The 123,240-nt window shown below is 54.1% G+C and overlaps 5 protein-coding genes across 16 annotated transcripts; 2 read left to right on the top strand and 3 right to left on the bottom strand.

Annotated features, from left to right (window-relative positions):
• Positions 1-1,874: 1,874 nt before the first annotated feature.
• LOC105480947 (tetraspanin 17) lies at positions 1,875-13,571 on the bottom strand. 4 transcript variants are annotated; one of them, XM_011740162.2, is made up of 9 exons: positions 13,321-13,565; positions 9,261-9,311; positions 9,027-9,173; positions 8,007-8,177; positions 5,892-6,017; positions 4,796-4,843; positions 4,110-4,226; positions 3,970-4,031; positions 1,875-3,411 (listed from the first exon to the last, which is right to left on the bottom strand). In XM_011740162.2, the coding sequence occupies exons 1-9, from the start codon at positions 13,405-13,407 to the stop codon at positions 3,231-3,233; spliced, it is 990 nt and encodes a 329-aa protein (XP_011738464.1). In that variant the 5' UTR covers positions 13,408-13,565; the 3' UTR covers positions 1,875-3,230. The 4 variants fall into 4 exon arrangements, 3 of the variants coding, with proteins under 3 accessions (XP_011738464.1, XP_070954150.1, XP_070954151.1); XM_071098049.1 differs by having other exon boundaries at positions 3,970-4,226; positions 13,321-13,569; XR_011624412.1 differs by having other exon boundaries at positions 3,306-3,411; positions 3,766-4,226; positions 13,321-13,568.
• Positions 13,572-14,290: 719 nt separating this feature from the next.
• LOC105480946 (eukaryotic translation initiation factor 4E family member 1B) lies at positions 14,291-31,189 on the bottom strand. Of its 4 annotated transcripts, none has more exons than XM_071098053.1 (8): positions 30,953-31,189; positions 18,931-19,065; positions 17,807-18,003; positions 17,367-17,462; positions 16,657-16,720; positions 15,861-15,974; positions 15,683-15,727; positions 14,291-15,240 (listed from the first exon to the last, which is right to left on the bottom strand). In XM_071098053.1, the coding sequence occupies exons 3-8, from the start codon at positions 17,914-17,916 to the stop codon at positions 14,974-14,976; spliced, it is 696 nt and encodes a 231-aa protein (XP_070954154.1). In that variant the 5' UTR covers positions 17,917-18,003; positions 18,931-19,065; positions 30,953-31,189; the 3' UTR covers positions 14,291-14,973. The 4 variants fall into 4 exon arrangements, with proteins under 4 accessions (XP_070954154.1, XP_070954153.1, XP_070954152.1 ...); XM_071098052.1 differs by having other exon boundaries at positions 30,927-31,189; XM_071098051.1 differs by lacking the exons at positions 18,931-19,065; positions 30,953-31,189 and adding an exon at positions 18,116-18,147.
• A 245-nt stretch (positions 31,190-31,434) lies between these two features.
• Positions 31,435-41,714, top strand: LOC105480944 (synuclein beta). Of its 3 annotated transcripts, XM_011740160.3 has the most exons (6): positions 31,451-31,717; positions 32,332-32,461; positions 35,219-35,260; positions 35,462-35,580; positions 40,618-40,707; positions 41,078-41,714. In XM_011740160.3, the coding sequence occupies exons 2-6, from the start codon at positions 32,341-32,343 to the stop codon at positions 41,108-41,110; spliced, it is 405 nt and encodes a 134-aa protein (XP_011738462.1). In that variant the 5' UTR covers positions 31,451-31,717; positions 32,332-32,340; the 3' UTR covers positions 41,111-41,714. The 3 variants fall into 3 exon arrangements, with proteins under 3 accessions (XP_011738461.1, XP_011738460.1, XP_011738462.1); XM_011740159.3 differs by lacking the exon at positions 41,078-41,714 and having other exon boundaries at positions 31,435-31,717; positions 35,219-35,248; positions 40,618-40,809; XM_011740158.3 differs by lacking the exon at positions 41,078-41,714 and having other exon boundaries at positions 31,443-31,717; positions 40,618-40,809.
• A 9,753-nt stretch (positions 41,715-51,467) lies between these two features.
• On the top strand, positions 51,468-66,548 carry LOC105480943 (G protein regulated inducer of neurite outgrowth 1). 2 transcript variants are annotated; one of them, XM_011740157.3, is made up of 3 exons: positions 51,468-51,588; positions 62,462-62,657; positions 62,811-66,548. In XM_011740157.3, exons 2-3 carry the CDS (start codon positions 62,505-62,507, stop codon positions 65,544-65,546), a joined length of 2,889 nt encoding a protein of 962 aa, XP_011738459.2. In that variant the 5' UTR covers positions 51,468-51,588; positions 62,462-62,504; the 3' UTR covers positions 65,547-66,548. The 2 variants fall into 2 exon arrangements, with proteins under 2 accessions (XP_011738459.2, XP_011738458.2); XM_011740156.2 differs by having other exon boundaries at positions 62,462-66,548.
• Positions 66,526-113,631, bottom strand: LOC105480959 (cadherin related family member 2). 3 transcript variants are annotated; one of them, XM_071098057.1, is made up of 32 exons: positions 113,559-113,631; positions 97,119-97,185; positions 96,789-96,860; positions 93,695-93,834; positions 93,502-93,552; positions 91,497-91,586; positions 88,904-88,993; positions 87,866-87,991; positions 87,649-87,795; positions 87,493-87,568; positions 87,266-87,381; positions 86,917-87,150; positions 85,253-85,408; positions 85,009-85,170; positions 84,062-84,123; positions 83,549-83,792; positions 80,636-80,875; positions 77,965-78,034; positions 77,209-77,814; positions 76,226-76,297; positions 75,410-75,459; positions 72,559-72,710; positions 72,303-72,411; positions 72,123-72,211; positions 71,597-71,665; positions 71,413-71,490; positions 71,258-71,318; positions 71,057-71,181; positions 70,421-70,534; positions 70,260-70,340; positions 69,577-69,634; positions 66,526-66,820 (listed from the first exon to the last, which is right to left on the bottom strand). In XM_071098057.1, exons 2-32 carry the CDS (start codon positions 97,168-97,170, stop codon positions 66,680-66,682), a joined length of 3,933 nt encoding a protein of 1,310 aa, XP_070954158.1. In that variant the 5' UTR covers positions 97,171-97,185; positions 113,559-113,631; the 3' UTR covers positions 66,526-66,679. The 3 variants fall into 3 exon arrangements, with proteins under 3 accessions (XP_070954158.1, XP_070954156.1, XP_070954157.1); XM_071098055.1 differs by lacking the exon at positions 66,526-66,820 and having other exon boundaries at positions 69,154-69,634; positions 113,559-113,627; XM_071098056.1 differs by lacking the exons at positions 66,526-66,820; positions 113,559-113,631 and adding an exon at positions 100,250-100,314 and having other exon boundaries at positions 69,154-69,634.
• Between the last annotated feature and the right edge of the window lie 9,609 nt (positions 113,632-123,240).

Raw genomic sequence — 123,240 nt, forward strand, 5'->3', positions numbered from 1 at the left:
GGAGGTGACCTTGGTCCCAAGGCCCAGGGACCCTTCTAGAGGGATGGCCAGCCTTACAAGCTCCCTTGTGTTTTTTGCGTATCTGGAGAAGCTGCATCATCTGTGGGTCAGAGCCCCTTGGTGCACAGAACTGCTCTAAGTTCTACTATGGGGACAGGAAATTTGTCTGTAGCCAGCCCAAGACCCCACTTAGCAATGATCATCATGTCCTTGTCACCATGTATACATTGTACATTAGCAAGCGTTCCTTGTCTGCCTCCAACAAGATACTGGGCTCCGGGAAGGTAGGGGCAGGTCTGAGCTGCCTCAGTAACCCCAGCCTCTAGCTAGGGCCTACCTGAGTGAATGGCAGTGGATAGCTGAGTGAGTCAATGGAGGATGAACATGGATGGATGGAGGGATGGGTGGGTGGATGGGTGAATGGATGGAGGAAGGGTGGGTGGGTGGATAGATGAATGGGTAGGTGGGTGGGTGACTGGATGAATGGATGGGTGAGTGGATGAATGAATGAACGAGTAAGTGGATGGCTGAATGGATGAAGGGTGGGTGAATGGATAGATAAGTGAATGTGTGGATGAATGGGTAGGTGGGAGGGTAGGTGAGTGGATGGATGAGTGAACAGATGGATGGATGAGTGAACATGTGAATGAATGGGTGAATAGGTGGGTAAGTGGGTGGGTGGGTGGGTGGATGGATGGATGGATGAGTGAATGTGTGGATGAATGGGTAGGTGGGTGGGTAGGTGAGTGGATGATGGATGGATAGATGAGTGAATGTGTAGATGAATGGGTAGGTGGGTGGATGGGTGAGTGAATGTGTGGATGAATGGGTAGGTGGGTGGGTGGGTGAGTGGATGGATGGATGGATGGATGGATGGATGGATGGATGGACATGTGGATGAATGGGTAGGTGGGTGGTGGGTGGGTGAGTGGATGATGGATGGATGGATGGGTGAATGTGTGGATGAATGGGTAGGTGGGTGGGTGGGTAAGTGGATGGATGGACATGTGGATGAATGGGTAGGTGGGTGGTGGGTGGATGAGTGGATGATGGATGGATGGATGAGTGAACATGTGGACAGATGGATGAGTGAATGTGTGGATGGATGGGTGGGTGGGTGAGTGGATGGATGGATGGATGGTGAATGTGGGTGGATGGATGGAAGAATGGATATCCAGTAGCAGAACTGAGCTTTGGATTACTCTGGGTCCCTAGCCAGGGCCTCAACCGCTCCTACTCATCACTCCCATCCCATCTCTTCAATTCTGTTTCCAAACAGATCTTGGTTACACCACTTCCCTGTGCTCATGCCCTTTGCCCCTCCCCACTCCCACATCTCCAGCCACCCCAGGCTCCCTCACATGGAGCCCACCGTGGTTTCAGGGCCTCTACAGAAGCTGGTACTAAAACCTAGAACATCATTCCCCCAGAGAAGCCCAGAGATGGTGCCCCTCCGCTCCCCTTCTCCCAGGCCCCTCTGCAGTCACTCCTGCTTTCTTCATAGCATGTATTACTAACAAAAATGCTGGCCAGCTTCCTTTCTGTGTCTCCCCCACAAGAACGCAGCACACAGGCAGGACCTCGCCCTGCTCTGTATCTCCACCCCTCAGTTGATGTTCAACTCACACTTGGGGGATGAATGAACCACCCTTGTTATTTTGAGTACAGAGGTTTTACCCAAATGCATCAGATACACAGGACAGGTGTGGTGCAAAACTCCAGCAAGAGGGGTCAGACTGGTGTCCCTCCTCCCAGCTGTGCGCTCCAGGCAACCTCCCTCCCGAGTCCATCTCCTCAACAGGAAAAGAAATTCCACCACACAGGGTGTTATGTGACTTGAGGGATAAAATGAAAGTGAAAATGCAAGACACATGCACAATGCTGCGAGCTGCATTTATTGTATATGTATAAACCACTCCCAGCCAGCGCCTGTCAGGGACCCAGGACACTGTCCAGCGGGGCCAAGGAGCCACATTGCTGGGCGCATGCCCCACACCCTGGCCACCCAGCAGCAGTGCCCAGCATCCCTGAATAGCAGAGCAGCCAGGGCCCCAGGGGTGACTGTCCTGGAGGGACCTACAGGGGCATGGGGCCAAAACTGGGCCCTGCACCTTGTTTGGCCTGCAGATTTGATTTCTGAATTCGTTTCTGCCAACAACTTAAAAAATCAGGACATCTCGCATACAAATCTGTATCTCTGGCTTCTCCAGATTTCTGGCATTAGGCCTGTATTCCCACACCACAGCAATTAGCTACATCTGAATATGGCAGCGGCCACTGTCAGATGGGGACCCGTGCTCTGCCCCCATCCCCACCACACTCTGTTGGTCTCAAGGTAAGTGGCTGTTACCGACTAGCTTGTGAGAACTTTCTCTCATCACGATGTCTTTGTCTCCAGCAACAGACGTAAAGTCACAGTGAAGCAGGCTCCCAACTCAAGGGCCTGTTTCATCTGTTTATACCACCTACGTGGACCCAGGAGCATCTGACTTTGAGATATCTGGATGAGCCCAGGCAGGGGGCGGCAGGATCACTCCACACATACCCCTTCACATAGCTGATGAGGCGGAGCTGAGGGCAGCAGTCAGCCTTCCCAAGCCTGAGCCAGTTGGCTCTTGAGAAATTCCCAAACTCTCGGAAGCCCGGGGCGCTAGTAGGCAGGCACAGGCTCTACCACAGTGAGGTTGCAGGAGGAAGCCAGACCCAGGGAGTGTGGGGCTGGCGCGCCCTCTAGTGCCCATCAGGCAGCTCTGCAGCCACGGCGAAGATGCTGAACTTGATTCCTAGGAATCAACCATCCAGAGCCCCCAAACAGGCTCCCCCCAGTCCCATGGCTTCCAGCTACTTCTTTTGCAAAATTGTCCTGACCCCAACCCACCCCTCAGACCCTCTCCTGGGCACTCTACTCGCACCGCAGTCCCCAGCAAAGCCGCCCTTCCCAGGCTGCACCCTCTTCAGAGTGGGGTCCAGCCTCCCCACCCTTCAGGTCCCTGTGCTGCACTCCAGGTTGGCCCGCAGCGGCCTCGAGGTGCAGGGAATAACCTGCAGCGGCAGGAGAGGCCAGCTCCTAGTGTACAAGCGTCAGGCGGCACTTAGGTGAGTAGCACGGGCCAGCTGGGCCCTCGGTGACTGGGGAGGCAGTGTCCCAGGTAGTGCTGCCACTGAAGAGCCGGCGTAGTCAGGTGGTCATTCTTCAAGAGAAGCTGTGGGACTGGACGCTTATGTGAAATCTACCAATTTTTAAAGGTTGGCTCAGGGTATAAACCACCCAGGCCAAAGAAAGCATGTCGGCTGGGTGGGGCCAGGCCAGGGGCCCCAATCACAGAGTTCTGCTGAGGCCCCGCCGTGGACAGGACCTCGGAAACGGTGGGTGTAAGCCAGTGGTTTTCAAAGTCATCATTCCATTTGCTCCTGAGAGGCAAGCAAGAGAAAGAAAATTCTGGGACCCATTTCAGAGTCTGGGACACTGAGGCTGAGGTGGGTTCCTGGCAGGCTCAAAGTTACAGCTCATAGAAAAGAGTGCTCTGAAGCTGCGTGCGGCGGTGGCTGGGGCAACGCGCCCCATACAGCTGTGCACAGAAAGTGCACCCCAGCATCGGGGGGTGGGGAACGGGGGGGCCCTCCACACAGCGCCTCCCACCCCCTTGGCCTGCACCCTCTGAGCTGCACCCTTCCTAGTCCCCTGGAGAGCCCACCACCCCAAATGTAGCCGAGACAGTGGCTCCCTGTGCACATGTGTGCCTGCATGTGTGTATACACACGCACACAGGACAAGCGGCCCAGGCAGAGGCACGGCAGCTTTCTCCGTGGGTGGACAGCACAGCAGCTCAGGCAAACCCCTCAGGGCTCAGTCCCAGCAGGAACGCCTCCTGCAGCCTTGCCCATCACGAGTATAGGAGGAGGGTCCTGGGGGGCCCCCCAGAGGCCTGGGTAGGCCGGGCATGTGGCCATGGCCTGTGGCGGCCTCACCAGTTGGCTTTCACTGCCTTGATGTCACTCACGAGGTTCTGGGCCAGGCAGATGCCAAAGATCTGTAAGACAGAGGACAGGTGAGGGGAGAGCAAGGGCAGCCCCGGCAAGGGGAGGGGCACGTGGGGCCACAAGCGTACCTGGAGGAGGGCGATGCCCAGGAAGACTCCCGCCACCACAATCAGGTTGTCCTGCAGCCACTTCTCAAACTGGCCCACGCAGCCTTTGGTGTGGATGAAGCCCTGCTGCTCCAGTTCCTGGGGACACGCAGGCACCAGGCTCAGCCTGCCTGCCCTTCAGGCCGGCTCCCTCCCTCCCCAGGCTGCCAAGCTCACACCCACCCCAGGGCCTAAACCTGCAGCACCTCTCCCCACAGGGCCTCCACAAAGCCGGCTCTTCTCATGGGGTCTCAGCACGGACGCACGCCCCCTCCTGCCTGCTCAGCTCCTCTCCTATTACCTCCCTTATTTTCTTCCAGGCTTTCAACTGAAACCGTCACATGGCTGTTCATACTGCTTTCTCTAAGGGCTTACCGTCGTTCTCCCTCCACTCCTCCAGAGCCGACTGTCTCATGAGCACCAAATCTCTGGTCTCTAGGGCAAAGCCGGGCACCCCAAGGGTGCTCCACAGAGCAGGACTGAGTAAACCCACATCTTCCCAGGCCCAGGAATCTGCTCCCGCTCTGCTGCCTGGGTGTCTGGCTGGTTCCTGGGACCCAGCACCCTCTCCCCAAAGAACACCTCACCCCTTCCAGAAGAGGTTATAGACAGTCGCGTTCCCATCCCAGTGCCCCCGCCTGCCCCAGCGCAGTTCCTGCCCCTCTCACCAGTTTGAGCCGGACGTCATAGCCACACTGGGTATTGAGGACATCCTCCTGAGGGCAGACAGGCCAGTTAGTGAGGAACACATCCCATGGGGTCCATGGTACCTGGTCATTGCAGTGGCTTTTCCTTCTCAGAGGAAGCAGATAGGCCCGTGGAGTCTGCTGTGTCTGCCAGTCTTAAGTGAGGCTCTCTGAGGCCCATGTGCCTCTTTTATTTTTTTTTGAGATAGGGTCTCACTCCATTGCCCACGCTGGAGTGCAGTGGCATGACCATAGCTCATTGCAGCTTCAACCTCCTGGGCTCAAGTGATCCTCCCACCTCAGCCTCCCAAGTAGCTGGGACCACAGGATTGTGCCACCATGCCTGTCTAATTTTTTTTTTTGTAGACCTGAGGTCTCACTGTGTCGCCCCAGCTGGTCTCGAACTCTTGGACTCAAATGATCCTCCCATGAGCCATTGCACCCGGCCCCACGTGCCTCTTTCCCAGACGCTGGAATGCATGGCTGCAATCACCAAGCTAGACCTGCCTCCGTTCAGGAATCCTGCCTTATCTTATAGGGAGATAAGAATGGGGAGAAACCTGGCCCTTGGCATCCCAGATGAATTGTGACTGAAGAAACATCACCAGGAGAGGTTTCTGCCCTGAAGAAAGTCATAAGGGACAGAGGTCCCCACTCCCTCCTACCCTGCAATGGTGGCCCAGTGGGGTGGTGGCTGGCAATGGCCCAGGCGACCCCTGCCACATACAACTGTAACTGAGAGTGACAGCCTGGCCAACCTTCAAGCTGGCCAGGGGCAGACAATGGCTGTGGCTGTGTTTCTGTGGATGTACAGGGTGCAGGGAGGCCCTCCAGGCCAGTCCCCATCCCTGTGCCCCAGCGTCCTGCGGTTTCCATCTCATTACAATAGAAAAGACAGGTCTTGCTGAACAGGGAAAGCGGCCGCGCCCCAACAGGCTTCAGTGCCACCCATGTAAAATGGCCTCCCCCAGCATCCGTGCCTCCAGAGCAGGGCAGAGCAGAGCGGGCCCTGTGGGGGGCTTCCCCCGAGTCTGTGCACTGGAAAGCCCCGCACCTCTCCTCCCCCAGCCCCACTCACCGCAGGGTCCCTGACGCAGCAGGAGAAGGGCACCCCGCAGCGCTCCCGGCTGGGGTTCAAGTCAGTGCAGTTGAAGTAGATATTGAGGTTCCAGTCGTTGGGGCCTCGGGCTCCGCAGCAAGACCACTGTGGGGGAAGGGGAGAGCCCCAGGTGAGCCAGGCCCACCCCGGGAGCCTCAGCCTGTTTGGGGACAAGCCTAGGCTGCAGGAAAACAGGGCTGTCAGGGACGGGGCTGGGACAGCCAGGTGGGTGGCCACCTCCCCATCCCCACAGGCCTGGGCCCAACCTCCAGGTTCCAGGTTGGGGAAGCAGAGGGGTGCAAGGGAGGGGATCCTGAGCTTTCCCCCTGGCCCAAGAGAGGCTAGGAAAAGGGAGGGAGTGGGACAAGGATACTGGTTCAACGACCATGGCTTCCTCCAGACTACCTGAGAGGCAGGCGCTGGGCCAAGCCCTGTGGCGGCAGAGACCGCTGGGCCCCATGTCTGTAGCAGGCCTCCCACACTTGCCCCAGAGGTTCTACAAAGGCCTCTTCTCCGCAGTGCAGGGCCAGGAGGGGAGTCCTGCCCACCCCAGCCTGCCACTCCCATAGCCATCCCACCCCATTTCCTCCATACCAGCTGGCATCATCCGCACCCTATCACCCCCACCCAGAACACCCTAAGCTGTCCCCTAGTCAGGGGCAGTGGCGAGGTTGGGATCTGCCATGAACCACGGTCTTGTGGGGCACACGGGTGCGCACAGCCTTCACTGAGCAGCAGCAGCAGCGCGGCTGAAGAGCGGCACACAGGGCTCGCGGAGCTCGAGCTCGGCAGCAGACAGACAGGCTCCGGGGCCAAGCCAGAGAGCTGGAGGAGCCAGGCCTGCCACATGCCCTGCATGTGCTGGTCCCAGGGCAGGGCTCAGCCTCCACCTGCCTCCTGGCACCTGCTCAGTGCCAGCTGCTCCTGCTAGAGAACACTCTCCCTTCTCTTCCTTCTCCTCCTTTGGGAGGCTTCAAGCTCTCCACGCAGAGGCCTTCCCATTCTCCACCCTTCATTTTGACTCTTACCACAATGTACAATTTTGCACACGTGTGTGTACATGCACACATTCGTTTGTTCTGCTTGTTCACCATCTGTCTCTTCCCAACTGCTACCCCTGAGAGGACAGGTCCCAGCTTTTTTCCCCGCCAAATCCCCAGGGCCTGGCTTGGGGTCTGGCATATGGTAGGCCCTTAACAATCATGTGCTGAATGAATGAATTGCATCATAACTGCTTGGCTATGTCTGCCTCTGCCCTGGGTTGAGAGCTGCTTGAAGCAGGCACCAGCTCTGCCTCATCTCTGGATCCAGAGCTGACTCTTGGTGGTGACTGGTGCCAAGGGCCTGTGGCCATGCGTGGGTGTGATCGGGTGTGACTCATGTGTGACTGTGGGACCATGTGTAGGTGCAGGTGTGATCAAGTGTGCCTGTGAGTATGTGACTGGGTGTGGGTGTGACTGTGGGTGACAGTGTGTGACTGTGTGTTTGTGGTAAGGGGTGAGTGGGCGAGATGGTGCAGGTGGGAGGCACACAGGGTTTCGGGAACTCTTCTCTGGCTGTTCTTCACTAGGGTTAAGTTTGCAAGCTTGAGGGCAGACCTTCCGTCAGGGGTCTAAACTCTAACATGCACAGAGTCCAAATACAGTATAAATGAGAGATAAGGGCTGACAGATATAATAAAATACAGAGTGTTGGGAACAGTGGCAAACAGAGCCTCTGCACTAGTAAAAGGGCGGCAGCAACAGCTCCAGCTGATACTGTGGGCCCAGGGTTGAGCAGAAGTAGAAATCTATATTTTTACGTCTCATTTTCTCCATTCTCCTGTGTGTCGCGGGCCCTGGCGTGGGAGCTGCCAGTGTGGAGCCCATGCCCTCTGTTCCCCAAGGCTGTGGCCCTATGGCACTAGGCAAATGGGGAGCCATAAGGATCACCAGGGGCTGGCTCTCCTCGGACGAGGACACTCCTGGGTCTCTCTCCTGGGGCCCGCTAGCCCAGGTGGGTAAGGAGATGGTCCCATCACAGGGAACTTGCTTCCTCATTCGTCTGCCAGGAAGGTGCCTCCTACAAGTGTCCCAGGCTGGACACTGGACTCACATATTCCTGAGCAAAGTCAATGAGGTTCTGGAGGTCAATGTCGTCCCGGTAGGCCTTGACGTTGTTGTTGATGAAGAGGTTGAGCTGGTCTCGAATCCAGTCCTTGAAGACAAAGGCCAGGATCCCTGTTGCCAGCTCCAGGAAGAAGATGAGGCCGAGGAACACGGAGAACTGGGGTTGGGGCACACAGACAGTGGGGGTTGGAGACGCAGGGCTCTGGTGGCCTCCCAGGGCTTGAGTGTGCCACAGGGAAGGGTTCCATCTCTACCTCCACCAAGACCCAGAGGCGCCCAGGGTCCCCACCTTCTATTATTTCAGTATTGTTATATGATGGTAAAAGGCATCTGTTCTTACCTACCCATCCAATTCCCTTTGTCTGGTAATCACACCCTGCTCTCTGAAAAATCATCCTCCATGCAAACCTCTAGTTTCCAAGGTTCGGATGGAGCCACATCCCCGCACCCACCAGTCCCAGATACAGGACTGGCAAGTGCCCAAAGCTCACCAATCAGAGCACTACCTCCCTCGGCCTCCAGGGATTGGTCCAGAGGCAGCCAATCAGAGCCAAGGAAATGCAATTAAAGCACTTTGGGAAAACAGTTGGGAAGAGAGCTCTCAGCCTCCAGCAGGAGTTCCTGGGAGGGCATGGGGAAGCCGGCTCTGTTCCTGAGCCTCCTGCTACCTAGGAATGGAGCCAAAACGGGGGAGCGGGGGGACCTGAGAAACAGAGAGAAAGCAGGCCAAGTGACACTGTAGCAGTCCCTGGATCAAAATGCACCGGCAGCCAGCACACCCCTGGACTTTTCTTATTTGAGTCAATAAACATTTTATGCTTGGGCCACCAGGTCTCGGTCACTTACCATACCACAGAAAGGATCCTAGTAAATATAGATAACATAAATCTAACGATGACGATTATAGCATAATAATAAAGCTACACATCATTAGGCTCCAACTGTATTGCAAGAACTGGACGGGAGGAGATTGGGGTTCCCAGTGGATCTCGAGGGCAGCACTCACAAACTTGAGCAGGAAGGTGTTCTCCCGGAGGGCCCCGATGCACCCAGCAAAGCCCAGCACCGACATGACGCCGCCAACTACCACAAACAGCCACACGGGGTCAAGGCCTCCCAGATCTGTCAGCGCTGAGATGTTGGAGAGTACACCCTGTGCCGGGCAGCAGAGGCAGGTGTGGGGAGCTGACCTTCCCACCACCTCGTCCCACGCCCGCCCCACGCCCACCCACTGCCTTACCTTCTCACCCCAGGCCCAGAGGCCGATAGCCAGGAACAGGGCTCCCAGTACCTGCAAGGGCAGCAGCAAAGAGCTCAGGGCTGGGAGCAGCCCCAGGACTCTCCCGGCTCATCCTTCCCCAGTGGGCAGGGCCTTTGGGAAGCCAGTGGAGAGAGGAAGAGGCACAAGGGCTGTGAACAGGATCTGCGGTCCTTTCCATCTTCCCAAGAACATATCCCAGTGCTTCTTCCCCACAGGACACAGCCTGGAGGACTGAACCCTCCCCTAGCCTTGGGATGGACATCAGGGGCCCCTTCCTGGAACTCCAAACTGGAGCAGACTGTGGCCAAGACACTCCTGCCAAGGAGCAATAGCAGCAGTGGCAGCAGGGGTAGTGACGGCACCAGCATACTGAGCCTCTACTCCTGACCGAAGCTGGTGTTTGGGTCCCAGGCTCCTAGCCTCCGTTCTGCACCCTCCCAAGTCCAGCTCTCCTGCTGCCCTAGAGTCCTGTGACTGCTGCCCCACCTTCGACACTCCTCCCCAGCCCCATCCTACTCCTTTAACTGCCTGCCAGAGTCAGTTTCTGTGGCTCACAATCAGATGCCCTGGAATGACGAGGAATCTCAATGATCCCCAGCAGAATCCAGAGGGAAAAGCCTGTTCCAGGAGGAGGGTTGGGCAGAGGCAGAGGCCCTGACACAAGACCACGTCTAGTTCAAGGAACAAACTGAAGGGCAGACAGTCCGGACCCACAGGGCCCTGGAGGCTGTGGAGAGGAGACTAGACAGTACTCTAGCAGCAGTCAGAAACCATGAGCCGGATGGCCGGGCGCAGTGGCTCACGCCTGTAATCCCAGCACTTTGGGAGGCATCCGGCCTATGCCAGTGGCTTTGCCCCATGGTCACAGCTCTGCCTGGGCCTTCAGAACACCAGCCAGACTCCCCACCAGGGCAGTCCAAGTGCCCCTCCTCCATCCTCAGCTTTCCCACCTTCCTGCCTCAATTTCCTCCTGGGAAGAGCCCTGGATGTCAAGGCTGGTTACCCTCACACCTGACCCTGGGCAGGTCCCTGGGCATGCGGTCTCAGAGGGGCCAAGCCTGGGGCCATGACCCCACCTCCTACAACCTCCCCACCCACCTGCTTTCTCTGCAGACTCCTTTCCCTCAGCACATAGCCTCGGCCAAGGCCTCTATCACCTTCCCTTCCCTGACCTTGGGCTCCCCACACTGCTCTATTCTTTCTCTGGAAACATCTTCCCTTCCATTCTACCTGGTGGGTCTGCTGATGTGAAACCAAACATCACTTCTCCTGCCTCCTCCCACTTGGCCTGCCCTTGGCCTTCGGACAGGGGACTGAGTGCCACTGTCTCCTTCCTGAACCCCACCTTCAGTTAACTCAACCCCATTCCTCCCCGAGCTCCTTCCCAGGATGCTCTGCCTTCACCTGCCCCATACCTGCAGCTGGTCCCACGGCCTCCAGCCTCAGCCTTCTGCCGTTCTTCCTCCTCACACTCGTCTTCCATCCCATCATGGCACCAGCATCTCCCGATCTCCACCCAGACCTCACATTGGTCCCACACCCCTTCGTCCACCCGCCTGCAGCAAATACCTCCACAACCCACCGGCACTGATCCCCGCCATGCCGGGAATTCACTGGTGAATAGGACGGACTTGACCCTCACGGAGCTTACACTCCAGCAGGGGAGACGGACAGTGAGCGAGCAGACAGGGAAACTTCAGATACAAACAGACCCCTTAACAAATATCGAGCAGGGTGATGAGAGGGGGGATGCTGGGGTTGGAGGTGAGCTTTAGAGAGGGCAGGAGGGAGGGTGGGGGCATTTCAGCTGAGGTTTGAATGATGAAAAGAGCAAGAGGGAAAAGCCTGTTCCAGGAGGAGGGTTGGGAGAGGCAGAGGCCCTGACACAAGACCACGTCTAGTTCAAGGAACAAACTGAAGGGCAGACAGCCCAGACCCACAGGGCCCTGGAGGCTGTGGAGAGGAGACTAGACAGTACTCTAGCAGCAGTCAGAAACCATGAGCCGGATGGCCAGGCGCGGTGGCTCACGCCTGTAATCCCAGCACTTTGGGAGGCCAAGGCAGGCGGATCACCTGAGGTAAGGCGTTCGAGACCAGCCTGACCAACATGAAGAAATCCCATCTCTTCTAAAAATACAAAATTAGCCAGGTGTGGTGGCACACACCTATAGTACCAGCTACTTGGGAAGCTGAGGCAGGAAACTCGCTTGAACCCGGGAGACGGAGGTTGCAGTGAGCCGAGATTGTGCCATTGCACTCCAGCCTGGGCAACAAGAGTGAAACTCTGTCTCAAAAAAAAAAAGAAAAGAAAAGAAAAAAAGAAACCACAAGCAGGTTCCAAGCAGAGCAACACCAGGGTCTGCCTGACATTAAACATGAAAACCTCTGGGCCTGTTTCACAGGCATCCTCCCTTAGGCCACCTTGACCCAAACCTGAAATCTCTCCAGGCCCCAAGTGACCCAGCCCAGTCAATTCAGCCTCTTGACTTTCCCAGCAGCCTTCCTCACCTTTCCCACCTCACCATCCCAGCTTTGCCCCAGCCCTGCCCCCATTCCAAACCTCCAGGCCCTACCCCTCACCTACCCTCCACACATCAGCCAGGCAAGCGGTCTCCAGCACAGAAGCCAGATCAGACCCATCACCTGAAGCCCTCACTTCTCCATGCTGCCTTAACATAACACCCCACGCTCCGCCCCAGCAACAAACCCGGGTCTCTCACACCTGCTCCCCCTCGGTATTTGAGGTTGCTTCTGCTCACAGTTCTGCCTCACCTCCACCCTCAGCCCACTGGGCTGTCACCTTGGCTCTGTACTTTCTGGCTGTGTGACCCTAAGTAAGTGACTTAACTTCTGTGTGTATTCCTTCAGTTTCCCCATCTGTAAAATGTAGATAATAAGGTAGTTGTGAGAACACAACAGATTGAACTGATTGTATCTGCCTAACAGCCCTCACGGGCAGATTTTTTATCATCCCCTCCCGGGCAGGAAAGCTGAGGCCTGGAGAGGAGAGGTGACTTGCCCAAGGTGTCCCAGCCAGGCCTGCTACAGCCAGGCCTTCTGACTTCCTTGCCAGTGCTCCCACACACTGCCCACACTCTCAAGAGCCTAGCGCTGCAGTGCAAGGGTACCCACCACACCAGTGAGCTCGGTGGCATGTGGGTGGAGGGCAGTGCCAGAGTCTTGCTGAACACAAGTGGGAGGGCCTGGCATCTTGACCCAAGGCCTCAGGAGCAGAGACTGCAGAGGCCACAGCTTTGGAGAGATGGGAAAAAAGACTTGGCATGGCCCAGGGGGACAGACACCACCCTGGGAGGGGCACTAGCTGCTCCCTTCCCCCGTAGGGGCAGCTCCGCCCAGGAGCCTGAGCTTGTCAGCTGTGGAATGTTGAATTCTGTTCCCCAAGGCCAGCTCCCAGGCTCTCAACCGGGGAGATCCCCTCCCAGCCACCAAGGACTCGCTATTGCCCCTCCCTGCCCATCCTGGCAGGTCAGCCTCCTTGTGCAGGACTGAGGTGGGGAGAGGGCTGTGACCCACCCCACTTTGCAGGAGCCTAAGGTGAGGCACCTGACCCAGGTACTACTGGAAGGGAAAGGAGGCTGGGTAAAGGGCCCGGTGGCTCCCTTCACGCCAGAATCTCCTCCCTACCGGCTAAACCAGTGGTGGAGCTTGGCACACATCCCACATCCCACATCCCAGGGAGGGCAGGAGGGCTGGGCGAGAGAGGGGGCAACCTGCACCTAGCACGCCCCTAGGGTCTTCAAGGAAACACCTTCCCTTTCTCCACAGGGCCTCGGGATTACTCAGGGAGACTCCCTACCCCAACCCCCACCCCACGCTGTAGCTGGGACCCGCCCCCAGCAATCCGGGCCTCTGTAGCTACCTCGGGTAGTCCTGGAAGTGGGCGTGGGGGTGGCAGAACTGAGGGGATGGTCCCGAGCTCCAAACTCTTGGGGCAGGGAGTGGTCTCCCCCAGCAGAAGACTGAATCTCCCTCTCCCACCACCCCCCAGCACAGGGGAAGGCGCAGACCCCGCGCTCACCCAGAAGACAATGTTGAAGCCAAACAGGAAGTATTTCCCGCAGCAGCCGACCTCGGGTTCCTGGAAATGCTGGTGCTTGCCGGGCATGGTGAGCGGCCACCCGCCGGCCCGGAAACCGGAGCCGGGAGCCAGGCCCAGCGCCCCGCGGGCCGCCCTGGGCTAGAGCCGCCCAGGGCCTAGCCGGGCGGCTGAGGCTTCATCGCCTCGGCCACACAGAGCGCCGGTCGGGCCCCGCCCGCCCCTCAGGGACCGCCCTCAGCATCCAGACCGCCTTGCCCGGAGCCCTGCTGTCCCCGCCTCTGTCCGAGCCCCGCCTCTGTCCGAGCCCCGCCTCTGTCCGAGCCCCGCCTCTGTCCGAGCCCCGCCTCTGTCCGAGCCCCGCCTCTGGACCGGGCTCCGCCTCTGCATCAGGCTCCGCCCCCATGACCCTTAGTCCCTTTGGAGCCCCGCCTTCTCACCTGGCTCCGCCCCCATAGCCCAACTCAGTCCCGTCTGAGCCCAGCCTCTGGATCTGGCTCCGTCCCCGAGCTCCGTCCCCGATGCGGACCTCCTCGCAGCCCCGCCTTCGGCCAGGCCCCGCCCCCGCGCTGGCCGCAGCCGCCGCGTTTCCCAGCGTCCTGCAGACCCGCCTGGGACGCCGGCTGATGGCACCGGAGGCTACCTTGCTTCCCCTGCTAGGTACCAGCGCCATCCCGATCCCCAGCCTGCTGTTGGAGCCCATCCCAGGGGAAGATTAACTGCGGCTCCGGGAGGCGAATGGGGAAGCTGGTCCGGATTGAGTTTTTAACACGTGCAGGACGTTTTATCATTGTGGAGTCGCATCAGGCTCACCTTCACCCAGCGGAAATTCAGCTCTACTTATTCGGGCTCAAACTCAGGCCAAACGAGGGCCTGGGCCTTGGTGCCACGCCGGCTGCACCCTGCCAAGTGCATATGCCGCAGCACCTGGCTCAATCCCCTTTGGTGGCTGAGTTCCCCCAACCGCACCCCCTATCCTCCATACTGGCCTGGGTCCCGGTCAGGCTCCTTGATACCCAGTGATCTCACATGAGCCCCTGTAAGACAGGACACGGGCAGATCAAAGTTTGGGGGAATCTGAATCTTACTCCAGTTTGAAGCGCTCTTAAAAATAATTCCAACTTTGTTTAGAAGTATTTATTTAAAACAGGAACAGAAACATGCTTAAGCTTTTATTATCAAGTTTATCCACTTCTACCAGAACCTTGGTGAGGTCTAGCCGAGCATCCCCCCACCTCTACTTCAGTCTGGTCCTGAGGCAGGCAAGGCCCAGACAGCCTGGCCACAGCTAGTGAGAAGGGGAGCGGCCTTGCAAGGCTCTCTCAGTCCTCAGCAACCCACATATCCCTCTGTACAAATGATGGCATTCACCCTCCAGAGTGTCTGTGCCCTTGAGCCCCCCACCCATGGGAGAGTCTGTCTCTCAGGTCACCTCGCCCCCTTCTTGGGTAGAAACAGAGTAAACACTGGACTATGGGCTTCTTCCGCCTACCATAGAGCTCTCCTTCCCCCCCATGACTCACCCCACCCCCAGGAGTTTCCTCCACCCTCCTGCTGTCCTGTGGCCCCGGGACAAGCTAGGTCCTCAGACTGCCACCACTACCCCCACCTGGCCCCTAGGGCCCAGGCCCCAACTCATGTTAAAGAATGTTTGCATTCCTGTTCACTTGAGGACAGGTAAGAACTAGGGCTGTCTGATCCCCAGTCCCACCCCACCCCACCCCCGCAAAGTAATGAGGCTCGGGTGGTGGCTGTCCCATTACAGAGAAGGGGTGCCAAGGCCCCCCTCACACCACAAACTTGTTCTTGGCTAGGGAGTTGCTCTTGGTGGCTGTGTCTGCGTGGGCCTGGTACCCAATGATGGTCTTCGGGGAGAGGCCCAGGCGCTCTTTGTATACACGCCTGCAGGTGTGGGGGACACAGGAAAAGAGACACAGGTAGTCATCAGAGGGTCCTAGAGGTAACCTAGGCCACCAGACTCCTACCCTCATTCTGGCCACAGCCACACCTGTTGTGTCTTACCCATGTGGAAAAACAAAGTATGACCCCCTTAATGCAAAAGGAGAACTGCACTGCCATAATAGAAAGTTAGAAATCTGGACACCAGACCCTTCCATACAGGTGAGCAAGGCAGAAAGGAGACAGGCTATGGAGACTTCCAGAGGTCTCCCTTGCAGGTCAAGCCACCTCCACCCACCTTCCCTCTAGAAGAGACCCAGCCCCCACTCCGTGCCAGAGAACCTCCTCACCCAATGTGCAGCACGCCCGCCTGGTTTTCTGCCTCCCTCGTCCACACAGCGATCTTGTCCCCCTTGGTGCGGATGTTGACGACAGCCCCACATACCTCCCTGCTGTGTTCCTCAAAGCTCTCCCCGATCAGACACAGCAGCTGGACCGGAAGTAGGGAGTTGTGAGATCACCAGCTGGGACATAGGGACTGGCCTGCCATCCTTGAGACCACTGCCACCATGAGACCCACACAGCCCGTCTCTTCCCCTGAGGACCCTCCTCCTCCAACTCACCGTCTCCAGCCACAGCCGGTCCAGCTCAATGTGGCGCTGCTGCTTGGCCAGGCTGACCAGCCAGCGGCCACCCCGCTTATTCCTGCTGTCCTCCCACATGGGCTCGATGCCATCCTGCAAGGCAGATGGCAAGTCAACTGCCTCCCTGTGTTCAAAGGGAAGTGGGGACCCACCTACCATCCCAGTCTTATCCGCTCTCTGCTGAGGCCCTAAGTAGGCCAGATTCTCTTATCCTCCTTCCCTCTGTGCAAGCAGGTTCCACCCCCAGCTACTCAGCCCCCGGACAGACAGCACTGGTCACCTTGTATAGCGTTGTATATGTGCATGTCTCCTTTACTGAGTTTCTAGAGACAAGCATTCAAATGGGGGTGGATTATGGAAGCCTCAGGGGGCAGACCCCAGTGCAGGCAAGGGGGACATCCCGGTCTTGGCTGCATGGTTCCCAGGCAGGGCAGAAGTCACCTGGGGAGATCTCTAAATGTCAGCCCTCCAGGGATAGGTGTGGCATCAGTGAGTGTCCTCAAGCAATTCTGATGCCCTTCCCTAGTTAAGGAGCCAGGCCAGCAATCTCTCTCCCTCCCTCTTCCCCTTCCCGCCTCTTAAGGTCCTCCAAGGTGCGGCTTGGGCCTGACCTACTCAGTATGGGCTCCTGTAAAGCATTTCCTCCAGTCAGAAACCGCAACTGTGCTGAGAGGTGGCCCGTAGCTCCCCACCCCCACCCCTCTGAGGGATTAATGCAGTGGAAGCCGGGAGGGATCAACCCCTTGTCCCTTTGCAGGAGGGAAAGGGAGCTTACCTTGAACAGGGCATAGTCACAGCCGGAGGAGAGCTTGCTGGCCAGCTGGATGTGACTGTAGAGCCTGGACAGAGCCCCCCGCACCCCCATGCCAAAAGTCAAGGCTTTTTAGGGCCTGGTTCCAACTGGGCTCAGCCCTCCCAACTCCTCATCCGACCCCATGGCCTCCAAGCTTTTGCTTACACTGGCCTGCCACCTGGGATTTCACCCCCCGTTTATCCAAACTCTCAAGACCCACCTTCTCCACAGAGCCCTCCCAGTGAAGGCTGAGCCAACCCCTGGGGAGGGTTTTGGACCCCCTCGTGCACCCCCCTCCAGCTACAGCCGAGGCCTTCTCGCCCTCCCTAGGGCTTAGTGCAGCCCTTTCAGAGCCACTCCTGTGAGCACCTGGACACTGGGGCAGCCGAGTCCTCCCCTTGCAGCTGAGACAGGCTCAGAGAGGGGAAGGAACTTGCCCAGATCACGATGTCATGGAGTGGCTGAGTCAGGGTCAGCTCCCTGCTCTTCCCACTCCCCAGGTTCTCTCCTTGAGCCCAGAGAAGGTGGTGGGGTGGGGGGGTGGCTGTGCTCTACACCCCCTGGGCAGAACCCACCAAGCCCCAGCCCTCACCAAGGCTGAAAGGCCCCAGGGAGGGCTGGCTCAACCCGGAGAGAGGGAGCCCAGAGCTCAAAGACCCCCAACTCTAGCCCCACTGGGGACAGACACTCACGCCCAGAAGTCCTCCACACTGTCCACCTTGGTGACCAGGTGCAGGTTGTCCTGCCAGGCCCGGCTGCGGTCATTCTTGAAGAACCACAGAGCCCACCTGGTGGGGGAAGCGGGAGGTAGCCAGGCGGAAGCAAGAGAGCTCCTGAGTCCACTCCTGGGACACCTGGACTGACAGGGAGGACCCTCCCCTTCAAGGGCGAACCGGGAGATGAGATTTGGGGCGCAGAATTCCGCTCTTAGTTGAATGAAATCAGTTGTCCTGAAGGGCAGGGGAGGAGTGGGGGTGTTTGGGTCAACAGGGCCCAAGGCTTAGGTCAGCTCTGGCCTCCCACGGATGAAGAGCTAGGGCTGAGAAAGGAGCGGTTGCCCAAGGCCACGCTGCCAGCACAGAGTCTGGCCTGAAAGCAGGGGGCTGTGTTCCACCCGCAGGTTCCTTCCTACCTGTTCTGCAGGGGGTGCAGCTCCAGCTTGACTTCCATGGGAATCCCCATCCAGGCCTTCCCTCTCAGAGACAGCAAAGTCCTGGGAGAGTTTGGAACCTCTTCTCCCATGGGCGTCCTCTCTGCTGCTTCCTCCTCCTTCTCCTTCTCCTTCTCCTCCTCCTTCCACTCTTGGATTCCACCCTTAGCTTCACTCACCTGAGCAAAAAAAAAAAAAGGAGTCAGGATGGGTAGTGAGCTCTGGCCCTGCCTGTCCCTGTGCCCACCCTGCCCGTCCCCTGCTCCAGGAGGGGAAGGCAGGAGCACTCACAAGGCCTGCAGTAGCCATGCCCAGCTCAGGCTCCATGGAGGACCCAGCATCTGAAAAGCCCCCAGCTACCAGCTTTTAACCCACCAGCACCTGCCCCGCCCAGCTGGGGTGGGGGAGAGGGCGGGGCCGTGGTGCACTGGGGTAGAGAGGCCAGCCTGATTACCTCAACAGCAAACATTTAGTGAGTGCCTTCTCCACGCAGGCCTGGGGCTGGGGAAGCAGCTGTGACCAAGCCAACCCAGCCCCACACCGTGGGGGCCAAGACATGAAGGTAAGGGTCAATATTTGGAGTCTACCTGAAGGGAAAGCAAGGTCTGCATACCATGGAGGGTGACCCCAGAATGTGAGGTGGATGGCCCTGCAGATGGCAGAAGCAGAGACACTGACATGGCCGTGGGGCCTCTGGCACCATCCCCATCCTCGCATCAGAGCAGGTATTCATCTGGTCTCTGGAAGCACCTGAGTTTGTTTGTTTGTTTGTCTGTTTGTTTGTTTTTAAATAAAACATCTTTTTGACTAGAGATGAAGGGATCTCACTGTGTTGCCAGGCTGCTCTCAAACTCCTGGGCTCAAGTGATCTCCCATTTCAGCCTCCCAAAGTGCTGGGATTACCAGCATGAGCCACCATACCCAGTGGCATCTGAGTTTTTTAAAAGTTTAATCATCTGCCAACATTTAGACATAGGGGGATTTTATACTAAGATTCACATTTTTGGTTTCTCTTGAGAATTTGGAAAGGTCCTCCTGGACCTACTGCCTCACAGGCCCCTAGTCCCTTTGGAGACACATGAGGCTCCCTACAGCCCCCACCTTACCTCCTGCCCCACCTGAGTGTTCTCTGCCTGACATGGATGGTGAGGGTCAGGGCCGCAGCCACACAGCCTGGGTTCCAGTCCTGATTCTAGCCTGACTGCAGCCAAGCTGGCACTTCATCGAGTCAGTTTCCCCATCTGTAAAATAAGAATGTTAATCATACACAACTCAGAAGCTTGTTGAGGGTATTACATGATATAGAACCCATAGAACAAGGCCTGGCTCCTGCTCAACAGAAGTCAGCTGAGGGTTCTCCCAGGTTGTGGAGGTTGGGGACTGGGATAGGGAAGGAAGGCAGGGAAGCTTTGGACACCTTTCTCAGCCTTCTGAATGACCCCTTTTCTGTGGAGGCTGAAGCCTCCCCAGGTCCTTTAAAGTTTTGCATCCTCCCCTTGGGCACTTTTAGGATCCCAGACGTATAAAAGGCCCTGCTCCTCCCCGGCTCGTGACCATCTGGAGGCTGAGTATTTGCTCAACCCACATCCTTAAGCCCTCATATGTGCTAGGCACAGGGTTAGGTGCTGCTACGGTGATGAGCAAAAAACAAGCGGGCTCTGCGCTCAGGTTTATGAGATTACGCATCCATCAGACAATCTGTTTCATCACAAACACAACCCACTGAAGGAAAGGGATTCAGGGCTGGGAGAACCTAAAAAGTCCACGATCCAAGCTGGGGCTTCAGAGCAGCAGTTCTCAGGTGTGTACATCAGAATCACCTGCACGGCTCGCTCATCACATGCTGCTGGGCCCTGTCTCAGAACTTCTGACGCCTTAGTTCTGGGCTTGGGCCTGAGGATGTGTCCGTTTTATTTATTTATTTATATTGTTTTGAGGCAAGGTTTCACTCCAGCTGCCCAGGCGGGAGTGCAGTGGTGGCATCTCGGTTCACTGCCATCTTGACTTCTCGGCTCAGGTGACTCGCCCACCTCAGCCTCCTGAGTAGCTGGGACTGCAGGCATGCACCACCATGCCCAGCTAGTTTTTGTTGTTGGTGGTGGTTTTGTTTTGTTTTGTTTTGTAGAGGTAGGGTTTCTCCATGTTGCCCAAGCTGGTCTTGAACGCCTGGACTCAAGCAATCTGCCCACCTTGGCCTCCCAAAGTGCTGTGATTACATGCGTGAGCCAATGCGCCTGGCCCAGGATGTTTGTTTTTCTAACAAGTTCCCAGATGCTGCTGGTCAGGGACCCCGTTTTAAGAACCACTGGGTTGGAAGAAGCTCACTGAGAGGTGGTATTTGAGCTGAGATCTAAAGCATGAACAAGAAATAATAGGAAATAATTAACTGGGTGGGGGATAGCATCTCTGGGAGTGGGAACAGTATGTGCAAATGCCCTGGGGCAAAGGGATTGTGGAATACCAGAGGACGAGAAGACAAGCCAATGTGGGCGAAGCCAAAGGGGGAAAGAAATGGGTAAGCCTGATCCTAGGAGCAGTGGGGAGCCACTGAGCATTTCGAGTGTGTGCAGACTGGCTGGGGAGGCCATCAGATATGCTTTTCAGCAGGTTCTCTGGATTGCTGTGTGAGAAACAGAACCCTGTGGCTGCAAGAAGATGTGGGGAAACACTGACTAGGATGCTAATGTAGTCGTCTAGGTGACAGATGGGATGGCAGAGAAGATGGAGAGATGATGATAGATTCAAGGGGTATGTAGAAGGAAAACTCAGTGATATTTGGTAGGCCCTGGAGGGGTGAAGCACTGTGTCCCATTTATCTATTGCTGCACAACAAACCACCCCAAACTTAGTGGCTTAAAACAATCATCATCATTTATTATGCTCACAAGCCTGCAATGTGGGACAGCCCAGCTCTCCTCCAAAGGGAGGTCAGCTAGGGTGGCTTACAGGTTGGGGCTGGAGTCATCTGCTCACTCACACGTGGGGCAGCTGATGCCAGCTGTCCGCCACAGCCTCAGCTGGGGGTGCTGGCCAGGATTGCTCTGCGTGGCTTCTCCATGTGGCTGCTTGGCTCCCTCACGGCGTGGTGGCTGGGTTCCCAGAGAAAGCCTCCCAGGAGACAGGAAGCAGAAGCTACCAGTTTCTTAAGACCTGGGCCTGAAACCTGGCACCACGTCAGACCCACTGTATTCTACTAGAGTCACAGGCCCAGATTCAAGGGAGGGGACATACTGCCACCTCTCCGTGGGAGGAGCATTGAAGAAATTTGGACAGAGGGAGCACTGGAGGAGGACCAGGCTGGGAAGAGATCACGAATCTAGATTTTGTTGTTGTTGTTTTGAGACAGGGTCTCACTCGTTGCCCAAGCTGGAGTGTAGTGGCATGATCACAGCTCACTGCAGCCTCAAACTCCTCGGTTCATTCTCCCTTCTCAGCCTTCTGAGGAACTGGGACTATAGGTGCACACCACCATGTCTGGCTAATTTTCAATTAAAAAAAAAAAAGAGATGGGGTCTCAATATGTGGCCCAGACTAGTCTCAGATCAGCCTGGGAGGGTTCAAGTGATTCTCCTGCCTTTGCTTCCCAAAGTGCTGGGATTACGTGTGTGAGCCACTGTGCCGGCCAGGAATCTAGATCTGATGAAGAAAAAGGAAGGAAGGGCTCTCCCCCATTACCGGGCATGGTCTTAGCTACCTTACAACTGTGGCCCAGAGCCCGGCATGGAATGGCCCTCTCAGCCACAGCACCCCTTCCACCACCTCGCACAGCTTCCAGCCTGGGGAAGCCGCTGGAATCTTGGATTGAGGTGACTAAGGAGAGACCTTAAGAGCAACCCCCTGGCCCTGCAGGCATCCTGGCCTCTCCCTGAGGCCCTCCCAAGTCTGTCTATGGGGCACATCTTCATGTCGGGATTGAACCAGCAGGGGCTCTTGAATCCCAGCCCTACCATCCTGTTCCTAAAATATCTTGAATCTGCTCATTCCTCTCCCTCCCGACTCCCCTGACCCCAGGGAAGTTGGCTATGACTTTGGCTGCTACATGAGTCTTTCCTGATACTCCATTTGCTTCTACTCCTGCTTTCCTACAGAAAGTTCTCCAGGTTCCTCGGGGGGATCATTTAAAATATTAATCTGGTCACATAACTTCTTTGTTTAAAACCAAAGCCAGGTGTGGTGGCTCACGCCTATAATCCCAGCACTTTGGGAGGCCGAGGCAGGTGGATCACCTGAGGTCAGGAGTTCAAGAGTAGCCTGGCCAACATGGTAAAACGTTGTCTCTACTAAAAATACAAAAAAACAAACAAACAACAACAACAACAAAAACTAGCTGGGCATGGTGACGGGCACCTGTAATCCCAGCTACTTGGGAGGCTGAGGCAGAAGAATCGCTTGAATTGGGGAGGTGGAGGTTGTGGTGAGCCAAGATCACGCCATTGCACTCCAGCCTGGGCAACAAGAATGAAACTGTATCTAAAAAAAAAAAAAAAAAGGCCGGGCGCGGTGGCTCACGCCTGTAATCCCAGCACTTTGGGAGGCCAAGACGGGTGGATCACAAGGTCAGGAGATCGAGACCATCCTGGCTAACACGGTGAAACCCCGTCTCTACTAAAAATACAAAAAAATTAGCTGGGCGAGGTGGAGGCGCCTGTAGTCCCAGAGACAGGAGAATGGCGTGAACCCGGGAGGCGGAGCTTGCAGTGAGCCGAGATCGCGCCACCGCACTCCAGCCTGGGCGTCTGAGCAAGACTCCGTCTCAAAAAAAAAAAAAAACAAAAAACAAAAAACAACCTCCAGGACACCCAGGATGTGATCCAAAGTCCAGATCCTGGGCTTGCAAAGTTCTTGGGCGATTCAGCCTCCCATACCCTGAGCACATGGAGCCTCCAAAAGGCCAGATTTGTTCCTGCCTCAGGGCCTTTGCACTTCCAGTTTTCTCTGCAACTTTTTACAGAACTTCTCCTTGTCCTTCTGGGCTTGGCTCAAATGTCACCTTCTCAAAGAGGCCTTCCCTGACTGCTACCCTATCTAGAGAAGAACACTCTCCCCCATGCCCTCGAACTCATCACCCTGTTCTATTTCTTTCTTAGCACTTAACACTACTTATTTCGTTTATTCATTCAAAAAATGATGACCTACCAATTACTTTGTGCCAGACACCATTTTAGGCTCTGGGAAGCACAGCTGTGAACAAAATGGATGGTTTCTCCTCTTTGCATCAGAAGGCCCTAGGACTCAGCCCTGGCACCTCTTCTCTGTTCTCTCAGTACTTGCTGTTTCATGCCCTTATCCAGTAATGGGCATTGAATGTCATTGAGACGGTGACATGCTTAGCCACCACCAGAAATCCAGAAGAGCATATCCAACTGCCTGCCCGACAGCTCCATCTGGGTATCTAACGTGCATCTCAGAGCTACCATGTCCAAGGCTGAATTCCTGACACCTCCTCTGCCCCGCTCCAGACTTGCTCTTCCAACCGTCTTCTCCACCCTTCCAACTGCTCAGCTGAAAACGTTGGAATGGTCCTGGGGCTCTGTCTTTCTCACCTGTTAGCACATGCCATGACCAGTTCTCCCTTCAAAACATCCAGGACCCAACCACTTCTCTTGGTCTCCATTGCCACCATCCCAGCCCAAGTGACAGTCGTGCTACCTGTGTGATGGTGATGACCTCTGAACTGGTCCCCAGCTTTCACCCTTGCCCAAGAATAGTCCACTCCCTACTCCCTACACAGCAGCCATTAAAATGAAATCTGGATCACTCCCTCCTCTGCTCACAGCGCAGGAGCCCACAAGGCCCTCATCCCTCCAGCCCTCCTCTCCCTCCCTCTGCTGCGACCATGGTGGTCTTCAGTCATGCAGATCTGCAGATGTGCCAGCCACCTCCTGCCTTAGGACTTCCAGAGGCTGTCCCCTCCCTTCCTAACCTCTCTTAGGGGAGGCGATACCTGCCCATCGTATGTGACTATTCAACCCCTCAGCCCCAGTGTAGCAATTCCTCTGCTTCTCCTCCCTGACTGCCCCCAGGATTTGTCACCTCCTGACACACCATATATTTTACTGATTTATTTTACTCATCACTTGCCTTCCTCAAAGTCCCCAAGGCCCTTTTATTTTATTTATTTATTTATTTTTGTTTTTGAGACAGAGTCTTGCTCTATTGCCCAGGCTGGAGTGCAGTGGCACGATCTCGGCCCACTGTAACCTCCGCCTCCCGGGTTCAAGTGATTCTCCTCCCTCAGCCTCCAAAGTAGCTGGAATTACAGGTGCACATCACCACACCTGGATAATTTTTGTGTTTTTAGTAGAGACAGAGTCATGTTGGCCAGTCTGGTCTTGAACTCCTGACTGTAGGTAATCCACCCATCTTGGCCTCCCAAAGTGCTCGGCTTACAGGCGTGAGCCACCGCGCCCAGCCCCCAAGGCCTCTCTTGTTCACAGCTGTGTCCCCAGGGCCTACAACAGCATCTGGTTGATGGGAAGTACTCAGAAGTCAGAGGGAGCAGGGAGGATTGGTCAATAGATTTAGCAAAGTGAGTGTCGCTGATGATTTTTACAAGAGCAGCACAGTGGAAACATCTTTTGTGGTTACTAGTTGTGAATTGTCTGCCCATCCTACTAGAATGCTGAGTTCCAGAGGGGCCCTTGCCCCTCTGCAGCTCCTGTTCCTGGAATGATATTGGCACTGGGTAGGCACTCAGGGAAAACTGATTGAAAAGAACAAAGGCCAGTGACTTTGCCTCTCTGGGTCTCAATTTCCTTATCTGTAAAATGGGAATGAAAATGCCTGCTTTGAAGGACTGCTGTGAGGACGTCATGACATAATGGATGGAGTACTTGGCGCTGTGGATGTACTTGGCATTGTAGATGTTCAGTAAATGTCCCCCATTCCCCTCCCTCTTCTCAGCTCCCCGTCCTGCCTGCCCTGCAGGACTCTGAGGCCTCTGGACAGCAGAAATGTTGCTAAATGTTTAACCTGCCAGGCGCCACACACACAATTACAAAGGCACATCTGGATATTTGCAGAACCCAGGTGGGGCTGGGATCCCCAGGATCTGCTTAAGAGAACTCTCTGCTCCAGCTGCCCCAACCAGGATTTTCTCTAAAACCCTTTCCCACCTTTTGTCACATTCCCTTCCCAGAAGCTTCCAGAGTACATTCCTAGGAAGGGGAGAGGAAGAAAAGAACGGAAAGGCCCATTTCCTGGGGAAAGAGAGAACAAAAACAGTGAGAAGTCCTGAGGACCTGCAGGTTTAGGAACTGGCCACTGGAGGCCCATGAGCCCGAGCTTTGCCACCCCATGCTCTAAAGGGTGGTAGGGGTATGTGGCGGGGGAAAGGATCCATCCTGCTAGAAAGTGGTGACCCAGTATTCGTGCCCCCTTCTTCTGAGGGAAGCACATATGGAGCAAGAGAGAAAAATGTAGCAAATGTTAATAATTGGTGAATCTAGCCAGGAACGGCGGCTCATGCCTGTAATCCCAGCACTTTGGGAAGCTGAGGCGGGCAGATCACCTGAGGTCAGGAGTTCAAGACCAGCCTAGCGAATGTGGTGAAACTCTGTCTCTACTAAAAATACAAAAGTTATCCGGGCATGGTGGCATGTGCCCGTGGTTCCAGCTACTCAGGAGGCTGAGGCAGGAGAATCGCTTGAACCCGGGAGGCGGAGGCTGCAGTGAGCCAAGATCACACCACTGCACTCAGGCCTGGGCAACAGAGCTAGACTCCGTCTCAAAAAAAGAAAAGAAAAGAAAAGAGAAAAGAGAAAAGAAAAGAGAAAAGAAAAGAAAAGAAAAAGAAAGAAAGAAAGAAAGAAAGAAAGAAAGAAAGAAAGAAAGAAAGAAAGAAAGAAAGAAGGAAAGAAAGAAAGAAAGAAAGAAAGAAAGAAAGAAAGAAAGAAAGAAAGAAAGAAAGAGAAAGAAAGAAAGAAAGAAAGAAAGAAAGAAAGAGAGAGAAAGAAAGAAAGAAAGAAAGAAAGAAAGAAAGAAAGAAAAAGAAAGGAAGGAAGGAAGGAAGGAAGGAAGGAAGGAAGGAAGGAAGGAAGGAAAAGAAAGAAAGAGACAAGTGGCAGGTATTCTTTTTACCCTCCCCTCCCCTCTTCCTGCTGTCTGCATTGACATGATGGCAGGAGCTGCTTCAGCCATCTTGGGCCATTTGGATGAAATTCATGTACTAAGAATGGTACACCAGAAATGTAGGATTCTTGGTTCCTGATAACTGTGAAGTCATCACACCACCTGTGGACTGCCCACCACTGAACTTGTTTAAGTGAAAGAACAAATGCCTGCTTTGCCTAAGCTTCTGTGCTAGCAGCCAAACGAACTTCCTGTCTGACTCAGAATTTAACCTATTTTCTGTTACCTTGACACTGGACTTTCCCACCTGCTAGATGCCTTGCTGGGAATGGTCACCACCACCTGTGAGGTCCTTCTCATCTTTCAAAACCTAGCTCGAATGTCACTTTCTCCTGCAGGCTGTCCCCTGCTGCCCCTTCCCTCTTTGGGCTCACTGCTATTCAGCTTCCCAACTACCCACTTGCTGCCCATCCATTGCAGACTCTCCACTGCTGGTCTCCTTCAGCCTCCCTCTAGCATTTATCTAGTTGATCGCTATCCCCAAGGTCTCTGTGCACTTTCTTTAGCTTCTCTTTCTTTCTCACTGCCAGGGCCTTCTCAGTCTTTCTCCAGGTTACTCTGCTTCTGACCCCTGAAGATTGCAGCATCTTAGGAGTCTGTTCTGGGCACTCTCTTCTTTTTACTCTCTATGCACCCCCAGAGGATCACACTCAGCCCTGTGGCTCCAGCCACCACCTCTATGCTAATGACTCCAAACCCAGTGGGGCACTGATCTCACTTGGCTCACAAGAACAATTGTTAAAACTTCAGGAATTGGGCTGGTCACGGTGGCTCAGCCTGTAATCCCAGAACTTTGGGAAGCCAAGGTGGGTGGATCACCTGAGGTCAGGAGTTTGAAATCAGCCTGGCCAACATGGTGAAACTCCATCTCTACTAAAAATACAAAAATTAGCCAGATGTGGTGGTGGGCGCCTGTAATCCCAGTTACTTGGGAGGCTGAGGCGGGAGAATCCTTTGAACCCAGGAGGCAGAGGTTGCGGTGAGCCGAGGTCGCACCACTGCACTCCAGCCTGGGTGTCACAGCAAGACTCCGTCTCAAAAAAAAATAAAAAAAATAAAAAAAAGAAAGAAAGAAAAAGAAAAACTTCAGGAATTGTGTGAGCCAGTTGTTAAAGCCATTACACTGTTAAAAATTAAATTATATAAAGTTATAGTTAAATTATGTTAAAAACATAGATAATACTCAAAACACATAACTTCCTAGTTATTTTACTATTATCTGTGCTCTTAAGGTTATTTTTATCTATGTTATCTGTATCACGAAAATTCTAGATAACTGAACCAATTTTCTGTTCAGTGACATCACACTGACAGCTTAGAATCAACTGTAGTGGGTGTATTTTACCCCACAGACATTGGCAAACTATAAATGTAGGTGTTCCTTCCTGTCTGCCCTTCTCCCATCCCAACCTTGGAGAGCCATTCGTGTCATTTGTTAAAGAATTCTGAGTACACTGTGGCTCAAATTTGCACCTGAAGTCAGCCTGGAGTGCTTTCCTGAGCTCTGGGCTCAGAAACCCTACTATCTGCTGGACACCCCCTCCAGCTTGTCTGTCATTCCCCCAGGCAAGCTCATCATCATCTCCCACCAAGCTGCTCCACCCCCTCAATGCCTATTTCATTTTGCAGCAGCATCACTCACTCCATTGTCCAATCCAGAAACCTGGGAATCTTCCTCGACTTGTCCTTATCCCTCTCCCGTAACACCTAATAAGTTACTCCCAAGTGATATTCACATCTCTCCTTCCAGCCCTGCTCCAGCCCCACTGGAGCTTCTGTAGTTCAGGTGTCCTTTTCCCTCCTCTAGAGTCTGCCCCAGCCTCCTACTGATCTTTCTACAGCCAGCCTTATCCTCCTCCAACCCATCTCCGTTTGGCCCCATAAAATGTACATCTCATTAGGTCTCTTGTGCTTAAAATCCTTCAGTGACTTCCCGTTTCCTGTGATCTGAAGTTCAGATACACTTCATTTCATCTTCTTTCTCCCTTCCTCCTTTCCCTGCTCCTCCATCCTCCTTCATCTTTCTTTATCTCATACTCTGGCATCAGGACTTCTTAATCCCAAGCCACAGAAATCACTTCTGGGTGATTTAAGCAGATAAGGAGTTTATTAAATACTGGTCAGCTCATGGGCCAGGTGCAATGGCTCATACCTGTAATCCCAGCACTTTGGGAGGCTGAGGTGGGAGGATCACTTGAGGCCAGCAGTTTGAGGCCAGCAGTTCGAGACCAGCCTGGGCCACCTAGTGAGACCCCATCTCTACAAAAAATAAATAAGTAAATCACAAACAAATACCCCATCTCTACAAAAAATAAGTAAATCACAAACAAATAATAAATATTTGTTAAATTAGTCAGACATGGTGGCATGCACCTGTAGTCTCATCTACTGAAGGGGCTGAGATGGAAGAATCGCTTGAGACCAGGAGTTCGAGGCTGCAGTAAGCTATGATTGACTGTGCCACTGTACTCCAGCCTGGGTGATGCAGTGAAGCCTTATCTCTTAAAAAAAGAAAAATACTGGACAGCTCAAATAATCTCCAGGATAGCTAGAAAATCCGCATTGGTGACCACACAGCCTGAAATGATGCCCCAAATCCCACTACCAGGCAGACCCATGAAGAATCCCAACACCATGGCTGGGCATGGACAGTGCAGCTTGTCCTGTTGGTGTTGGACACTCCCACAGTGAGTGTCAGTGCTGCCAATGATCCTTGGCAGGAGCTGCCACCACCACTTTTCCACACCAGAACACACCCCCGCCTCCTTCCCTGCTGCTTCCTGGGACTAGCTTCAGGTCCCAAGTCTGGAGCTGCACCTGTCAGTCACATGTCCTGGTTGCAAGGAAGACTAAGAAAGCAATTATTTGGTATGGTCATCTCTCAGAGGGGAAGGTGGGTTCTGCCTCAGAAGGTGGGGGACCCCTTTAAACATGGGAAGGGGGAATTCTGATGCTGACAGACCAAAAATAATTACAGGTATCCTCCATGCTAGTTCTTTTTTTTTTTTTTTTTTTTTTTTTGGTGATGGAGTCTCGCTCTGTTGCCCAGGCTGGAGTGCAGTGACACGATCTTGGCTCATTGCAAGCTCTGCCTCCCGGGTTCACGCCATTCTCCTGCCTCAGCCTCCCGAGTAGCTGGGACTACAGGCGCCCGCCACTACGCCCGGCTAATTTTTGTATCTTTAGTAGAGACGGGGTTTCACTGTGTTAGCCAGGATAGTCTCGATCTCCTGACCTCGTGATCCGCCTGCCTCAGCCTCCCAAAGTGCTGGGATTACAGGCTTGAGCCACCGCACCCGGCCACTAGTTCTTAAAATAATACAAGTAAAATACTATCCAAGGGAAGATAATCAAACAGCACCAGGAAGGAAGGCAATGGAATGTGAAACTTCCTTCCCGGAACCCTCTCAGTCCCATTTCCTAGGTGCAACGCCCTTTAACAGTTTTTTCAGAAATTATTACAGATGTGTGGCGAGGTGAGGTGGCTCATGCCTATAATCCCAGCACTTTGGGAGGCCTAGGAGGGCAGATCACTTGAGGTCAGTAGTTCGAGACCAACCTGACCAATATGGTGAAAACCTGTCTCTACTAAAAATACAAAAATTAGCCAGGTGTGGTAGCACATGCCTGTAATCCCAGCTACTTGGGAGGCTGAGGCAGGAGAATTGCTTGAACCCTAGAGGTGGAGGTTGCAGTGACCCAAGATTGCACCACTGCACTCTGGCCTGGGTGACAGAGGGAGATTCTATCTCAAAAAAAGAAAAAGAAAAAAGAATTGTATATCTAGCCATAAATATGCGTATGTTTGTATATAAAGTGTCTGTGTATAATGTATATAGTATGTGATAAGTATGTATATGTTAGTATATAATATATATTTGACACATAGAAAATTATAAATACTTATACATAAACTATAATTCCCTTTGTATCAAAATTGGCTCATTCCACACATTGCAGTTTGGCACCTTGCTTCTCCCACTTAACACCACATCTTGGCACACTCCCATGTCAGCACACATGGGTCTAGCTCATCTTTCCCAACCATAGTGTGGCACTGCACTGGGTGGACATGCCACAGTTAATTAGCCAGTCCTGTACAGGTGATCATTTAGATCATTTTCAGTTTTTGGCTACAAAAAAACCATGCTACAGTGAATCCTTGCACAGATATCTTTGTGTGCATGTACGACTAGAGTCACAGGGGATCAATTCCTGGAAGGGGAGCTGCTGGCTCCAAAGGCGCATGCATTTATGCTTTTGGTAAACACTGCCAAATTGCCTTCCAAAATGTCTGCGCCAATTTGCAGTTCTACCAGCGGCCTGGGAACATTTTTTGTTTGGTTGGTTGGTTGGGTTTTTTTTCTTTTTCTTTTTCTTTTTTTTTTTTTTTTTTTTTTTTTTGCAGTCTGGCTGCTGGTGGCCCCCTTACCTAATTACCTGTCACTTACACACCCTGCATTTCTGGCCACAGTGCCTTTGCCCATGTTGTACCCATAGCCAAAAATTCTCTTTCTCCCTAGCCTGCTAGATGAAGTGTTCCCCTTCCTGCCAGGCCACAGTTCAGATGTCACCTCTTTTTATGTCCTTTCCTGACTCCCCTGAGCTGTCAGAGTCCCTTTCCTCTGGGATACTACAGCTTCTTGGGCATAATTCTATCATAGCACCAACTGAGGGCCTACTGTGTGCCTGGCATTCTGTGATCATTTTGACAGTCCCCACCATAAACACACAAAAAAGTGGTTTTGTTCTCCACCTCCCTCCATCCTGGCTCTCCAGCTGCGCTGTCTTTTGTCAGCACAGCACTGCTTTGGGGCGTTTGCATTTGCACTCTCTATGGATCTTGTCCTCACCCATTGTGGTGCCATGGTGCCTCTCTGGAGTCTCTACAATTCACCTGCTGGTGGAGGCTTTCCCTGACCACCCTGTCTCAAGCACCCCTCCTCTAGTCCCCGTGTTACATCACCGTTACCTTCACAAATTACAAGCTGTAATGACCTTGTTGCTTTCGATGTTGATCCGTTTATTTTCTGTCCTGTCTTCCCCCGCTGAGCACACGAACACACACACGTACAAACACCCCCATGGTAAGCTTCCCCAGACCAGGAACCTTGTTTTGCTTTTCCACTGCCTCCAGCCTTGAACCTGCACCACTTGTCTAAGCGCTCAGTAAACATTCGTTGAATTAACCATTCCTGTTTTACAGAGGAGGAAACTGTCATTCAGAAAGGAGAGCCAAGTAGCTCAAGGTCCCACGGTTAATAAAAAGCACAGCTGAGATTCGAGCCCAGCAGAACTCCAAATCCAATCGCGTGATTTCTTCCCCACTCTTCGCACGCCGCATTGTCCCCCTCCTCCACCTCCCAACAGACTACGAGAGTCTCACGACCGGGGCCCCCAGGGGCGCGTCCCGGGCCCGCCCCGGGAGGCTCATCGGCTACGCGCAGTCACCCTCCCCGCCCCCTGTCAGTCAGGCCGAGGGGGCGGCGCGGCCGCCAGGCGGGTGCTGAGCTCAGAGCTGCCGCAGCGCCAGAGCCGGAGCCGGAGCGCGCGAGCTCGCAGGGCGGGAGGAACTAGCGGTGGCTGGCGACGCACCGGAGACCTGGGCACTTCTGCGCTCCTGCTGAGGACCCGCGACCCAAGCGCCTGACCCCGGCCCTATCCCCACTCCGGCCCCTAGTCCACCCCGGCCCGGCCTAGCGGAGCCCCCGCGTCCGCCCGCCGCAGCCACCGTTCCATCCCCAGCCCCGGCCCCGCATCCAGGTGAGGCGGCCGCGCGCCGGGGATGGGGAACGGGATGAGGGTGGAGAGGGGACTGAGGCGGCAGGAGGGAGCTGGGGAAGGGGATGGAAAATGGAGGGGGGTCCGGAGGATGCACATCAGTGTGCACCCCGGAGTATGTGAGTATGCTCTGGTGTTTGCAGCTGCCCGGGCGGCTGTGGGGACGTGTGTCTGCGCCCGTGTGGGTCGGGGTGTTCGTGCGCGTTGGAGCGTCTGCGTGTCCTGTGTGTGCACGTGAGCTTGTCCGTGGTGTATGTTTGTGTGCATGACCGTGTGACTCTGCCGTGCGTGTACAGGCGGGTCCTGGATCTTCGCGCCGAACCAGCACTCCGGTTCCACGGGGCTGCAGGTTGCAGGGCCCGGATAACAGAGGCAGTGGCCCCTCCCGCATTCCCGGGTTTCAAGGACGCTAGGACTCTCCGCGGCCCTGAGGCTTCGCACTGGGGAGTGGGGTGGGATGGGGGAAAGCGGGACGGGGCTCAGGGTCCAGAAGGGCGCCGTGGTCTCGGGAGGAGGAGGGGACCCACGTCCCTCGGAAGGGGCTGGGGTGAGGGTGCGGGGCCAGAGCACCGGTGCCCGTGTATCGCCCTCCCCAGGTCGCCAGGATGGACGTGTTCATGAAGGGCCTGTCCATGGCCAAGGAGGGCGTTGTGGCAGCCGCGGAGAAAACCAAGCAGGGGGTCACCGAGGCAGCGGAGAAGACCAAGGAGGGCGTCCTCTACGTCGGTGGGCGAGGGGCGGGGTTTCTGGGCCTGCAGAGCTGGGGATCCCCCAAGAGTGTAGAGCTGGGGCCGGGTCCCGAGAAGGGGGGTTCTGGGCAGGAGAATATGAGTCAGCAGATGGGGCGGGGTCAGCAGGGGTCACGGGGGACATAGCCAGCCCATAGAAGCCTGGGTCTGTATCCGGAAATGGGGACACGGGGTGGGCTGATGAGGGCGAGCTCCAGCTGAAAGGCCAGGGACCGGTGCAGTGATGAAAGCAGAGAACCTCCTTTTTCTTATCCTTATTACCATTATTACTAGTTACCTGGTGTTGAACACTTGCTGTATGCCAAGTACTGGGTAAAATGTCATAACATCCATTTCCTCATTTAATGCTCCAGCCCATTCTACAGATAAGGGAAACTGGGCTTCCCAGAGGTCTAAGTACCTTGCCCAAGGTCACCCAGCTGGTAAATGCTGAAACTGGGGTTTGAAAGAGCTTTATAGAGTCGGAAGCCCCACCCCTTCCCTTGTGGCGCCTCCCTCCAGCACCTCCAAGGCTGAGTTGAGTTGTGTTCCAGGTCCGCCTGCATCACCACTCCTGTGGTCTTACCGTTGCCATCTCTCCTCCCCGTCCGCTTTCCTTGCAACCACCGGCTGGTATCAGGAGAAAGGCCAGGGTTGGATAACTTGCCCAGGGTTGTAGCATATTTGGATTGTGGCCATTTGAAAAATATTTTGTGTCCACTTATTATGTGCCAGGCCTCCTGCGAATGCTGGGGTTTCACAATGAACAGGAAAGAATGGTTCCTGCTCTCCTGATGGTGATACAGAGCATTTCAGTAGTGCAAGTTGACATCCAGTGGCTCCCCGAAGAGAATGCCTCATCCCTGAGTAATAAGAGGGGGCAGGGCTGCAGAAAAGCCAGGTGCAAAGGCCCTGGGGTGAGCTGGGGGCAAGGCAGGAAGTAGTGGTAGGAGGTGAGGTCAGAGTGATGGGCAGGAGACAGTTCACGAGGGCCCTTTGCAGGCCAGGGCAAAACGTTGTTATCATGGCCGCGAGAGATTGTAAGCAAGGGACTGCCATGATGTGATTAGTTTAGAAAGGTCTCTTGGGCCTCTGGGGACAGAACAACTGCAGAGAGGTCTGATGGGAGATGGTAAAGCCACAGGATGAGGGTGGCAGGGACGAGGGCGGTGGCAATGGAGACCGGGAGAAGGCTAAATTGCATGTCTGCTTGATACCAGCTCTGGCCTCCCTCCTGCCTCCTCCCCAAGGTCTTTCATTCCTGCTGGCCTCTGGCTCCCTGACATTGTCTCTCTGATAATAGACTCAGCCCCTCCAAGCCATACTGCTCTTCCCCTTAGATTGGCACTTCCTGTTCCTCCCTCTGCCTGGGAGCCCCTGATGGACCCCAGTTCCTACAAGTTAAAGCCTCGGCTCCCTGTACCCTGGCATTCAATGCCCTTCACAGTCCTGCCTCAATTTACGTTTCCCACCACACCCATGGCTCCTGGCACATGGACTGTCCTGAAAGCACATTGCTCTGCCTTGTCTAAGTGGGTCCCTGGGCCTGGGATACCCTCTGCAATTTCCTTTCTGATGTCTATCTGCTCCCCATTTCTCAAGGCCCAGGCAGTGTTCCTTCCCTCCTCACACAGTCCTTGGAGGCTGGAAGTCCTCTCCCCACTACTTGAGGTCCAGGAACCGAATCTGTTCTCTTACCCACTTTAGACAGTGAGAGATTGGTCCAGGGCCTGGCACAGAGTAGGTGGAAACTGATGTTTTGTGGGAGGAGTGAAAGGGGAGCATGCAGCCTGCCCCTCCTGTTTCTGGGTGCTGGTTGGCCGTCGCCCTGAGAACCCTGTCTTCCCACGCCAGCCTCTCACCCCAACCCCCTGCCAGGCTCAGCCTGCCTAGACACCCAGTTCTGGCTCCATCACTGTTGTCTGTGTTGCCACATTGTCAGACGGGATACTCCCCGCCCCGTTTCCGGCTCTTATCCTCCAGCCCAGATCAGGCCCTCTGGCCTTCCCAGCAGCCCCCAGCCATTTTGATGTGACTAAGGTGCTACCCTCCTAGGAAGGCCCAGCCAATGCCATGGGTGCCAGTCACAATCTGCACATCACCTTTAGACCCACCCTGAGCCTGACACCCCCGACTTTGGCCAGAAGAAGGGGTTTGCACCCCTGTTAGGAGAAGAGACTCTTTAAAGGAAATGGAATGGGGCAGTGGGCTGTGGGCAGTGGTGCATTGGGCACAAGGGGAACCTTTCAAATATATAGCTTTGTCGCCTCCCAGCTCCACCCCTACTCCCACCCCCCACCTGCCTCCCATCCTGGGCTACATGCTGTTAGAGTGGTTGGTAGCTGAAGTTTGAGGGCCAGAAAGGCCGGAACTTGAATGTCAGTTCAGCCACTTCCTAGTGGCGGAACCCACACTGAGCTTCCATCTGTGGAACAGGGACAATAACAGCACCCGCCTCCCAGGGCTGGGGAAAAGCGAAGTGCAATGGGGCAGGCAGATGACCTTACACAGCACCGGCCCTCAGCCAGCATCCACTAGAGGGGTGGGGTATCGCGTCAGGCAAGAGAGAACTGCAACTCCTGCAGACAGAGCTGTGGGGGCCCAGTGCAGTGATAAGAGGGGGGTTAACATGGGGGTGCAGGTTGTAGGATGTGGGGACAGTGACGGGATGCCCACTTTGTCATCACCATGCTGTGCTGGAGTTTCTGTTCCCTCAGCACAGAGCCCTTAAATGTGCCGCTTTTTCTCCCTGCAGGAAGCAAGACCCGAGAAGGTGTGGTACAAGGTGTGGCTTCAGGTACCAGCCCAGCCCTGGCACCAGCCCCTTCTCTCACTTAGGCCGGTGATCTGGCCGGGAACCAGAGGGCAGGGGCGGGGGAGACCCCCAAGGCTTCTGCGGGAATGTGCTGTGGGAAGGGCAGGTCCCGGGATACAAGGTGGGGCATCGATGGTTCCCCCTTGCTCCCAAACCCCTTCCTCAACCCCCTCCCTGCTCCAGTGGCTGAAAAAACCAAGGAACAGGCCTCACATCTGGGAGGAGCTGTGTTCTCTGGGGCAGGGAACATCGCAGCAGCCACAGGCCTGGTGAAGAGGGAGGAATTCCCCACTGATCTGAAGGTAAGCGATCCTCCTGACCCGCACATGCGCGCGCACACACACACACACCAGGCACACAAATAAACCTGTCACCATCCCCGCCCCCCAAGTCCTGCCACCAGCATGGAACACAAGCTACTTTGCCTGCCATCCTGCAGGGCCATGCTAGACTCAGCTCAGAATGCATCTGAATAAAGGCGTGCATGGGTGTGATGTGTGATGCTCCCAGTGATGGGGACCCCCAGACCTGGCTGTCTGTGTGTATCGTGCTTGCCAGCGTGACCCAGATGACTACTGGCCACGTCTGCATGTGTCAATGATTGTTCATTCATTTCTTTTCATTCAACAAGTATCCATGCCAGAGAGGAATTGTCGTGGAGGCTGCCGCAGTGAATAGGTTCCTACGTTCCTGCAGCTGACATTGTAGTGGGGGATGATAGTAAAACGCAAGCCAGCAGGCAGGATGCTTTCCACGGGAATAAGTGCTACAGAGAAAAGACAGAGAGGGCAATGGGACAGACAGGCAAGGGGTGAGAGGGCTATTTTATTCAACTGGTTCTTCTCTGAGGAAGAACCAGTTGAGCTGAAACCCAAAGGATGAGAGAGGCAGCCTTGAGATGTGTGGCAAGCGAATTTCAGGCCATAGGAACAGCAAGTACCAAGGCCCTGAGGCAGGTTGGAGCAGGTGGGAGCTGTGCTGGGGTGGGTGTGATCTGTGCAGTTGTGTTTCCTGGGGGCCACTCATGTGTGCATGGAGACAGATCCCCCTACTAGGACTCCCTGATAAAAGGGGATTAAGAGTTGTGAGCTCTGAACCCACCTACCCCTAACCTCAGCTGGGTTTGAATCCTAACTCCGCTACTTCCCGGCTGCGTGACCCTGGGCAGGTCCCACCATGTCTCTGAACCCGATAGTTCGCTTGTAAAATGTGAGTGAACACAATAGGACTCTTATGCAGATTGGAGATAATATAGATTAGATATTCTCAAAGCTTGAGTGTGTATCAATCACCAAGAGGCTGGGTTAAAATACACATCATTGGCCCCATCCTTACAATTTCTGATTCAGTAGGTCTGAGGTGGGGCTGGAGGATTTGCATTTCTAACAAGTACCCAGGTGATGTTGATGCTGCAGTTCCAGGGAGCGTACTATGAGAACCATGGATGTAAAGAGCTGGGTTTGCATACTGTGAGTGCCCCGCAAGAGACTGTGGCCACGTGATCACGCAAGCAGTCTGTGTCTGCCTGCAGGGGATCCTGTGACCACAGGTGTGCCTGGAAGTGGACCCCCATGACATGTGTGTGCAGGCATTAGTTGTGGATGCTCTGTGCCTGTCCACGGACATGTGCAGACCCTGCCTCCATGGGGATGGGGGCTCCTTCTGCAGCGTTTGGTTTGGGTGACCAGTGTACGTTCAGCATGAGTGCATCCACCAGGCTGTGGGAGACCCCATGCTGCCCTCCACTCCTGCCATTTTGCATAGTTGATTCCTTCCACTGTTGGAAGTCAGGGCCTTGACTCAGAAGTTCTAGTTCCAGCCCTGTCTCTTTTCTATTTTTATTTATTTATTTATTTTTGAGATGGAATTTTGCTCTTGTTGCCCAGGCTGGAGTGCAATGGCACAACCTCTGCCTCCTGGATTCTAGAGATTCTCCTGCCTCAGCTTCCCAAGTTGCTGGGATTACAGGCACCTGCTACCACGCCCGGCTAATTTTTTGTGTTTTTAGTAGAGACGGGGTTTCACCATGTTGGCCAGGCTGGTCTCGAACTCCTGACCTCAGGTGATCCACCTGCCTCGGCCTCCCAAAGTGCTGGGATTACAGGCATGAGCCACTGCGCCCAGCCATGACTTCCCATTTCTTATAATCATGTTACCATAATCACTCCCATTCATTGATCTCTTTCATGAACAGGCACTGTCCTAGATGTTTTACATGAACTAACTCATTGACTCTTCACAATGTACCTATATGGCACCATAACCAGCCCATTTTACAGATGAAGACACTGAGGTTTAGAGAAGTGAAGTCACTTGCCCAAGACCCCAGTTCCTGCCTGCCTTCCTCATAAGGTGGTCAGGAGGATAAGCTCAGGCCATGTCACTGGAGTTGCTTGGTGATGGCACAGGGCCAGTCCTAGTGCTGTGAGCTGGGGTGCAAAAGAGAGGCAGGTGCAGCCTCTCTGTCAGCCCCAAGGCTGTTTGTGATGTGGGTGGTTGAACAGAATCATTTCTGTCTGGTCACCTTTCACCTACTGGTGCTTGTTGACGCCTCAAGTCTACCCTCCCAAGGGAGCCCAAGATCGTAGAGTTATAACCCAGACAACAGCTCCTTGGGCACCAGCAGCATGGGGGTACTCATGCAGACCTTGGGTCTGCATTTCTGAGACTCTCTGCTTCAAGCTTGCTTTCCATCCATCATCATGGAATCCTCACCAGCCTCGTTTCCCATGCAACGCTGCTGAGAGTAGAAGCAAAATCACTTGCCTGATGCCAGGTAGCTACCAGGTGGCCAGGCTGGGGTTGTTTGTTTGTTTTCTGAGATGGGGTCCTGCTATGTTGCCCAGGCTGATCTTGAACTCCTGGGCTCAAGCAATCCTCCTGCCTCAGCCCTCCAAGTATCTGGGATTACAGGCTATGGGATTTTTTTTAAGTGAACTTTTTATTGAAGTACAATGTACATGCAGAAAACTGGCAGCTCCATGAAATATTCACAAAGGGAATTCCCCTTGTAACCAGCAGCCAGCTCGAGACAGAACATTATCCCCCAGGACCCCACCTTGTGACCCCTTCCAGTTCCTATCCCCAGGGCCAGGACTAGGGGGAGACAAAAGAGGTGTCTGGGGAACTCGCTCATGGAGTCTCACTTGCACGGCCAGGAGAGGGAGGCCAGGCCTCCCTGACGTCTGCACTCCAGGAGCCTCACCCGCCTCCCATTAGTCCTGGCCCTGCCTATCCCCCTCCAAGGGGAACTGCTTTCTGACTTTTTGTTTTAGATGGAGTCTCACTCTGTTGCCCAGGCTGGAGTGCAGTGGCACAATCTCAGCTCACTGAAACCTCCACCTCTTGGGTTCAAGCGATGCTCCTGCCTCAGCCTCCTGAGTAACTGAGACTACAGGCATGCACCACCATGCCTGGCTAATTTTTGTATTTTCAGTAGAGATGGGGTTTCATCATGTTGGCCAGGCTAGTCTCAAACTCCTGACCTCAAGTGATCTGCCCACCTCGGCCTCCCAAAATGCTGAGAGTGGTAACAGGCATGAGCCACTCTTCCTGGCCTTGCTTCCTGGCTTCTATCAGCACAAAATTAGTTGGGTGTTTTTTGACTTATTGTAAATGTTATCATGAGGCTGGGCGCAGTGGCTTATGCCTGTAATCCCAGCACTTTGGGAGGCCGAGGTGGGAAGATCACCTGAGGTCATGAGTTTGAGAATAACCTGGCCAACATGGCGAAACTCCATCTCTACTAAAAATACAAAAATTAGCCGGACATGGTGGCACATGCCTGTAATCCCAGCTACTTGGGAGGCTGAGGCAGGAGAATCGCTTGAACCCAGGAGGCGAAGGTTGCGGTGAGCAGAGATTGCACCACTGCACACCAGCCTGGGCCGCAGAGCAAGACTCTGTCTCAAAAAAAAATGTTATCATGAAGTCCATGCTCTTCTATTCTGTATCTGGCTTCCTCCATTCATCAGGAAGCTTGTGAGACTCAGCCCTGCTCTTGTATGCATTGTTGTTCTTCATTCTTGTTGTGTAGTATTCCATTGTGTCATTAGCTCACAAGGCACACATCCATTCTTCTCATGTTGGACATTTGGGTTGTTTCCAAACAATGTGCTCAAGCTGGCTTTTTTTTTTTTTTTTTTTTTTTTTTTTTTTTTTTGAGATGGATTCTCACTCTGTTACCTAGGCTGGAGTGTGCGATCTTGGCTCACTACAACCTCCGCCTCCCGGGTTCAAGCTATTCTCCTGCCTCAGCTTCCCAAGTAGCTGGGACTACAGGCATGCGCCACAGTGCCCAGCTATTAAGCTGGCATTTTAAACACTACATTCCATCCCTGGGTTCTGGTCATAGCTGGGTGACTTGGGGGCAAAATAACGTTTCCCCACCTCCTAGGCCTTGGCATACCCATCTGTGCAGTGGGGAAATGAGCCAGGTCAGGAGCTGGAAACTCATGTGCCCACAGGGCCCACCTAGACAGGTAATGTGAAGGAGCTGACGCTGCCTGGATGGGACTGGGACACCCAGGGTGCAGATGTGGTCAGGGCAGGCTTTCCTCGGCACCATTGCTCCTGGATCCCAGGTGTGTGCCAGCCCACAGGAGGCCCTGCACAGGTTGTACATGGATCCCAGGCTGTCGCGTGTGCTTGTGTGTGCAGCCAGCTCGGTCCCATGTTTGTTCACATACATGTGGTCGTCTGCAGGTGTCTGGCCATGTGTCTGGCAGCCCACCCACATACATGCCCGCTGGTCTGCGCCTGTCTGGGCAGCAGACGCAGTGGGGAGGGGAGAGTCTTAGCTCACACATCCAAGCAACACCACGAGCTGTGGCTTCCAGCTTATCTTAAAATAGCAACAGCTGAAGAAATGAGGCCACACAGGGCCTGGGGGAGGGATGAGTGGAAGGTAGCAGGGAATGGCTCAGAGCCCCTGCCCAGCCCTGTCCCTGAGCCTCCAGCTCCCTTCAGCCCAGGGGAACCCCCAGGGTTATCTCTGGGGTCCCGATGCCCAGCACAGAGCCTGACACAAAGGATGAGGCATAAGCTGGTGACTGAGTATCCAAATGGTGGAAGTGCAGAGGCCACCATGCATGGGGGGAGCACTGTGGAGAGCCAGCTCCCGCTCCACACTGTCACTTCAACTGTGATTCAGGGGAATTTCCCCCTTAACCTCCCTCCCACTTCCAAGGCATTCCAAATAAACAGCTGAATTAGAAATTATCCTTGCTCTGCCAACCCACCCTAGCCTTCCCCACTCCAACCAGCCCAAAGCTTCCCAGTGTGGGAATTTGGGGGGCATCCTGGCTGTCCTCACCAGCCCTGCCCTTCTCTGCCCACAGCCAGAGGAAGTGGCCCAGGAAGCCGCTGAGGAACCGCTGATTGAGCCCCTGATGGAGCCAGAAGGGGAGAGTTACGAGGATCCACCCCAGGTGAGGGGGCAGCAGGGCTGGGGGGGACTTTGGGAATCCAGGATGATTGCTGCCGTCCCTAGCTGGGGTGGGACATCCCTGGCATGAGATGGTTGGGCCAGGGAGCTTGACACCCTTCTTCTAGAACCCAGGCCCCAGGAGGTGGGAGCAGGGAGGAGAGGGCAGATAGGGTCTAGCGCTGGGCCCCAGGAACCCCTGCCCAGGAATTCTCTGCTGTCCCCAACTTCCAGGCTCCTCCCCTGCCCAGGAAAAGGGGAAGGTACTATTCCTCCTTGAGGGAGAGGGTTATTGGGCCAGGGCTTGGCCATTTGGTCTCCAACTCCTCCTCCCTTTTGCTCTTCTCTACTTCACCCCCATCCCTGTGATGCAGGAGGAATATCAGGAGTATGAGCCAGAGGCGTAGGGGCCCAGGACAGCCCCCACCAGCAGCACAATTCTGTCCCTGTCCCTGCCCCGCCCCCTAGAGCCAGGGCTGTCCTTTGACTCCTTCTCCCCAATCACGAGATCTTCCTTCCGCTCTGAGGCAAACTCCTCGGAGCCTGTGTTAGTGTCTGTCCATCTGTCTGTCCTACCCACCCACGTCCAACCCTGGGGCGTGGACAGGGCCGGGGTTGCGGCCGCGGCTGGGAGCCTCGCCCCTGCAGTGTTGCCTCCTCCCGTCCAGCGTCTGCGCGGATGTAGCATGTTCTATGTGTTTTTAAACGAAGATCCGAAGCGACGGCTCCTCCCTGATCCCCGACAGTGGCTCTCCAAGGGGCCCCCGGGCAGCCTCAGAGCACCCCGCCCCACTCCCATTAACTCCGAGAACATTTTTTTTTAACCAAAACCAGGAGCCAGGCTGTGCCATGTCCCCCCTCCCACCGCCCCCAGCCGGCCCGGTCCGAACGCGGGCGTCGTGTGTTGTGATTGTGGCATGGAGAGTCCCCATCCCCCCCGTGTGAGCGTGTCCCGGGCGGGTGGGCCCGGCCGCCCCCCGCGAGTCCATGAATAAAGCTAATCTGTCTGTAGCCGGCGCCGCACGGGCAGGGCTGGGCTGGGCGCCGGGTGGGGGCGGCACGTGGCGGCGGGTGTTCCAGGTCCCAGTCTGCCCCTCTGCGCTCTTCGGGGTCTGGCACACACAGCCGAGGTACAAGACTGGCCACCTCTGGCTTCGTGTCTCCATCTTCTACTCTGTCCCCCGATGGCAGGTCGGGGAGGGTGCTCCCCGGGCTGGGAGGCGGGAAGGTGGCCTCGGGCGCCGCCTGCTAGTCCCTAAAGTGCCAGCTGGGAGTGCAGGATCTAGGGAAGCCCCATGACGCCGCAGTGTTGGAGCGGAAGGGCTCACATCTGGCCGCACAGGCAGCGCAGGCGCGCCAATGCCCACTCACGTGCGGACCCCGCGTGCCTGTCCGTGGGTCCAAGTGCGCGAACCCGAGTGTGCGCACTCTGGCCGCGCAAGCGTGCAAACACGTGTGCATGCACGCTGGCCAACACGTGCAGACCAGCGCGCTCCCATTCGAGCGCTGAAAGACCTCTCCCACTCCAGAACGTGGACACACACAAAGCCCCGCGCATACCTACCCAACGCAGAAAAACCTGTCTAAGGGAAGGGGAAATGGGCAACTGCCCCTGGAGCCAGCAGAGCCCTGGCCTCCGGTGCTCCACCCTCCCACCCCCACGAAGGCGCCGGAATGTTTGAGGCCAAAAGTTTGAGGTGGGCGAGGGCCCGCAAAGGTCTGGGATGCCGCCTGGGAGCCTTGAGCGGATCAGGATCAGCACTAGGGGGCCCCCAACACCGCCTCAGAGTGAGACAGATGGAGGCGGAGATACTGCTGGCTCCGCGCTGAGGCACCGCCCCCCCATGTGCTGCCTTTATTGGCCCAGGCACTCCCCGCTCGAGGCCCCGCCCCTGCCCTCTTGCCGCAGCGGCCTTATTTCCGCGCTTGCACCGAGGCCCCGCCCCGTCCCGCAGAGGCCCCGCCCCCACAGGACGGGATATTGGCGTGGCTGTGCCGCAGAGGCCCCCAAACTCGCCTGCGCAAGACCCTACCCTATTCTAAACCTCGGTGCGACCTCAATTCCGTGCCGCAAGACTGCGTCGCCCTCCAGCCCCTAGCTGGAAGAAGTTTGCTCTATTCAGTTAGCCCCCGAGTGTTAGCGCCTCTTTCCCTAAGTTGTTGGAGGCGAGAAGTGGTGCCAAGCTGGGAAGAAGGCCTTGAACGCTGCGGGAGACCGTTCTGCTCAGGTCACCTTGGCCCGCAGGGTAGGGACCTTTATTTCCTGAAGTAGGAGGCAGCTGGCAGACGGGGTGCGGGGGGTTGGGGGGGGCGCGGGGAACAAACCGGTGGTCTTGGATTCTCTGAGTCACTTACGTGAGGATGTCACGCGCTCCAGATCCCTTTTGGTTGAATTAAGATGCTTCTCACAACCACAATCCGTGGGGATTGCAAATTCGTGGCCCTCAGGCTGAATTTGGCCTGTAGATATGTTTGATTTGCGAGCACAAGGTTTTAAAATTGTGAAATTTGAATGCCTTTAGGCTGGACACACCTTTTCCGCTTGGCCACGGTCTGTCCCCTCCTTTTGTATCACACCCATCCACTTCACTCATTTTCATGCACTGCCTGGCCTCTAAAGACTGAGTTTGCCGCCTCCAATCCAGCTACCAGCACCTGACCCCCATTTTTAAACGCCAAAAACCAGGTTTGCCATCTGGCTTGTGGGGAGATTCATTCCTGCTTCCTGGGTGCCAAGCCTCACATCTGGTCCCACTGAGAATGGTTCTGCTCAGAGACCAGTGTTCTTATCTGCCAGGGTCAATGCATTCCAGGCACAGGCTAGAAGTGTCAGCCAAGATACCAGTCTTGTGTCAGAAGCCTTGACCGTGTGCATGTGAGAGGCCACACATCTCATGGGCTCTCCCTTGTGACAGGGACCAAGCCATTTCCGAAGTGCCCAGTACATCCCACCATGAAACGCTTATCTCCAGTAATTTCACTGGAAACTGCCCTCAAGTCTTTCTTGTTTTTTACCCCCAATTTATGGATGAAGGAATGAAGGCTGGAGAGGCAGTTACCCTGCCCACCGTCACCGTTGCTGGGAAGTGGCAAAGGCCACATTCAGCCCCAAGCCTGTCTCCAAAGCTCAACTCCTTTGGAATTTCCAAAAGGGGACTGCTTTGCCTCTGAGGGGAGATAAACAAAAGACACAAGCAACAGGAAAATGTGGAGGTAGCAGTGTGGAGATTACGGACACTTGTGCAATTTCATGGAGCCAGGGAGCGAGGCTATGCACGTGGGGGGGTTTGAGCTGTGTGTGCACACTTACAAAGGTGGTATGGGCATGAAGTGTGCTCTGTCTGCATCAGTGTTCACGCATGTACACATGTTGCCCACAAGTGTTGTGGGTTCGTTTAGTCCAACAGTGTGCGTGGCACAGCTGCTCTGTCCTTAGATGAAGGAGGGGCTGCAGGGAACAGCCCTCAGGTCACTGCTCCAACTAGAGCTCACCTAGTGATCACAAAATGGCCAAGAAATACGTGGAACGAGGTAATCTTGAGTTTTACGAAGAACAAAGCAGAGCAGTGTGAGAGAATGTGATGAAGAGGAGGTGGTGAGCAACCTTAAAATAAGGCGACCAGGTCAGTTGTCTGAGGAGGGGAGGTTGGAGCTGAAACCTAGTGGAGAAGAGGGTGGTATGGGAAGACCTGGGGGGTGGCAAGTGTCACGGGTGGAGGAAAAGCCCACCTCGCTGTGTGTCTGTGTGTCCCCAGCAGTGTGGTCATGAGGCTGATCCCAGATCTCCTGAGATCTGTGGATCCAACCCCACCTCACCTGGCCCATGATTTCCCTTTGTCTGCCGGCCTCCTCCTCCACCCAGACAGCAGCCGTCACCTCTGCCTGCTGCAACCCTCCCTCTTCTGAGCTTTCCTTAGTCCTCTAACTGGAAGTGATTTCTCCTCCTCACCCCCATCCTGCTTTGCTGTGCACATAGAGACTGCCTTTCCACCTGTGTCAGCACCCTGAGGACCCTTGCTGGGCGGCTAACCTGAAAACTGCCCTCTCCCACTGATGGAGGGCTGGGGAGGGTCCCCCGTCCCCACTGTTCGTCGGTCTCCCCACCCCCACCCCCAGTAATGCAGCTCCACAGCTTTCTCTGGAACTTTATTTTTGTTTTCTCCCTTCCCTATTTATAGCTCTCTCCCCTTCAAACCATCCCTGCATCCATCCTGTTGCCTAGAAACGGGCTCTGGGCTGAGGGTGGGGGAAGGCCAGGCCGAGCCCAGGCAGGGGAAGGAAGAGCTGTCACCCACTCCCCTGTTAGCACCACCCCCAGGCTCCCAGAAGCCCACCCCTCCCTCTGCCCAGCACCCATGGTGTTTTTTTAAAAGAGAAAACAAAATGTGACAAGCAGCAGCCTTTGGGAAGTCCTCCCTGGCTCCTCAAGGGCACCATGATCATGATTTCACTCGCACCTCTCAATAGCCTATCCTGCCTGAAGCCTGGACCCATTTTTTCAGATGAAGAAAGGGAGGTTTCAAGAAGCAAAAGTCTTGCAGCCCAGGTACCCTCTCAGTGGCAGCTCCATGCTGTGGGGTTGAGAGCCTTGGGATATCGGCCTGACACACTGAAAAGAAAGCTTGAAAGCATCAATCATTCTGTAATTATTTACTTACAGAAGGATGGAGGGAAAAAGTTTACAACAAACCTGCCACACAGCAAGCCACTGGCCATGCATCCACCATGCCCTCTACCATGCGCCCTACCATGCCCCTGCAGTCCCCCCACCTACCTCCTACTGTGCGCCCACCACACCCAACTGCAGCTTAACTTCTGGCCCTAGTGCTTCCTTCCACAGATTGGACCAGGCCTGCTTCCTGACTCCGTCACGCCACCAACTGTGGCAGCGGAAGTTCACATAACCTCTCTGAGCCTTGGTTTCCTGAGTCCCAAAATGAGGACTCCCCATAGGACTAGTAGGAGAATTACATGCAATACTGATGAGAAAGTGCTTTGTAAATTATAGAGTGCTGTAAATTGGGAGTGATCAGTTAGAATAGTTAATATTGTTTATTGTTGTTGTCGTTGTTAGGGCCAAGAGGTAGGGCAGGGGAGCCAAAATCAGCCCTGAGATTAGAGAGGGAGCCTCTGGCCAGTGTCCAGGAAGAAGGACTCCTTTCCCTGGCAGAATGAGGGACATGGGTGGGGGCTGCCTGGGCACACCTGCAGGATATCACGGAGTGGAGGAGGGCACAGAGGTCCTCTTGTGCCCAATTTCTCCCTCTCAAGTGCTCCATCCCTTATTGTCCACCCCCAACTCATTGTCCCCTGCCCTAAGGTTCAACTTTGCTTTCCAAATAAGCTCTCTGGGATAACTTGAGCCCAGGAGTTCGAAATCAGCCTGGGCAACATAGCAAGACCCTGTCTACAAAAAATACTAAAAATTAGCTGGGTGCAATTGCTCACACCTGTAGTCCCAGCTACTTGGGAAACTGAGGTGGGAGGATTGCTTGGGCTCAGGTACTGGAGGCTGCAGTGAGCTGTGATCATGACACTGCGCTCCATCGTAGGCAAAGCAAGACCCTGTCTCAAAAAAGAAAAAGAAAAAGAAAGGCTCTTGGGCAGTATGGGAGAGAGGGCTGCCAAGGAGCAGCTGGGCCATGATTCAGCCTGAGTCACCATCCAAATCCTGGAGCCTCCCTCATCCAGGTCGGGCTGCAGCTGCTGGGGGTGAGGGGGTGCAGCGAGTGGGGAGGGGGCCTGTGTGAGCAGCAGGCTGTGTGCATATGTGCCCAGGCCAGGGCTCTCGTGACCACCAGTGCAGCACTGTGAGGGCCTGGGGGCGGTGCCTATGAGGAGATCAGGGTGGGGAAGGTGACCCAATGTGCATCAGTTATCTGGGCTGACTGAGAAGGTCGGGTTTCCTTGTGTGTGTGCATGTGTGTGTGTGTGTAGCATGTGCACATGTATGAGGTTGTATGTATGTCTGAGCGGGGCTAGAGTTTGACTCCCAACTTTGTTACTTTCTAATTGTGCAACCCTGGCAAGTTACTTAACGTCTCTGAACTTTTTAGTTTCCTCACCTACGAAATGGGAATAATTGTATTGTCTCACATGGTTTTCTTTAGGATTAAATAGAATGAGGTGAAGACTGTAAAACACGTATGTACAGTAAGTGGTATACTACCATCGTTGTCATCATCTGGGGAGTCCTGGGTGAGACATGGCACACAGGAGAACGGGTGTGGGTCCGAGTGTCTGTATTCAGAGGGTGCAGGTGTGTGGGGTCTGGGTATTTGTTATTTTTATTTTTAAATAATTTTTTTTTAAATTTCGTTCAATCTTCATAGCCAGCTATGGGTAAGTATTTCTTGAAGGAGCGTGTGCGTGTATATGGTGTGTGCATCCCTGAAGCAAACACAAGAGCTTTACAGAAAGTTGGGTTTGTATGGCACTGCCTGCCCTCCACCACCCACACACACACACACACACACACCCCACACGTGCACACACACACAGCACACACCCCTAGTGGCTTCAATTTGCTGAAATATGGCCTAGACCAGGGCCAGTATCCAGGCAAAGAGTTCAGGAACTGTGGATGCTGCTGTGTTGGGAATCTCAGACCTTCTCAAAAGTTTTAGCCTCAAACAAAGCTAGAGTGGGAGTAGCCGCCTGGGTGTGGGAAGGGGATTGTGTTTTATGGAGGAGATATGAATGTGAAAGAGAGGGAGAAAGAGGGCAAGATACATATTTTGTGTGTGTGTGTGTGTGTGTGTGTGTGTGTGTGCAGGGGTGGCTTTGGGGGGTGGCTGCTGTCTCTGCTCTGGTACGGTCTGCTTGTCTCCATGGTGCCTGTTGCCACACACGCTTGCTTTTCAGAAAGTCACTGGGATTGTTTATTCCACCCCCGGCCTGGGCGCCAGCCAAGAAGCTGCAGGCACTTGTTTATCTTGTGGTGCGTACGAGTGTGTATGGCTCCCCAGCGGCAGAGCAACCCGAGATACATACACACACTCACATGGGGGTGAGTGACCATGTCGGTTGTCACAGGGTGAGCCTGAACCCTAGGATGAGTCACAACCTGGGACCAGATGGATTTTCTCCACACGGGGACAACGATGACCCCCAGCAATTCCAGGTGTATGCAGCACCGATTCAGCAAGGCCCAAAATTCCAGGAGAGTGGGAGAGGCAGGTGGCTTTGGTTCTGTGCTCCATCCCTGACCTCCCCCCCAGAACAAATCAGTGACCTGGGTCACTGCCCACCCTAGAGCTGGCACTGGGATCCATCCCACCCCACCACATGGGCTGGGGTGGGGAGGTGGTATCCCAAGGAAAATGGAGGTGCCGTAGTCAGAAAAGGGTGCGCAGTGCTGGGCTTGCCATAACACTGCTGTCCACAGCAAGGGCATTTGGTGTATTTTTCATCCCTACATCTTCCTTACAGCTCTGAGAGCTAAGCATTGTATATGATGATATCGAGGCTAAGAGAAACTTCAACCAAGGCTACACAGCTAGTAACTGGCAAAGCCAGGACTGAACCCACATCAACTGCCTCCGTACCTGTTTTGAGCTCCTCTGCATTAGCAAGTGCTTTGTTTTGTTGTCTGGAAATTTTCATTATAAAAATGTTTTTATCAACAAGTCCCTATGGAACAAGAGTGGTTGCAGAGCATGGCAGAGGACCTAGATTGTAAAAAGGCTCCGATGTCCACATAGCAGGCACTGCCAGAATTCCGACCACATCCCCTTGGGTGCTCTTATCATTTTTGTGCCCACCAGCAGGACTCCCAGCAGCAGTACTGCATCTTTGTCAGAGAGATGCTGTCAGGCTGCTGGGACCCACTTTGCCCACATTCACTGTGGGCCAGGAGTGCCTGGGAATTAACACACAGCCCATGCAACACATTCCAGGGATGGCCCTTAACCAACATCTGCTGGTGTTGGGATATAAATACCCCACCTCCCTTGCCCTCAGCCAGGAGAATTCCAAAATGTGTATTTACCCCATTTTCCAAGAGTTCGCTGCAGGATTAGGCTTCACTCACTCACTGTGGTAGCCGACTTAATAATAACCTCATACTGGCTGCCTTCCCTTCCTGGGTCACCTTCCCACTCCCCTGCTGGTGTCCTTGCACCTCACAAATAAACCACATGCCTTTGATCTTTATCTCCAGGTCTGGGAGCTGCCCTGGGGTTCTGGAGCCTATCCCTGCCTTCCACCTGAGCATCCAGGCCCAACCCTGGTCCTCTCTTTTGCTGACACCTTGCCCTTTCCCTCTGTACTGGGCACCTTCCATCAGAATTTAAATGCCTTCAAGTCTCCTTCATCTCAAAATCCCATCCCTCTGGAGAGACTGTCATTCCTCTTTTCTCTCTCAAAGCCCAGACTTTCTGAGGAAGTTGTCTACTTGCCCACCCCATTTTCTTACTCCCATTTCCTCATCAGCCTACCCCCCGACCATGGCTGCCTTCCACCCCCCTACTCCACTGACTGCATCTCATCAACTTTCAAAGTCCAGAGGACACCTTTCAGGCCATATCTTGTCTTCTTGATGTGGTTGACCCTGCCTGCTTTCTGGAACACTCTCTCCCTTGGCTTTTGAGATATAACACTCTCCTGGGCTGCTTCTGGCTTCTCAGATCACTGCTTCTCATTCTTTGCTGCAGCCTCCTTTTCCCAGCCAGTCCCTTCATGTTGGTGTGCCTCAGAGTTGGCCTAGGGCCCTTGTGTCTCCCTGCCTGGTGTGTACTATCCTCCCACGTGCCGACACCCCTCCCATGACCTCCAGCACCAACTGGAGGTGGATGGGCTCCCTTGTCTGACTTCAGCTTTGGCCACTACAGAACTCAGTTCTGGACTCAAATATATCAGCACAGCCATCCTATAAGCCCCCTTTTCCCCCCAGAACTCGTAAGTTATCTGTCCTTCATCCACCTGGCTCCCCAAGGCAGAATCTCAGAGAGACAGCAGAGATCTCTCTCCCCTCCCACCCACATCCACCTCATGGTCAAGCCCTATTGATTTTAACCCCTAAACAGTTATCCAATCTGACCCCTCCTCTCCATCCCCTACAAATGCTGCCGTGGTTCAGGCATCGTCATCGCTCACCTGAACACCTGCCACAGCCTCTTCACTCCTGCCTAGTCCCTGCTCCTGTCCACCCTCGTCCTGTCCCAGGGGGACCTTTTTCGATCACAGGTTGGTTCTTGCCACTTTTCGCATCTGTGAACTTCTCCAAGCCTTAATTTCATTTGTGTCATGGAGCCAGTAATGTTTACTTTGAAGGGCTGTAGGGAGAAAAAAATGAAATGATGAACGTGGAATAAGGGTTTGTAAGCTCTGAAGCGAAATGGCCTTGTGGGCAGTGAATGAGCAATTTTCAGGACCGGAAATGTGAGGAAGCAGCCCCGGTGTGGTGCTGTCCGTGGTTCTGAAACCGGTCCGACACGCTGAGGTTTTCTCCTTCCCTGGCGTGCTGCCTGGAGACGCCAGTCCCACGGAGTTTCTTCATTTACCACTTAGAATTTTTTATATATATATATTAAGGATCACGGTGGCTTAGGGTTCACTAAGTAAGAGAGGGGAGTAAAACATAAGAATAAGACGTGAGGTTTCAGGAGTTAGACTGCATGGGTTTGTAATCCTAGCCCCACTACTAACTAGATGTGTGACTGCAAACAAGTTACTTATCTGCTTCTGTTTTCTTACCTGAAAAATGGAGATATAATACATTAATATTAACTTGCTCCTAAACGATTGGAAATTGAAATTAGATAAAACCTGTAAACAGAATCTTAGCGCCGTGTCTGGCCCTACATAAGCATCATTGCCAATAGTTGTTACCGTTAATTAATAGATGGTGGTGGCTTCATAGTACCGGTGCGAGAGGGTTTTATCACATCTAGGGCAATTACGGAATTATTTTTTCTCCTCTGGGAAGTCAAGGGGAAGGGAACTCCTTCTCTGCAGGAAAATGTGGAGGGGGTGGGCAGCGAGTCTCCGTGTCCTTGGTGATTCAGATACCACTGGAAGTCCCTGAACACCTACTTTGCCCTTCCAAGACCACCACGAGGTGCTTAATGTTAGTTCTGTTTTACAGATCGGGAAACTGAGGTGCAGAGAGGTGAAATAATTTGCCCGAGGGTACCCAGGGGGAGGGGGCGGGCCCCCCGACTGGGAGGCCGCAGCCAGGGACTGGAAGACGCCTCTGCCGCACCACTACCTCCAGGCGTCCCCGCCATTCGCTGGAGCGTGGGCAGCGGCGAGACAAAGGGCCGGGGGCGGGGAAGAGGAGGCCGGAAGTGCGACCAGGGGTGTGGGGGGCGGAGGCGGGAAATTTCCTCGCTGGCGGAGCCGGGAGATCGCGCCGACCTGGGTCCCCATCCAGGCGACGCGAGTCCTCGGCAGGCGACTGCCCCTCTCTGAGCCCCAATTCCCTCCTTGGTCAAGCCAGGCGAGGGCATTCGAGGGGCTGGACTGAGATCTGCGAGACGGCGCGCCCCGCCCTCAGCAAGCGCGCAGCAAAGGGGCAGCCTCTCCGGCCCTCAGTCTCCCTGTCTGTGAAGTGGGAACCCGCCTGAGGACGGCGCGGAACCCAGGAGCCCAGGGGCCGCAGTTAGGGTTGGCCAGCGAGGGGCGCCCCTCCCTGGCTCCCTCGGGCCGCGGTTTCCCCGCGGTCACCGCCCCCTCGCGGTTCCGAGGCGGCCGGGCAGCCAGTGCGCATGCCCGGGGCGGGGCGCGGGGCGGGAGCGCAGAGCCGGCGCGGGGGACGGCGGCGCGGAGTCTGCGGGTCCTCCCGCCAGCCCGGCCGGAGGCAGCCGAGGCCGCTCGGGCGGCGGCGGCGGCGGCGGGAGCCGGAGCGCAGCGCGCCCAGGAGCCGGAGCAGCGGCACTGCCTGGTAAGCGCCGCGCCCACACCCGCTGTCTTTCCCGGCGGGCGGCGGCAGCCCCTTCATCCGCTGGCTGCCGCCCCGGAGCCGCTGTCCAGGGTCCTCGAAGCCCCGCGGCGGCGGGGCTCAGACATCGCGCGCGGCATGAGCCCGGGTGTGTGCGCGCGGCATGGGGCGGTGGGGGTCTTGTTTCCAGGCTCCTTGCCGGGGCGGGTGGGGCGGGGCGGGGGCGGGTCCCGCAGCCCCGGGCCGAACATCCGAGGGGCCTGGCGGGCCAGGCTGCCCTGGCTGCGGGGTCGGCCCCGCGCCCCGCCTCGCCGCCGCCCGCTGGCTTTGTTCGGCACGGCCGCGCGGGAGGGGGGCGCTTCCCGCCACTGGGGGGAGGGCGTCCTCCCGCGTTGATTCATCTTCCCCGGAGCGAGCTCAACGATCCACTGGCTCCACTCGCACTACTGAGCACACTGGCCGTCACACACCCATTGTGGCACACACTCCGGGGCGCGATCACACACTCACCACCGCGTTCACGCACGGGCGCCTCATTTCCTCCAGTGAGGCCACAGGTCTACACACACACACACAATGGCTGTTGGTCATTCCATTAGACTCATACACACAGCCACCTGTCACCCAGGGTACTGGGTGGGAGCCTTGCGTACACACCCAGGCACAGCTACGCACTCAAACCAGCCATCGCGGATCACAGCATGGTCCACTCAACAATACTCCCCGATCACAACACACTCGGGGCCACCCTGCCCTGGCCTGCTCACCCCTGCTCATGGTGTCCCTTGCGTACCCGGAGACCCTGGAGTAGACTGCCACCCTTGTGCACACACTCCCTGTTACACACACACTCCTTAGCGTGCTGCCCACTCCCACCTACACTGTCCCACGTTTGCACGTCCATGAACGTCCTTTCTTGCCCTCCTATGTATGTATGTATGTATGGTCTGAGGACCGTTTCTGGAAGAAGGTCTGGCTAACACCTTTAGATTCCTTCTGCCCCGACATCCCAGAGCAGGAGACTTTGCTGCTCTGAGGGCACTAGGAGAGAAGGGGACAAGGGGCAGCAGACTGAGATTCTCAGACGTACACGACTGCCGAAGCCCCTCAAGCCTTTGTTGGTCTTGTCAGCATAGGAAGAGGTATTTGCAGGTGCTTGGCAGCTCTGGCCCTGTTTATGGGTGTAAGGATGGCTCTATGCTGGAAAGAAATCCTAGAGGGAAAGGAATGGCTGGCCAGGTCTCTGTGGCCTGAATGGGCAGTCATAGGGGCTGCTGCTCTCCCTGGGAGCAGGACACAGGCACCTGTGCAACACCCAGATAAGCTCTCCCAAGAGTGAGATGCCCACAGGTTCCAAGTAGCCCCCATGAGGCACAAACACACAGGCCATTCTGCACATGCAGAGTGGACATACACAAAACAAGCTCTTCTTGAGCAGAACACAGGAGCCAGGTCCTGGCCCCAGAGTGGCCCAAGCTGGTACATATATCCACAAGCAGTCTGCTCACTCCTTTGCACAGCAGGTGAGCCCGCCCACATACCTAGCAGTCATTCCTACCTTCTGCCTCAGTCGGGCCACACTCAGCCTGTTTGTGCCCAAGTGTGCAGGCTCATCTGCTCAGAGGGTGTGCACATTCCCACAGCTGGGGGAATGTAAGCAGGGGCATGGGGAGCTCCTGCTGCTTCTACTGCGTGCTCCTTGGCACTGTTACTTGGGAGAAGCCTTGGCCTGACCTCAAAAACCAGAAAGGGAGTTTTAAGAACCAAGTGTCAGGCCAGGTGCAGTGGCTCATACCTGTAATCTCAATACTTTGAGAAGCCCAGGCAGGAGGATTGCTTGAGGCCAGGAATTTGAGACAAGCTTGGGCAACATACCAAGACCCCCATCTCTACAAAAACATAAACATTAGCTGGGTGTGATGGCGCATGCCTATAGTTCCTTAGGAGGCTGATGAGGGAAGACCGCTTGAGCTGAGGAGTTGGAGGCTACAGTGAGGTATGATTGTGTCACTACACTCCAGCCTGGGCAACAGAGTGAGACCCTGTCTCAAAAAAAAAAAAAAAAAAAAAAATAGAGCCAAGTGTCAGTGTCCACAACCTTAGAAAGAACCCAGGCTTTGTGCTTGGGCACAATTGGCTTTGAACCACAGCCTTCCTCCCTCCCACCACAGCTGTGTGCCCTTGGTCAAGTCTTCTCCCTCTGACTTCAGTGGCCTCATCTGTGAAATGGGATGATAACACCACCCTCATGAGATTGTTGTGGGATCCAGATGATAAAAAGAGACTGAGACTGGGTGCAGTGGCTCACGCCTGTAATCCCAACACTTTAAGAGGCCGAGGTAGGTGGATCACTTGAGGCCAGGAGTTCAAGACCAACCTGGCCAACATGGTGAAACCCTGTCTCTACAAAAAATACAAAAGTTAGCCTGGTGTGGTGGCACATGCCTATAATCCCAGCTACTCGGGAGGCTGAGGCAGGAGAATCACTTGAACCTGGGAAGGTGGAGATTGCAGGGAGCTGAGATCATGCCACTGCACTCCAGCCTAGGCAACAAAGCAAGACTTGGTCTAAAAAAAAGGAAGTCAGAGGCCGGGCGCGGTGGCTCAAGCCTGTAATCCCAGCACTTTGGGAGGCCGAGACGGGCGGATCACGAGGTCAGGAGATCAAGACCATCCTGGCTAACACGGTGAAACCCCGTCTCTACTAAAAAATACAAAAAACTAGCCGGGCGAGGTGGCGGGCGCCTGTAGTCCCAGCTACTCGAGAGGCTGAGGCAGGAGAATGGCATAAACCCGGGAGGCGGAGCTTGCAGTGAGCTGAGATCCGGCCACTGCACTCCAGCCTGGGCGACAGAGCGAGACTTCGTCTCAGAAAAAAAAAAAAAAAAAAAAAGGAAGTCAGTGAGCATGCTGGGCCCAGGTAATGGAGCTAGATTCTAATGGGATAGTCGCAGGGAGAGAATGTGGGGCCCCAGGCCTGGGCTGCCTCTCGGAGAAGCAGCTCGAGGATCCTCAGGCCTCCCTAAGATCTAGGAAGGGCCCAGCAGAACTGTGAGCAGTAGAGCCTCTGGGAATGGTCTTGGGGCATTTCTTAAACCCAGGGCTGGCCTATAGCTCTTCCAGATATAACTACCTCCCTTCCCCCATTTCACAGATTGGAAAACTGAGACCCATCGAGTAGAAAAACTTACTCGGAGTCATAGAGGATGTCAGTGACTAAGCTGGGGCTTGACCCCACATCTTTCTACCTCCCTGACCAGGCTCTCTGTCCCTACCCTGGACTTTATCCCATCTCAGAGGCTGGAAAATACAAGTTGGAGATGGGGAAGCCTAGGGACTTTCAAAAGGGGCACGTTATCAGCTGAGCCAAGCTTGCCTTTCAGAACCTGTTTCTTCCTCTGGAAAACAGGACTACAACACCTGCCTGGCAGGTGGGTGGGATTTTCACATAGTAAGGGCTTGATTTGTACAAGGTCACCTCCTGCCTTTCTTGGCATCGAGGTCCAGGGTCCAAACTCAGGTGGCTACAGGCCAGGAGGGTGACATACATGAAGGGCCGGCTGTGAGAAAAACGACAGTGCAAATTCCATGATTGATGGCAGCAGACAGTCAGCCTCAGTGTCTAGGACACCATGGGGAAGGGGGGCGGATTGTGGCTGATTGGGGAGTACACCCCCATCTAAGGAGGCTGTCCCTTCGGGGCTCCAGCTGAATGTTGCCAGGCAGGAAGCACGCTCAGATTGCCAAATTTTCGTTTTCCAAGAGAAGCTGGAAATCTTACTGTCAAATGAAATCTTCTAATGTTTAGAAGTTAATCAGTTAATTCCTTTTTAAAACTGATTTTAAAATGGGTTTAGCGCTGTGGGTCAAACAAGCACGTCTGAGGGTCAGGTTTTGCTGGTCTGTGTCTGCTGCAGGCCCTTTCCTCCCCTGCCCCCTCCTGGGAGCACAGCTGGGCTCTGACAGGCCGAGTAGATAAAAACAGGCCTTCCACAGACACAGACCAGCCCTAAAGTGAGCAGAGTCAGGCACACCCCTCATTTTCTTTAATTCTCATTATAGCCCTGGGGGAGCAGGAGGTGGGTTCTTCAGGGTCCCCTAGGAGGAGAAGGGCGTTGCTTGAAGTCACAGAGCTGATAAGCGGTGGGCTGGCCTGACTTTCTGCCCGGGCTTCACCCAGGAAGAGGAGCTTGTTGGCTGGGCTGGTGTGTGAGGACTCCAGGGTTGGGCTTCCAGGGCTGAAATGAACGGTACTGAGGGCCCAGAGCACCCTTCCTATATCCTTTGCTGACTTCTTCCAGCTCCAGCTAAGCTTCCTGTACACCAGCCAGGCAGCTGTTGAATTCCTATTTTCCAGAGAAGGAAACAGGCAGGCATGGGAGGCAGATCCTGGCCCTCACTGGAACCTGGGCCCTTTCTCTCTCTCCCTGTCTCTCTGTTTTAAAGACAGTTTCTTGTTCTGTTACCCAGGCTGATCATAGCTCACCGCAGCCTCAAACTCCTGCACTCAAGAGATCCTCCTGGCTCAGCCTCCGGTACAGGCAGGACTATAAGTACATGCCACCACACCTGGCTAATTTCTTTTTTTTTTTTTTAATTTAAATTTTTTGTAGAGATGGGATCTTGCTATGTTGCCCATGCGGGTCTGGAACTCCTGGCCTCAAGCAATCATCCCACCTTGGCTTCCCAAAGCACTGGGATTACAGCCGTGGCACTCAGCCCCAGGGCCCTTTCCCTTGACCATCTTCCCAGTCACCCTGGTGTATAACGTCCTTTTCCATAGCCCAAGGGCCAGATGGATCAGAGGTTGCAAGCTGGCGACCTAGGGGTCAAAGTTGGCTCATGAAAGTGTTTTGGCCGGGCGTGGTGGCCCATGCCTGTAATCGCAGCACTTTGGGAGGCCAAGGCAGCCAGGTCACTTGAGGCCAGAAATTCAAGACCACCCTGGCCAACGTGGGGAAACTCCGTCTCTAATAAAAATTTTAAAAATTAGCTGGGTGTGGTGGTGTGTGCCTGTAGCCCCAGCTACTTGGGAGGCTGAGGCACGAGAATTGCTTGAACCTGGGAGGCAGAGGTTGCAGTGAACTGAGATTGTACCACTGCACTCCAGCCTGGGCGACAGAGTGAGACTTGGTCTCAAAAAAAAAAGTGTTTTGTTTAGCCTGTATGATATTTTTAAAATGAGCCAATATTTAAAATACAGATATCCAGGCTGGAATTACAGGCTCATGCCTGTAATCCCAGCACTTTGGGAGGCCAAGGCAGGCAAATCACCTGAGGTTGGGAGTTCGAGACCAGCCTGACCAACATGGAGAAACCCCGTCTCTACTAAAAATACAAAATTAGCTGGTCATGGTGGCGCATGCCTGTAATCCCAGCTACTCAGGAGGCTGAGGCAGGAGAATCACTTGAACCTGGGAGTTGGAGGTTGCAGTGACCCAAGATAGCATCGTTGCACTCCAGCCCTCCAGCCTGGACAACAAGAGCAAAACTCTGTCTCAATAAATAAATAAATAAATAAATAATAAATTAATAAATTAATAAAAATACAGATATCCAGATTTATGACTTAGCTTAAAAAAATTTTAGGAAACCTGGAGGCACAGAGGCCACATTCACTTCCCTGCTTAAATACTTCCAAGGGGCAGGACACACTGGCTCACTAGGTGCTAGGTATAATCCTATTCTAGAGATGGGATCTTGCTATGTTGCCCATGCTGGTCTGGAACTCCTGGCCTCAAGTGGTCAAGGTATAATCCTATTACTTTGGGAGGCTGAGGTGGGAGGATCGCTTGAGCCTAGGAGTTTGGCTCTTAGACCAGCCTGGGCAACATGGCGAAACCTCATCTCTACAAAAAATACAAAAATTAACCTGGCATGGTGGCACACACCTGTAGTCCCAGCTACTTGGGAGGCTGAGGTGGAAGGATCATTTGAGCCAGTAGGTCAAGGCTGCAGTGAGCTGAGATTGAGCCACTGCACTCCAGCCTAGGCAACAGAGTGAGACATTGTCTCAAAGAAAAAGAAAATACTTCCGGGGTTTCCGGTTCCCTTAGGCTAACCCCCCTCCTCCACCACGCCTCCTGATCAGCTGCCTCCTCTTCCGCTGCCACCCCCTTTCCAACTCCACTCCGGCTCTTCATGGCTGGCTCAGATGGTAACCGCCTCAGAGGGGCTTTTCTTGACCACATGTCTAAACCAGCTGCCCACTCCTTTGTCTTCACAGCATCCATTATTTGAAATAATATGATTTATTTGCTACTTGTTTATTACCCTCCTCCCAATCTTTCTGCATCTATAAGGCAGGGACCCCACATTTCTTATTCACTGCTGTATCCCCAGTCCCAAGAGTAATGCCTAGAACATTGCCTGTGTGCTCAGTAAATGCTGAGTTAATGGAATAATTCCTAATTGGCCACAATTGGCAGGAATTGAGTGCAGTTGCCCCTTTAGAAGGGGCCAGTGCCCTCTAGTTTGCCACAGTCCCCACCACTCCCTTTTGTCTCCCTCAGTCTAAGGATATCAGGAGTCTTTCATTATCTCCCTTGCTCAATTGTTTTTCTTACAGGAGAAAACAAATATTTATCTGTGCCCATATCACTATCAAAAGGCCAAAGATGAAGATGGACTCAATTCATGCCACTCAAATCTGATGCCTGCCTCACCCCTGCAGGCTGGTGACCATCCAGTGATCCCAAGAATTCCACCAGACCTCTCCCGTGCTTCTGGCCTGCTTCCTACTGCCTCCTGGATGTCACCCTCCTTAAGCCCATGGGAACTCCAGTTCCACTTCCGAAACCCAGTGCCCCATCGTCCTCTGCAAAACTGTTCCTCTTGGCCGGGCGCGGTGGCTCAAGCCTGTAATCTCAGCACTTTGGGAGGCCGAGACGGGCGGATCACGAGGTCAGGAGATCGAGACCATCCTGGCTAATACGGTGAAACCCCGTCTCTACTAAAAATACAAAAAGCTAGCCGGGCGAGGTGGTGGGCGCCTGTAGTCCCAGCTACTCAGGAGGCTGAGGCAGGAGAATGGCGTAAACCCGGGAGGCAGAGCTTGCAGTGAGCTGAGATCCGGCCACTGCACTCCAGCCTGGGCGACAGAGCAAGACTCCATCTCAAAAAAAAAAAAAAAAAAAAAAAAAACTGTTCCTCTTCCTGTGTCCTCCTCTTAGTGATGGTCCCCCTCCCCCACCTCATAAGCCAGAGCCTGGGGGACCCAGTAGTGCACAGCATCGACTGCGTCCCCATCCAGAGACCTGAGGTCTGGCTAGGGACCCAGAGGTGTAAATGGCTAGATGCAGAGTGACATGAGCCTGTTACAGGAGAAGCAAGAGGCTGCAGGAATCCCCAGGAAGCTGGTAGCCAAACAAGACCCACTAGAGGAGGAGGCGTTTTAACGGAGACCTGAAGGTGTAATAAGAGACAGCCAGGCCAGAAGGGAGGGAGAGATTCCTCCAGAAGAGGGTGTGTAGAAGCTGAGATCGTGGGGGAGAGACAGCGTGTGTGTGTGTGTGTGTGTGTGTGTGTGTGTGTGTGTGTACATGTTTTAGGGGTGGGAGGGGGTAATGAAAGATAAATCCCAGCACTTGAGTAGAAACATAGGGGCTTAGGAGCATATTAAAGAGTTGGACTTTACCCCAAATGTAAGAGGGAGTCATTAAAGATTTCTCTATAAGAAAAAAGAAAGGACTAGGCACACACATAACCACAATTTAAACATCACAAAGGGGCACACAAAGAAAAGTTTCTCGCACCCTCAGATCCCTGCTCTTCCTTCTGGGAGACAGTCACTGTCAAAGTTTTATAGGATTCCATCCAGAAATTCTCTCTTTATAAATAAACCCATCCATGTGGGTCCTTTTCCTTGGCTACATGCGTGGGATCCTAGTGGCCATGCTGTCCCCTGGTTTTTTCAATTAATTTATCTTGGGTGCTTTCCCTCATTACCCCACACCTTCTAGTAGCTGCCCGGTGCCCCGTGTGGTTGTCCCACAGTTCACAGAACCTGCTTCCCAGTATGGTTCTTATCACTAGCCATGCCCTTGGGTACCCCAGGACCATCTTCAGGACCCCAGGTCTATCTTTAGGACCATGCCTAGAGGTGGGCTTGGTGGCTCAAATGCTATGTGTGTTGTAAACTTTGATAGAAATTGATAAATGTCCTTCCAAAAAGATTACAACCAATTTACATTTCCGGCAAGAATGAGGAGGGTTTTGAGCCAGGGAGGGCACGGTTGGCTCTGCATCTTAGGTCATTCAGTCATTCATGGAACAAATCTGTATGGGGATCTTCCTTGCTTACTGCATGTGTGCGAGGTCTCAACTCTGGGATATATCAGATAGCACAGCGAAGTCCCACCTCCCGGAGCTGGCATTTTAATGAGAGCAACACACCACAAGCAATAAACGAATGTATGTGATATGTCAGATGGTGACAGGTACTATGGAGGAAAACTGAGCAGAAGAGGGTGGAGAATGCCAGCCAGAGCTGGGGAGGAGGCGGTTTTACATTGCATGGGTCAGGGAAAACCTTGGGGAGCCGACCATGCAGATGTTCGGAGAGAAATCTCTCCATGCAGAAGAAGCAGGCAGTGCCAAGGCATGGAGGCAGGCGTGTTCAAGGCTCAGCGAAGCACCCAGCGTGGCTGAAGCAGTGGGAGGGAGAGGGAGAGCAGCAGCAGAAAGGGCAGAGGAGGTGATGGATCCTGAAGGTGCAGGGACTTCTGAGCCATTCTAAGGAGTTTACTTTTACTTGGCGTGCCATGGGGAGACACTGCCTGGTTCCAAGCAGAGCGGGGACATGATTTGTCTCGGGTTTTACTAAGATCCCTCTGGCTGCTGTGTTGAGAATAAGCTATGGGGCAAAGGAAAACGTAGGGATAATCCAGGTGAGAGATGGTGGGGGGTTCACCAAGGGCAGTGGCCAGGTGCTGGATATATTCTGAAGTTAACTCCATTATGTTTTGCTGATAGATGTGGGGTGCGAGAGTCAAGGGTGATTTGGGATTTGGGCCTGAACATTAAAGCGATGGTTTTGGAGCAGGTTTGGAGGGATCAGGAGCTCTACTCCCTTTGGCTACTGAATGTGTAACGGAACGGGGTTGCTTGTAGGTCCAGCTGCCTGCTGGACCCTCTTCGATATCCTCCAGGCACCACAAACTCAGCTTGTCCAAAAACGGATCTCCCCCTTTCCTACATCTCCTGCCCAGCACCATCACCCACCAGCCCTCACCCTAGCCAGTACCCTGCAGACCACGCCTGCTGTTACCAATACAGCCTATTGGTACCTGTCAGTTTTCCTTTGGATTTCTCAATTCGGCCTTTAACTACCATCTCCAGGACCTCTGCTGTGCTGTCTCTCATCGAGATTCCTGCAACTGCTCAGGGCCTGTTGCAGGGAAAGGGCTAGGTGAATGAATGAAGGATTAAATGGATGAAAGATTAAATGAATGATTTACCAGCTTCCTAATCGGTCTTGGCCAACTCCTGTCCTCCTTCAGCCCAGCCTCCATACCATCCCAGGAGAACCTTTGAAAACACACATATCTGACTATGTCCCTTCCTTGACTATAAACCATTCACAGCTCTCCAGGGCCTACATAGACATAAACTGGTGGCCTACAGGCAAGTCTTGTTTGGCCCACCTAGTGTTTGGGGTTTTTTTTAAAAACCTTGAATTTATTAGAATATTTTACATCAAAGTCTGGATTTCCCACTTAAGCAACCAGAAGAACTGGTGCTACCAGCTTGCCTTTTTCCAGGATAGCACTTGGCTGATGCAGTAGTGGTTCTCCCTTTATTATTTTTATTTATTTTTGTTTTTATTTGTTTATTTTTGAGATGGAGTCTTGCTCTGTTGCCCACTCTGGAGTGCAGTGGCACGATCTTGGCTCACTGCAACCTCTGCCTCTCGGGTTCAAGCAATTCTCCTGCCTCGGCCTCCCGAGTAGCTGGGATTACAGGCGTTCACCACCACACATGGCTACGTTTTTTGTATTTTTAGTAGAGACGGGGTTACACCACGTTGGCCAGGCGGGTCTTGAACTCCTGACCTCTAGTGGTCCATCAGCCTTGGCCTCCCACAGTGCTGGGATTACAGGCGTGAGCCACCGCACCCAGCCATTGCTTTAGACAGAGCATGTGCTCTCTAATTTGCCATAGTCCCCACCACTCCCTTTTGTCTTATACCTAACCCACTTCCCTCACTTAAATTACCTACCTGATCCCTGGACATCAGAGTTTGCAGCCCCTGGCCTAGAGGACAAAACATAACTTCTGGATAGTGTGTTGCATGGGGTGGGGTTGAACAGGGAGGGGCAATGGTAAGCAAAGTTGAAAAGTTAGGCTGTGGGTGGGGCGCAGTGGCTCACGCCTGCAATCCCAGCCTTTGGGAGGCCGAGGTGGGTGGATCACCTGAGGTTGGGAGTTCGAGATCAGCCTGACCAACAAAATACAAAATTAGCTGGGCGTGGTGGCACATGCCTGTAGTCCCAGCTACTTGGGAAGCTGAGGCAGGAGAATCGCTTGAACCCAGGAGGTGGGGGTTGTAGTGAGCTGAGATGGCACCATTGCACTCCAGCCTGGGCAACAAGAGCAAAACTCTGTTTTAAAAAAAAGAAAGAAAGAAAGAAAAAGAAAGTTAGGCTATGACCAAATTGTGAAGGGCCTTGAATGTCATTTTAAGATGTCTTTATACAGAGGGCCACTGGGAGCAATGAAGCAGGGGAGTGACATGCTTGGGTTTGTGTTTTTAATCCAGGTCCTCTGACAGGTGGGGACCTGACGGGACACAGCACTCAGTGAGGAAGGGGAAAAGGAAGAGGCTCCTCCCGCACTGAGCTTTGGGAAGTCTGAGTCAGCTCTCTCTCTGTTTCAGAACCAGACAGCAGCCTTGGGTGCAGGCGTGGTCCTGAGGGCAGATGGGCACTGCTGAAGACCCGGCCTGGCTCCAGCTGCTTCAAAAGGACTCCAGCTCCCCAGGACCCCGACCCACAGCCTTCTTCTGCCCACAGGATGGGAGCCTGGGGGCTGGCGGCCCGGCCATGAGGGATTACTGCCCCTCCCAGCAAAAGGCAAGCCCTGCACCCCCCAGGTACACCCCTAACCAAAGTCCAGGCATGGAGTCTAGACACAGAAGCCCCAGTGGGGCTGGGGAAGGGGCCTCCTGCTCTGATGGCCCCAGAGGGAGCCTAGCCTGCCCCTCCCCAACCTGCTTCTCTCCCCAGGAGGCACCCTCCGAGGAGACCTTGGAGGCACATGGAGCCTCCATCTCAGGGACACCAGAAACCACCATGTCTGGGAAGCCAGAGCCTGTGTCCTCCGTGAAAACTGAGCCCAAATCCTCAGATGACAGAATTCCTATGTTCTTGGAGAAGATGGATTCCAAGTCCTCAAAGCAGGCTGATTCCACTTCCACAGGAAAGGAGGATCCTGGATCCTCGCAGAAGGCAGATCCTATGTTTACAGGAAAAGCAGAGCCTGAAATCTTAGGAAAGGGGGATCCTGTGGCTCCTGGAAGGATGGATCCCTTGACTCTAAGAAAGGAAGATCTTGGATCCCTGGGAAAAGTAGATTCTTTGTGCTCCAGCAAGATGGATACAGTGTCACCGAGAAAGGAGGATCCTGGGTCTTTGAAAAAGATGGATCCTGTGTCCTCAGACAAAGTGGATCCTGTATTCCCAAGAAAGGAGGAGCCCAGGTATTCAGGAAAAGAGCATCCCGTGTCCTCAGAAAAGGTGGCTCCTACATCTGCAGAAAAGGTAGATCTTGTGTTGTCAGGAAAGAGAGATCCTGGGCCCTTGGGAAAGGCAGATCCTGTGTCCTTGGAAAGCATGGATTCTGTGTCCACAGGAAAGACAGAGCCTGGACTCCTGGGCAAGCTGACTCCAGGCTCATCCAGCAAGAATGGGCCTGTATCCTCTGGGACGGGGGCTCCTAGGTCCTCGGGAAGGCTAGATCCCACATGCTTGGGGATGGCAGATCCCGTATCTGTGGGAAATGGAGAAACTGTGCCCACCACAAAAGAGGACTCCCGGCTCCTGGGAAAGATAGACGCTGCCTCCTCAGGAGAGGGGCGTCCTGTGTCTGGCCACACGGATACCACGGCTTCAGCAAAGACAGATCTCACGTCTTTCAAAAAGGTGGATCCCGTGTCTTCAGGCAAGGTGGATCCAGTTTCTCTGGGAAAGATGGACCCCATGTGCTCAGGAAAGCCAGAGCTCTTGTCTCCTGGACAGGCAGAGCGTGTGTCTGTGGGAAAGGCGGGAACTGTGTCCTCAGGAAAAGAGGACCCGGTGTCCTCCAGAGAGGACCCCATATCTGTGGAAAGTAGAAAGACATCATCTGAAACAGTGAATCCTGAGTCTTTGGGAAAGACAAACCCTGTGTCTTCAGGTCCAGGTGATACCAGGTCCTTGGGGACAGCAGGTCCCCCATCTGCAGTAAAGGCTGAGCCAGCGACTGGCGGAAAAGGAGATCCCCTGTCTTCGGAGAAGGCAGGTCTGGCCGCCTCTGGAAAGGCGGCTCCCACAGCCTCAGGGAAGGCCAAGCCCCTGGCGGTAGGCAAGGAGGACCCTGTGAGCAGGGGAAAGGCAGACGCTGCCCCCTCTGGACAAGGGGACTCTGTGTCTAGAGGTAAAGTGGTCTCAACTCCAGGAAAAGCAGTCCCGGTGCCCTCGGGGAAGGTGGATCCCGTGTCCCTGGGAAAAGCCGAGGCTATCCCAGAGGGAAAGGTGGGTTCTCTGCCTCTAGAGAAGGGGAATCCTGTTAACACCACAAAGGCGGATCCCAAGGCCTCAGGGAAAGCAGAGGCGCAGTCTGGCGGCAAAGCAGAAACGAAGCTCCCTGGGCAAGAGGGCGCCACAGCACCAGGAGAAGCAGGGGCTGTGTCTTTGAAAAAGGAGACACTGCAGGCCTCAGAGAAGGTGGATCCTGGATCCTGCGGAAAAGCAGAGTCCATCTCCCTTGCTTCAGGGAAGGGAGAGCCTGTGTCCCTGGGGAAGGCCGACTCTGCACCTTCCAGAAAAATGGAGTCCCCATCCTTGGGGAAGGTGGCCTCCCTGACTCTGGAGAAGACCAAGCCGCCCTCCTCCTCCAGGCAGTTAGACGGCAAAGCCCTCGGCTCAGCCCGGTCTCCCGAGGGAGCCAGGGGCAGTGAAGGCCGCGTGGAGCCGAAGCCCGAACCCGTGTCCAGCACCGAGGCCTCCAGCCTCGGCCAGAAAGACCTGGAAGCTGCTGGGGCCGAGAGAAGCCCCCGCCCAGAGGCCGCAGCGCCCCCACCGGGACCGCGGACTCGCGACAACTTTACCAAGGCGCCATCGTGGGAGGCGAGCGCCCTGCCGCCGCCGCGCGAGGACGCGGGCACTCAGGCGGGCGCGCAGGCCTGCGTCTCAGTGGCCGTGAGCCCCATGTCTCCGCAGGACGGCGCTGGGGGCCCAGCCTTCAGCTTCCAGGCGGCGCCTCCCGCGCCCAGCCCCGCACCCAGACCGCCCTCGCGCCGAGATGCGAGCCTGCAGGTGTCGCTGGGCGCCGCCGAGACGCGCTCCGTGGCCACTGGGCCCATGACACCGCAAGCTGCCGCGCCGCCCGCCTTCCCCGAAGTGCGGGTGCGGCCAGGCTCAGCGCTGGCGGCCGCCGTGGCGCCCCCGGAGCCGTCTGAGCCCGTGCGAGACGTGAGCTGGGACGAGAAGGGCATGACGTGGGAGGTATACGGCGCCGCCATGGAGGTGGAGGTGCTGGGCATGGCCATCCAGAAGCATCTGGAGCGACAGATCGAGGAGCACGGCCGCCAAGGGGCGCCCGCGCCGCCACCCGCTGCCCATGCGGGCCCCGGCCGTTCAGGCTCGGTGCGCGCCGCGCCGCCCGATGGAGCCGCCAAGCGTCCGCCCGGCCTCTTCCGCGCGCTGCTGCAGAGTGTGCGCCGGCCGCGGTGCTGCTCGCGAGCGGGACCCACGGCCGAGTGATCTGTCCCCATTTTGTACGCCCGAGTTTCCGACCTTCTCAGGCTCCCTTCTTGATCACAGGCCCCTAGAAGGGGTCCCCTCTGCGTGCCACAGGCCTCCGAGGGGATGTGCAGCCTCTAGGGCTGTTGCGTCCCCATCTTTATAGCCCCTCCCATCACAAATACAGAAGAACCCCTTCTACCAAGCTCCCTTATGGCCATGAACCCGGCCAGCCCTGACGCCCCACTGTTCCCTCACAGCCCTCAGCTCTACTCCCGGTCACACTGGGCGACCACGGGGACCTGCTCAGCACCCCCACCTCCCACCCCCTGAGAGCTGGGGCAGGCTCCTGGGATGTCCAGACTGGTGCGTTGTGGTCTCCGGTGGGGCCAGATCCCCAGAACAGGGAGAGACTGCATGCAAGTCTGAGTGGCAGAAGCTTCAAGTGGGTGAGGATCGGTGTGTGAGACCCCCGAGTGGGCACGGCTCTGAATGTGAGGCCCCGGGCGGCACGTTAGGTAGAACAAATGTGAGCATCTCCACTCTGGCTGACCCCGTGGCCGGGGCGTCTCTTGCATGCTGTTGGTGGTCCTTCCCCAGTTCCTATCTCCCACCCGCCTGGTTCCAGCCCCATGCCCTCTCCCACTGAGACACAGGTTTGAGATTCCCAGAGAGGCCAAAGACAGCTGCAGGAAGTACCCTGGGGGCTCAGCTGAGAGAGAGAGAGAGTCACAGAAAGGCCAGAGGGTCTCAGGAAGGTCTGGAGGTCACAGCTGGGCTCACAGAAGCTCTTGGGCCCTGGCATCCTGGGTGACAGCTGTTCTTAGGTATTGGGGACAGGACAGAGAGCTCATTCTATAACCACAGTTGTCTTTTAAAGGCTACCCTCTCCAGCCCCTTGTCACCCCGTGCTGTGAGCCCCACAAGTCCCCTGTGACCACTCAGTGCCCCATCCCCACCCCTCCAGCCGCAGTTTTTGGCTAAACTGTCACAGCATACATTGGTAATAAAATGTTTCCCCAACCCCTGTCTGCCATGATTGGCCAAAAGCAGGAGGCAGGGCAGTGTCATATATTTTCATCTCCAGTGAGACAGGTGCAGTTAGGGTGTGGTGGGGCCTCTTCGAGGGGGGGCCAGAAGAGTGGGGGCCTCTGTCACAGGTCTGTGGTGTCCAGGCCAGCGTTGGTGTAGGACGGCCCCTCCAGCTGTCCGCTCGCACCTGCCTGCTGTCTTGACAGGACCACACTCAGGGGCTCTGGATCTGGCTCTGGTGGTGTGTGCGGTGGCCTGTACTCCTGCATGGAGAGGGAGAGGAGGTGTGAAGGGCAAGGTAAGGTGGGGCAAGCGCCCCAGGCCCTAGGGGAGTGCCTGGGCTTCAAGCTCAGGACCAATGGTTCCTTGGCAGGGGTCCTACCCTGCCCCTCCTGGGGCCTCTGGTCCAGGCTGTGTCCCACAGGTGGCCCTTGCTAATGGTGATGCAGATCAGGTGAGGGGGAGGGTGTGGCCTGGGGGGTCCACTCTGGCCTTTCCCCTGCCCACCAACACTGCGGCACTCTGCTATTCAGCCCAGTTCTGGATAATGCTAGGCCCTGTGTCCTGTGTCGAGGAGCCAGCCCAGTGCAGTTCCTGCCCCCTGCACCCCACGGCAGGCACTGTGTGGGTCAAGGTCCATCCATTACCTCAACCACCCACTGAAAACCTCTGAGGGAGGGAACATGTCCTCTCTTCACAGATGTGGAAACTGAGGCTTAGAGAGCTCTACTGGTGAAGAGGGGGCAGACCACTGGTCTTGCTGGTTCAAAAGCGTGTCCATGGTGTGACACTGCCCTGGTTGAATTTGACGTCTCTTTTTGCTGCCCTCAGAGGGCAGCCCACAGGCTGGTCCCACCTGCAGTTCATCATGGCACACACTCATCTCCCCTGGCCTTCCTCTTCCACCTTCCCATGCAACATGCTGTGTGTGTGCGCACACACACACCCTCCTGTGGAACAGCCAGGTCCCCAAGCTCAGCTGCTCTGCTACAGAGACACCCACAGGGCCAGAGCCCCAGCCACCACTGCCCTCCCCAGGGCACTCCAAGGGCTTTTTCCAGACTGGGGCTCTTCAGGTCCCTAGTAAACAGTGGAACATCTCAGGGGCCCCGGAGGGCTAAGTATTCTGCCTGTGTTCCTCAGAGCCCTCAAGACAGACCCTGAGTGGAGAGCTGCAGGCTCAGTGCCACCCACGATAACATGACCTGGTGCCAAAGACCAAAGACCCGGGTTCTGGTCTGCTCCTGTCCTGCATGCTGTCCCACTTTGAGCAAGTCAGCACCCCTCTCTGGATGTCAATTTCCTTGCTGGTTATTTGGGGAGGTTAGAGTGATAATCTCTGCAGCCACTCACACCCGCCGCACAGACGTGTGTGGAGCTTAGACAAGTCAGGGGACCAAGAGATTCCTGGGAAAAGGATCCACCTGCGCCACCCCAGCCATGGGAGATCAGGGGGCAGACAGCTCCCAAGAAGGCCCCATGCCTCGTGGGCCTGCCCAGAGACCCACAAGACTCACTCACTCACTGCTGCAGGAGAGACGGCGGAGCCTTGGGCAGCTTCGCAGAAATATAGCAACCCCCTGCCCTCCTAGGACAAAATCTGAGCAGTCTTCTGGCTTTGAAGACTTTCAGTGACTTGTCCCCCTCCCTCTCCAGACCCTTCTCCTAGTTCCCTGCCCCTTCCCAGTCCACAGATCCAGCCACACCTCAGGGGGTCCTTAACTCCACTCCCTCGGGCTTGGAGCAGCATCAGCCTCTGCCACAGGCCATGCACTCCAGCAGACAAGACTGTTCCTTTGTCTCAGTTCCCCAGACATGTTCATTAGAGTTTTGGCCACTAACCATCTCCTAGCATCTACCCAGAGGCCTCCAGTGCTGCCTGGCTGCCTGCGTTACCACCCACACAACCGTACCTGGGGCCTCTCCAGAGGCTTCTGTGCCAGATTCCCTGCACCGTGTTATACCTGGGCCCCTGTGCAACATTCTACCATTTTAAAGACCAAGAGAGGCTTTGGTTGACCAAATCTTTCCATGTAAGGAGTCCTCGGGGAAAACAAATTCTGAACCATGAAGTCAGGCTGGGAGCCCCTAGCAGGCAGGGACCCGGCCAAGGCCAGAACCCAGACTGGGGGAAAATGTGGGTGAATCCTGCGCAACACCACACACAGAACCTCAGACTATCACAGCTCCAATGGGCCTTAGAGTGTCTCCTCCAGAGGTGGCTTTCAAAGTGGGAAGGAGAGAGGGCAGTTCCTTCTGCTTCCAGAGAGCCACCCCTCCATGTGCAGGACCCACCCCGCACTTAGCCCGCTGACCTGCTCTTGCGGTGTCCACCCTGCCTGCACCTTAGCACCCCCTGAGCAGCTTTTACAACAGGTCCACGCCCAGGCTCCACGTGGGCCATCAGAATCAGAACTCTTGGTCTTTAAAATACTAGAATGTTGCACCCATGGACCTGGGTGTGACCTGGGCATCAGTATTCTTCGAGAGCTCCTCAGGTGCTTTTACGTAGCAGACCAGTCTATGAACACTTGATCTCATCCAACCAACTCACCTGTTTAACAGATGGCGGTACTGTTGTTTATTTGAACCTGTCTTCTCTCCTTTGCTAGACTATGCTCGTTCACCTCTGGATCTCTTTCCCCACCCCCAGGTGGCTTTCCTGTAACGGCCATAAAGGGCTGGAGGCAGATTGGTAGCGCTTGTTTGTGCCAAGTGGTTCTTATGCCTGCCCTTATTTAATCCTCACAATGGCCCTGCATGGTTGATGTTCCCAACCCCATTTACAGGTGAAAACACTGAGACGCAGAGGCAAGAAGTCAACCTCTCAGGGTCACACAGTGAACCAGTGGAGGAGCAGGAATTGGACCCCATTCCAAAGCCGCAGGGCTTCCTGGGGCCTGGTGCAGAGAAGCAGAACTGCCCATGTCAGTAGCAGGTCCCTTGAACTCTGTCCTGAACCCCTCCACAGGAGAACCCAAGTTGGAATCTCTAGGCACCAATTCATCCCCCATCTTGCCTTGACTTCCTCACTGTTCTTCTCCACATCCACAGAGTTGTCGTCCAGGGAGTTGATGCTGTAAGAGAGGTGATGGAGCGCAGGTGTTGGCAGGCCCAGTCCTCCCTTGCTGTGCCCAAGAACCACCACCTCCATCATCACCATCACCATCACCACCACAACTACCACCATCATCACCACCACCAGTGTCATCACAACTACCATCATCACTACCATCACCACCATCACCTCAACACCATCATCATTGTCATCATCACCATCATCACCACCATCACCACCACCTCAACACCAACACCATCACCACCACCATCACCACCATCACCATCACTACCATCACCATCACCACCACCACAGTAACTACCACCACTACCATGACCACCACCATCACCATTGCCATCACCATCACCCACCACCACTACCATCACCACCATCACCACCACCTCAACACCAACACCATCATCACCACCATCACCATCACCTCACCGCCATCACCACCACCACAACTACTACCACTACCATGACCACCACCATCACCATTGTCATCACCATCATCACCACCAACACCATCACTGCCACCAACACCATCCTTATCACCATCATCACCACCACCATCATCATCACCATTACCATCACTACCTGTACCACCACCACCACCTAGCCTGGCTGTGAGGGGCACTGCTCACCTGACACAGTCCAAGTCATTGGAGGAAGAGAGGTACTCCAAGCCCAGGTCTTTGTTGGAGAGGTTCAGCATGGGATTGGCTCTGGAGAGAAAGCCTAGTCAAGTGGCCTGGCCCTCAGCCACCCCACCAGGCCTCTTACCTACCCTTTGACCCCTGCTCACCGCTCATTGTTGTACATGTTAGTCCCTGGGATGGCAGGGGCTGAGGGCATCACCCCTGCTGCTGTCTTCCTGGCCTCCTTGGCAGCCTTCATAGCTCGAAGCTTCCGGTTGTAGCTGTGGGGAACCGGAAGAGGGGTCACACTGTTGCTGCACACCTATTGTGTCCTCAGTGGAGGCCCTGAGTGTGTTGCTTCACAACATCCTGGGAGGTGAATGTTAGCTCTATTTTACAGAGAGTAGAAGTAAGAGCCAGAGAAAGCAAGTGATGTGCTGAAGGTCACATAGCCAGTGACAAGGCTTGAAGTCACACCTAGATAAGGTTGCTGACTCTATACATATTGGAAAAAGCAGCAACATCTATTAAATGCATAGTGTGTGCCAGACGTCTTGCTGGGTGTGAGATGCACATTACTTCCTTGAGTGCACTGAGGAATCTAGTGTCGTGCCCATTCGCAGATGAGGAAACTGAGGCTCAGGGAGGGGAGGTGACTCCCCCAAGATCTCACACTGGGTCACTGGGGAGTGAATGCATGTATACCTGTGCCTAAACCCCAGCTCTTTCTACCCCCGCCCCCCGATATCTTGGGTAGTGGGAGAGGGTGAAGGTTGTAGACACAGAGGCAATGGGAGTCGCACCTCTTCCGCACACACATGAAGGCCGTGGTCATGATCACAAGGACCAGCAGCAAAGCCACTCCCAATCCTATGATGACGCTGATGAGCTGATTCGACAGGTCTGACTCCTGGCTCTCCTGGGAGCCCTGGAGAAGGACAAGTGTGAGGGAGGCTGTGGGGTCCCAGCAGCCCCACCTGCTGCCCCGCCCTGCCCGCACTCACCAGCACCACCAGCCCCAGCTGCAGCAGCTGCATCAGCGAGTCCTGATCATTCCGGATCATCCTGGCCACAGAACTTCACTTAGGACCGAGGGACTTTGGTACACCCCAGGCTTCCTGCTCACCCTCACACCTGCCCCAAGGGCAGCCCCACTCACACGCTCAGCTCATCAAGGGTCAAGGCCGACCCATTGGGGAAGACAAAGTAGGCATCGAGGTAGGAGTGAGCTCGGGCCCTGGAGGGGGACAGAGCTGAAGAGTCAGCAGCTTGGATCACCCAGCAGGCCCCTCCTGCTACCGCTTATCTCCCTCACCCCCACCCCCAGGCCTCTGGGCACTCACCGAGCTGCAGAATCTATGTCCTGAATGTCCACAATGTATACTGTAGTCCTGGTTGCCTGGGTAAGAGCCCTGCAAAGGAGGCATATGTCACCGAGGGGTCTTAGCCTGGGTCTGTGACCAGGGCTGAGCCAGTGGAATTAAGAATTGTGTGAGTGAGAAAGGGGCACCTCCTCTGGACAGCTCTGTTCGCTGAGTAGGTAGCACCTCTGTGAAAATTACAAAAGGAAATCCCTTCCTCTGGGGCTGGGTTAATAGCTTAGCAAGCAGAGTACCCTTGTGCAGGGCACAGCCTTCACAACTGTACATGGCAGCCCTGTTCCAAGGCCTTCCTCTGCCCTCGGCTGGGTATGGGCTTCTGGGGACATGCAGGAACGTGGTGCAGGTTAAAGTACAGGGTTAAAGACAGGGACAAGGTCAAACATGGGTCAGGAATAGGATTGAGAGACATCCCATCCAGCTTTTGTCGGGGACCAGGCTCCTACACCCTGTTCTTCCCACCGCTCCCTCCCGGGCCCCCCAGACCTACTCATTAATCGCCTGTCTGTTGGCGCCCACCTCCGCCTTTGGTATGGAGAACTGCAGCCGCGAGCGGTAACTCTGGTCCACGGTGAAGAGCTGAGGGAAGAGGGTGTGCAGGAGATGAGGCATGAGGGACTCTGGGGGCTGGCAGAGGGCATTGGGGGCTGGAAGTGGGACTGGCACTCACATTCAGGGTGGTGTTGGCTTCCAGGGAAGGACCCACGGAAGGTGTATCCCTGGCCTGGACTGTCACTTGGTAGGTGCCTTGGAGAGTGGAATCAAGGCTGGTCACTGGCCTGTGGAAGGCGGGAGGTGCAGGTCAGTCTTGGAACCCAAGCTGAATCCTCAGGAGACTTGTAACCTCCAGGATGGGGGACTTGCTGCCTGAAAGCTCCTATCAGGCCCCTCCTCACAACCTCCCTCCCGGGGCCACCCGCAGTTACTGAATGCTCCCAGTGAACACGTCGGCCTCGGAGGAGTTGGAGATCCAGAAGATGCCCTGGAAAGGGATGGTGGCCCCGTCCTTAGAGATGAAGTCTACTCGGAGGATGGAGAACAGGATGAGGCCATTGTTCCCTGAATCATCGTCTCTGGCCTGGGAGCAAGAGTTGATAATATCTGGGGGCCCAGCCAGGCCAGGCATCCCTCCACCCCAGCAGGAATCAGAGGCAAGGGTGGCCTGGGAGGCTAGTCCTCGACGTCTCTATCCACCATCCCCACACTGTCCTGAATAAGCAAATGGTTTCAAAAAACAGTGTGTCTGCTCTGCAAATCCAGATTTGGACAAATCCTTGCCCCTGTTCCCCAATTCTAAACAGATCACTGCCCTAAGTCCCTCACATGTTGAAATCCTGCCCTGCTCCCCACACGCCCCTGCACTGCCATAGTCTCACACACACTTACACACACACACTCACACATACACTCTCACACTCTCACACACTCTCACACACACATACACACACCCCTCACACACACTCTCACACACACACACCCTCACACTCTCTCTCACACACCCTCACACTCTCTCTCACACCCTCACACTCTCTCTCACACCCTCACACTCTCTCTCACACACCCTCACACTCTCACACAAACCCCCTCACACACACTCACACTCTCACACACCCCTCACACACTCTCACACTCTCTCACACACCCTCACACTCTCACACACCCTCATACTCACGCACACTCACACCCACTCGCACCCCCACACACACTCACACACTCTCACACTCTCATGCACACTACACACGCCCCCTCACACTCTCACACTCACGCACACACTCTCACTTTAATACACCCACACTTACACAGATGCACACACACACACACACCCTCACACACCCTTACACACATTTATTCTCACACTTTCACATACACTCACATACCCTCTCACACTCACACACTTGTCCTCACACACACACACACCCCCTCGCTCTCACAGGCATTCACCCTCACAAACTTAATTCACACACACACACAAATACACACACTCAATTCACACACACAAATACACAAACTTGATTCACACACACAAATACACACACTCACACAAATACACTCAATTCACACACACAAATACATGCACTCAATTCACATGCACACACAAATACAATTCACACACAAAAATACACACTCCACACAAATACACTCAATTCACACACACAAAAATGCACTCAATTCACAAACACGCACAATTCACACACAAATACACACACTCAATTCACATACACAAATACACTCAATTCACACAAATACAATTCACACACACAAATACACACACTCAATTCACATACATAAATACTTGCACAGTAACACACACACATGCACACACTCACAGTCACACACTTATACATACCCACAAACTGTCCCACACATTCTCATATACTTGCTCACCTTTATACACATACGCACACACATTCACACTTGGACACACACACACACTGGCACGCACACACACAGCAATGCTCCGATTTCCTAAGCACCTCCCCTGGGATCCCTCATTTCGGTGCTAATGTGAGTACCAACTCCCCTAGTGGACCATGAAACTGGTTGGGGAGGGGACATAAACATTTTTATTCATTCTAGTGCCTTTCAGAGAAAAATTTAACCAGCACACAGAGCTTCGAGTTCACCAACATTACTGCCGAGGATAGGCCAACACCGGTGCTTAAGTCTTAAAAAGAAGTCTATTTAAAGAAAATTGCCGTGGCTAAACTCATGACATTAGAACGAAATTGGCAGAAGATTGGGAAACTGTCTTAAGGCTTGAAAGTCACACAGTCACTGTCTCTAGCATGAACGTCAATGTAGAGAGGGAGAATTACTATCCCCATTTTACAAGAGGAAGCTGAAGCTCTGAGAGACCATGTCCCTACATTCAGCTCTAAGTGGGGGAGGCCAGCCCTGTCCATCTCCTATATCCATGTCCTTTCCACAGCATAGGGAGTGGCACCCACATGTCACATTCTGGGAACTGCCAGCTTCTTGTCGAAGAGGGAAACGGAGTCCCAGAGAGAGTAGGCAGCTCTCCAGGTCAGTAAGAAGCTCAGCCAGGCCCAGCCCTCGGTGGTGTGGGAGGCCTCATCCCCACACGGCATGGCCGCCACCCCTAATAAACTCATCCACATCCGACACCATAAACAGCTGAAAGCCTTTTTATGATTTGGCTCTGATAATTTTTTTTTTTTTGAGACAGAGTTTCGTCCTTGTCACCCAGGCTGGAGTGCAATGGCGCGGTCTCGGCTCGCCGCAACCTCCGCCTCTCGGGTTGATTCTCCTGCCTCAGCCTCCCCAGTAGCTGGGATTACAGGCATGTGCCTCCACGCCCGGCTAATTTCGTATTTTTTAGTAGAGACAGGGTTTCTCCATGTTGGTCAGGCTGGTCACAAACTCCCGACCTCAGGTGATCTACCTGCCTTGGCCTCCCAAAGTGCTGGGATTACAGGCGTGAGCCACCGTGCCTGGCTGGCTCTGAGAATTATTTAATGACAAGGCACTGGTTTAATTTACAATTGGCTACGAGTTCTCTGTACCACTCAAGAATTCTGGCAGAGTAAGAAATATCTAGACTGCGAGTGGTGTTTGCGGTCATGACATTTTTATGAATGCTACATTTAACACAGTGAAGTTTGATTACACTGATTAGATAGGTGTTTCCCTTCTGGGGTTTTCTTTTTCATATATTGGAGCCCATATATTTTCTTTCTACCATTAAAGGCCTGAAGGCCTCAGCTCTGTGTCCACTGGGGCTCACGTAACCAACAAAGGCTGGAGCCAAGAACTTACCCGGACAGAAGCCACCTCCCGGTTGGGCAGCACAAGTTCAGGGATGATCACTGCAGGTGTGAATGGGAAGGGGGTCAGCAGGGTTGGGACACTGCCCACCTGGACCAAGGCTGGCCATGAGCACAGCTCAGGGCTCATCCCTCTAAATCTGCCCTCAACCTCTCTACCAAAAGAGACCCCCATTACAGTCACCACTGGGCCAGAAGTTAGCAAGTCATCCACCTCCCATTGTCACAGGCCCACAGGACCATGGGGTAATGGAGGCATAGAGAGGCAAGGTCTGGCCCAGGGCCCGACAGTTAGGTCAGGCAGAGCCGGAATGGAAACTCCAATGTTGGCTGGGCGTGGTGGCTCACACCTATAATCCCAGCACTTTGGGAGGCCAAATCATAAAGCAGGAAAATCATTTGAGGCCAGGAGTTCGAGACCAGCCTGGCCAACACAATGAAACCCCATCTCTACTAAAAATACAAAAATTAGCCAGGCACGGTGGCACATGCCTGTAGTCCCAGCTACTCGGGAGACTGAGGCATGAGAATTGCTTGAACCTGGGAGGCAGAGATTGCAGTGAGCCGAGATCGTATCATTGCACTCTAGCCTGGGCGACAGAGTGAGACTCCATCTCAAAAAGAAAAAAAAAGAAAAAGAAAAAAAAAATTCCAGTGTCGTCTCCTATTGCAGCCCTAGGAAGAGGCAGAATTAGAGGCCTCCCCCGTTTCTAAAAGTCCCCCCTGGGTCCATGGAGGGTCTGTGGGGGTTGCTCAAAGGTGGCCTCATGGAGCAGGGGTACGGTGTGTAAAGGGGGTTGCTGCTTACCAAAAGTCTTATCCTCAGGCAGAAAATAGGGTGCATTGTCATTTATGTCCTCGATGGTAATGAGGAGGCTTCCTAGGAGACAAGATAAGCTGGCTTTGGCTCTGGGCAAGAGCTTGACCCAAGGAGCCTGGGCCTCAACCTGGTGGTCCCCAGCCTCAACCCCATGCCCCACAGCCTTAACCCCATGCCCTGCAGCCTCTCTCCCATGTGTTCCCCATGTCCAGTCCCCTCCCCTGCTCCTGACCCAGAATGCCTGCTCAGTCCCCTCCCCTGCTCCTGATCCAGAATGCCTGCTCAGTCTTCTCTGGCCTGTGTGGGTGGGAGTATCATCCCAGACCTCAGAGCTAATAAGCAGCTTGTCAAAGTCACACAGCAATAGTGGTGGGCCAGGACTGGGCCCAGCCTAGGTAGATCTCACCTATGACATTATATGGACACATTCTAACTATGTAAGCTGGTTGTTTAAATGCCCATTCTCTGCCTCAGTTTCCTCATCTATAAAATTGGATAGGGACCGCCTACCCCACAGGTTGTGCGGAAGTGCAAAAATGCTTACGAGGTGCCCAGTGTAGTTCTTGGCTGTCATAAGGACTCAATATATGCTAGTTGTTAATGTGGCTATTATTGCTATTTGGTGTCAGAAGTGGGATACAAGTACACATCTGACTCTGAAGTATGATCTTTCTTTCACAGCATCTTGCAAAATAATGGCATTAATTTGATGCTACTGCATGCCAGGCACTGCAATAAATGCCTTACATCCATGTTCTCATTGAATCTTCACAGCCAACCCTACTGCCCAACTCCACTGGACAGATGGGGAAACTGAAGCTTGGAGAGGGTTTGGGACTTTCCCAATATTTGCAGCTGGAAAGGGCTGGAGCCAGGATCTGAGCCCAGATCTTATAAGTCCCAGCCCAGGGCTCCTTCCCACAGCCCCTAAGCTGTGGCCTGCCAAGCCCTGCAAGGCCAGGCCACCTTACCATTGTTGCTGTAGGCCTGGAAGCCAGGGTCCGTGGCTAGGTCACAGGCCCGCACAACCAGCGTGACCAGGTCACAGGCCTCGTAGTCAATGGCTTTGCTCTGGTTGATGTACACAGAGCCGTTGGCCACCACTGAGAACCAGCCCCAGCACAGGCTGCCCACATCGACCCCGGCCTTGGTGCAGAGAATGTTCACAAGTTGTATCTCCAGCTGGGCGCTGGTGTCCACATCCGAGGCAACCACCACAGCCACCTGGCCATGCTGTGAGCCATTCTCAGCCACACGGATGCCCCGGAGTGAGGCTACATCCAGGGTGGGGGGATTGTCGTTCACATCTTTCACATTCACGTGGACGTCTACTATGGTCTCACTCCCCTGGGGGTCTGGGTTCTCGGCACTCACTGTCAAGTTGAAGACGGGCTGTGTCTCGTAGTCCAGGCTCACGTCTGGGGGCAGCCGGAGGTAGCCCTCAGCCCACCCAGCCCCCAGCACCAAGCCTCGGATCATGAAGTAGTTGGCACCACTCCCTGACAGGCTGAAGCTGATGCGGTTGTTGACTTCCGTCTGGTCTGCATCCCAGGCCTTCACCACGCCTACTAGCACTCCTGTGGACAAGGGGCAGAGCTCTGAGGGACTCTTGGCCCCGCCATAGGAAGCCTCCTCTGCCCTCACCTCTCTTGGAACTCCAGATCCACCCTGACAAAGCCACGCCAGGCCCCAGCCCCAGTGACTCTCCTGGCCCAGGGAGCAAGTACCTGGATCCTCCTCCTTCACCGTAAAGTTATAGCTGGACTGGTTGAAGATGGGCAGGTTGTCATTGATGTCCTGCAGGCAGAGATAGGTCTGAGTCCCCGGGATCCCATCTCACCCTCCCCAGAGCCAACCTGAGAAACCAATAGTCCCTGTGCTCTGAGGCACGGGTTCTGCTAGTGCCCAGACCTCACTGCCCACTTCCCAGATGAGGAAACCGGCTCTGAGAGGAGGGAACTTGCCCAGGTCACACACCTGGGGTTCGGGACCTACAGTGGGACCTTGGCCTTACATATCCATCCTCAGGAAGCCCTGCTTGCTTCCTGTTTCTCTCACCACAGCTTTAGAATGTTCTAGACCCTGCTTTCTGGAAACACAGTTCTGGGTCCCCACCTGCGGCCCCGCCTGGCCCTGTTTGACTTCCATCTCTCGGATTTACTGTGTTGGCACCAATACCATTATATGTCCACAAAGGCTCCAAGGCCCACACTTTCCCTTGTCCCCTCCTACCCCTGTCCCTCCTGCACACAACTGAGCCCACGACACCAGCTCTGTGCTTAGGCAGAGCTGGGCTCCGGGGACCTGCAGAAGCTTAGACCTGCCCCTGCCTTGGACACCAGCTGTTTTCAGCTCTCACCTCTGTGGCCAGCCCTAGCCCACTGGGCACAGCTGGAGCCCTGCAACTATTGTCACAGCCTGGAGGTGACTCTGCCCTCCCCTGTGTCCCCTAACACTGGCATGTGCTTGGGGGATGCCCTGAGCACGCCAGGCCTTCCCGGGTTTGTGGGTCACATAACAGGTGTTTGTTTTTCTGAATAACCCTAGAGTGAACATTTGGAAGACAGCGTCCTTGCACCTTAGCTAGATGTCTTTTCTGCTGCTAATTTCCCAGAGATGACATCATTGGCTCCATGCACAAGACCAGCTGCATTCTCAAGGTCACCCTAACTCACAGAAGTGGCTAAGAGCGATGAGTCACATCTTGCTGCACCTCTGCCTCATGTGTGACCTTGACCTCTCTGGACCTCAGCATCCTTATCTGCAAAACGGGGTAGTAGTCCCACTAACAGGGCAATTGTGAGGACTGCTCACAGGGGTGAAGAAACCTGTGCACTCAGGAAATGAAGTTCTCTCTTTGCAGCCCTCCCATCCCAAGGACAACCAGCAAGTCCTCATTCTGCTGCGGTTTCTTCATTTCTGAGGTCTCACTCTCTGACCCTTGTGTGAAAATGGCACAGCCCAATCCAGGGGACATGGGACTGCTATGTGCAGTGGTGCTGGCTGTGCACTGCACAACCCTATGGGGTGCCATCTACATCACAGACATGGCAGAGGTGCACATTTGTTACAATACTGTTCCAGAGGAAGGTGACTTGTAGGCTGGTGGCAGCCTTAGAACCAGACTGATGGGAGTCAAAACCCCATTTTGTGACCCCAGGCAAGGTACTGAACCTCTCTGTGCCTCAGTTTCTTTTTTTGAGATAGGGTCTTGCTCTGTCTCATAGGCTGGATTGCAGTGGCATGATCATAGCTCACAGTAGCCTCAACCTCCTGGGCTGAAACGATCCACCTGCCTCAGCCTTCCAAGTAGCTGGGACTGCAGGTACATGCCACCATGCCTGGCTAATTTTTTATTTTTGTAGCGATGGGGTCTCGCTATATTGCCCAGCCCAGTCTCGAACTCCTGGGCTCAAGCAATCCTCTCACCTTGGCCTCCCAAAGTACTGGGGTTTTTGGCATGAGCCACCGCACCCAGGCCTGCCTCAGTTGCTCGATCAATAAAATGGTAATAAGCCGGGCTCAGTGACTTATGCCTGTAGTCTCAGCATTTCGTAAGGCTGAGTTGAGAGGATCGCTTGAGGCCAACAGTTCAAAACTGGCCTGGGCAATAAGTGACACTCTGTTTCTATGAAAAATAAATTTTAAAAATTAGCCAAATTAGCCAGGCGTGGTGGCACGCATAGTCTTAGCTACTTAGCAAGCCAAGGTGGGTAGATTGCTGGAGCTCAGGAGTTCCAGACTAGCCTGGGCAACATGGAAAAACCCCATCTCTACAAAAATAAAAAAATTAACCAGGCATGGTGGCATGTGCCTATAGTCCCAACTACTCAGGAGGCTGAGGCGAGAGGATCACTTGAGCCTGGGAGGTTGAGTCTGCAGTGAGCCATGATGGCACTATTGCACTCCAGCCTGGGTGACAAAGGGAGACCCTGTTTCATAAATAAATAAATAAATAAATAAATAAATAAATAAATGCAAAAAGGTAATAACCACCCCGACCTTGGGGGATGCCCTGATGTGCAGTAGACACCAGCAGTGCTGATTTTCACCCCTTCCCTTTGCTTTTCAATGGTGGCAGGGAGACAGGAGGGTATCAGGTGGGACTTTGTGAGTGACAGTTAGAGCTGATATTTACTGATACCATCTATAGGCCAGGCATGCTACCAAGCACTTTCCATTCATTAACTCACTTCATCTTTAACCTTTTCACCCCCGTTTTATAGACGAGGAGCCTGAGTGCTCAGGGAGGTTGCGTAATTGCCTGGGACCATACGAGTGAGCGGGACTGTAACCCAGGCAGGCTGGCAGCAGAAGGCAGAAGTATGACTCAAGCTGGAGGGGCTGGCCATCGGCTTGGGAGACCCCCGGGCCCATCCTGGCTGAGCCAGGTCTTACCTCCACAGTGATGGTGACATTGACTTCGGTGCTGAGGACAGGCTCTCCGCAGTCAGACACAAGCACTGTCAGCACAATGCGGCCCCCCAGGGCGGGGTCGATGGCCTCTCTGTCCAGGGGCCCCAGGTTTCTGAGGAGCCCTGTGTCGGGGTCCAAGGAGAAGTTGTGGTTGTAGGGGCCAGGCAGCAGGCTGAAGAGCAGACGGCTGTTGTTGGTGCCCGGCTCATCATTATCGTGGGCCTGTGCAGGTAAGCAGGGGTTGGCCATCGGCCATCGGCCACGGGCATTCCCAGCCCCCAGCCCCTCCGATGCAGCCAGACCCTCCTCTCCAGCGCTGGCCCACGCAGGCAGTAATCAGGCCTGGAGCCAGTGGGCCCATCTCCCAGCCTCAGTTTCCCATCTAAGGGGCTCAGGTCAACAGTGTGCAAGAGCTTCTGAGATCTTCAGCACTGAGGTCATTCTTTCATCTCAAAAACGGCCACTGTGGACCTACGTGCCCAGCCCTGTTCCAGGTGCAAGGAATAGAACCCCCATCAAGACAGGCCCTTTTGCTACTGATACTCTAGCAGGAAGGGGGATATGGGGACAGGAAATTGTAGACATTCAAAGAAAGTTTTAAACTCGTAAGTGTGAAGTCCAGCAAGATTCTCATTTTCCCATAATGACTATGTCAGTGCTATATACAGAGTTTTTTCTTTTTTCTTTTTTTCTCTTTTGTTTTTTTTCTTTTTCGTTTTTTCTCTCAGACAGTTTCACTCTTGTCCCCCAGGCTGGAGTGCAATGGCATGATCTCCCTCGCTCACTGCAAACTCCTTCTCCTGGGTTCAAGCGATTCTCCTGCCTCAGCCTCCTAAGTAGGTGGCATTACAGGTGCCCACCACCATGCCAGGCTAATTTTTTTTGTATTTTTTAGTAGAGATGGGGTTTCGCCATGTGGGCCAGGCTGGTCTTGAACTGCTGATCTCAGGTGATCCACCCACCTCAGCCTCCCAAAGTGCTGGGATTACAGGCGTGAGCCACCATGTCTATCCTTTCGTTTTCTTTTCTTTTTTTTGAGGTGGAGTCTCGCTCTGTTGCCCAGAGTAGAGTGCAGTGGTGTGATCTCAGCTCACTGCAGCTTCCAGTTCCTGGGTTCAAGTGATTCTCCTACCTCAGCCTCCCAAGTATCTGGGATGACAGGCGTGTGCCACCACACCCAGCTATATTTTTGTAATTTTAGTAGAGATGGGGTTTCACCATGTTGGCCAGGTTGGTTTCGAACTACTGACCTCAAGTGATCCACCCACCTCAGCCTCCCAAAGTGCTGGGATTACAGGCATCAGCCACCATGCCCAGTCATCAGTGCTATATGTTTTAAATAGCTGATTCTTCACCCACTTTGTACGTCTGTGAGTGTGTGTGTACGTGTGTGTTCCTGCCCTGCCAGGGCCCTGAAGGCGTGCTTGGTTTGCCTTTGGGGTGAACCAGCGTGGATAACACAATGGGTTCCTCCATGCTGCCAGGACTTTGCAGATTCTGTTCCCTCACCCCGATGCCCCCCACAACTTCCCTGCCTGACTCCAGGCCAGGTTGGCTCTTTCTCTCGGTCTCAACATAGCACAGGTGACACCGCTGGGTGACTGATGCCCTCTTCCCAACTGGGAGCTGCCTGGGGACAGGAAGAGTGGTGGACTCATCTCTGAGGACCCAGGACCCAGTCAAAGACTGGGTAGGTGCTCAGCAAACGTGGCCTTGAATCCAGAGTGGGACCACTCTGACTTAACCAATTCTTTCCTTCCTCCCTGCTGGTCCCCACCTTCAGCTCCTCCATTTCGTTCTGCTGGGATCTTGTTTATTACATGCATCATTTGAAAGCAGCTGGAGACGTTTTTTTCCCAAAAGCCTGACCCTGTCTGCTCATCCCGTGGTGCCCTGAACTCAGGTCAGTTAATTCATCGAGTGCTTCCTGGGGCTCACACTGGGCACCATGGTTACAGCAGCCGACCGGAAATGCTCCTGCCCCAAGGAGCTCACAGACCAGGGGAGAAGTGCCAAGCAGGAAGGAGGAAAGGCCAAAGCTTCAGGGCCAGAAAGGTCTGGGCTGCAGCCCCAGCGCCGTCATTTACTGGCTGTGTAACCATAGAAAATCACTTAACCTTTCTGAGCCTGTTGTCTCCTGCAAAATGGGAAGTATTAGACCGCCTGCTTCAAAAGCTGGTCAAGAGATCAGGGATAGGAACATGGTCTGGAAACTACACAGTGCTGGAAAGAAGGGAGGGCTCTGTGGCCGCCAGATTGTCACTCTGAGGACCTGGTTTCTCACTTCTCACAAGATGCCTCAGGGGCGAAGCTTCCAAACTCCTCAGGACAAGGGAGGAAGCTACTCCCTGGTGTTTCTCTGGAGCCACTAGTGGGTTTTTATCTCATGAATTCTGTGAACCTGGCCACTGATCTCATTTCCCTTTTTGCTTTGGCCTCCACGAAGCTCAGATCAGAAATCGCAGCTCACTCCGAGCAATTCTGTAGCACTGGGTTCTAATTTTACCTTTGTGCCCTTTAACAAATGCCACCCTTATTTTCTCTTTTTTCTTATTTCTTTCATATATTTATCTTACTATTTACCTAAGCCACCTCAAGTCATTTTTGGAGTGGGGCAGGTGGGTAAATAAAAAAGAAGTGTATGTTTTTGAGGGATTGCTCTGTGGCAGGCCCAATGCTGAGCTCCTCACACAAGTCATCAAATTATTCCCCAATGACCCTGAGAGTAAGGCTGTAATTTTCTTCATTTCCTGAGAGGAAACAGGCCCAGAGATTCTGAATGACTGTCTCAGAGCCACACAGCAGAGCCCTGACTTTACCCAGGGCCAGCATACCCACAGAGCAGGCTCGGTCCCCTCCCCCAGCCCTACCCACCAGGTCCAGGCGGGCTCACACCTGGATGGTCACGGAGACATTGCCCTCCTCCTCCTGGACGAAGATGTTGTAGGAGCCGCTGACCACGGGTGCATTGTCATTGATGTCCAGCAGGTGGATCTGCAGCATGGTGGAGGAGGACAGGTTCCCGCCATCTGTGGCCTGCAGTGTCAGGTAGTACACGGCCTGGATCTCCCGGTCCAGCAGCTCACCGTTCCTCACCGTCACCGTCCCTGAGACGGGATCCACTTGGAAGAGGTCTACCCTGCTCAGAGGGGCCAGGTTCAGCAAATAGAGACACAAGATGGCCATTTCAGTGTGAATTTCAGATATACAACAACAAATATTTCAGCATATCCCATGCAGTATATGCAACATATTCATTATTTTAAAAAATCATTCCTTGCTTATCTGAAATTGAAATATAACTGAGTGCCTTCGGTCTTCCCCAGCTATTCTATCTCCGCGGAGAAGCACACAGGTGGGCCTGGGCCCTGCTCACCCACCTGCCCACGGCCCACCCTGAGCCCTTACCCATTTCCTGGGAGCAGGCTGTAGGTAATTTGGCCCCATGCGCCTGTGTCTGGGTCCGTGGCCTGTGAGGCAGAGACATGGCAGGGTGCTGTGTGGAGGCAATGCACACACTACCACCCATGCCATTCGTGGGGACAGAGCTGTCATGCTTCCTGACACGAAGGGAGAATCCCCAGCACACTCGGATTCACTCATGGTCACCCCCATCTCACACATACACACTCACACACTCACACTCACACTCTCACACTCACACACATTCTCACATACTCTCACACTCACACACACTCACACACTCTGACAATCACACTCACACTTTCACACTGTCACACTCACACACTCACACTCACAGTCTCACACACACTCACACTCTCACACAGTCACACACACTCACATACACACATGCTCTACACAGTCACACACACTCACACTCACACTTTCACACACTCACTCACACACATACACACAATCACACTCAAACTCACACTCTTACACACTCACACACTCACAATCACACACACTCACACATACACTCACTCACAATCACACTCTCACACTCACATCATACACACTCTCACATTCACACACACTCACTCTCGCTCACACTCACACACACACTCACACTCTCACACTCACACTCACACACAGTCACACACTCTCACATACACACACGCCCTACACAGTCACACACAGTCACACTCACACTTACATACACACACAATCACACTCAAACTCACACTCTCTCTTACACACTCACACTCACACAATCACACTCTCACACACACACACTCACTCACTCACATCATACACACTCTCACATTCACACACACACACTCACACTCATACTCTCACACTCTCTCACACTCACACACACACACACTCTCTCACACACACACGCATGCCTGCTTGCAGGGACCCCACAGCCCCACCGTGTCCACATCACTCACGTGGATGCTGTCGGTGACCACAGAGCCAGTGGCGCTGTGCTCCGGCACCCTGAGGATGTACAAGCTCTGGGGAAATGTGGGCCTGTGGTCATTAATGTCTCTAAGGTGGATGGTCACCATGGCGATGGAGAAGTTCTGGCTGACTGAGTCTGTGGCCACGACCTGGAGGCAGGGGAGGAGGCAGCAGCTGTGGGGCCCAAGTGCCCCACAGCTTCTGCCCCCGGCACTCCAGAGCAGCCCTCACCTGCACCACCATCACCGTCTGCCTCTCGTAGTCCACCAGCGCGGACACTCTCACCAGCACCTGAACGGAGGCTGAGCCCGCTGCCCGCTCCGGGGAGACACTGAAGGCTTCTGCGTCGGGCCCCCCCAGCGACAACAGGAAGGTCCCATTGCTGCCCTGTAAAGGTAGGCTGTCTAGCAGGGACCTGTCCCCCCTGCTCTGCCTACCTGCATCTTCCCCCAGTCCCCAGGCTCTTATCTCTGGATGCCCCACCCGATGAGGTCCCATGGAAGGGGCCTCTCAAAAGACTGCGAGAGAGGGTGCAGGAGGCTGGGCTGGTGACCAGACCCTGCAAATGTGGGCTCCGTAGAAGACAGCTCCCTAGGCACTGTGGGTCCCAGGCCTGGGCTAGAGCCTGGACACACTCCCCTCGCCCCTGTCAACTGTCCCTCCCACCCACACTTCACATCCCCCACCCCCAACCCCCACAGCAACACCAAACACCACTCACACCCTACGTCACCCCCCTGGCCAGTGCCACCCTTCTGGCCAACCTAACCCTGCCCGACGCTGTCCTCCATGCAACATTCCCACCCCCTCAGTATCACCTAACATCACACACCCTCCAGAGTTACTCATCCTCCAGCGCCACCATGTAACCCACCTCTCACTGCAGCCTCCACTTAAGGGTGCCCTCCCATGGCCAGGCATGGTGACTCACGCCTGTAATCCCAGCACTTTGGGAGGCTAAGGTGGGTGGATCACTTGAGGCCAGGAGTTCGAGACCAGCCTGGCCAACATGGTGAAACTCCATCTCTACTAAAAACAGAAAAATTAGCTGGGTGAGGTGGTGCACGCCTGTAATCACAGCTACTCGGGAGGCTGAGGCAGGAGAATCACTTGAACCTGGAAGGCAGAGGCTGCAGTGAGCCAAGATTGTGCCATTGCACTCCAGCCTAAGCAACAGAGTGAAACTCCATCTCAAAAAAAAAAAAAAAGCACCCTCCCACCTCACACCCTCAAACCACTTGTCCCAACACTGCTCAGCCTCCTCCAGTTCCCATGACTACCCAAATCATGGCCACCCAATGCCAGGAGACCTCGTCAGCCACCCATCACCACGGACAATGACGTTCTACTCAGCATCATCTGACGTTCAACATCAGCCTCCACTCAGCACGGCCTCCTATTCAGCCCCACACGGATTGCCCAGAGGATGACATTGCTTACCGACAAAGGTTTCCAGAGAGCACACAGCACCCCCATTTTCCGTCACCACGCCCTGCACCACCAGCACCACCACCCAGCACCACATGGCACTGTCACTCAATCCGGGCTTCCACTGGCCTCCCCCAGCCACCCCTGCCCACACCCACGCCACCACACCTGCCTTGTCCGGGTCGTAGACCACCTTGCCACCCCCGCCCACACCCACGCCACCACACCTGCCTTGTCCGGGTCGTAGGCCACCTTGCCACCCCCGCCCACACCCACGCCACCACACCTGCCTTGTCCGGGTCGTAGGCCACCTTGCCACCCCCGCCCACACCCACGCCACCACACCTGCCTTGTCCGGGTCGTAGGCCACCTTGCCACCCCCGCCCACACCCACGCCACCACACCTGCCTTGTCCGGGTCGTAGGCCACCATGCCACCCCCGCCCACACCCGCACCACCACGCTTGCCTTGTCCGGGTCGTAGACCACCATGGTGAGGTCATCGATGGGGATGCGGGGGGAGGCATGCTCGTCCACGTAGCCAGTGAAGTTCACTTGGGCCTCTTCGGGGGTGAAGGTGCAGGCTGGGAGGCTGCAGTTGTAAAACTCAGGTTTGTGGTCATTGACGTCCAACACTCTCACTGTCACCCAGATGCTCACCTTGGCCTCCTGCCCGTAGATGTTGAGGTGTGTCTCGGTGGCCTGAGGCACAGAGCAGAGGTCAGAGGTCAGAGGTCAGAGAGCCCGTGCTCAGAGAGACCAAAAGCCAGAGGTTAGAGAGCAGGATTCTGACAGGGGTGGTGGGGCCTTTGCTCACCGTGACCTGCAGCTGCACCTCCTCATCCTCCTCCAGCAGTTGCTCACGGTCCAGGGAGCCGTTGACCCTGATCACCCCATCTGCCCCGATGTCAAACCAGCCGGGCCACGTGGAGTCTGGCAAGCAAGGGGACAGGTGGAACAGCTGGAACAGCTGCTCCAGTGGCTCTGACGGAGCCCTGACCCCGGCCCCGGCCCAGCCCTGGCCCGGGGACACCCCATTCTCACTGGAGATGCTGTAGATCACAGGGTCATTGATGCCTTTGTCGCCATCCACAGCCTCCACTTTCAGCACCGAGGTTCCCTGGAATGGTGCCTGGTCAGTGCTCCTCAAACTTCCCCTGCCTCCCGCTTCCACTCATACCCCACAGGTCCCCCGGGCACCTTGGCTGCGTCCTCAGCCACAGAGGCCGAGTAAAACTCCCTGACAAACTGGGGGTCAAGGTCAGGCTGGTCCACCACGGAGATGGACAGGAAGGCAGGCAGGGAGCACTGGATGGTGAAGCTGTTGTTGAACATGCCGCCCAAGTCCTGCGGGGAGATGGCCGCCCGTGAGCCAGCGCCGTGGGTCCTAGGCCCCCCCTCTGGCACCCCCACTCACACAGGCCTTCAGCTCCAGCTGGTAGAAAGCGCTCTTGTTGTTGTAGCTGAGGCTGCCACTGAGGATGATGGAGCCATTGGCCAGGATCCGGAAGAGATGCTCGCTGTCCCCAGTGCTAGGGATGACCTGGGGCAGAGCAGACTTGGGTCAGTCTCCCTAGGGACAGCCCTGCCCCGAGGATCCCACTCAGCAACACAGGGAAGGCCCCAGCTCTACCACTGACCAGTCACGCCACTGGCACCAGGTCGCATGACCTCTCTGAGCCTCAGTCTCCAGCTCTGGGAAATGGGGCTGGTGACAACCCTCAGTGGGTTGAAAGGAGGATCCAATAAGATGCAGTCAGCCTTCCATCTCTGTGGGTTCCACATCCACAGATTTGACCAGCCACAGATCAAAACTGTAGCTATGCTCACAATGGTTGTGTCTGTACTGAAGATGTACAAACTTTTTCCCTTGCCATGATTCCCTAAACAATATAGCATACATAATACGCTATATTTACATAGTATTTGCATTGCATTGGTATTAGAGGTAACCTAGAGGTGATTTAAAGTACACAGGAGGATGTGTCTAGGTTACATGCAAATACTACCCCCATTGCATGTCCAGGGACTTGAGCAGCCAGGGATTTTGGTGTCCTCAGGGATCCTGGAGCCAATTCCCCACAGATACCAAGGGGTGACTGCATGGTATGTGCCAGGCACGCGGTTGGTGCTCGGTAAATGGCGCTATCAACAGCAACTCTGTTTCCATGAGAAATGGGTTCACACGCCCCTTACTGTCTGTGGAACCTGGACAAGACCTGGGAGCAGGCGGGCGGGAAGAAGGGTCTGGTCTGCAGCAGGCACCCTCTTTAGGCAAGTGGGCAAAGCGAGGTTTCCGGGGAGGGGGGCTGGTGGCCAGAGGAAGGTTTGGGGGCCAGGGCTGGGCCAAGGCACGACCAACGTCCCCACCCCAACGCTCAGGCCCCGTGGGTTGTCTGTGGATATGCTGCCCCCTGGCGGTCACGAAGGCGGTCAGGGCCCCCTTCATACTCACCTTCTCTATGGAGTACACGACCATGCCGGCAGGTCCCATGTCTTTATCCACGGCCAGCACGGAGAACACCACGCTGCCCACGGGCAGGGTCTGCAGGGAGGGACCCGTCGCTTACCAGCTCAAACCCAGCTCCTCCTCTCCCTCGTCTGTCACTGCCCCCCGAGCTTCAGTGTCCTCAGCTGTGCACTCAGGGGACAGTGTTCCCCTGTCCTTCCCACCAGGGCTGCGGGTGGAAGGCAGCTGGGGGTGCGGGGCGGCAGGGAGGATCTCCCTCCTCCCCGCCCCACACAGCCTCTCCACCACCTGAGCTGGCTTCTGATTTTCGGAGCCCCTCAGAACCAGGACGAGGGATCATCCTAGAGCCCAGCCTCACGGTGCCACTGCACACTCAGACATCCCATGTGCTCTCTACAGCCTATAGCCATGGGTTTCAAACAGCACCCTACAGAGCTGGGGGCTTCTTCTGGGAGCCCTCTGCTCCTGGGCTCCTGTACACACCACCTCTACTTCCTTTTTCTGTTTGTTTTGTTTTTGCCTGAGACGGAGTTTCACTTTTTCGCCCAGGCTGGAGTGAAGTGGCACAATCTCGGCTCACTGTAACCTCTGCCCCCTGGGTTTAAGCGATTCTCCTGCCTCAGCCTCCCCAGTAGCTGGGATTATAGGCACCCACCACCAAGCCCAGATAATTTTTTTTTTTTTTTGTATTTTTAGTAGAGACAGGGTTTTGCCATGTTGGCCAGGCTGGTGTCGAACTCCTGACCTCAGGTGATCCATCTGCCTCAGCCTCCCAAAGTGCTAGTATTATAGGCGTGAGCCACCACACCCAGCCATGACCTCTACTTCCTAATGGTGGCCAAAGAGATCTTTGAAAATCATGAATCAGACCACATCACTCTTGTGCTTCAAATCCCCCAAGGGTGCCCCCATTCTGCCCAGATCACAGTCCAGACTCCTTCGAGCCCGGGCTGCCACCAGCCTCTCTGACCTCACCTCCTCCTACCCCTTCCCCTCCAGCCGCACTGGCTGAGCTTGTTCCTGCCTCAGGGCCTTTGCACCTGTTGTTCCCCCTGCCTGGAGCACCCCTTCCTGGAGCATCCCCTGCCAGCTCCTTCTTGCCATTCAGGTCTCTGTTCAGATGCCCTCAACTCAGAGAGGCCTTTCCTGACCCTTCAACCTAAAGTAGCGCCTTCTGCAGCCACTTCCTTCACTTTGCCTTCTCTCGTGCTCGGGGCGGGGCTCACCACCACCTGAAATCATTTTGCTCATTTTGTTTCATTGGTTCCTGTCTGTGGCCTTCCCTAGATGGTGAGCTGCTGAGAGTAGCAACCAGGTCTGTCTTGCTCCCCAGGTAACCTCAGCACCTAGGACAGTGCCGGGTGCCGAGGCATTCCATCAGAGCCTGTCACATGGCTGTCCAGACCACACGTGTCTGGCCTGGTGTGGGGCCCCCCACCTGGAAGGTCTTTGCAGGCACATGGCAACGGCAGTTCAGGAGTGGTGGTGTTTGCTGCCCAGTGACCATTGGGGAACCTCCTTTCCACCCACGTAGCTTAAGTGGAACTGGCCCCACTCCTCCCCCTTGCTATGGGGAAGGCCCATGATGCAGACCTAACCTGTGAAGCCTTCCACACCCCTAAATTGACTCAAGGAGAGCACATGATCTAAAATGAGCCAATGAAAGTCAGCCCTGGGCTTTGGGCTGGAAAGATTGAGAAAGATGGTCTCTTCAATGTGAGCCTGTTCTTTTTTATTTTTTATATATTTTTATTATTGATTTATTTATTTGAGATGGAGTTTCACTCTAGTTGCCCAGGCTGGAGTGCAATGGCGCGATCTCGGCTCACTGCAACTTCTGCCTCCCAGGTTCAAGCAATTCTCCTGCCTCAGCCTCCTGAGCAGCTAGGATTACAGGCATGTGCCACCACAACCGGTTAATTTTGTTTTTTTTTTCAGTAGAGACGGGGTTTCTCCATGTTCGTCAGGCTAATCTCGAACTCCCGACCTCAGGTGATCTGCCCACCTCAGCCTCCCAAAGTGCTGGGATTACAGGCATGAGCCACCGCGCCTGGCGAGCCTGTACTTTTATCACCACATGAGAGACTTGCCTCTCATCCCCCAGGTTGGAGGCAATGAGAGAAGCAGAGCTGAGAGGAGGAGAGAAACTCAAACCATATCTTGATGTAATTTGAGTACCTGGATCCAGCCATGCCTGAAGATATGATTTCAAATCAAATTTCACGATATGATTTGGCTCAAATCAAATCAAGATACAATTTGAGTGCCTGGATCTAGCCATGCTGAGGTAACTCTACATTTTTCAGATACACGAAAAAAATCAACTCCCTTTTTTTTTTTTTTTTTTTTTTTTTTTGCTTTCATCACTGAAATAATTCCTAACCTGATCGACTGCAAAATATTGCTGTCACCATTGTTTGTGGGGTTGCATCCCCCTGGCTTTGGTTCTTGAAGATGCCCCTGCTAGGAGAGGTTTTTCCCCACCCTGAATGCCCCCCTGACTGCCTCTGGCTCTTCCTACTCTGAGAAGCTCTTTGGGATGCCCCCTGCCCCACAGCCACGTTAAGGCAGGCGTCACCTCGTTGATGCTGGTGGAGAATGCAGTGTTCTGGAAAACGGGTGCGTTGTCGTTTCTGTCTTCCACAATCACCTGCATCTCCTTCTGCACCTGCAAGTGAGAAAGCCCAGGGGACCCCAGAAAATAGAATTTAAAACACCAGAAAAGTTGCAAGTATTGTACAAAGAGCCGGTGTCCTTCATCCAGATCAACCTACTGTTTGGTCTCTCTTTCTCACCATATGTTTTTGGGGGCCTTTTTTTTTTTTTTTTTTTTTTTTGTAGAGACCAGGTTCTCTCCACATGTTGTTTTCTGAACCATTTGAAAGTAAATTGCAGGCATCATTAGTTAATTTTTTTTTTTTTTAAGACAGGGTTTCACTCTTGTTGCCCAGGCTGGAGTGCAATGGCGCAATCTCATCTCAATGCAACCTCCACCTCCCAGGTTCAAGCGATTCTCCTGCCTCAGCCTACCAAGTAGCTGGGACTACAGGCATGCACCACCACACCCAGTTAGTTTTTTGTATTTAGTAGAGATGGGGTTTTACTGTGTTGGTCAGGCTGATCTCGAACTCCCAACCTCAGGTGATCTGCCCGCCTTGGCCTCCCAAAGTGCTGGAATTACAGGCGTGTGCCACCACACACAGCAGTTAATTTTTTAAATATAAAATGTGCCAGCCAGCCAGGCGCAGTGGCTCATGCCTGTGCCCTTTGGGAGGCCAAGATGGGAGGATCACTTGAGCCCAGGAGTTCAAGACCAGCCTGGGCAATATGGTGAGACTCTGTCTCTACAAAAAATTTTTAAATTAGCTGAGTATGGCTGGTGAGCGCCTGTAGTCCCAGCTACTCTGGAGGCTGAGTTAAGAGGATTACTTGAGTCCAGGAGGTAGAGGCTGCTGTGAGCTGTGATTGCACCACTGCACTCCAGCCTGGGCAAGAGTAAGATCCTAACTCAAAAAAATAAAATAAAAAATTGGAAAAAAGTTCCTGTCCTATTACAGGAATGTGCATTTTCACTTTGTTTGCCATAGTATAAATCTGTGAACAATGATGTGGCCACCAGAGGGGACCAGCTTAAGAGCGGCTCCCACCCTAGATACAGACGTTACAAAAATTAGGGATTTGTATGCAGACCCAGAGATAGCTCTAAGCTCAATCGCTGAATGGGCAAGGCAGCTTTCAAGACAATATAGACAGCTGGGTCCCACTGGGTTTCAGAAAACACACCAAGAAATGCATGGAGGCATGCACCTCAGCGCTGAGGGCTGTCAAAGCACACAGTGACGGTCGACACTTCAGTGGGAGTGAGCCGGGAAGGATTTTCCAAGGGAACTTTAGTTTTATCTGTAATTTTTTTTTTTTTTTTTTTTTTTTTGAGATGGGGTCTTGCCCTGTCACTCAGGCTGGAGTGAGGTGGTGCGATCTCAGCTCAACACAACCTCCACCTCCCGGGTTCAAGCGATTCTTGTGCCTCAGCCTCCTGAGTAGTTGGAATTACAAGCCGGCGCCACCACGCCCAGCTAATTTTCGTATTTTTAGTAGAGATGGGGTTTCTCCATGTTGGCCAGGGTGGTCTTGAACCCCTGACCTCAGATGATCCGCCCACCTTGGCCTCCCAAAGTGGGAAATAAGAGTGTAGTCGCCAACACATTCAGCCAAAGCAGTTGAGAGTGATCTTTTTGCCTCTGGAGCCCTGGGGTGGGGAGGTATCCGGCACTTTTCTAATCAATATTTATATACATTAATAATACATTTAATTTCTATTTAAAATATAACCAATATATTTATATGTAAACAAAAAAGCCCTCTATGATACAAATAATATATTTATAAAATTTAAATAAAATTTTAAAAATACTGACATCTTGATAATATCAGATGACAAGGAAATGGACTCGTATAATCTTGATATAAATAGACATTAAATTCACTGTTAACTGGGGCTCTCTCCCTTGCCAGAGGTGGGGACGCAGTCAGAAATGGGCTCTCGCGACCCCTGTCGACCCCCCCGGCACCTCCTGACTCACCTGGGTGTAGGGGTCGCTCACGGAGATAGTGACTTTGAATGTGTAGAGTGTCTGCAGCAGCCAGAGAGAAGGGGCCGGTGGTGAGCCCATCCTGGGTGGCAGCACAGGGGGTGCTGCCACAAGGATGTGGGCTCCCGGAGCCCTCCCAGCCCCTCCTCCGCGTCCCGTGCCCTCTCCGGCTGATGCTCTTTACCTCGTAGTCCAGAGCGCTGGCCAGTGTCACTTCCCCAGTGTTCGGAGTGACAGTGAAGAAGTAGGCATTGGGGCCGCTCATCCCATAGGTCAGAGGGTCATTGTCTGGGTCTTCAGCTACCAACCAGAAGACCTGGGCACCTGGGGATGGGACAGGGGCCACCCAAGGTCCACAGCCACCCTTTCAGTGCTGGTCTGGCCAAGCTGGCTGTGAGGCTGGGCTGGGTGCCTGGCTGCTCCGTACACAGGCTGGACTTGCCATCTGGGACCTCCCCAGCCCTCAGGGCCTCTGTTCCTCCACATGCATTCTGAGGCCTTTGGATAGCAGCATCCTGACTTCTCTTGTGCCAAGTGGCTTGAAGGGCAGTGGACACAGTGTGGGGGGCGGGGGCTGTACCCAGGCATCTGCCCCTCCCCTTGCCAAGCCTGTGGCCCTGCCCTCTCCGGAATACCGAGTTCCCGTGACACAAGACTAGACGTGGCTGGCGTGAACCTTTCCAGCTGCGGCAGCTGGATGCAGACTAGAGCTTTGGAGAACCTTCCAGGACACCCCCTTTCTGCTCAAAAGCTGTATCCAGTCTGCTGCTGGCCTCCTGAGAGCCCTAACTCTTGTACTGCATGTCTGAGCACAGCAGCAGGCTGGTTGTCCCCTCCCTAGCCTGAAAGGAAGAACTTTTTACAGATTCATCAAACCCACCCTATCCCTGAGCCCCACCTCCTTTACCCCTCCAGCCTCTGCTCCAACACCTCCGCGGGCCCCGCTGTTCATTAGCAAGGAGTTTCTCCTCTTCACGAAGATGTGTTTCCCTTGAGCTCCACCACAGGGCTCCGAGGGCTTCAGCCACTGGCGTGGGAGCCTACACCCCCTGATACTTTCATGGCCCACAAGAAAGTTGAATTTCTTTTAAAAGCAGAAGGCCAGGTGTGGTGGCTTACATCTGTAATCCCAGCACTTTGGGAGGCTGAGATGGGGCATTGCTTGAGCCTAGGAATTTGAGAGCTGCCTAGGCAACATAGTGAGACCCCCATCTATACAAAAAAATTTTAAAATTAGGCCAGGCGAGGTGGCTCATGCCTGTAATCCCAGCACTTCAGGAGGCGGAGGTGGGAGGATCACTTGAGATCAGGAGCTCGAGACCAGCCTGGCCAACATGGTGAAACTCCGTCTCTACTAAAAATACAGAAAATTAGCCAGGTGTGGTGGTGTGCACCTGTAATCCCAGCTATTGGGGAGGCTGAGGCAGGAGAATTGCTTGAACCCAGGAGGTGGAGGTTGCAGTGAGCTGAGATTGTGCCACTGCACTCCAGCCTGGGCTACAGAGCGAGACTCTGTCTCAAAAATAAGTAAATATAAAAATAAAAAATTAGCCAGGTGTAGTGGTGCACAGTGGCTCATGCCTGTAATCCCAGCACTTTGGGAAGCCGAGGTGGGAGAATTGCTTGAGCCCAGGAGTTTGAGACCAGCCTGAGCAATGTAGCAAAACCCTGTCTCTACTTAGAAAAATAAAATACTAGCCAGGCATGGTGGTGCATGCTTGTAGTCCCAGCTACCTGGGAGGTTGAGATGGGAGGATCGCTTGAGCTGAGGAGGTGGAGGCTGCAGTGAGCGTGATCACACCACTACACTCCAGCCTGGGGCACAGAGCCAGACTCTGTCTCAAAAAAAAAAAAAGAAAAAGTCCCATACACTCCTCCCTCTCCAGCCTCCATGGGGTAGACATGAGAACAGCAGTTGCCTATAGGGAGCAGAGATTGACGAGAACTGGACACAGGGAACTTTCTGGGGTGATGGAAATACTTTCTCTTGATCAGGGGATTGCTTGCACAAGTTTTGTATTTGTCAATACTCCTTGGTGTCTCTTGTTTCATCTGGCAGCTTTCGATATTCCTGGATTCCATTTTGCACTATAACAAAGGCTGTGACTTGTCCCCCAATATCCATTTGTCTCTCTTTTCTGAAAACAATGGAGCCCCAGATTTTGAGCTGGCCACATGGCCAACCAGAATGAAGGCCACATTTGCCAGGTTCCCTTGCAGCTAGGCGTGGGTCTGCAGCTTAGTTTTCGCCAAAGAGACAAAAGCAGATGCAATGTGTGTAAAATCCAGAAAGGAAGAAGCCGTCTTGGCCCCTTCCTCCTTCTGTGGCGGGAATGGTTTCTTGTCTGAGCCATCCTGGCCCATGTGGGTGGGACCATGCCTTAGGGAAGGTGGGGCACTGAACAGGAAGAAGGCCGCCCCAAGCCCCACAGGGAGGACAGCCTGATGGAACACACCCCCACAGCTCCCAGCTCCTGGGTGGCCTCAGGGGGACAGTAATTCACCTCTGCCTTGCTTGCATCTCTGTTATTTGGGGTCCCAACCAATACGGCCACCTATGGTTTCTACTGCCCCAATCTATATCCTGCCTTCTGGGAATCTGATATCTAGGCCCCCCGGCTCCTTCCAAAATAATGTTACCAAACTTCATTTGTTCCTGCGCCACTGCCATGACCTTTGCTGTGACTTTTGCCGAGACCATTGCTACGTCCGTGTTCTATTCCTGGTGCTCGTTCTTTGAATTGACTTTCCATCCCATGTAAAGACATGCACTTTAAAAGCAAACTTTACATCGCAAAACCCATCTCACCTACCATAGATAGAAAGTAACTTTACAAATAAAAACGAAGCAAAGTGAGTCATCAGCTTCTGTGAAAGGGTCTGAGCCTGACACCTGCTCTCCCTCAAAAAAAAAAAAAAAAAAAAAAGCCAGGGTCGGGGTGGGAGAGATTAGCAAGTGTGAGGAAAGAGAAGGAAGCCTGGCCCAAGGGATCCTCCAGTCAGATACTGAAAGCGATGGGCAATGGGGGAGGCCGGATAATTTGACGCTGGTGTGAGGGCCCCTGGAGAAGCGTCTCACAGCTTTGGGGACACTGCTCTTGACCCAGAATCTGAAGAGGAGAAAACAAACTGCTGGAATCAAAGGAACTGCCTTCAGGTCCTCTCTGTTCCACAATAAGCCGTGGAGTTGCAGGGACGGTGGGGGCTCAAGAGGGCGCCCCAGGACTTTCTTGTGAATCAGGACCTGGCGTGGGGCAGACACAGGGACTGGGACTCACCCACAGGCAGGTCCTCGGGCAGGATCACTGACGTCATGTTGGCCAGGAACTTCGGGGCCATATTGGCTGCCACTGCAGGGACACAGAGTGCTGGAACACCCCTGCAAAACCGGCCCCTACCTGCTCCCCTGGGAGCCCACACAAGTCTTTATGGCCACCCAGGCCACCCGTCCAGGCCTGGATTCCTCCCCAGGCCTCCCCAGCTCAGCCAAGCACAGGGCTGGCCCATAGGAGCTGGTGTTCGCTGGTGAGGGATCCCCCTCCCTTCCGGAGGGTCCTGCCAAGGGTCTCTAGGTTAGGGCTGCGTGGCCAGGGAGAGGAGACACCTACCAGACACCACGAGAGCAGGAAGCAGGAAGCAGGACAGCCATAGCCGGGCCATCACATCTGCAGGGACCTAAGGGAAGAGGTCAGGGAATGGTTCCTGGACTCAGGCCTCCCTCCTTTTGGCAGACCCCCATCTGCCTGGGTCTGACCCGAGCCCACCCACCACCGCCACTTAGTAGCTCTCCCCCAGGGCCTCTATCACCCTTTGTCCGTTTTCCAGATGCTCCAGGGTTGGGGGAACCAAGGGGGAGGCCAGGTGGGGTGGGGAGGAGCACGACAACTGAACCTGAATCCAGGACCCACCATGCACCAGGAACTGCTCCAAGGCACTGGACATGCAATTGTGTTATTCCTACAACTGTGAGGTGGCTGCTAAGACACCAGGATAGGAAGGGGCTTGCCTAAGGCCACAGGGAGTCAATGACAAGACCATGCTTGGAACACAGGCATTTTGGAGTCCAGAGTTCATTCTCTCCACCACTGCACTATCTCCACCTGCCTGTTAGAAGTGTTCAAACTAATAGCATCTTTCAAAATCAAGGCTCTGAAGAGGGACCATAATTTGTCCAGGACCATCCAGAGACTATGGGCGGGCAGGGTCCTCTGTTCACCGGCTGATACATCTAATGGCTGTCTTTGCAGCCTTTCCCAAACTGTGCTCCATGGAACCCTGGCCCTCTGAGATGCGCCACGGCAGAAGGGTTCCCCAGTCAGGTGGGTCTAGGGAGGGTTGCATAACTCTGGGATCCTCTTGTTGATTGACAACTGGACAGAGACCCTTAGAAAACCCTGCTGGGCCAGGCTTTTTGGTCATCTTACATTGCAAGCTGTCCCTCATTTGGGAAAACGAGAAAAGGGGGACTTGATTCACTGTCACAGAGAGACCTGAAACGCCAAGGCTCTTTTAATGCCCAAAGACAAGGCCGGGTGCAGTGGCTCACGCCTGTAATCCCAGCACTTTGGGAGGCCGAGGCGGGCGGATCACCTGAGGTCAGGAGTTCGAGACCAGCCCGACCAACATAGTGAAACTCCTTATCTACCAAAATACAAAAAACATTAGCCAGGTGTGGTGGCGGGTGCCTGTAATCCCAGAGACTCGGGAGGCTGAGGCAGAAGTGTTTGAACCCGGGAGGCGAAGGTTGCGGTGAGATGAGATCACGCCATCACATTTCAGCCTGGACCACAGGGTGAGACTCCGTCTCAAGAAAAAAAAAAAAAAAAAAAATTCCCAAAGACAACTGACATGTCACTCCACAGAAAGCAGGAGAGCAGGAGGGGCCCCCACATGTTTTGTTTCTTGCTGTCTAGAAAATTGTCTGTATGCTCTATGTTCGCTATGCTACTCTATAATCTTTTTGTTAGACAGGGCTTTTTACTGTATACTTTTTTCTTTTGAGATAGTGTCTCACTATGTTGCCCAGGCTGGCCTTGAACTTCTGGGTTTGAACTCCTGAGTAGCTAGGATTACAGACGTGTGCCACTGTGCCCAGTTTTTTACTGTATACTCTTTTGTGCTAATTGAATATATTAACTTTTCCAAAAATGAATTAAACTAAAGCTTGGAAGCAAACTAAGGAACACATTTACTACTGTAAACTAAAATAAAATCGTACACCTCCCGCCGACTAAATGGCCCCGCTTGTGGCCCAGGAGACCCCAGTAAAACTTTGAAAACTTAGTTTCCAGGCCGGGCGCAGTGGGTCACGCCTGTAATCCCAGCACTTTGGGAGGCCGAAGTGGGCAGATCACGAGGTCAGGAGATCAAGACCATCCTGGCTAACATGGTGAAACCCCGTCTCTACTAAAAATACAAAAAAATTAGCCGGGCACGGTGGTGGGCGCCTGTAGTCCCAGCTGCTCAGGAGGCTGAGGCAGGAGAATGGTGTGAATCCGCGAGGCGGAGTTTGCAGTGAGTCGAGATAGCACCACTGCACTCCAGCCTGGGCGACATAGCGAGACTCTGTCTCAAAAAAAAAATAAAAAATAAAAAACTTAGTTTCCAGCCACGGCAGGATGAGGGGATGAGAGGCCTCATTACACCCTTCTCTTTTACAGTCGACACACAATAACTGACCAGCATTAATGTTAAAATAGAGATCGCAGGACTGAAAGAATAGACATTCCGTGGCAGTAAGATGCCAAATTATAAACAGGACCTGAGGCCATGCCAGGCCAGGGTGAAGTCAGGCAGCCCTAAAGAAGAAACTCTGTTCTAAATGCCACGAGGGTTTTCTTTTTTTCTAGCAGCTAAATAAGCACTGGCCTAGCAGCTAAATAAGCACTGGCCTCGAGAAAAGCCAAATTAAAGCAATTACAGCTCATCCAGTTCACAGATGCTGACGAACTGAGCCCCTGTTCTACCAGCCATAGCCGCAGCTTTTTTTGTTTGTTTGTTTTTGAGATAGTCTTACTCTGTCACCCAGGCTGGAGTGCAGTGGTACGATCTCGGATCACTGCAACGTCTGCCTCCCTGGTTCAAGTGATTCTCCTGCCTCAGCCTCCCAAGTTGCTGGGATTACAGGCACCCACCACCACACGGGGCTAATTTTTGTATTTTCAGTGGAGACAGAGTTTCACCGTGTTGGCCAGGCTGGTCTTGAACTCCTGACCTCAAGCGATCCACCTGCCTCAGCCTCCCAAAGTGCTGGGATTACAGGTGTGAGCCACTGCGCCCAGCCCATAACCACAGCCTTGACTGGACAAGAGACTGATTTCAGTAACTTTCTCCTGATAAGAGCCCACCGACCACAGACTGGCTCCAGCTCATACAGAGATTGCTTACTCATGCAACTTCCGTGTCTCAAAAAGACGTTTTGATGTACAGGGCGTAATTGTGATACATTTCAATTTTAAGTCGCCACCCCAAGTGAGCATGGATCCTATGTTACATGCACGTGTGTTCAACATGCATGTGTCAGGAGCTCCTTTATTAATATGCGTAGCTCCTCCTGTAACCTGTTGAATATGTATGTGTAGCCACCCTGTCTAGCACCAAGCTCCTTTCCCAAACCCCATTTCGAAGTGTCTGTCTCTGGTCTTGGCCGGAGGGATGGCCACCTGCACACAGTCCCCTCTCTTTTTCTAGATTGATATTTTGTGTTTTTTAAGAAGTTAACACTACCAAGCACGCTCACCTGGTCCTGGGCACCTCTTCACGTCCCTTTCCCTCCTGCCCCAGAGCATCTGAAGTGGGCAGGCAGCCCTGGGGAGGAGTGGGGAGGAGGATGGCTTCCAGAGCCGAGCCCTGATGGTGAAACAGCATCAAAAACCAGAGCTCCTCTCCTTCACACCGCCCACCCCTCCTCCCGAGCTCCAGCCTCGGGGAGCCACCCACCTGCCCACGCCATTCTGACACCTCCTTCTCCTGAACACCCACGCCCAATCCGTGCGGCCTACTCTGTCTCTTTCTAATCAGCCTGCATCTGTCCATCCCATACTGGCTGCCCTCCCTGGGGACACTGTCCTCAGCCTCCTCAATGCCTCCCTTCCTCCAGCCTCTCGAATCCATCCCACTCAACCAAACTAATCCTTCTGCACGCAATCTAATCTTTTCCGCCCTCGCTCAAAACCCTTCGATGGCTCCCCGTTGCTAGAGTCCAGACTCCATAAAAGGGCTTCTCAAAGACTAGCCTCGACCTCTCCAGCTTCACCTCGAACCGCTCCCTGCATCGCAGCCCACCTCTCGTCTCCCGTGAGCCCACGGGCTCCCTCTGCCTGCCCTTACTACTGCCCATCCCTCTTTTTGGAATGCTCTGCCCCACCTTGCTACCTGATGAGCTCTCTTCATTTTTAAAAGCCAGTTCCAAGGCTGGGCATGGTGGCTCACGCCTGTAATCCCAGCACTTTGGGAGGCCGAGGCGGGTGGATCACTTGATGTCAGGAGTTTGAGAGCAGCCTGGCCAACATGGTAAAACTCCATCTCTACTAAAAATACAAAAATTAGCTGTGCAAGGTGGCACACACCTGTAGTCCCAGCTACTCAGGAGACTGAGGCAGGAGAATCGCTCGAACCTGGGAGGCGGAGGTTGCAGTGAGCCGAGATCATGCCACTGCACTCCAACCTGGGCGACAGAGGGAGACTCTGTCTCAAAACAAACAAACAAAACAAAACAAAAAAAACCAACTCCAGGATCCCCTTCTGTCCAGACACCCTCTCAGTGCTCCCATGGAGGAGCTGCCTCCTCCACCCATCCGTCGTGACCTCACAGGATGCTCCATAGACCCTCGAATAACCTCTGTAGCTCTTGGTGTCTGTGATCTCCTTACAAACGAACCTCTCCCACCAGGCCAGAAGAGATGTGAGGGCAATGTCCAAGTCTGATGCACCTCTGTGACCCCAGGACCAAGCACCGGGCTGAGCCCAGTGGAGGCTCAGTGAGTATTTCTGAAAGGAATGCATGGATGAGCCAGTGAGTCACTGCAACCCCAGGTGGCTTATCCAGAACACCCACGAGATAAAGCAGAGTGTAATGTGGTATGTGGACCTGAGAGCCTGGGTCCAAATCTGGCGTAACCTCGGGCAAGTAACATACGCTCTCTGGGCCTCAGCTTCCTCATCTGTAAAATGGGAATAATAACAGCACCTACACCAGGGGTTTGTGTTGAGGCTTACACAGCGCCTAGCTCACAGTAAGTACGTAATGAATGTTAGAAGTTATTGTTGCAGGAAAAGGAAAGTCTGTCTCTTGCCCTTCTCATTGTTGGAGTTCCTATTCCTGGTCCCTCCCTTCTGGGGAACTCTGCCCTGGCCAGCACTGGCTAGCTGCAGGCCCTCCTCCCCGAGTGTGCCCTCAACAGTCAGAGATCCTGCTTCTGATCTGGCTGTGTGCTCCCCGGGCATGGTTGGCACCCCCACCCTGAAGCCCCAGCACAGCATTCCCTCTTTTCATTCAGATTCATCTCGCCATGCTCCCCCGAGACCTGCTGGGGAAACATGGGACATCAGGAAGGCTGACAATCTTAAATAGCTGCTGGCGTTTCCTGAGCACCTACTATGTGCCGAGTACCCTGATTGACTCATTCATTCCCGCAGTAAATAGTTATTCGGTGTCCATGAGCTGCTACCTGCCAGACCCTGCTCCCAGCAATGGGAAGGCAATGGTGAGCAAAACAGTGCAGGTTCTGAATGAGACAGACTGCAGACGAGTAAACAAAGTCCCACCTAATAGTGCACTGCGTCCCTGCTGTGGAGGAGGGAAATGTGGGCACTATGAGAGTGAAAGGAGGCAACCACTTTAAGTGGCATGGCAGACAAACAGGACCACAGATCATTTGACATACCTCCCTGCAAGAGGTGAGGACTGTGTCTTCTTCCCTTGAATCTGGTATATTAATCATTTTTTTTGGCGTATTATTATTATTATTATTATTGAGACGGAGTTTTACTCTTGTCGCCCAGGCTAGAGTGCAGTGGTATGATCTCGGCTCACTGCAACCTCCACCCCCTGGGTTCAAGTGATTCTCCTGCCTCAGCCTCCCAAGTAGCTGGGATTACAGGTGTGTGCCACCATGCCTGGCTAATTTTTGTATTTTTAGTAGAGACAGGGTTTCACCATGTTGGCCAGGCTGGTCTCGAACACCTGACCTCAGGTGATCCGTCTGCCTCGGCCTCCCAAATTGCTGGGATTACAGGTGTGAGCCACTGTGCCCAGCCATTTGTTTTTATTTTCTGTGTTTTATGATGCTTTGACATCTTTGGGGCCTTGCTGGCTAGGGAGAGACTGGCTAATTCCCGGAGACGGCAAGCACCTTGCCTTCAGACCTGCCTCTCCTATGCAAACCAACCAATCCAAAGCCATGCCACAACCACCCTTTATCTAATTCTCACATACCCAGCCGATATTTCCTTGCTGTTAAACACCTCTGGCCTCTACCCACTAGATACCAGTAGCAACCCCCAAGTTGCAACACCCAAAAATATCTCCGGACATTGCCAGATGTCTCCTGATGGGGGACAGAGAGTGGTGGTAAGATCACCCCTAATTGACAGCCACTGTTATAGATTAAAAAAATCATAATGCAGGAATTAAAAATGTAATGGAGGGATCAGAATATAAAATTGAGATACGGAAACTAGGAGAGAAAAATAGGAAATTACAGGATTAATCCAGGAGGTCCAATGTGTGATTAATAGAAGTCCCAGAAAGAGAAACAGAGAAGGAAAACAGGGAAAGGAAACTATCAAATGAGGACAAACAATAGATTTTGTAGAAGTGAATAACACATTTCCAGACTGAAAGAATTCCAAGAACAAATTTTAGAAAGGAAGGAAGAGAAAACCCAAGCCAAAGCGTTTTCAGAGTACTAGGGACAAAGACAAGACCCTGAAATCTTCTGCAGAGGAAAACAAGTGACATACAAACACCCAGAATCAGAAGGTTATGGGCTTTTCGATAACAATCCTGGAGTTAATGGAGCTGTGTGTGGGAGATTAATGGTGTCACAAATTCTTTGACATTCCTTCTATTGAGTAGTGGAGTCTAATCCCCTCCTGTTGAATCTGAGCTGGCCTTAGTGACTTGCTTGATCAACAGAATGTGGTAGAAATGCAGCATTCAGAAGCTTTGCAGCTGACACCTGGGCCTCTTGGGCCACTTTGCTCTTGGAACCTGGAGATACCTTGTTAGAAGTTCAACTACCCTGAGGCCGCCATGTTATAAGGAAGCCCAGGCTACCCACGTTGAGAGGCCTGTGCATTGAGGGAGAGCAAGATGTCCAGCCAGTCCCCACTGTCCAACCCCTAATCTTTCACATACCCCCAGCTGAGGCCCCAGACACCATGGAACAGAGTTGAGCAATTCCTGGTATGCCCTCTCCCAACTCTCATCCTATAGAATCAGGAAATATAATAATAAATTGTTGTTTAAGCCACTAAGTTTTGGGGCATTCTATCAAGCAGCAGTAAATAACTAGAACACGACGCCTGCAAAATACTGAAGACAAATAATCTCCAACCTAGAATTCCACACCCACCAAAATTATCAGTCACATATGAGAGCAAAATAAAAACATTTTTAGACATGCAAAGTGAAAAATGCTACCTCTTCTGCATCTTTTCTTGGGAAGCTACTGGAGAACATAATCCATTCTATGAAGGGAGTAAGCCAAGATAAAGGAAACAGAGAGATCAACACAGAAGAGAGGGAAAGGGGCACTGAGACCACAGCGGGTCCCGATGGGAGGAAGGGCTCAGCGAGCTTTCGAGGGCTGTCTACACACATGGAAATAGAACTGATGGCGTGAACATTTCGAGGAGATTTACACCTCTGGCTAGGGCGAAGTGATGAACTTGTGATACCATATAAAAAACTAAGCGAGCAGCCGGGCACGGTGTCTCACGCCTGTAATCCCAGAACTTTGGGAGGCTAAGGCGGGTGGATCACAAGGTGAGGAGATGGAGACCCTCCTGGCTAACATGGTGAAATCCCATCTCTACTAAAAATACAAAAAAATTAGCCGGGCTTGGTGTTGGGCACCTGTAGTCCCAGCTACTCGGGAGGCTGAGGCAGGAGAATGGTGTGAACCTGGGAGGCGGAGCTTTCACTGAGCCGAGATGGCGCCACTGCACTCCAGCCTGGGTGACAGAGCGAGACTCCATCTCAAAAAAAAAAAAAAAAAAGAAAGAAAGAAAACTAAGCAAGCAAAACCAGTGACCATGCAGGAAAGGAAAGCTGTACTAGAAAGAATCCAGGAACATCATTCGCCAGTGGCTTAGCTGGGACTGTTCCCATGGTCGATGGACCACAGTCTTACTGTACGCACTGGGAAACTGTGTTGGGCTGTAAGATAATAAAATCCTCATCTTTCACTTTAAGAAATTAACAGATAGGCTGGGCGCAGTGGTTCACACCTGTAATCCTAGCACTTTGGGAGGCCGAGGCAGGTGGATCACAAGGTCTGGAGTTTGAGACCAGCCTGGCTAACATGGCAAAACCCCATGTCTACAAAAAATACAAAAATTAGCCAGGCACAGTGGCAGGCACTTGTAACCCCAGCTATTTGAGAGGCTGAGGCAGGAGAATCGCTTGAACCTGGGAGGCAGAGGTTGCAGTGAGCCAAGATCACGCCACTGCACTCTAGCCTGGGTAACAGAGCAAGACTTGTTTCAAAATTTAAAAAAAGAAAGAAAGAAAGAAAAAGAAATCAACAGATAATGACTTAGCCTAGGAGGTCGAGGTTGCAGTGAGCCGAGATTTTGTCATTACACTCCAGACTGGGTGACAGAGCAAGACCCTATCTCAAAAAAAAAAAAAATCTAAGAAGGTGATAATAAACAAGAAATAAACAGATAATGTCTTAAAAATTATGAGGCCGGGCACAGTGGCTCACGCCTATAATCCCAGCACTTAGGAGGCCAAGGCAGATGGATGACTTGAGCTCAGGAGTTTGAGACCAGCCTGGCCTACATGGCAAAAACCCGTCTCTGCAAAAAATACAAAAATTAGGCCAGCATGGTGGCACATGCCTGTAGTCCCAGCTACTTGGGAGGCTGAGGTGGGAGGATTACTTGAGCCCGGAAGCTTGAGGCTGCAGTGAGCCATGAATGCACCACTGCACTCCAGCCTGGGCGACAGAGTGAGACCCTATATAAAAAAAAAAAAAAAAAAAGCAAAACAGCAAAATATTGTTAAATAACAGGCCAGGTGCGGTGGTGCACGCCTGTGGTCCTAGCTACTCGTGAGGCTGAGGTGGGAGAACTGCTTGAGCCCAGCAGTTTGAGGCTGCAGTGAGCCAAGACCTCACCACTGCACTCCAGCCTGGGCAACAGAGCAAGACCCCATTGCTAAAAAAAAAAAAAAAAAAAAAGGGAAAGGAAGGAAGAAAGGAAGGGCTGGACATGGTGGCTCATGCCTGTAATCCCAGCATTTTGGGAAGCCGAGGCAGGCGGATCACCTGAGGTCAGGAGTTCAAGACCAGCCTAGCCAACATGGTGAGACCCCGTCTCTACAAAAAATACAAAAATTAACCAGGTGTGGTGGCATGTGCCTGTAGTCCCAGCTATTCAGGAGGCTGAGGCACAAGAATCGCTTGAACCTGGGAGGCAGAGGCTGCAGTAAGCTGAGATCGCACCACTGCACTCCAGCCTAGGTGGTGACAGAGCAAGACTGTCCAAAATGAAAAAGAAAAGAAAGAAAGAAAGAGAGCAAGAGAGAGAGAGGGAGGGAGGGAGGGAGGGGAGGGGCAAAGGAGGTGAAAGCAGTTGCTTCTAGAGAGTGGATACTGGGGACGTTGGGTGTGGGTCGGGAAAAGGCCGGCTTTTGTTATAAACCTTGTTGTATTGTTTGATGTTTTTGTTTGTTTGTTTTTAAGGCTAGTCAAGTGAAGCAGTCTGAGTGGAGAAGGAATAAAGCGATCTGCAACAGGTTGTGATAAATTAGCTGTAAACACCACTGCACTTGGACCAGCCTGTTAGGTGTTTTTTGAGACACGTTCTTGCTCTGTCACCCATTCTGGAGTGCAATGGCGCTATCCTGGCTCACTGCAGCCTCAAACTCCTGGGCTCAAGCGATCTTCCCATCTCGGCCTCCTAAAGTGCTGGGATTACAGGTGTGAGCCACCGTGACTGGCCTATTTGATTTTTTTTAAAATTAAATACCCATATTGCTGTGATAAGGTGAGCACTGTTATGGGAGAGTCCCAAGTAGCACAAACAATATGAGAGATGGCCTGGGCCAGGGAAGAACCAGGTATATTCCAGGAGTTCAGAGAAGGTCCCTATGGCTGGGTTGCAGGGAGACAGGTGGAGAATGACGGGAGGGAGGCAGATTCAGAAATTTTTCAGGGCCAGAGCATGCTCCACCCTGTGAAACACAGGAAGGATGTTTCATTTTATTCTAAGAAAAACAGAAAACAAGAAAACAGAAGGTCATTTCAGAGGGTTTTTGTTTGTTTGTTTTGAGACGGAGTCTCGCTCTGTCTCCCAGGCTGGAGTGCAGTGGGGCAATCTAGGCTCACTGCAACCTCTGCCTCCCGGGTTCAAGTGCGTCTGCTGCCTCAGCCTCCCGAGTAGCTGAGATTACAGGCGTGTGCCACCACACCTAGCTAATTTTTGTATTTTTTGTAGAGACGGGGTTTTTTCCATGTTGGCCAGGTTGATCTCAAACTCCTGACCTCAGGTGATCCATCCACCTTGGCCTCCGGAAGTGCTGGGATTACAGGCATGAGCCACCCAGCGCACCTGGTCCATTTCAGAGTTTTAAGCAGGGGAGTGGCAGGGACTAATTTCCTCTTAAGATCTTTCTGGCTGCTGTGTGTTGCCGGGCTGAACCGGGGGCAGCAGGGCTGGAGAGAAGAGGCAAGAGCAGGGCTGTAGTTTGGAGGTAGAATATTTGGGATTCACAGAATTTCATCTTCACAGCAACTCATTTTGCAGACGAGCAGACGGGCTCTTGCTGGGAGTGTGCTGCTGGGGCCCTCACAGCTGAAAGCGAGTGGGAATCACAGCCGCTCTCCAACCCCAAGGCCCTCGCCTCTCCCTGAGGCAGGGAGAAGGAGGCAGCCCTCCCGTGGCCCCAGGGCCCTAGCAAGAAGAGAAAACCCCAGTTCAGATGTGGACCCCAAAGCTTCAAAGTGTTCACCCTGTTGACCTACTCATCCAACTAACATAAAATAAGAAGCTCTTTCTGCAGAAAGTTGTTCACCAGGAGTGATTATTTATAATCATGGGAAGCTGGAAGTGACCATAACATGAAACACAGGCAATGATGAAGAAAGATGTGGACAAGCCCTGGGTGGGATGTTCAACAACTGTTAAACATTACGGCACTGAATAGCAAGAGACCCATGGAGGAAGCACCTCCCGCCTGCCAGAACTTGAGCCGGGCGCTAATGTAATGCTCACAAAAACCCCTGGAGGCCGCATGTGGTGGCTCATGCCTGTAATCCCAGCACTTTGGGAGGCCGAGGCGGGCGGATCATGAGGTCAGGAGTTCAAGACCAGCCTGGCCAACATGGTGAAACCCCGTCTCTACTAAAAATACAGTAACTAGCCAGGTGAGGTGGCGGGCGCCTGTGATCCTCAGGAGGCTGAGGCAGGAGAATGGCATGAACCCGGGAGGTGGAGGTTGTGGTGAGCAGAGATCGTGCCACTGCACGCCAGCCTGGGAGACAGAGCAAGACACTGTCTCCAAAAATAACAAAACAAAACAAAACAAAAACAACAAAACAAAAACCCTTCTAGACTGGTACCATTCTACCCACTTCACAGATGGGGAAAACGAAGCTCAGAGAGGTGAAGAGGCTGGCTTGAGTTTAGAGTCAAGAAGCAGCAGAGCTTCGTTGGGCAGTTCACTGCCCTTCTCTAAGTGTTCCCTCCCCTGTGAGAATAATAACCCCACTAAGTGATGAGGGTGGGCAGCGGGGATGAGTGGGAATAAGAATGTGCCACCTCAGCGCCTGGCACACAATAGGCGCCCAGCAAATGCAAACCTTCTTCCTTCTATGGGGTTGTCCTCACCTTATGCCTGCTCCTCCCACTGCAATCACCATAGAAACAGCTTCCTCCCTCCCTGGTGACTGTCCACGCTCCCTGGGGTCTGAGACTGCTTGCAGAGGTCAGAGCTAAATGGGCAGGGCCAGGGCTATGTGTGGAGGGGCCCTGGGGCTCTTTCTGATGCTACCTTCCATGTGACTCTAGCCAGGGGAACCTTGGGAAGTTGCTATGGAAAATGCTGGCTTGCCAAGAACCCCGGAGATGACAGCTGGGGACAGCCCACATGCTGGACGGCAGGGCTGCACTCAGCCAGACTGATAAATACAGTTGTGCCCCTCTGCTCAGGGGAATTAGTAAGTTCTCAATCCTCAGAATACCCAGCAGTGCTGAGCCACAATCCTCAGTGAGACAGGGACAGAGATGTGGCTACAGCTATGCCCTGGAGGGCGACAGGTTAGCGCTGGAGTCAAGGGCAGTGGCTGAGGTGGTCATGGAGGCAGGGTCCAATATCAGGATAGGGATCCCTCGGGGGTAGGGGTGGCACTGGTGGTGGTAAGTGGGGATGGACGTGCTGATGACGTGTGTGCTGATGAAGGTGGAGACGCAGGTGGAGGTGACAGTTGTGGGAGGGAGATGGTGGTGGTGGCGGGCTGGCGGTGGAGATGCAGGTGAGCTGCGCATTAGTGGTAATGCTAGTCTACAGGCGTCTGTGGTGTGAGGAACAGCCAGGGGCTGGATGCATGCAGCCCTGGCATCCCTCTGAGGCTGTAATCTGGGACCTAATTCCCTCATCACTTTTTTCTCTCATGTTCTATCCTTCAGAAATGAGTCAACTGCCACAGGACAATTAGTCAGCAGGTGTGCAGCCAGCAGGCGTCAAGGTGGATTCATCATCATTACAAAGTTCCCCTGGGTCCAGCTTGCAGGACAGCAGATTCCTGCCCTCAGGGTCCCTCCTCCCAATCCCAGAGGCAAATGGGAACCAGCAAGGAAGGGCCGCGTGCTGAGGCTAGCACTTTGCCCCCATTACCATTTAATCCTCAGCAAACTGAGGTCCAAGAGGGGAAAGGGCGTGGCCCAGCCAGTAATGGGACCAGAACCCAAGCCAGGCCTGTGCCTTCTCTCTTTTCTAGGCTCCTGGGTTTTCCTTCTTGAGCTGCCCGATTTTCCCACAAGCCACGCTGAGCCCACAGACATGTGACGTTGAGAGAGAACAGCCCGAACCAGGACCTTCACCCAGTCCCCAAGGGGCCTGTCCCTACAGCCCCTTCCCCATACTCGCCACACTCCTCCCTCATGGAAGTGTCTCCCAACTCTCCTCTCCCCATTTCATAGGGCAGGACGGAGGGTCTCGAGAAGCCTGTGGACCCTCACTCAGAGCAACAGCGACACCCCTTCGCATCTGCGTGACGCACGCGCAGTCTTGCCCCCGCATGTGGGCCCCGCCGCCCCCTGGAAGGAAGAGCTGGATTTATCGATCCCCTTTATGCACACTGACATGAGCGCGGGAGGCCAGGGGTTCCTGCCCAGCAGCTCCCAGGGTGTCAGAGGCAGAGCAGGGGTGCCACCCTGTCTGCCTCCCAGGCCAGCGCTCTTTCTTGCCTCATCCCTGCCTCGCCTGCCTCCTGCGCTGCTGGGGTTGGCCCTGGGTTTCTCGCAGTCCTGCCTCCTCATGATCATGGTGAGGCTGGTGTTCTACAGTCCAGAGCATCCGTCTCTGGATTCAGACACCTGGGGAAAGGCCCAGTGTCTGTGTGGGCTGGGGAAGGCCCCCACAGCCTGGCGGGCGAGGTCCTTTAAGTTCCTGGGTCTTGCTTTCCACACGAGCTGCTCTCTCCCACTCTGAGGTTCAGTGGTGTTGAATGCTCCTGGTCTCGGTCCACACCCTGCATTTTCCTTCCTCCTTCATTTGTCTAAACCGTTCCCTCTGCCCAGAATGCCTTTCTTTGCCTTCTGCCTATGTGCAAATTCTCTCCGTTCTGTAAGGCCCAGGTCAGCTATGGAGCTGTGTTCAGGCAGTTGGTGGCCCCCCCTCTAGGCTCCTAATTTCCTGGTACCCCAGCAAGGGGCAGGAGCAAGGGGCAAAATGGAAAAGGAGTGAATGGAGTTGCCCCTGGGCTGGGACTTGCGGACAGACACCCACTTCTCCCTGCTGGAGCAGCCTCAGGCTGATGCATGGGTGTGAAACGAGGCCCCAGTCACTGCACAACCACGTCCCCGGGCTCTTTTCTCTGTTTGCTCTTTTAAAAAATGGGAACTGGCCGGGCACGGTGGCTCACGCCTGTAATCCCAGCACTTTGGGAGGCCGAGGCGGGCAGATCACGAGGTCAGGAGATTGAGACCATCCTGGCTAACACAGTGAAACCCCGTCTCTACTAAAAATACAAAAAATTAGCCTGGCGTGGTGGCGGGCGCCTGTAGTCCCAGCTACTCAGGAGGCTGAGGTAGGAGAATGGCCTAAACCCGGGAGGCGGAGCTTGCAGTGAGCTGAGATCGGGCCACTGCACTCCAGCCTGGGCGACAGAGCAAGATTCCCTCTCAAAAAAAAAAAAAAAAAAAAAAAGGGAACTATTGGCTGGGCCAGTGGCTCACGCCACCTTGGGAGCTCCCAGCACCTTGGGAGGCTGAGGTGGGCAGATCACAAGGTCAGGAGATCGAGACCATCCTGGCTAACACGGTGAAACCCTGTCTCTACTAAAAATACAAAAAAATAAAAAGAAAAAAGAAAAGAAAAAGAAAAAAAAATTAGCCAGGCGTTGTGGTGGGTGCCTGTAGTGCCAGCTACTCGGGAGGCTGAGGCAGGAGAATGGCGTGAACCTGGGAGGCGGAGCTTGCAGGGAGCCAAGATCACGCCACTGCACTCCAGCCTGGGCGACAGAGCAAGACCTTGTCTCAAAAAATAAAAATAAAATAAAATAAATTAAAATGGGGGTCACCTACATTCCAGAAATTACTGCTTCTTTGTTCCCAAGCCCTCTGGCCACTCCTGTTCTTTCCGGCCTCTCAGAAAACGTCTGAACCAGCCTGACCAACATAGTGAAACCCCGTCTCTACTAAAAATACAACAATTAGCCAGGCATCGTGATGCACACCTGTAATCGCAGCTACTCAGGAGGCTGAGGCAGAAGAATCACTTGAACCGAAGAGGCAGAGGTTGCAGTGAACTGAGATCGCGCCACTGCACTCGAGCCTGGGCGACAAGCGAGACTGCGTCACACACACACACACAGACACACACAGACACACACACACACACACACATTAGCTGGGTGTGGTGGTATGTGCCTGTAATGCTAGCTACTCAGGAGACTGAGGCAGGAGAATCCCTTGAACCAGGGAGGCAGAGGTTGCAGTGAGCCAAGATAGCGCCATTGCACTGCAGCCTGGGAGACAGAGTGAGAGTCCGTCTCAAAAAGAAAGTGCTTAGGGAAAAGGACACAGGAGAATCAGGGAGACTCTGGCCCCCACACCATGAGATGTGTAGTCTCCAGGAACCCTCACTAGTCCCACCTGGCCCAGGAGGTGCCAGCTCTTCAGCCTTGGCTAGGAGGGGGCTTCAGCCGCATCTCAGAGCAGTCCACGGTGCCAAGATTTTCTAGAATTGGGAACCACTGGGAGTGAGGATACCCGGACTTCCCAGGGCCTCCAGGAGGGTCAGGGTGGGGAGGTGGGTACTCCTTCAGTGCGGGGAGCCCCCGGGGTGCAATCAGCCACGATGCTACAGAGCTCCCCCAGCACCACCACCGCTATGGCCAGCTCGCCATGCACTTTCACTTCTGCTTTTTCATTGACTTCTCACAGCTGTTCCCAAGCAGGAATTATCCTATCCTATTATTCCAAGGAAACCAAGGCTCACAGATGCCCAGAGATGGGTGAGCCAGGGGCAGCAGGTTAGACCCAGGTTGCCTTCAAATCCAGGGGTCCCTGGGCAAGCCTTGGTCTGGGCTCCGTTGATCCAGGAGGCCATGCCTGCACCCACAGAGCGGACTCCAGCTGAACCTGGGTGCGCGGAGCAAGGATGTGGAACCTGAACACCAGCTCCCCGCCACAGGCCTTCCCAGTGCCTATGGCCCAGGCCACCTGGCCCAGCAGACACATACAGAGTCAAACGGCCCTGGGTTCAGATGCCAGCATTTCACATATTTGTCATGCAACTCCAGGCAAGCCCTCTCCCCTCTCCAGGCCTCAGTTTCCCCTGCTGAGAAATGGAGTGAGGATAAAAATCATGGAGTCTACACACGGGCCATGACCTGTTTCCATCAATGGGACCTCAGTGCTCACTGGGACCCTGCCTTGTGCCTGGTACCCAACCCAGCACACGCCTGCCTGAGGGATGCAGCGTGGCGCCGACTGTCAGCTGGGTCCCCACCTCCTCTACCAGGGCAGAGAGATGTGCAGGGCCCAGACTGGGCAGAGCCGGAGCCGGCCTGGGTCAGTCCCTGCCTGACACTTCCTAGTACTGGCTGAGGTGGCACTGGGCTCAGTCACGGGCCACATGCCCACCTTCACCTCAGGGCTCTTCAGGCCCTTTCTGGAACTCTTCTCATCTCCATTTGATAAATGAGGAAACGGAGGCCCAGAAGAGTGAAGTAGCCCACCAAGGTCAGGGTGGAGCTGGGATGTGAACAGAGCAGCTGGGGTAAGAGCCCAGGTCAGCTTCCCCTCCTCAACCCCCAAGCATCCTGTGAAGGGGCCAGGCCAGTTCCCTCATTTCCCAGGGGCACCTGCCTCCCTTCTATCCTGCGAAGAATCATCCTGCGAGGACTTGGATGGGAAGGGGGCCATCAGCCCCCAGGGAAGGAGGTATTATTATCCCACATTTACCAAAGAAACAGGCCTCACAGCAGGCTGGGACTCCAGCCGGGTCTGCCCCATCCAGCGTGGGACCTCCCCTGCCCAGCTTCAGGGGAGACTTTAAAGACCCCCAAGCTTGCCTTGGCTCTAGGGACCTCCCCCAACCCCCACCAAATATCTCTGGCCCAGAGACTCCCGATGGGCTGGACGGTCCCTACCTGTGTCCCCTTCGCCACGGAGGTGGCAGGCAGGCACCAGACAGGTGCCGGGGCACAGCTGAGCACCTTCTGCGGCCCGCAGCTATGTGGCCAGCAGACTTTGGCACCATCTCCACCTCCACTGAGCAATTATTAACCCTGCCAGAGACCACACCTCCCAGGAGCGGGCTGACTCCTAATGGGGCACTGAGTAGAGCTGGGAGCCCCGGACAGGAGGAAGAGACCAAAGCGCCAGAGCTCCTGGTGCTCCTGGGGCTGGAGGCCCACACCACAGGAGAAGGGGCCTGACCAACCCTGAGCCCGGAGGACCTGGGAACAAGGCCCAGCCCTGGGGCAGGCTGGAGGCGGGACGGTGATAGAAGGTGATGCCAGAGCCCCCGTCCCCTGCCTGCTACAAGTCTTCAGTGACAGGAGATCTGTGGAAAAGTAGGGGGTTAAGTCGGGAGAGGGAAGTGGTGAAACAGTGTTACAATCAAACACTGCGTGGCCAGACCATTCCCTGTGAGGTTCTCATGGAGGAGTGGGGGCTACCTGAGCCTGGACAACCCACTTTCCAGCCTATTGACACTGACCCGACCCCGCACTGAGTCCCTCCAAAGGCATCTACCCGTCCCCAGGGGCTTCATCCACCCCCAGGCTGCCTTTTATTTATTTATTTTTGAGACAGTCTCACTCTGTCGCCCAGGCTGGAGTGCAGTGGCACAATCTCGGCTCACTGCAACCTCTGCCTCCCGGGTTCAAGTGATTCTCCTGCCTCAGCCTCCCGAGCAACTGAGATTATAGGCATGTGCCTCTACACCCGGCTAATTTTTTGTATTTTTAATAGAAACAGGGTTTCACCATGTTGGCCAGGCTGGTTTCGAACTCCTGACCTCAGGCGATCCACCTGCCTCAGCCTTCCAAAGTGCTGGGATTACAGGGATGAGCCACGGAGCCCGGCTCCCAGGCTGGCTTTAAGCGCTGTCCGATGTGGTGGCCTCCCGCAGGGACTCAGTCACAAGTCCTCCTTATCCTCTCTTTGGCTCAGCCATCACAGTTGACACAGAAAGGCGACCCTGGGCACAACTTTTTTAAGGCACAACACTGGGTCATCACCATTGGGTGGCTCTCTTCTTGTGGGCAGAGGACATGTCTAATTCACAATAGATACATAGTCATGCACCATATATCTGTGTTTTGATCAACGACGAACCACACATACAATAGTGGTCCCTTGAGAGTATAATACCGTATTTCACTGCACCTTTTCTGTTTTTAGATGCACAAATACTTACCACTGCGTTACAGTTGCCTGCAGTGTCTGGTTCAGTCCCAGGCTGCACAGGTTAGCAGCCCAGGAGGACAGCTGGTGGCATACAGCCTAGGTGTGTAGTAAATGGTACCATCTAGGTTTGTGTAAGTCACTGTATGATGTTCACACAACGACGAAATTGCCCGATGACACATTTCCCAGAAGGTGTCCCGTTGTTAAGGGATGTATGACTGTGTATCAGGCAGTTGCTATAGTCAGGCGTTTTAATAGTTTATTTCCCAACTCTCCAAATGTAAAACATATTAACAAAATATATATGCCATGAGCAGAAAAAAGAGAAGAAGCCCAGATGAAGGGAAGCCAAGTGAGAAAAACAAGGGTAATCTATGCCTGAATCGAGGCCACAAAATACTTGTCTTGAGCTGGGGGCAGTGGTGTGCACCTGTAGTCCCAGCTACTTGGGAGGCTGCAGCAGGAGGATGGCTTGAGGCCAGGATTTCTCTGCTGTAGTGCACTATGTTGACAGGGTGTCCACACTAAATTCAGCACTAATATGGTGAACCCCAAGGAGCGGAGGACCACTAGGTTGCCTCAGAAGGGGTGAACCAGCCCAGGTCAGAAACGGAGCAGGTCAAAACTCAGGTGCTGCTCAGTAGTGAGATTGTGCCTATGAATAGCTACTGCACTCCAGCCCAGACAACATAACGAGATCTTGTCTGTCAAAAAATAAAGGAATTATATATATATTTGCCTTCAAGTTCTGGGTAATTGTATAGGTGGGTCATGAATCAGGTTCTGAGCTTCCCAGCAGGCAAAGCAAAAAGGGAATTGAGATCCATTAAGTCCAGCATCCATTCATTTTAAAACATTTGCATAGGCTGGGCATGGTGGCTCATGCCTGTAATCCCAGCACTTTGGGAGGCTGAGGTGGGTGGATCACCAGGTCAGGAGTTCGAGACCAGCCTGGCCAAAATGGTGAAACCCTGTTGCTACTAAAAATACAAAAATTAGCCATGCACGGTGGCAGGTGCCTGTAATCTCAGCTACTCAGGAGGCTGAGGCAGGAGAATCGCTTGAACCCGGGAGGCAGAGGTTGCAGTGAGCCAAGATCGTGCCACTGCACACCAGTCTGGGTGACAGAGCAAGACTCCGTCTAAAAAAAAAAAAAAAAAAAAAACTACTTTGCATATAGCAGGTTCTGGGAGCTATGAGCTATGATGCAGTTCTGAGTTTTGATAGCCAAGAGACTTTTCCTCTTTTTGAGAAGTGTTTCTGAGGAAAGGAGGCTGCAGACACTAGGTAGCACTTGATATGACTATTACAATGCAGGGGTTAAGAGACCAGGCTCCTCCTGGGGCAGACAGCTGTGTTCAATTTTTTTTTTTTTTTTTTTGAGACGTAGTTTCACTCTTGTTGCCCAGGCTGGAGTGCAATGGCGCAATCTTGGCTCACTGCAACCTCTGCCTCCTGAGTTCAAGCAATTCTCCTGCCTCTGCCTCTAGAGTAGCTGGGATTACAGGCATGCGCCACCGTGCCTGGCTAATTTTTTGTATTTTTAGTAGAGATGGGGTTTCACCATTTTGGCCAGGCTGGTTTTGAACTCCTGACCTCAGGTGATCCACCCATGTCGGCCTTCCAAGGTGCTGGGATTACAGGCGTGAGCCACTGTGCTCGGCTACAATTTTTTATTTTATTTTTATTATTTTTGTTTACCTACTATATACTCACAAATGGGTTCAATTTTGGCAGGGCAAGTTACATAACCCCTCTAAGACTGTTTCCTTATCTGGAAATTGCAGGTAATCCATGATGCCTACCTGGGAAGGTGGTGGTGAGGATGTAATGAAATCACGCATTGAAAGTCCCAGGCACAGTGCCCAACACAGTAAGGTCTCGATGAATGTTAGTTTTCATGGTGGCATGGTGGCGACCATTGCATTATTACTACTAATATCACCTCATTTAATCCTGCCAGTAACTCCAGGGATGATTTTTTTTCCCCTATTACAGATGGGAAAAGAGACACCTGGACAGGTTAGATCACCACCCAAGATTACAGAAGGTGGCAGAACCGGGATATTAGCACGTCTGTGCAACGATTCTTGCCCTTGACTTTCCTGCCACAGCCATCAGATTCCTTTCTGAAGGAAGTAGGCACTAGTCATCACTGGTGGCTTAACTGGTAAGAGGCGAGGCAGGTGACCCCACCCAAGGCTCCAGGCTCCCCACTCTGCCTCAGACCATGGGAGTCAGCTTGGTCACTCTGCTGTGCCCCAAATAGGGCAGACCCCAATCCAAGCCCCTGCCCTCCCTCCCTGCCCTTACGGCTGAGGCCGACAGCTCCGAGTCACTGCTCTGGCTGCCAGAGGTGTGTCCTGGCCTGCCCAGACCTTTGGACCCATCAAGATGTGTGGCCAGATGGTGCCCTGCCCATCTCAAGGGGCACCATCCACCTGCCACAAGGCAGCCTGGGAAGCACACGGGGATCTGGGCTGTGACAATCCAGGTCCAGGTCTAGGTCCAGGGTTGGCTTCATGGAACAGCAGGCAGCCAGGCAGAGTGGGGCTAAGAGCCCAGGATATGGACTCAGGTGACCTGGGTCCTAATCCCCCCCACCACTTACCTGCTGGGGGCTTGGGCAAGGTACATCATCTCCCACATTATTGGTGTCCTTGTTGAAAAGAGGCCTAATGCAGACTCCACCTCATAGGCCTCCTCTAAGGAGTAATGATGTAATGCATGACAGCACTTAGCACAGGGTAAGTAATGGGGTGATGTACATGAGGCAACAGTTTAGATACACATCAGGGTTCCTTCACAGTCACTGTCTGAAGTGTGTGCCTTAAAAAATTTTTTTAATCAGAAAAACTTCTCAGCCGGGCGCAGTGGCTCACGCCTGTAATCCCAGCACTTTTGGGAGACTGAGGTGGGCGGATCACTTCAGGCCAGGAGTCCAAGACCAGCCTGGCCAACATGGTGAAACATGAAACCCCGTCTCTACTAAAAATACAAAAACTAGCCCAGTGTGGTGGCACGCACCTGTAGTGCCAGCTGCTCAGGAGGCTGAGGCACAAGAATTGCTTGAACCTGGGGGTGGGGTGGGGTGAGGTTGCAGTGAGCCAAGATTGCACCACTACACTCCTGCCTGGGTGACAGAGTGAGACTCTGTCCCCTACCCCCCCCCAAAAAAAAAGAAAAGGAAAAGTTCTCATTACCTGTCTTTGCTATGCGCACCCACTACATACTGAGAAATTTGTCAAGTCGAAATCAAGTGTTAGCTTGCCCCGGAGCTGGGCAAGTGTCTCCTTCCCTCTGAGCCGCCATTTCTTCACCTGCAATATCTCTGACGCCCACCTAGTGCACAGCCTCAGAGAGGATCTGCAGAGTCTGGGCTGAGGGGGACTCTCTGGTGTGAATGCATTCAATCCCTCAACTCCCCAGTCCTGCCCAGAAGCTGCACTCTGAAGGGTACAAAGTCCCTTCATTGCTCTTACAAATAACCAACCCAAGAATATCCCCGTGATGTCACAGACTCACAGCCTTCCACCCTAGAAAGAACTTGGGGGCTGGGCACGGTGGCTCACTCCTGTAATCCCAGCACTTTGGGAGGCTGAGGCGGGCGGATCACGAGGTCAGGAGTTCAAGACTAGCCTGGCCAACATGGTGAAACCCCGTCTCTACTAAAACACAAAAAATTAGCTGGGCGTGGTGCCATGCACCTGTAATTCCAGGTACTCGGGAGGCTGAGACAGGAGAATCGCTTGAACCGGGTGGCGGAGGTTGCAGTGAACCGAGATCGTGCCACTGCACTCCAGCCTGGGCGACAAAGTAAGACTCCGTCAAAAAAAAGAAAGGACAGAGAAAGCAAGCAAGCAAAGAAAAGGAGTGAGAGAGAGAGAGAGAGAGAGAGAGGGAGAGAGAGAGGGAGGGGGGGGAGAGAGAGAGAGAGAGAAGGGAGGGAGGGAGGAGGAAAGGAAAGAAAGAACGAACTTGGGGACCCATGAGACCAACTTCTCCCCACCCCAGAGCCTCCTTCCAGCGCACTCATTCCCTCTAAAGCTCTCCTTTAGTTGGCTGTTCTGTCAACGAACGGCAGCTTTAAAAATTAAGTAGACCGGGAGGCAGCCGCTCCACCGTCTAATCAGCCCTCCGCAGAGGACCTAAACCTGGGCTGAGAAGACGACCTGGTTGGGCAGCCTGCAGGAGGCGCGGTCTGCATGGACTACCACCACCTGCACGCCAGCCAGAGCGCGGCCCGCGGCAGGGTGCAGCCCTCGCTGGCCTAATGCGCCCAGGGGGCGGGGGCGGTGGGGCTCCCCTCCGGGGCTGGGACCCGCGGCCTGAGCAGGTGCCGGCCATACCCTGGTCCAGGTTGGCTCTAGCGATGGGGACACAGGGGTTACGGGGAGCGTAATCCCTCCCCACGTCTCTGCCGGCCGCCTTGTCTTTTGTCACTGGAGTCTCCCATCCTCCTTCTGAAGAAAGTATCATCACTTCCATTCCGCAGACTTGAAAACTGAGGCCAGAGAATGGCCCAAAGTGGGGAACCAAGATCTGCTGACCCCAGAGCAGCTCTCTATTAGCTACCCCCGCGCCCACCGGGGCTGGGGGAGGGGACACACTCTCCGGGAAGCGAAGATTCTCTGAACGACCACGGGGTCGTATTGTTTCCCGTTTCACAGACGAGGAAACGAAGTCACTCCTCCAAGGTCAAGGAGGCTGCCAGGCCCCAGGCGCCGCGCCCTTACGCTCCCCTGGCCGACTGACGCTGGGCGGGCGCGGCCGAAAGAGGCTCCGCCCCGCCCGCGCCACCCGCGCTCCCGCACGCGTGGTGCGGTCCAGGCAGCTCCATTCGCGAGGGGCCGGGGCGGGGGTCCTGGAAGCTGCGCAGCCGGCGTGGGCCCCGCGCGCCCGGGCGGTGAGGTCCGCGGACGGTTCCCCTGCACGGGGCCGGAGAGGGGCCGCGGCAGGCGGCGCGCGGGCCGCAGCCGCACCGTGAGCCCGGGCTGCAGCGGGAGCGACGCGCCGGCCGCCGGGAGGGGGTGGAGCCCCGCCGCGGCCCCAGGTAACGCCGGGCCGGGACCCTGCGCCGAGCGCCCCGGGCGCAGGGCCGGCGAGCACGCGGCGGTAGGGGGCGGCCGCGGGCCGGCGGAGGAGCGCACGCGGGGGCTTCCCGCCAGGCCTCTGCCGGCGCCCGCACGGTGGGAGCTCGCAGTCCCGGGCCCGGCAGCGGGAGCTGTGCCGCTCTTCTCCCCGTCCGCTAGGTCCAAACGCCCCAGCTCGGGGAGCCCCAGGGAACTCCGAGCCCCCGCGTGCCCTGCGCCCCGCGCACGTCCCGACCGCCACCTCCGGCGGGTCACGGACCGCGAGCCGGAGACGCTGCAGTTCTTTGGCCTCGCCATGTCTGTCCTAGACATTTCCCCGACGCCCCCTGTGCCAGCCGCCGGGGAGCCAGAGCGGCCAGAGCCCTGCCCTGGAGCGGCTTCAGGTCCGGGGAACAGACCGCTGCACTCCAGCGCCGTCCTTACTGCATTCTGGATGTCGGAACGCCGCGGGGTCCGGAGAGGGTCCGTGTCTTGCCCAAGGTCACACAGCTTCTGTTGCCTGAAAGCCACTAAGCTCGAGTCGAGCTGGTGCCGGGGGCTGGGAAGTAGGGGGAGGAGGACGAGTGAGATGGAGGGACAGTGGGGGATTCGGGAAGACTCGTCTTCCTGGGTCTTCCAGGGACCGCACTCCTGCAGCCCTCGGTTTTCATCATTGAACAATGCGGTGACGGTTCCTGCCCCCTTTGCAGAATCTGGGGGTTCCAGTAGTGAGAGCTGCGGGGTGCGGAGGAGGAGTCAGAAAGGGGAACGCCCCCACGCCACACCCACACAGCGCATACCTCCAAATGCAGACCCAGACCCGAAAAGTCGGCAGGTACAGCCCACCGGCACACACACAGAGAACCTCTGTTGACCCACCGAGGAGGATGCTTTCACCCCGCTTAACACCTGGACAAACAGCCTCACAGACTTTACTGACTTCCCCAAGGTCACAGGCTAAGCAGAGGCAGGACGGGCTGGCCTTAGGGGCTCTGTCTCACCCCTCAATGTAGGCCTTTCCCCCAGTGGCCTAGTTATTATCGATCACCCGACTTTACAGACTAGAGACTGAGGAGGAGAGGAGCCGTAGAACTTACCCAAGGTCTCAAAACTGAAGCCTGAGCGCTGAGGGCCAGAGCCCCAGACTTGGAGCATCTTTCCAGACGGCCTGCCCTGGCCGCCATCTGCACAGCCACTCAAGGGAGCCAGAACTCGGGGCCCAGGGGTGTTGAGGCCAGCCCTGAGTGGAGAGGACTTAGCGGGGCCTTGTCTACTCTCTCCCTGGTGTGTGAGGCTCTGGACCCTGATCTGATGCTCTGGTATCTGGGAGGTGTGAGCCCTGAGCTGGCTCTGCCAGGCTGTGCTGTGTCCCTGGCTGGTACCCCAGTCTCTGTGTCCCGCCAGCTCCATCCTGGGAAGGTGACTGGGCCCTGCCTCTTTGGAGGGAGGTTTGAGGGGCCTTGGAAGAAAGAAATGGGGTACTTTCTGACTCTGAGGGAGAGATGCAGCCAGTTGTCCAGGCTCTGGGGTAGGTGAGAACCCTGGTCGGGCAGGGCCCCATCAGGAAACATGGCCATGTCCTCTTCCTGCCTCAGCCTGCCCAAGCCCCTCCCCTCTGCAGAGGAGGCCTGGGGGAGGAAGCCGGAATGTGGCATCTAGTGCTTTGCGCTGGAAGGATCAAACTTTGGATCCCTCTCAGGCTCCTGTGCACCCTGATCTGGAGCCATCCACTAGTCCCTGAGCCTCTGTGTTCTCCCCTTTCCCTGGGGACATCTGCATTTGGTTCTTCAGCAACCACGGGGGCCTCTGTGTTGTCATTCCTATTGCACAGACCACACAATGTGAGATTAGAATGGGATCCCAGGTTTGCCTCTTGATGGCTGCATGACACTGGGTGAGTCCTGTCACCTCTCACCTCATCTGTAAAATGGGGCCAATGCTGGTGGCCAGCTCTTAGATCATGATGAGGAGAGGATCAGGATAGGACTTGCCCAGAGCTTGTGGAAGACTCTAGGACCCCCATTTCCCCCATGGAACCTCACAGCAGATGCCGGAGCAGATGGGCCACTCCCATCTGAGGTTTCACACTTCTGGGCTCTGTGGTGAGGGTCGGCCCCTCCATGGCTCTGAACCGCTTTCCTCTCTGTGAGATGAAAGTAAACGACACCTGCCTTCGAGGGCTTGGGGTGTGAGGAGAATGCGGCTGGCACTGTAGGCGTGCAGGCCATGTCCCCACAGCAGGGTTCCAAAGCCTGAGATCCATCAGTGACCCTGAGGAGGGATTCAAAGAAAAGTTCAGATTTCTGGCTTCATTTGAAAAACTGGAAAATTCTGGGAAAATTGTGCCTCCCTTCCCATTTAATCCAGAGTGATTTCACAATCACCCACGAAGGTTTTTCAGGTTGGGGGAGATGTGTTATTGGCCTCTGGCGCTGAGGGGAAACTCAAGTGACTGGGGATTTACTGAGGGTTTCCTGGGGCCAGGACAGGGCAGGGGTTTCCTGGTCCTGCAGGACAAGAGGCAGACCCAGAGCCCCATCCCTGGGCATCCGCCACCCAGCGTGAGCCAGGCCCTAGACTGGGTGTTGTGGGCCCTGCTGAGAGCAGGGGGAGCAGTCACATGGAGATGGCCTTCTGCTCTCATGATGCAATGTGATGGTAATCCTAATGGACTGAGGATGCCAGAGCAAGCCGGCAGGGCAGGGAAGGCTCCAAGGGAGTGGTCCGTGAGCTAGCCCCAAAGCATGAGCAGGATTTTACCCAGTAAGTAGGAGATATTGAGGACATATTAAGCAGGGAGAATGCCACAGTCAGAGGCTTGGTGGCTTAAAAGTACAGGATTAGATTGTGGCTGGAGGGTCGCTTTCCTGGGGTGGGGATGGTAAAGGTGGTCTCACTGTGTGGCCTCAGACAAGTCACTTCACCTCTTTGAGCCTCAGATCCTCATCTGCGAAATGAGGCTGGGATACTTGTATATGCCAGTGAAGGTTGGACGTCTGCACGCTTAAAAAAGCCAAACCCCTTCTGCCAGGGGAATTACTGAGTGAGACACACAGAGATTGTGACAGGACTGTGTGCAAATTAAATGGCATGAGGTAAAGGCTGGGGTGCATCTAGCTCTGCGTTCAAAAATGGGGGATTCAGCACAGCTGGAGATGCCACAGGCAGCTTCCTGTAAAAGGCGAGATAGGAACAGAGCTTCAAACGGCCGAAAAGTGAAATGGATTGGCAGAAAGGAAAAGAGAGGGCATCCCAGGCAGGCGGTCTAGCCTGAAAAAAGGCAGGAAGGTGGCAGGGAGAGAAGGCCAGAGGAAGTACCACCATGGTGTGAGAGGAGGGACTGGGG

This window comes from Macaca nemestrina, chromosome 6, assembly GCF_043159975.1.
Source record: "Macaca nemestrina isolate mMacNem1 chromosome 6, mMacNem.hap1, whole genome shotgun sequence".
Taxonomy (NCBI): Eukaryota; Metazoa; Chordata; class Mammalia; order Primates; family Cercopithecidae; genus Macaca; species Macaca nemestrina.

Excerpts from the sequence above, each read along its gene's own strand:
- LOC105480947 (XM_071098049.1), bottom strand. The coding sequence starts at position 13,407 with ATGCCCGGCAAGCACCAGCATTTCCAGGAACCCGAGGTCGGCTGCTGC. Across the intron at positions 8,178-9,026 it reads ACACCTTCCTGCTCAAGTTT|TTCTCCGTGTTCCTCGGCCT; the intron begins GTGAGTGCTGCC and ends CCCCAACCCCAG. Across the intron at positions 6,018-8,006 it reads TTGACTTTGCTCAGGAATAT|TGGTCTTGCTGCGGAGCCCG; the intron begins GTGAGTCCAGTG and ends CTTCCCCCACAG.
- LOC105480946 (XM_071098051.1), bottom strand. Across the intron at positions 15,975-16,656 it reads GTGACTATGCCCTGTTCAAG|GATGGCATCGAGCCCATGTG; the intron begins GTAAGCTCCCTT and ends TCTGCCTTGCAG. Across the intron at positions 15,241-15,682 it reads TTGAGGAACACAGCAGGGAG|GCGTGTATACAAAGAGCGCC; the intron begins GTATGTGGGGCT and ends CCACACCTGCAG.
- LOC105480944 (XM_011740158.3), top strand. The coding sequence starts at position 32,341 with ATGGACGTGTTCATGAAGGGCCTGTCCATGGCCAAGGAGGGCGTTGTG. Across the intron at positions 32,462-35,218 it reads GGAGGGCGTCCTCTACGTCG|GAAGCAAGACCCGAGAAGGT; the intron begins GTGGGCGAGGGG and ends TTCTCCCTGCAG. Across the intron at positions 35,261-35,461 it reads GGTACAAGGTGTGGCTTCAG|TGGCTGAAAAAACCAAGGAA; the intron begins GTACCAGCCCAG and ends TCCCTGCTCCAG.
- LOC105480943 (XM_011740156.2), top strand. The coding sequence starts at position 62,505 with ATGGGCACTGCTGAAGACCCGGCCTGGCTCCAGCTGCTTCAAAAGGAC.
- LOC105480959 (XM_071098055.1), bottom strand. The coding sequence starts at position 97,170 with ATGGCCCGGCTATGGCTGTCCTGCTTCCTGCTTCCTGCTCTCGTGGTG. Across the intron at positions 87,569-87,648 it reads TGGCTGAGGACGCAGCCAAG|GGAACCTCGGTGCTGAAAGT; the intron begins GTGCCCGGGGGA and ends GCACCATTCCAG. Across the intron at positions 85,409-86,916 it reads TGGTCTACGACCCGGACAAG|GGCAGCAATGGGACCTTCCT; the intron begins GCAAGCGTGGTG and ends CTACCTTTACAG.